This window comes from Cryptomeria japonica, chromosome 7, assembly GCF_030272615.1.
Source record: "Cryptomeria japonica chromosome 7, Sugi_1.0, whole genome shotgun sequence".
Taxonomy (NCBI): domain Eukaryota; kingdom Viridiplantae; phylum Streptophyta; class Pinopsida; order Cupressales; family Cupressaceae; genus Cryptomeria; species Cryptomeria japonica.
The window spans coordinates 637795453-637939631 of NC_081411.1; positions in this window are offsets into that span (position 1 = coordinate 637795453).

The window sequence follows — 144179 nt, forward strand, 5'->3', positions numbered from 1 at the left end:
CTTTTCTTTCAATGCGCCATCCAATCTACCCTACACGCTACCCTATCCTGCTTTTGTGCTACCTATCTAACCCTATGTGCTAGGGTACACCTATGCGCTATCTCGCTCTACCCATGTGACCTCCCTATCCTCCTATGCACTAGGTCTATCCGATGCGCTACTCGTTTTATTCAATGCACTACCCTATGCACCTAATGCGCTAAACTACTGCTATGCGCTAATCTAGTTGACCTATGCACTACTGTATATCTTTTGGATGCTACCTAACTTGACAAACCTTATGCGCTATGAAATTTATCGTATGCACTACGAAACGACCCTGACGTACTAAAACGTAAAATCCGCATGACAAAATTAAAAAGATGATAAAAAAAGACAAAATAAAAAATTAAAAAGGGGTCAAAAAGGTTGACTTACTAGAGGTCCATATGTGGTAGGCCTCTGATACCTCCGTACGTGCTTGAATCGATGAGAAGAGAAGGGAACCGACATTTTGTCTTTCTCTCCAAAAGTCTCTCTCTCCAAGGTTAACAAGCACAAATGAGACAAAACAATGCACTTTTCCCCTTTTATAGGGTGAATTGAAATTAGGGTTTGGAGATGGGGCATGTATCTTTCTCGTAGTCTCCATCTAACCCTATCAAACATTATTTATCGAGAGATGAATCAACTTTTCACATTCCACATTGAATTTTTTTTTAAAATGGAAACAAAATTATCAAATTAAATCAAATTTTCCAAATTTTGATTCATCTCTTAAGGGGGCATTATCAAACATCATTTATCAAATTTGGGGCATCACTTATCAAATCTGGGGTACGACATGAAAATCTTAAAAACGACATCACACTGATCATAATCAAATTTTGACGAAACATCATTTTCTTTGAATTAAAATGTGCACACACGTCACTTCAAAGAGGGGCAAAATGTAAACATATAAAAATGACCATATTCCTAAAAATAAATATTTTATGTTCATTCCTCTATTTAGTTAAATCTAATTTAATTAAATTGCCTACATTCTTCTATTTTATTAAGTAAATTATTCAATTTACTCAGTTAAATTCACTTATGTCATTTAATTGAATAAATCATTTATTCAATTAAACCTCTTCTCTCTACTTTTAATTAAATTTAAATTTAATTAATAGTTTACCCCAAATTGAATAAATCTAATTTATTCAATTTCCCAAATTGCAACCGAATTGAAATAAAACATTTTATTTTAATTAAATCCTTTTATTCCTCATCCAATTGCAAAATCCTACATCTTCCACTTGCATCCTAACCCTCTTCCTAACCCCCTTCTAGACTCTTCTAATCACTTCTAAATTAACCTAACCCATCTCCTAAATATTGTCACTTCCCTAAGCAAGGGGAAGTCACTTCTCAAACCCTCAAAGTCTTTGAAAATCATTAAAGGCTTCAACAACTTAACTTTGAAAGTCTTCCAAACCATTAATGGTTAACTCAACCCTCCAGCATGATTAGAGACTTTCTCTAAACTCAACCCACATCTAACCTAGGGGTCTCTTCAAGCATTCATTGCTTTGACCATGGTTATCCCTTTGACCCTTGCACAAGATTTTATCCTTTGGGTAAAAGCTTTATCCAATGGATAATCTTAACCTAACCTTAACCCTTACCCCCTAGGGTAACCATGAGGTCTTCTCAAGAATTAATGCTTCCTACCTCTCCTCTCAACTGGTCTTATGTTGACAATTGTCACCATTTCATTGGTGAAAATTATAAACATGGATTGCCAACTTTCAAACTTGACCCTTGATTAACTCTTTCAATCCTGGCCATCCATTGCCCTATTTTCACTATAAATAGAGCTCTCCTTCCTCCATTTTGAGGATCCATGCAAGCTTTTAGTATCTCATTTATGCTCATATTTCATCAATACATCTAGCCTCTTTTTATTAAGAATTAATCTAGAATAACACTTTAGATTATTTTTCTTTATCAATAGCTTAGGACATCAACTAGTATATCATGTTAGGATAGTATTTCTACTAATCTTGTCATCTTATAATCTAGTTTACTTCATTTATAGAAGCATACATAGCTAGGATACATTTCATGGCAAATTTAATCTAAAGCATCCCTCTTTCTTTCCTTTGTCATCCCTAAGCCACTTTACTCAGTGATCTGAGAGCAAAGACATTGGCTTGAGGGACCTTGTGAGATAGAGAACCATGGAACAAACCTTGTGAAGTTGAGTCATTCTTCATGACTCCATAACTTGCACCAAGAAGTCCTGTGGGTGTGTGAGCAAGCCTCTTTGAGACCACTTTTTCGCATTTTGAGTTTCATAGACCCGCTTTTCCCACACACACATTGCACAATGTACAAGACAACCTTGACCGCTCCTTGATCATCACTTCATCAAATCCTGTAACTCATCACACAGTTTCCTCTTCATGCTATGAACTCGCTCATTCCCAAGATAAATGCACCAAGACAAATTTTAAACTCATCACATGCAACATGCATATGTGGCATAATCATCACTGATCACTGTCTGATCATAAATCAGCACAATCGATTCACCAAGCTCCATTGGTTAGGCTTTGGCACATCAACAGATAGGATTACCGGTTGATCTCACTGCTTCTAAGGTAATATCGGTTTCCTTCACTTACTCAACTACCGGTTGCATAACATCTTCCATTACCAATTGCAATTGACATCAATGACAACAAAATAGTTCATCAATGCAATCATCATACATATCCCAAACATCTCCCCTTTGGCATTGATGGCAATACAAATATCAATACCCTTGATTGTGATGATTGAGAGTAATGCACATACACAGGTATAGGAATCCTGGATTACATTTTACCATGTACTCTCCTTCAACTGAGTCTCCATGTCTTCAACTGGTAACTAGCTATAATTCTTCTCTCTATCAATGATACAATTATTCTCCCCCTTTGACAACAATGCCAAAGTGAAAGTAAAACATGTAGTGTCATACTTCACTGTTTTGCATCAAGATGCTCCACTCTACACCAATCCTGCTTCAAAATTCTTCAATTAGCTCTAGGATTGATGTCTTCCACATCTTCTGAATTAACCTCATGTAGGGGCACAACCCCTACCTAGTTTCTAAGATACTCAAAAGTAGTCTTAGGCAGAGGTGTAGTAAAGATATCCACTAGTTGTGTTAGGATTCCCAAAGATATTGAGAGGGGGGAGGGGGATGAATCAGTATCTAAATTGTATATAAATTTACTTGACTTAAAACATGAAAAGCATATTAAAACTGTGTACCGGTAAACCAGAAATAATCTAGTAACTAAGAATAATAACAAAAACATGAGAAGCACACCATAACACAATATTTTAATGAGGAAACCCGGTGTGGGAAAAACCTCATTGGGATTTGTGACCCACAATATTCACTTACTAGCCAATAAGGGAATATTACTCTTACAATAGGGGCCTGCACATGTAGGAAGGCCAAGTGCCTAGAGCTTACTGCTCAATTACAAAAGAAGTCACACTAACTTACAAAAATGGATTATACTAATCCAATGTCTTTTACTACTTTAGATCAGCATCTGCTATGCCAGATTTAGTACCGGTTTAAGCTCTTCTACAACATAAATCCTTAACCAATATTTGGCATATTAGGTATGCTTATTTTGCATCCTATTTCACACACTTCCTATTACAAAATGATCTCATACATATATGAGTCATATTACAACTCGCCATGTTGGCTTACAATGATTTCACAATTAATTACAATATACATTTTAAACAAAATTGAAGTCGGCCAAGGTGCCGGTATCCTTCCTTTCAATGTCAGTGTTCTATATGCCGGTGTAGAGTCTGTCGGTGCCGGTGTCGGTATCTTTGTCTTGCCGGTGTCCTATGATTGCAAGTTTGCCATCAATGACAAAACCTTCAATCACCTACAATTTCTCATTGGAGTGTGCATTTGCCAACAATCTCCCCCTTTGGCATTGATGGCAACACTCATGAGAAAAATCAAAAAGTGTCCAAAGTGATATCCAAAAATAGTCTACCAAAATTTTCTTACTAAAACTGTGTGCCAAAAAAAATGTATGCATGTATTCTCCCCCTGAGCAGATGATGTCCTTTCTTTTGACCATTTTTCTCATCCCACTACTTCCTCTTTGACATCAATGACAAAGGTTGTTATTCAGTGTCAGTGGAGTCCTGCCTAGATTCTTGTAACCGGTGGGTTACAATCTAAAATATATCTGTCAAGATCAAATTTATACCATTAGTGAATGTTTTGCTGTCGTTTATTGCCTCTTGAGTTCTCTGTACAGTACTAGTGAGTATGTGCATTTTCTCTTCCGATGTCTTCAGTCTGGGAACTATAGCCTTAGATATATCTTTTCTCAAAGAAATAAGGTATTCAAGTCTTAGACGAAGTTTGCATTTCAAGTCCTTTGCTTTATCCTTTATTTCCTGTTTGTCATTTTCTAACTTCTTGATTTTCTCTTCTTGCTTTGGAATCTTCTTCTATAACTCCAAAAATGAATCCGATGCACCTATCAGATTGTCAGCAATATTGTTTATCTTATCTTGTTCTTTGTTGATCTCCTTGTCAAGATCCTTTGTCAAAATATTTGTTTGACAGGTGTCCTATACATTTTCTTGGAGTCAAGAATTATTTCTCTAAGTTCCGGTAATAGAGTATTCATTTTCTCCTTGTTCTTCTTTACAATATCCTCAAAGAATTTCTCTTTTTCCTTTATCATCCTTTCCTTAAATGTATCCTCATTTATTTGATCAATAGTCAGTAAGTTACCAATGATGAACTTAGACAATGTGTCTAGTTGTCCTGAAGAATCCTTATTATCAACTTTGCACTTTGGTGCAATCAATTTAAGAATTGGCATTGTATCATCAATAGCCTTATGGGCTTGTGCATTGCATTCTGTGATCTTTTTTATTGAATCTAACAAGACCTCTATTACATTTTTAGGTCTGAATTTTGCCATAGATGTACTAGATGTTTGTCCAATAGTCTTTATAATAGCCATGCCACTCGTTGTGGTGATTACTTTACTTGATTCGACCTCTAGTAGGTCAGTCTATGTTTGCATTTCCGCAAACAAAGGTTTTGGCTTTTCAGTTTGGGCCGGTGGCACTATGTCTATTTGAACCTGTGCTTCAATCTGTATCTATTTTGGTTTCTCTATCTGTGTCTCAGAGGGTTTCTCTGAGCTTTTAACTATTGGTTTCTTAGATGTAATCTCAGTTTGTACCTCTGAACTCTCTTTTGCCGGTTCTTCGGATGGTTTTTCTATTGTATCTACCGGTTTCTCTGTGGTATCCTCTGCCAGTTGCTCTGTCTGTGTAGGTTTTTCTATGTTCATCTCAACCTCTACAGCCAGTGACTCAGTAGTCACATTTTTCACCTTGTCCTCAGTGGCTTCTCTGTCAACCACAACATTAACTTCCTGTGTGTCTACATTTACCATATACAAAATTTCAGAATTAGGATTTGTATCCTCTATCAGAGTTTCCATACTCTTTGTGGCTAGTTGTCTGACAGTAGTGTTTATCAGTGGAGTATATGAAAGAGGTGGGGGCACATTGTCAGTTATTTTTTAGGCTTGGTGGTCCACCTACCTTACCTTTCCCCTTATCTCTGTCCTTTTCATATACTTTGATAGTTTTTGGCCTAAGTAATTCTTCCTCTTTTTCTTTTTCTTTTTCCACAAAGAATATATCCCATCCATCTGTTGTTTCCTCAGACACTTCATTTACTCTGCCAGCCATTAGTGCTACATGCCGGTGAGCAGTAGAAAATACTGTCTGGTTAGCCTCATTGATTAGTTTGTCTATTTCATCAGGTGAGTTAACTGGGTGCACTGTCGGTAATTTTTCAATCTTAATATTTTTATCTAGTTCAACAATGGCTAATCTTCTAGCTTCAAGTCTCCTATATAGATCATTTGGAATTTCATCAAAAATTTATTGTATATATCTAAGTGTAGAATTACATTATTCTCTATGCTTTCCTTATCATCAGTTGATAGTGTATTGTATATTTTGTTTATGTTCTTTAGCTTACCATCCTTTGTAATTTCGCTAAGAAGTTTTCCTAGAGGAGCAATAGTCCGTTTCACCTTCTTCTTCTTAATAGTCATTTTCTTTGTTGGAGGCCTTACTGCCTATTGTTTTTGTCTGGTTCTTTTTGGTGTAGGAGAGGGTATTGGTGGGGGTTTTCTTTTCCTTTCCACCCTTTTAAATACTGCCAGTATATCACTCTCAAAAGAAGTTCCAACCGGTGAAAGATGAGTTTCTGGTTGAGGTGCTTCCAACTCACTTTCACTTATACCAGTTTGTCTTAAAACATCTTCCTTGATTGCCTTTGCCTGTCGGGTTCCTTTTCTTACAGTTGCTTCAACTTTCTTAACCCTTTTCCTAGATTCAATAGTACTTTCTATTGTTTCAGCACTACCAAACACTTTCTCTTCCGGTTCCTCTAGAGCTTCAAGGAGGGATTTTGCATAAGTTTCTATAAAAATGTCATCCGTTTCATAGCCCATTTCAGTTACCCAAATAGTTCTAGGGATAACTGCCTCCATCCAGATTTCATCTTTCTTGATCACAAAACAAATTTCTTTCTGATACTTATCCATAATAGCTTGTGACAATCTTACTCTAGTTTTCATTCGAGCCTTCAATGCTTGAAAATACTCATTTAGGTTTTTCTCCTTGTTCTATCCCATATTGCTCAGTAAATCTAACAATTGTTTTCCTACCGAGATATCAAAACCAAACTCTCTAGCACCAATACTAGGTACTTGTTTGGTTATGTACAACATCAAACAAACAAGTAAGTTTCCGAATCTGAATGTTCCTTTCTTATCTCCTTTAATCTTTCCCAAATTGTCTATCAGCTCATCTTTAAGACATTCACATATATCTATTCTTGCAATATCATTGACCATATCATAGGCACTTTTGATATATAGGCTAGAAATTAAATTTAACCTATTTGCATGTGTAGCCTTATAACCTAAGATCATATTGATAAATCTGACATTATTGTCTTTTACATCGTTTACCCTTAAAGACCTTTTATCAAATGTTGCACCAGTTAGGTTTGTCAGTGTACCATTTGAGACCTTCTTTGTTTTATCAGGTCTGTTACCGGTGGAAGGTAACCCTCTTACAACTTTTATGGTTTCTTTTGTGAATTTATGAATTGAGTCCAACCAGAATAATTCACCATGTATTCTTCTTAACACAATCCTTATGATATCCTTGGGAAAATCCGGGATACTAAGAATTTTAGTAAAACCTAGGGTTTCCACTATTTTGTGTTTCGGCTTGACATTTCCAAATTCATCACAAATCATAGAATTATACATATTTTTAATCTCATCATCACCTAGTTCCTCAATATGACAATGTATATACATCCTAGGGTCTTCAACATATACTACTCCCTTAGGAATTTGAGAAAATGCACCTATGCTATCATCTTTCTTTGCAATTTTGGGAACCAATTTGAAAATGGGTTTAGGGCGCTTAATAACCTCAACAACAATAGGGTTTGCAATAAATTCAGGAGTAGATGAAGATTCCATAGCTATAAATACCTCAATCTGCCTTAGGGGTGAATGCTTTGATGAATTGCTTCACTACTTCACTTAGAATGCCTTCGCTTGGGAATTTTCGCGCTCTCAAAGATTTGAATGCTTGGTGAATGAAAATGGAGCCAACACACTTTCTTTATAATGTTATTTTCTCCAACTATCATATTTAATGCTTGCTGGTTAAGTCACAACTTAAGTCATCTGCCGGTATAGAAGCAATTTCAACTTCTCACCATAATCTGAGGGAATAATAGCAAGTTTTTCATTTTGTTGCTAAACCCCCAAAGGATTTTTCTTCAGTTAGATGAAGAGACTCCTGCTGGTGGAGTGTTACTCTGTTCTACCAGTGGAGGAGTATTCCCATCAACATTTAGATCTAACTTTCTGATCCATTGTTTTGAGAATTATTTCTTTACCTCTTCAACCTTTTCTTTACCTTTCAAACTAGGACCTTTGTTATTTGTCGTTGATGCCTTGCTTCTACAAAATTTTGCAATATGTCCAATTTTGTTATAGGTATAACAAGTCACATTGTTCTTCTGAATAGCTTTCCCATATCCTATATTGGTATGTGTTCTGCATTGATTAGATAAGTGTCCAAATCTTCCATAAATATAACATCTTACATTCATTCTACAATTTTCTGAATTATGACCAACTTTGTTGCATTTAGAACATTGACTGGTGGGTGTATTAGTATTCTGATAATTTCTAGATCTACACTGATTTGCTCTATGACCATACTTGTTACAGTTAAGGCAGTTGCCATTAAATTTGTAAGTAGTAGGTTGTCTTATCGATTTTCTATGATCATGATTGTTTGTAGTACCGAAGCTTTCACCAACTTCAAAGCCAAGGCCATTTGTATCACCATTAGGTTTCTGATTCTTGAGCATGTCACCAAGTTCTTTTGAACTTTTCTTGAATTTCTCCTTGTGTTGATTTGCAGCAATCAGTTCATTCTCCAAGATTCCTTTCCATGTCATGAGTTCAGTTCTGTCATTTTGTGTGTGCATAAGATCTATCTTCAACATATCATTTTCATGACTGAGTCTTGTGTTTTCATTTCCAGCATCATTTAGTCTTCTAACCAGGTCTTCTTCATTCTTCTTTCTATCTTCAATTTCTTTACAGAATCTCATAGTCATATCTTGCATCTCATTCTTTGTTGTGTTGATTTCTTGTCTTAGCTTGTTTACCAAATCATTAAGAGTTTCTTTTTCATTTTCCTCATTCTGCATCTTTTCACAAAGTTCTCTCCTCTTGTTCCTTGCAATAGTAAAATTTTCTTGAAGTGCTTGAATAATATCCTGAGTAGCTTTCAGATCATCCTCAAGTTTGATATTCTTCACTTTTTCTGCATCATAGTCTGTAAGAGTTGTTTCCAATTGCTTTCTCAAGTTTTCCATCTCTACCAGTGACACAATCTTCCTCGAGTTGTTAGGCTTATGAAAAATAGAGGACCAGGCTCTGATACCAATTGTTAGGATTCTTAAAGATACTGAGAGGGGGGGCGGGTGAATTAGTATCTAACCAGTATATACATTTACTTGACTTAAAACATGAAAAGAATATTAAAACTGTGTACTGATAAACCAAAAATAATGCAATAACTAAGAATAATTACAAAAACATGAGAAGCACACCATAACATAGTATTTTAATGAGGAAACCCAGTGTGGGAAAAACCTTGGTTGGATTTGTGACCCACAATATTCACTTACTGGCCAATAAGGGAATATTACTCTTACAATAGGGGCCTTCACATGCAGGAAGGCCAAGTGCCTAGAGCTCACTGCTCAATTACAAAAGAAGTCACATTGACTTACAAAAATGGATTATACTAATCCAATGTCTTGTACTGCTTCAGATCAGCATCTGCTATGCCAAATTCAGTACCGGTTTAAGCTCTGCTACAACATAAACCCTTAACCAACATTTTGCATATTAGGTTTTCTTATTTTACATCATATTTCACACACTTCCTATTACAAAATGATCTCATACATATATGAGTCATATTAAAACTTGCCATGTCGGCTTACAATGATTTTACAATTAATTATAAAATACTTTTTAAACAAAATTGAAGTCGGCCAAGGTGCTGGTATCTTTGTCTTGCCGGTGTCCTATGATTGCAAGGTTGCCATCAATGACAAAAAATTCAATCACCTACAATTTCTCATTGGAGTGTGCATTTGCCAACAAGTTGTTCCTTATTGGATACATGCTCCAGTAATACATCTTTACTCTACACTTTCTCTCTCAAGAAATGATATTTCAGCTCAATATGCTTGGTTCTATCATGCAACACTGGGTTCTTTCAGATTATTGCACTAGTGTTATCACACAAAATCTTTACTCGTCATGTGATCTTCAACTTGAATTCTTCTAGAATATGTTTCATCTAGGTTTCTTGGGTATAATTCATATATGATGCAACATATTCAGCTTCAACAGTAGACTATGATATACAATTTTGCTTCTTGCTACTCCAAGATACAAGCCTTCCTCCAAGAAAGAATGCACCTCCGATTGTGCTCTTCCTGTCATCAATATTACTTGCCCAGTCTGCATCTGTATAGAATTTCAAATCAAAATTACCTGCATATGGATACCATAATCCATAATCAATAGTACCTTTCAAATATCTAAATATCCTTTTAGTTGCAATCATGTGTGTTTCCTTTGGGTTTTTTTTCTGAAATTTGACAACTAATCCAAGTGTATGAGTAATATTTGGTCTGCTATGAACAACATAATGTAGTTTCCCTATCATAGATCTGTAGTCATTTTCATCAATGGATGCGACATCCTCCTCCTTAAATAGTTTACAACCTGTAACCATTGGTGTCCCAACTGGTTTATAGTCTCCCATTCCAAATGTCTTCAATACCTCTTTCACATATTTGGACTATGTGATTCAAATACTAGTCTTCATCTGTTGAATTTTCAAACCTATGAAGAATTTTATCTCTCCAACAAGAGACATTTCAAATTCACTTTTCATCTCATTTGCAAATTCATCACTCATGTCATCATTGCCTCAAAAAATGATATCATCCACAAACACTTCACTAACCAGTATCTTATCTCCTTCAGTCTTGAGATATATATTGTTATCTTCACTGGTTCTTTGGAAACCTATCTTCTTCAAGTGTGAATGTAGTCATTCATACCATGCTCTTGGTTCTTGCTTCAAACCGTATAGTGCCTTGTGTAGTTTACACTCCATATCCTTTGCATCAGTCAAAGCATAACCATTTGGTTGTTCAATGTATACTTCCTCTTCCAGTATTCCATTTAGAAATGTTGACTTCACATCCATCTGATATACTTTCAATCCCCTATATGCTGCAAATTCAAGTAGAGTCCTAACACCTTCCAATCTAGCAACTGGTGCAAATGTCTCACCATAGTCTTCTCCTTCTTCCTATGCATAACCTTTGCATACCTATCTTGCTTTTTTTTTTGACTACTACTCCATCTTCATTTAGTTTATTTCTAAATACCCATTTAAAACCTATCACATTTTTGTTCACTGGTTTGGGTACTAGGGTCCATGTATTGTTCTTCTCAATCTGGTCAAGCTCCTCTTCCATAGCCTTGATCTAGTGATCATCTCCAAATGTTTCCTTCGTTGTTCTTGGCTTAATAGTGGAGATCATACAAGAATTCTCTCTAATTCTTCTTCTCGTTAACACTCCAACATCTTTATCTCCAATAATCTAGTTAGGATTATGATTGAGTCTCACATACCTTGGAATAACATGATCATTATGTTAGTCTCAAATTTTGATTTCCCTACTATCCTTCCTGTAAGAAATAAATCAACTTTGTCTCCATATGAAAAGATCAGGGAAATGGAACTCAAGAGTAACATATAACAAGGTTTTGAGACCTTCTACACTTTGAACTTATCCAAAGTTCAGGTGGGTATACCTTATGTGAATATATTCACACTTTCAAATTGAGATCCATAGTAAACTAGTGCTAAAAAACCTGTGGACTTCATCACCTCAATGAAACTGAAACACTAAAGGAAAAACTTGCATTCATTTTCAGTATTGATCTTCAAGAAAAGATAGAAAGAAATCCTACAATCTGATACTAGTGCCTTATCTAGGCTACAGAGTCACATAAATCAAACAATAATTCTCAAAATGGAACACTCATATACATCTCATCATTTTGGTTTTTATGAATCCCATACATGCCTAACATATATATAGATCCTCTCCCATTCAACTAAAACAATTCATCAGATTCATAGAAACAAACAATAGACTTGTTGAAAGAAGTATTTCATGCACATTTAATCCCTCTCCTGAAGAGAAAAGCCATAAATAACATCTACAAGATTGCCTTACAATCCATGTTCATTCAAACAACCCTAGATTATCCAAATGAAACCAACAAACTAAAAAATGTACACCAGAAGACAAAGGAATTTTAGGCCTAAAACTTTGATCTGTATATTCATATTCATTCCTAAAAATATTACATAACTCAGAGCAATCTCCTTAAAATGAGAAAAAAGGTCCTAAATATATTTTGCCAGAGTTTCTTTACAAAATTCTTGTGATCATTTTCTAATAGGCCTGATATCCATTTATAACATTATGGATGCATATAAGCTTCGGACAAACCTAAGAAAAGTTTGTTACAAATCACAATTTTCTCCAAGAAATAGTTACAAGTCTTTTTCGGTATCAACGACCTCTTCAACTTGTTGTCCCACTGCAACATCTTCTAACTATTTGGGAACTTATTTTTGTTTGGCATATTTATCCTTCCATTCCTAGAACACGTCGTTATTCAGCCAAGAGAAGTTGACAATCTTTTTCTTCATTCCTTCCAGCCTTTTCCAAGTAACCCTTAATTGCCCAATTTCTGTTTCTATGAAACTATAATGTGATTTCACCTTTTCAATCTCTTCAATTGTCTTGACAAATAAGGATGTGTCATCAGTGTTAATGATTTCATTAACCCCTTTGGATAAGTTGTGATCCATCTCTTCTAACCATGTTTTCTCCTCCTTTAACTGAGTTGGACCAACAAAACCTCCTGGAAACATCTCATACTTGTGATCAGAATATTCTTTTCTATATAGTTGGGCCTTTCTTTTTACACGTCCCTTTCTTTTGAGAGTATATTCATTTCCTTTATGAATTCATTAGTGAACATGAGATTGTCATTTGCCTCTGCATCTGCATGGGATGAACACATGAGCTCTAACTCCTTACCTCTAGACATCCACTTATTAAAAATTGGTTCCAAGGTGGTTTCATCTTCTCTTATTTCTGTCAAAATATTCAGAATCCTCTTCATAGAAATGTGAATGACAGAGGGCTTAACTGAATCAATAAACTTCAAAATTGTAGCTTTTACCTTTTCCTCATATTAGCTTGGAAATAGGGCTTGAGCCTATTTCAACTTCTCCAACTCATGTTGGATAATTTCAGTTGACTAGAAACCAGAAGGCATAGGAGAAGGGGGATATTCTATGATAGGACTTGTAGGTGGAGGTCTTTCTCAAGAAGAGGTTATCATAAGAGTGGAGGATTCACCTTGATGGTGCTGACCTACCAACTGACTCTGAAGTCTAGCAATAATACTGTCTCTGTTGGCTACTCCTTCTTTGGCCTCATTGTAAGCCTTTAAGATTGTTTCCAATTTTAATTGGAGATTGGCCTTTTTTTTTGCCTCCTTTTCTGCCATTGCTACATTGAACTTTCCAGTTTCCAAGACTATGCTTGCAACTTCCATCACTCATGTATCTTGGACTCTTTTTACAATCATGCCTCCTAGGAGACTAGAATCTGATACATCTTTTCTTCTTTTACTTTAATCCCTCTTCAATGACCACATGATTAAAGAAGCATTATCTCTATTGAAGGTCACTCCTTCCATGGGTTTAGTTTCCTTTCTGACTGCTTCAAGTACCAGAGCATCAACTATATCCCACTCAAGGAGGATTAAAACACCAGCTTTTGATACCATATCTCTTCCCTTTTCAGGGGTAATGGTCTTGAACTCTTCAATCATATCTTGTTTCACCTCTTCCTCTACTTGAGTTACATCTCTATGAGGCTGCTCACTCTTCCTTTATTCACATTTGGTTTTGAATTGTTCCATGTTTTGCTTCCATACAAACTACAGGAAGGCCCCTGTTGTAACAAAGTTACCATTAGCCAGGAACTCCTCACTGGCTTGCTTGACAGTAAGGTCTAACTCTTTACCCATGAGCTCACCATCAGTCAAGTTCATTTCAGCACTAGGTGGCTCTTTTGGAATCCCCTCTTGTGTCTCCTCATATGTGTAGGCAATCTCCGCGAGACTCCCTAACTGTAATAACTGTTTGGCCACCGCCTGCTCATCTCCTATGTGGACAGGGGACTGAGATGGAGAATACAAAGGCTCATTGGTTTGCACTTCCTTTCATACCCTTTGCCTTTTAGGGGAGTCTTGGATGTCAATGACATCCTCAATTTCTCTTTTCCCTCTCGAAGTGGAAGGCTCACCTATTACTGGCATCATCACACTGTATCTTGATTTCTTGTGCATTACATAATCACCAAGTGGGATAACCTTAGCAAAAGAAGAATTAGCTAGAACCAATTTAATCCTGTCAGGATCACTTCTCATTATAGCCTCCCTCTTTTCTTTCAAAGTTTGCATGACGTATTCAAAATAAAGAATCAAGAATTTGATTTTCTCCTCAAAGGGATTGAAATTAGAAAGAGGGTCATAACTTCTATCAAATTGATGAATGAAGTCAAGAGCCCTTTTATATGCAATCCACTTCTCTTTCTTCAGTTCTTGCTCATCCAAACTGAATTCATTCCTAATTAGATCTTTAGGGAACTGAAATTGGTGAGGCCTACCTTTACAAACTGCTCTCTTCCTAAACATGTTGTTGAAAAAGTCTTCAGGGTCTACACATCTTGAAATGGCAATTGACAATCTATATGGTTGAAGGAATTCTTCAAAATACTTCTAGCCACCTTTAGTGATCACAAAATGATGTGCCATGGTAATAGTTGGGAAAATGGTCCCTTTACCCCTATTTGTCAGCTATGCCTCTTGTACACCTCCAATTTGCCTTAAGACTTCAACAATTCCTATCTTCAGTGGGACTTGATAAGGCAATAAATATGGAGTGCCTCTGAAACCATATACTCTGAAAACTGTAGAAACAGGGTATAGATACATATCTCCCCAATTATGAACAATTTTAATACCTTCTGCAAACTCCTTGGGCCTAAGGAATTCCAAGAGAGCTTTAGGAATCCTAGGGTTTTTTGTGAACAAAAGAAATCTAATCTTAGATGCAAAGCATCTGTCAAACTTTAGATAGCTAGCATCCTCTCTGTCTCAAGACAAAACAGTACTCCAAAGTTGAACAGGCATCTCTTCCTTATCTTTCTCCTTGACCAAATCCATTTCTTTTGCAAAATAATCAGCACCCTTGAACAAAAACATGTGCATTAGAAGAGAATACTATCCAAACAGTCTATCCACCTTACCATTTTTTATCCCTATGAGCCCTGCATGAATTGCATCAGTAAGGTATGGCGCATAATCAAATGTTATTGCTAGAGAGGGGTTTAGAATTTATGCAATCATCATCATGTAATGGGTTGGCATGTTTTTCTCAGCATCTTCTCCAAAAATCTAACACAGTGCCCAATACATACCCTTAGCTCTTAGAGTAAACAGATTCAGGGAAAAGGGTTCCATTGTACTAGGGCCTACAACTATTAACCCTCCTATTTTAACAAAGAACTCTTTCAATGGGCCACTCCTAAGGTGATCCCTTTGTGCATCATAAACCTGGGCTAGTGATTCAAAATCAATAGGCTCTAACAAATTTGAAGCTTCACTAAGCTTGAACACACTTCTGAATTCATCATCTTTAATTTCAATTAGGGCTGATCCTTTTACATTCCTGATACATCTAGCTATAGGGTCATAATTTTGGGCAATCAGAGTCAACAAATCTATATCCATGAATACACTAGGTACTACAATCTTTCCCACATCTAATTCCCATATGCTATTTAAAGGGGCAAGGGAATGTCTCTGACCAAAACCAACCTTGAATAATCCTAAACCTGACATCCCTATTTGTGGATCCCTTAACCAATTTCCTTTGTCATATAGGCCATCCCTGATTCTCAGATGAGGGTTCTTTGGTACCAATTCTTTAGCCTTGGCCTCGACATTGGTAGACATAGTTAACTGTTCCAGCAAATCATCACAAATATTCCTATCCTGGTAATTTACTTTTCCTGTTAATTCCCTTCTTGGTGCCATCCCATTAATACAACTATATCAATTGAGATTTGCACAAAAAATCTAATGGAACAATTCACATAGCAATACCGATTCTCATATTGCAATTAGCAAGGAAAACACAAAAAAAACTTGGTTATTCGCTTGAAGAAACTCACTCTGCACCAGCTCCTCTACAACAAACTTGTAGAAATGGTACCAATATTGAATTGATGTGGACCTTAATATGGCAAGTTGGCATTGAATTGAGAAATTAATCCCACATGCTTCGGCCATCACCTCAAAATTGAATTCGTAAAAATTGAATTAAAAAATAGGCTCCAACAGACCACAAGTTCTCTGGGTTTTTCTCTATTTTAGTCGTTTCACCATTTTGCAGAGTTTAAAACCCCTGCACTTTTCTTTCACAAAGCAACGATGATCGTTGGATCTTGAGGAACTACACTGCTTTTACTCCTTCCGGTCTTTTTGTGTTAGTGACGTGCCCTACCTTCTTTTTGCCATTTCGCGAACACTAAACCATGTGCAATTTTACTTCACAAAACAACGCAGGCCACTAGATCATCATTTACTTGCTCGATCTTTACCTCCTGCAGTGACCGCCAGTCTTCTTAACTAACTATGCTTAACCATGACAGTTAACGGTTTTCGCCATTTCGCAGAGACTAAACTGCAGGCATCTTCGGGCTACAAAATAATGACAACCGTTGGATCTACCACGAGATGAACACCATTTAACATGCTTTAGACCTTCCAAGTGGGCCCTTTAACTCAAAGACCACTAGATTTATTTCATCACCAGTTAACAAATACCATGTGGCAGTTGGCTATTTGCTCAGGAGGTTCCACCGGGTTTCATTCTGAAGCTGCCATGTGTTCTATTTCACCATTCTCAACATAACTACCAGTTGAAACAAGGCGGGGCCTCAACTACTCTTCAGGGCTATGTGTATCAGACAAGTCACTAATTCTTTCCACAAAATAACCCATCTGTCCTGCCATGTCAGCCGTCATGTGATTGCCACATCATTTCTCTATTTTGCAAACATTAATCTCTGCTTGACTTTAGGCTGCGAATCCATGACAACCTTCCGATTAAATCATACTTAATTAGCCTTTAAAATTTTATGACTTGCCTATCCTTTGGGCCCACTGACCCTTTCACTATTTCACAGAGCTTAAACCTCAACCACTTATTTTCGCGAAGCAATGACAATTGTTGGATCTCGACAACTTGCTCATTGGTTACCTTTGCCGTGACCACCTCTATTGGGCCCTCCACCTTTTCATAACTTCGTGAAAGGTAAACAATGGGTATATTTAGGCCATGAATCAACACGAGCCGTTGATCTTTCCTGAGCTGATCATCCTTTAACCAATTACCTTACTCGCCTTTGGGACCCGCCAAGTCTTTCTCTACTTCACAAAGGGTAAATCACGTGCACTTTGGGCTAGCGAATCAACGCGAGCCATTGGATTTAAAACAAGATGCAGTCCTTTAATCTGACGGTCAATCCATCTAGTTGGGCCCACCTAGCCTTATTGCTATTTCACAAACATTAACTTGCTACCAGCTTTGCTTAGCAAAACAATGACAACCGTAAGATTAACAATGAGTTGCATACCATTTAAGGAGACCGATAAAGATTAGAACAAAGCATAGGCAAAGGCATAATTTTTGAAAAATATTTGAAAGACCGCCTATGGAAAACCTATGGGGGAACACTTTTAATAATAAATCGACCCTTCTTTAAGTGGCAAAAGTAATGAAGAAATAGAACATAAGGGTTTTTCAAACATAGGAAGGGTTAGAATTTCAAAAAACCTTAAACCCTCATCTGACCCAAGAAACTTAGAGGTAACAAGGCCAAGCTAAACACATTTTTTGCAGACTTCTAGCCAAATATGGGACAAGAATACCCAATTTTTAAATACTGATAACAACGACTCTGATTGGGGATGGTTGATTGCAAGATCAACACAAGAATTTAGAAACTGTCTGGATAACAAACCAAACACAAGCCTAAAAAACAATAACAAAAGAAAACCTAAATATGTAAAGACAAGGACCTACTGTGCATGGACATTAAGAGAAGTAATGTTTCAGGAATTGTCCATGCACTGGAAATTCCTATACCTCATCATTCATATTTTGCAAAAAATATGAATCCTTTCCATTAAGATCACAAACCACAGAGGGGCCTATCCATAGTGACTCAATTTTTTTGTGTTTTCCCTTATCTTGTCCTTTCACATTCCATTGAAGAACCACATTACCAATTTGAAACTTTCTCAACAAGGTTCTTTTGTCAAATAGATATTTGGACTGCAATTGGATCTTCAAATTCCTCTTGTGAGCCAAAGTTCTAATATCTTCTACCTCCACCATCTGAATCATCCGGTCTTCCATAGGTTCAGATAACTCCATGTCTCTAGCTTGTAGGAACTTATACACTGGAAGAAGATTATTGACTGGCACCCTAGATTGTGTGCCATAAACCAATTCAAAAGGTGAAACCCCAATTGCTCTCTTGATAGTAACCCTGTCAGCCCATAGAGCTAATTTTAACTTTTGGTCCCAAGACCTTTTATTTTCCTCCAGGATTTTCTTAATAATGTTCAAGAGGCTCTTATTACTTGATTCATCTTTGTCATTACCCTGAGGATGATAGGGGGAAGAGTAGGACATAACTATTCCATGGCTGGTGCAAAATTCAATGAAGTCTTATGACCTGAAGCTCATGGCATTATCCATCACTAGTTTTAGAGGGACTCTGAATCTAGTTATGACATTATCCATCAGGAAGTAAATAACAACCTTACTTGTGGCTCTCCTAGTGGGTATAGCTTCAATCCACTTGGTAAAATAATCAGTAGCTACTTTAATCTGCCTATGACCTCTTCTTGATTTCTCAATGATTTATCCAATAAAATCAATGCCCCATTGGACAAAAGGGGCTTCCACTATGACTGGGTTGAGGGGTAAAGCTCCCTCATACTTCAATTTTGATGAAAACTTCTGGCATGGGTCACATCTCCGGACATGTTCATGGGCATATTTAAATAAAGTAGGCCAATAATACCCAGCACGAACTATCTTACTAGCAGTTGTCTTGGCAAAGTATTGACCTCCACACACTCCATCATGCATTTCAGTTAACACTCTTTTAGCCTGGTATTTACCCAAACACATTAGCAATGCCCCATCTCTATTCTGCCAAAATAGATCACCCTGAATGAGGATATACTTTTGTGATTTCAACTTCAATGTTCTTCTCTAGTTATGGGTCGTCCCTTCTGAAAATGTTGCATCCCTTAAAAAATGTACTATCTCTGAGTACCATGGCTGTGTCTCAATACTGTTGACCAGGATGTTCTCAACTTTAACATTATTCACTTCAACATCAAGAAGGTTTGATTCAGCCATCAGCTTAGCAAGGCCTAAACCTCTCACCAATTTAGTGATCTTAATCTCTAAATCAAACTCCTGGATTTTGGTTATCCATTTGCATCTTGTACTAGTGACATCAGTCTGGGATAGAATATCTTTGACAGCCACATGTGGGACATAAGAAATTACTCATGCATTTATAAGATATGGCCTAAAAGCTTTAACAGCCTTGACCAAAGCATATGCTTGCTTCTCCATAAGTTCATACTTTAACTCTGCAGCCTGTAAAGATTTGTTGTAAAAAGCTATAGGATGTTCATACCCTTCATTATCCTTTTGTAAAAGAACTACAACCAATGTGTGATATGAAGCAAAAGAAAACATAGAGAAATGCTTACTCTAGTTAGGGGACTTCAACACTGGTGCCTCCTCAATAGCCCTTGTGATTTCATCAAAATCCTTTGAAGCTTCTTCATCCCAACAGAACTTTGTATCCTTCTTAAGCAGTTTAACAATGGGCTTGACTATCTTTGCAAAATTTGCAATAAATCTTCTAAAAAAATTTACTTTGCCCAAGAAAGATTGGATACCTTTAACACTCTTTGGCTTAGGTACATTATTTATGGCTTCAATTCTTATAGGGTCTATTCTAACCTCTTCTTTAGAGACAATATGCCCTAACAAATTTCCTTCAGTGACAACAAAATGACACTTTTTTGGATTTAAGGATACACCAAATTCTAGAGATTTACTGAAAACTTGTTCTAAGTGTCCACAGTGGTCATCCGCCCTTTTGGAGAAACATGTCAAATCATCTTGATATACTACCATGATAATATTGATGAATTCCTTGAAAGCTACATCCATTGCCCTCTGAAAAGTAGCTCTAGCATTTTTCAAACCAAAAGGCATTCTGACATACATGTATGTTCTCCAAGGGGTGGTGAAAGCAGTTTTGAATTGTTCAGATTCTTTTACTAACACCTGGTTATACCCTGAGAACCCATCCATCATAGACAATAGGTCACAACCAGTTACTCTTTGCAACATTACTTCCATATTAGGAGAAGAGTAATTATCTTTCAAGGAAGCAACATTTAGGTTCCTAAAATCAACATAGAGTCTTATGTCCCCATTCTTCTTTCTAACCGGGACCAAATTTGATACCCATGATGAATGCCTTATAGGCTTAATGATTCCCCCTTCCCTTAACTTGGTTAATTCTTGCTACATTTTAGATTCCAACAGGGGGTTGATAGGTCTTTGTTTTTGTCTAAAAGGCTTAGCATTTGGAAGCAAAGGGACTTCATGCTAAAATAGATCATGTCTATACGCCTTCAGATCTTCATAATACCAAGCAAAGACATGCTTATATTTCTTTAATAAATTAATAAGGTTTACTCTGACATGAGGAGGCAAATTTTTTCCAATATACACCAACTTAGGGGATGATTATGTCCCCAAGTTTACTTCCTCTAGTTCATCTAACTTAGTGGTTGATTGCTGGTGTAGATGATTGTCACTGTAACTGAACATACCTTCTAGTTCTACCAACCCTTTAGGTATTTCATTAGTTTCTAACTGAACTAGGTCATTTCCAAACACAGTTTCTCTATTTTCAACCACTTCCACCAAGGCATTGCAATCAATTTTTTGTCCATCATAGTCATCAGTGCATTGTATAAATCTGAGAATATCTTCATTATCAGCAAATACTTGCCAATTATATACATTGTTAAGAATGGCAGGCCCAGCTTTTATCTCAACTGTGGATATACTGGTTAATGTTGCATCATCATTCTTTAATGCAACATTTGCTAAGAAATCAGCCATGATATTCTTAGATCTTTCTATCCAAATTATATAGAATGCACTAAAATGCTCAATCACATCCCATACTGCATGCTTGTATCTTTTCAGTATATCATTCTTAGATGCATACTTAGCTCTAACTTAAGAAACAACCAATTCTGAGTCTCCTAACACTTTCAACAACTAAATGCCATGCATTTTTGCAACTTCAAGTCCCAATAACAAGGCTTCATATTCAGTAGTGTTATTTGTACACTGAAAGGATAACATAAAGGAATATTTGAAGGTTATACCTGAAGGGGACACAAAAAGAACTTCTGATCCAGATCCTTCTTTAGAGCAAGCTCCATCAAAATACATTTGCCACAAATCATGTTGTTGAGATTCCAATTCAGTCACAATAGAGTCAGTATTCTTTAATTGAGGTAAAATTGGCTGTAATCTAAAATTGTCAAGATCCACATCAATCATACAGTTGAGCATACTAGGATCTACTTTCTCAAATACCCTAGGAGCACGTGGTTCTCTATACAATTTGACTTGGTTTCCATTAATGGGGATAGTAGCATATGACAGATCTAACTGAACATTTCTACCTACTACTGCAGCCCACTATCTAGACAACAACATGCCATAGTGAGGTTCGCTGTCAGTAACAATGACATCCATCTTGTATGTTGCTTTAGGGAATGCTGCTATTTTTACTTCAACATCTTTCATTGTACCTATCACTGGCACTTCTCTGTTATCCATAGCATAACACTTCCCATACACTGTACTTATTGACAATCCTAATTCTTTCATGACACCATAAGGTATTACACTTGCAGCTGCACTAGAATCTATGATACAGTTTTTATTTAACCAGTTATTAACTAACAAAGTAACATAAAAAGGATCAACCTATGAAGGCTCTTGTGTAATAGTTGTTCCAACATATACCTCTGGGGTTTGCAACTCATGATCCTTTTTGACTTCCATTGAACCTGAAGGCAAAGTTGTGCTATTGTCAGATATCTTAGAAAATAAAGATAAAGCAGCTCCTCTATGTTCCTTTATTTTCAATAACTCTATCAATGGGACATTGACCTTCATCTGGGTAAGAGCCTAAGTCATATCAAATGTGGAATTATTAATCAACTCGGCATTAGCCTTAACTTTCTCTGTCTTAGGTTGACTTGCCTTCTTTATTGCAGCAATTCCTTGTATATTACCAGTAGCATTATTATCCATAGCTTTGGACGTATCCTTTGATTGGTCATTCCCTTTTTTACTATCTTGGGGCAAGGTGGCTTTACTTGCTGCTTTCTTCTAGGATATCTCTTTTATAAACATTGAATTGGGTTCACCTTGATCCCCATCCTTCTTAGTACTTCTCAAATTGTAGTTGTGCTTGGCTTTGGCTATGGCAGCCTTAGTGAGATTTCATACTTCTTCATCACTAGGTCTTCTAAGATGAACTTCTTCATCTTCAATTGTTACCACATTCAAAGTGGGATGCCAATTAAGTGACAACTATCCTTGGTAAGACCTTTTACTATTTAGCACATCACATTCACTAAGTTCACTTTGTAATGACTCATCATCACTTTCTATGATAGTTTCAAACATGTTTATATCAGGCTTAGCCTCTTGTCTCATGGATTCTTCAAGGGCTTGAGCTACAACACATTGATGAGGAGAATGTGGTCCATCACAAGCCATGCACCAAGGAGTATTCTCCATATTATGAACATTTCCTCCTTTTAAAGGATCTGGGGTGTCTTGGTTCTGAGTATTTTTTGGCTTCTCATTTTGAGGTTTGCCATCCTTCCAAGTAGTGTTGTAAGGCATATCATGCAACCTAGGAGGCCTGTCTTACCAATTTTAATGAGGTTTATCATTTTTACTTACCTTGGTAGTAAGATCCTTCATAGCAGTCACTAATTTCTCTATTTTGTCTTCTTTAGCAACTTTATTGGGTTGTTGTTTTGATTCTTGCCACAGCCTACCATCAGTTCTTCTCCCTACTTTCCCAGATGCTTTCCTATTACTCTCCATGTTGATGGCAATTCTAAATGCATCTCTCAGACTATGCAAATTTTTATCCCTCAGAATACAGGCCATTTTTTAATCAAAGGCATTGTAATAAGTATTCAGACACATATTATCATCTAACCTCATTACCTGATATAGCCTATGCATTGCTTTCTAAAATCTGGCATTAAAATCTATGACAATTTCATTGTTAGACTTTCTGACATTGTTGAGCTCATTGAGCATGAAGCTCACATTTGTCTTGTCACCATACTGATGTTGAAAGCAATTTTAAAAATCTTCCCAAGACCCAATGCTATTCACGGGGAGACCTCTATACAAATCCCTTGCATCATCTACTAAGGACTGCAGAAACAATTTCATGATGACATCTTCATCTATTATTTCATAATCATTAATCAAGTCACCAAAAGATTTTAAGTGCTCTTCTACACTGATTGCATTGTTGCCAACAAATTTGTGGAGTATATCCCTTAATTCCGTAGGAACATGGTTGGGGTACCCTGGGATTCCATCAAAGAAGAGTTGTCTGTTTAGTTCTAAATTAATGGGTTTTCTATGGAATTGATTAGAAACAAGACTAGTTCCCATGTTCATTCTTACATTAGGGCCATGAGTTGGAGGGATTTGGTTACCTTGGTTATTAACAGGGGCTATATTAACTAGGACAGTACTCATAGGCAAAGCTGACTGGATTTTGACTGGAGGGAGTGAAGCTTGCTGAGGAACAGGTTTATTCAGGTCTGCTGAGGGAAAACTTATAGGAGGAGCTTTTAGATAATTAATCTTTCTTTTAACTTCTTGATTGGCTTCTTCTAATTTAGCCTTTTCCAACTCCATTTGCAAATCTTCTTTCTCTTTCCTCATCCTCTCCATCTCTCTTTCATGTGTAGATAGCATGTGAGAGATCTCCGCTATAGTCTTAGATCCAGACCCACTTTCCATGCACTTCTGCTTCCCCTTATCTACATTATTTCTAACAGGTTGTGGGTCACTAAGGACTTCCCTATTCGATTGCACAATAGATTTGTATGGAGGGTTGGTCTTGGGAACTACAATTTCTCTGATGACTGGACCTTCATCCCCACTCTTGGCTTTCTCTTGGGTAAATAACTCAAGATCAACTATTTATCTTAAAAGCCTGTCTCTCTACATCAATTTTTCTTTTACCTCTCTTTCTTTATCTACTTCCTTTTGTGTTCTTAAGGAAATTAAATGATGGACTCTTCTATTCAGGACTTCAATTTCTTGGGATACCTTATCTTCATCAGGGAAGATTTCTTCAGAGTCTGACATATTGACTTGGTCAATATCAATTAAATTGATGTTTCCATCAATTGTCCTAGGTAAAAAATCTTTCTTAATGTTTGAACTATTTCTGTCCTTCCCAAAAAAACTAGCATGGGAGATCCCCTGATTTAAAACTTGGACATCTTCAATATTCCCAAACAAACTAGAATGGAAACCTAAAATATCATGCTCAGATTCACGGGAAGAAGAATTTGAATTTGCATAGACGGGTCTCTTAGATGACTTACCCGTATTGATGCTCTTCTATACGCAAGTAACATTAGATGGCTCATGTACAACTAATCTTTTCTGGCCTGTCCGTGACTGTTCAGGTAATCCCTCTTGCAATGTCTCACGATAATGCTTCTTCATGAAAGACCTGGTGTTCCTTCCTCTCTGCATTATGCTTGTTTTCTTAAAAGAGTTTCAATTATTTAAAATGACTGGTTATACTTGTCAGAGTCGCCACCCACAAAGATTGTGGGAAATAAGAAAACAAGCTTTAAACAAAATACTTGCATAGATATAACAAAATCATGAAGATTTTCAAAGAGAAGGATAGCACAAATGAGAGATCAGGCAATCTTCCACAACACAAATATTCAAACAACTTCTGAACTAATTCAGGCACCAATCTGCAACATAGATACACACTATGACTCTTCCCAGTAGAGTTGCCATTTTTGCTGTTCATCAAAATTGATTAACTGAAGTTCACTTGCAATCCTTCTATGAAATGACCAATTTCAATCTATGAAACACATCAGGGCTTGGACAACATAACATAGGACCCTAAATGATCCTCCTACACTTCAGGTTCTGCTAGACCTAGGGGGGACACCCTTTTGATGCACTGAATCAAACTCATTTACTCACCATGACAACATCAATGAAGTAGATAAACCATTCCACAAGCTCAACAAATTAGATAGAACATACAAATTGGCTAGATCTTGTACAAATAATGGGTGAAATGGAGCTTCGGAAGGATACAACACAAACCCCTAAACATAAAGGGAAATAGATTTGTCTTTAATTTGATTTAATATGAAACTATCCCCAAATCTTCAGGACCAGTGCCTTGTTCATTGGGCAACAGAGTCACTCAAAGAACTGTAGATGTACATTCTAGTCACAAAGTGGTTCTCCTTAAACAATATTCTTGCATTAGTACCTTATACTAATGCATTACTCAATTTATTCACAAAATTATCAGATCTGGGACACATTCCATTATTCATGACTAATTACAGAATTTAAAATCTTCATTGAAGGATGCCTATAAACAATCACACAATCTCCTTGAAATTGACAAATTTCATCCTCCTTAAGGATTCAATTCATAATAATGAAATACAATACATAGAGACAATATTGCGGGAAATTCACTCATGCCTGACACAAGTAAGATCTACAACTAGAAAAACAATCTGTCATCCTACAATGTAATCTTTGTACCCTGAAACAAACCAAATTTTTTTACAAATTTGGGTCAAGAAGTTCAGAACTAGAAGCCATGAAAATTGGAGCCACTCTCATAGAATTCTGGAACCATTCCAATTAAGAAAAATTTGGGAATAAGAAGAGGAGGGAAAAAGATCATAATCCATCAGAACATTCCATGTGTCTTCTTTTTCCTTAACTGCAAAAATATCTCCTCCCTTCCTATGGAAACTTCTCTTGAAATATCCCATATTTGTTGAAAATAATTATATTATTAGATTCCTTATCCCGAGAGCTTTCCGATGATATATAATACTTGATATTTCGGGCAAAAATGAGCCTCTAAGAGAATTAATCCACTTTATGCAGGCCATCATTTAAATTTTTGAATTTTTTATATAGTTTCAACTATATATTTAACTTTGATTTTTAACAATTTTTGGCTCCTGATGCCCTACCATGTGGCATCTTGTGATTCGTTGATAGGGTCCACTGGGCACCACCTTAGATGACACCTCATCAATCTGCCACGTGTCTGCCACATGTACACCGCCTCATTGCCACTTCATTGCCATGTCAGTGGGACCTGCGAGCTGGACCTCCACTTGGACCGCCACATCATCTTTCACCATTTTGCGAATATTAACGGGAGTGCATCTTTGCCCCATGAAATCGTGCCTACCGTTGGATCTCCATGAACCTGCATGCTCTTTAACCTTCACGAAATCTTTGCTTTTCTGCACATGTCTTTTCGCTATTTCGTAAAGGGTAAGTTTCGATCATCTTCCCTTCGCGAATCAATGCGCACCGTTGATCTTCTTCGAACCTTCATGATCTTTAACCCATCCATTCTCTGCAAAACTCACCTACCTCAGGATCCGTGCCTGTGTGGGGTCCACCTCGTCGCCACTTGGCCTCCTTGGTTGCCTCGAGAAGCATACTTGCACGTGTGGGGTCCACTTGATGCCCAACCAACACCATCCATCAAAAGCCTTTAAGTTTTGACAGTATACTTGTGTGAAGTGTTACATTTAAACATCAAAAAAGACCCCAACCCAGTCAATATGGGATAAATGTATTTTGCTTGGCAATGCATTTTCTGGAAATTTCTGAGAGTTTTAATGGCGTTTGCTGAAAGTTCTAATGCCTCTTCATTTTCCACCATGCTCTGCGCAGGGGGAGGAGACTATGAATCTAGTAAGATGCATTTGGTTTAGTTCTAATGCTTTTGCTTACCAATAGGATTTTCTGGAGATTCTGGCATTGTATTTGTTTTAAGAATTTCTATGTGCTGAATGTTTCACAAACCTGCTCAAACGTGGAAGGTTCGGGCTTTTCTTGTAGCAAACACTATGACTTCATGGCTCCCTTATTTCCTTTTTCAAGCATGGATGTCTCATCCAACTACTATAACTATTCTTAACAATCATTAGACTTTCAAACTCATTTAATTTCTGATTTACTTGTGTGTTGTTGTGTAAATGACTTTATAGTTTTGATTTCACTATCTCTGTATATTGTAGCTTCTCTTTCCGTTATCAAACTGTCAAAGTCTCTTTGACTCTACCTTTTCTTCTCTTATTGTCTTTAATTACTACAATAGCTGTCCATAGGCATTTTCAAATCACTATGTTTGTGCCTGAACTAACAAATCACTGTGTTTCCTCTTTTCTTCAAAGCAACTATGAATGGAAAATGATAACTAAACATATGGCATATTGACCCCAATTTTCAAAACCATAAAGTTCAATAAAATCCTCTCAGTTATATGCCCACATAATGAAACGAAATCACCTCTTAGTACACCAAGTCACCAATAAAATTAATGCATGAGCATGAGCCAAGTCGGGCCCCAAAGTGGGTCCGGCTAAAAAAAAATTCATTTTCATGCAACTAACCTTAGAAATGCCTCAGGAACCTCAAACATACCTCTGGAATCGATTGACACCATTTTTGGATCATCAAACTGAGTTTTGCAACTTTCAGGCGCTTGCGCCACATTTTCGCATTTAATCACGAAGACGTAATTTTCAAACCAGTCAAAACACCTTTGTGGACCTCGGCATCTGACAGGCGTGTACTCTGATATACAAGCATGAACTCTACCAAGTGGTTTTTTAAGAAGAGTCCCGAGTGAAGAGATATTAATGGTAAAAAATGACCAACTAGCTTTGTTGACACTGCGGCCCTGATGAAGTCAATGTTCAGGCAACACATGATGCCTTTCTTAAAAATATCAAACGATCTTCGTAGACCCTCAAATTTGAGGCATAGGTACCTTCAAGTACATATCAAATCTTAGAATACTCATTTTGACCAAAAGACTGACTGGGTGCAAATGGTGCGCTCATGAAAATAGCTACATTAACTAATATAGCAATGAAAGTACGGATCACGGAAACAGATGGCTCAATAAACCCTTTTGAAAACTGATCAAATGAAGTGGCAGGAGCTTGAAACTAGAAACATAGCTTGTCATTCATACCAACAATAGCCCAGAACAAACATTCTGATATAACACTTACTGAGGCAACTTTTACACATGCAAAAACAGGGCTCCGACTAGCTGCTGAAATAGGGACTTGTCAAACAACACAAATTGCAAACGGATTGAACTTGAAAACTGAGAAAATGGATTCACAAAAACTTGGAATTTTTCACAGAGGCTCACATTTATGCATATAATTGAATCCATTTTTAATTTTACCATGATGAGCAATGGGGAAAAAGATATAAGTGCTTAAAGTAGGCTACTCAATAAAATCTGCATTTGTGCCTAAAATGCACTTTTAGCTCACCCCTCTAAATGGGTACTTGATAAATTGATCCAAAATGAATTCTAAAAGTTGCACAACACTTCATTAACCAAATGAAAGGTGTAGGACACAATTCCCAAGCCTTAGCCTTTGAAAATCAACTGGTTCTATTTTACCCTCTCTCTAACTAGGCCATTCAAACTGACTCATTTTATGATCATTTGGAAACGCAGAGCAAAATTTTGAAATAGGCCTCCCAAATTTACTCAAATTTACTGAGTCCCAATAGTGCCTCTGACTGGGGATGGTTGATTGCAAGATCAACACAAGAATTCAGAATCTATGGTTAAGCAGACCACCCAAAATGGAAAACTTCTCTTCTCAAAAGTAAAGGGCTCCTTATTCTACCCAAACAACAAGGCACTTTATTGAAAACCACACAACTAAAACAAAGCAACTATACAAAATATACAACTTATTTATAAAATGGCTCCCAGCCACTAAAGTTGAAACCAACTCTTTCCCTTATCAAAAATCTGATTCTTATGACTTAATAATGTAAACAATCTGAAGCAAACACTGATCATCAGAGAAATGTTTGTATTATGACACACATCTTTCAGCATGCTTTTCCAATCAGGATTATATGCATACTCATCATGAACAAAATTTTGAACCTTACTTTCATGATCAACCACTGAAATGTATCCATTCTTTTCATCATCTACTAAGTGAAATAAATCAGCATCTTTAACATCCCACTCTTGAAAAAATGAACATACCTCTAGCTCAAGCATATAATCTGAAGTAAGATTTGCACATTCACTCATCTTCGCATGAAAAAATTCAAGATGGGGTTCAAACACACTAGCAAGCAACCCATTACAAAAATCTCCATCTTGACACATGTCACTGTTGCATGGAATGGTATCAACATCATGGACCGGTTCATCATTTACAACATCTGGCTGATCAATTATTTCTTTATACAAAGGGTTAGAAACCAAATGAAGAATCCTCTTATGAACATTATGACAATGAAGTGGTTGGTCCATATCTATATCAACATTGAATAAAACATTAGAAAAATTACTAAAGATACCATCCATTCGATCATCATAATCATCTTCATCAGACAAAGAAGAAAATGAAACTTGGCTGGAACTATCCTCAATGTTCCATGTTTCACAACCACAAAATTTTATCCTATGACCATCATTTTGAGAATCAAGATAGTCATACTTATCTTGCCACAATTGATCCCTTTTACCAATAGAACCTTCATCACCAGTCAAAGAACAAAGATGAATACCACTACCATTTACTTCATCTGATGAATATCCAGCATGTTCACCAAAATTTTCTGTCATAAAACCATCTGTTAGATTAGCATGTTGTTCATCAAATGTATAAGCATTCAGTTCACAGTCCTTTTCTAGAGAATCCTCTTCACCATATTGCAGAAGGTCTTTATCAATAACTCTTAGGCTCTCCAATATTTGAACCTTCTTGTCCACAACTTCAAGATCTTTCCTAAGTTCTTCAATCTTCTAGGATTGCATTGCACTTTGCTGTTCCATGTGAGATTCCATAAAAAAATGTTCATCAATGTGTGTTATATTTTCATTGCAATCATGTGTACCATTGAGATTTTCTAAATTAACTTTGTGCATAACTTTCATTTTAGGAAGATCATCAACATGATTATAAGAAGTGAAATCTGAAAATACTTTTACTTCATCTTCAACACTATTGACATTATCAATATCTAAGTGAGGATCAACCATTGTTTGCACCAAACAACTCTGATTTTTATAGGGAATTAAATTATCATGGTTGCCAGCACAAGTATGAACACCAAAACTTTGAACATTACTTCTCACTTCACACTTAGTTGCGGCATTACAAACACTATGACAACAGACACCAATAGATACAAGTCTTTTAGGAATGCCATATTTTAAATTTTTCTCTATGTCCATGGTTGTCACTAATGTCTGATGTAATGTCTTTGGCTCTTTATCCCTTAACCTGTAACTCATCTTACTTCCAAAGGCATCCAAATGAATCAATAAAGACACTTCATCATTTAGTTTATAACCTTGTGGGATCTCAGCCAATGCTTTGGAAAATCTGACATTGAAGGCCGACACTAACTCACCTTCCTCAATTCTAATCTCCATCAATTTCCTCAGTGCATCATTAAAGTTTATCTCAGCAAATTTCTCAAGAAAAGATGCAACTAATTCTTCCCACGAGGGAATAGAATTTTCCTGTAAAAAGGATAACCAAATACTGCCATACCCTTTCAAGCTCTGCACAAAAAACTTCATGCAAACATCCTCGTGACAGATTTCATAGTCATTCATTAAATCAACAAAGTTTTGCATATGCATTCTTGGTGATTGTAACTGGTCCCCATTAAACAATGGTAAATGCTTCCTAATATCACTTGGAATCTGATTCGGGTAACCAGGTATGCCATCAAAACAAAATGGCACATAACCTTTAATAGAGAAATTTCTACAACAATCCATTACTAGCTGCAATCTCTATTAATCAAAATACTTCACCCATGCTTTAACTAAAATTTTTTCAAAATAGGAAATATGTGAAGTATGAATTTCTTTTCCTTTTTGTGGTGACCTTTTCACCTAATAAGGAACAAATAATTACCTCAACAATGAGGAATACCTAGAGTAAATTTGCTGCTGCTGCTGCTCTGATATTTGGTAAGATCTTTCTGAGATCTCCTAACATTATACATTCATCTTCATACAAAATCACCACCTCCTTCATGGAGGAAAATATCTTCAATAAATTCTTTGGGATCTACAATCATAAAAACCCAAGCAACTTGGCTTTGGCTTTTACACATGCCAATGCATTTTACTACAGTTTTAAACTTTATTTGCTCTTCCATCTTTTCACCGCTGGGAAAAGGAGGTTGGGCTCTGCACCATGTTGGGGAAGGAGGACATGGCATTCATTTGTATTTGCTGAAGACTTCAATTGGTTTCTCTTAATGCCTGCCAATTTCATTGCTTGAAATTTATAAAAACCTCTCAAAACCATGATTAATGCACATGAAGATGTTGGCTGGCATTTCACATGCCAATTATATTTGCTGAATGATCAATCCCCTTCCATGGGTTTAGTTTCCTTTTTGACTGCTTCAATTACTAGAGCATCAGCTATATCCCACTCAGGGAGGTTTAAAACACCAGCTTTTGATACCATCTCTCTTCCCTTTTCAGGGGTAATGGTCTTGAACTCTTCAATCATCTCTTGTTTCACCTCTTCCTCTACTTGAGTTACATCTCTATGAGGTTGTTCACTCTTCCTTTGTTCACATTTGGCTTTGAATTCTTCCATGTTTTACTTCCATACAAACTGCATGAAGGCCCATGTTGTAACAAAGTTACTATCAACCAGGAACTCCTCACTAGATTGCTTGATAGTAAGGTCTAACTCTTTACCCTTGAGCTCACCATCAGTCAAGTTCATTTCAGCACTAGGTGGCTCTTTTGGCATCCCCTCTTGTGTCTCGTCATATGTGTAGGCAATCTCCACGAGACTCCCTAACTGTAATAACTATTTGGCCACCGCCTACTCATCTCCTATGTGGATAGGGGACTGAGATGGAGAATACAAAGGCTCATTACTTTGCACTTCCTTTCCTACCCTTTGCCTTTTAGGGGAGTCTTGGATGTCAATGACATCCTCAATTGCTCATTTCCCTCTCAAAGTGGAAGGCTCACCTATTACTGGCATCATCACACTGTATCTTGATTTCTTGTGCATTATATAATCACCAGGTGGGATAACCTTAGCAAAAGTAGAATTAGCTAGAACCAATTTAACCCTATTAGGATCACTTCTCATTATAGCCTCCCTCTTTTCTTTCAAAGTTTGCATGAGGTCTTCAAAATAAAGAATAAAGAATTTGATTTTCTCCTCAAAGGGATTGAAACTAGAAAGAGGGTCATAACTACTATAAAATTGATGAATGAAGTCAAGAGCCCTTTTATATGCAACCCACTTCTCTTTACTCAGTTCTTGCTCATCCAAACTGAATTCATTCCTAATTAGATCTTCGGGGAACTAAAATTGGTGAGGCCTACCTTTAAAAACTGCTCTCTTCCTAAACATGTTGTTGAAAAAGTCTTCAGGTTTTGCACATCTTGAAATGGTAGTTGACAATCTATATGGTTGAAGGAATTCTTCAAACTACTTCCAGCCCCCTTTAGTGATCACAAAATGATGTGCCATGGTAATAGTTGGGAAAATGGTCCCTTTACACCTATTTGTTAGCTCTGCCTCTTGTACACCTCCAGTTTGCCTTAAGACTTCAACAATTCCTATCTTTAGTGGGACTTGATAAGGCAATAAATATGGAGTGCCTCTGAAACCATAAACTCTGAAAACTGTACAAACAGCGTACAGATACATATCTCCCCAATTATGAATAATTTTAATACCTTCTGCAAACTCCTTGGGCCTGAGGAATTCCAAGAGAGCCTTAGTGAATCAATAGTGTTTTCTGCTTGAATTTGATGAACAAGTTTAGCATAAAGGAAAAACTTACATATATGTCAGGCATATATTAAGTTAATGAAGTTGAAGTGATAGAATGTATTGAAATGTCCAAATTCATAATTCTTGTATAGCTTAGGTTACTTTGAAGCCCAAGATAAGGCACTGGTATAGTTTTTCTAGGTTCCATAACCTTCTTGGTGATCAAACAAAAAATGATTACAAGTCTTTCTTTTATATTTAGTTATCTTCAAAGTGATAAGGTTTGTAGAATGTTGGCACTGGTCTTCTCTGTTAGATTACAATCACAGTTGTGAAAAGTAATCACAAAGGGTAAACCCACCTAAGCTAAGTGAAAGCTGGAAGTGTAGAAGGTTTTTGTATAAACCTTTTTATATGTTGTCTTTTGTTTCAGTTTTCTGTTGTTTCTCTCCATAAGTAGCAAAGGCTTGAGAATTTTTGTAGAGAGAATAAGGAAATCAGAATTTGAGACCAACACATTATATTCATGTTCTTCTTCCTCACTATCTTCATCTTCTGTAGAGAAACCTATTCAGGTTAAATTGGTATTACAACATTCATTTCACCAACTTCTGGTTTCACTAGTTCTGGTTCCAAAATTAGAATGTAAGGTTCATCTTCCTTCTTCTCCTCACTGGTTTCTCCTAAGACTTAAGGACACTCATCCACTCAGACATCAAAACTTTCAATGATTATCTTTGTCTAGTTGTTGTAACATTTGTAGGCTTTTCTCTTGGTGGAGTAACCAAGAAATATGCCTTCATCACTCTTAGCATCAAACTTACCAACATAGTCACCTCTCTTGATAAAACATTTACTACCAAAAACCTTAAAGTAACTAACATTAGGTGACCTAATATACTAGTATTCATAAGGATTTTTATCCTTACCTTTTTAACCAATATCTGGTTCATAGAGTAGATAGTTGTGTTGATAGCTTCTCTCTACAAAGTTTTTGCAACACCTCCTTGTATTAGTATCATTCCAGTAGCTTCAAAAACTGACCGGTTGTTCCTCTTTGCAATACCATTCTGCTATGGTGTCCTAGGTGTAGAAAGCTACCTCTTAATTCCATTGTCTTCACAATATCTAGTGAATTTCTCTAAAGTAAATTCACCACCTTGATCTGTTCTCAAACACTTTATCTTCTTACCATTTTCCTTTTCAGCTAAGGCCGTAAATGCCTTGAACTTACTAAAGGCTTCTTTTTTGTCCTTCAAGAATGTGACCCACGTCATTATTGAGAAATCATAAGTGAAAATCATAAAATATCTATCACCTTGAATACTTCTAGTCCTTATTGGTCCATAGAAGTCTGTATGAACCAAATCTAAAAAATGTTCTACTAAGAAATATTTTCTCTTAAAAGTTGAGGATGTCATCTTTCCTAACTGACATTCCTTACATAGAGAATTCACCAGTTTGTCCAACTGAGGAAAACCTCTTACAAACTTGGACTTACTGACTTTGACAATGTTATCAAAGTTTACATGACAAAATCTCCAATGCCAAAGCCAACTATCATCTACTTTAGTAATTAAACAATTGTTGACTTTAGGATTTAGGTGAAATAGGTTACCTTTTGTCTGCTTGCCAGTTTCAATTAGTTCACCTTTGCTCCCATAGATTTTGCACATTCCACTCTCGAATTCCAGAGGATAACCTCAACCATTGAGTTGAGCTACACTCAAAATATTTTTCTTTAATCCTTCAACCCAATAGACATCATCTGCACTGCTCTTTCCATTAAGAGAAATGGTTCCCTTTCCTTTTACCATGTAGGGTGAGTCATTTCCAAATATCACAACTCCTCCATAAAATTCCTTCAAAGTAAGAAATTTACTCCGGTTACCGGTCATGTGGTGTGAATAACCACTATCTATGATCCAATCATCAGAACTATCCATGCAAGAAACTAATGCCTTCTCATCAGACGTCTCCTCTTTAATGGAAACAAAGACAATGTCTTCATTTGCATCTCCCTCAAATTCCTCATCAGTGATTCCACCATCAACTACAATGAGGCAATCTCTTTTTCCTTTTCCTTTGTACTTCTTGTACTTCATCACGCTTTTCCTCACAGGTGGGTTAGAAACTGAAGCTCTAAATGCAAATTCAGATTTCTAAGCACTACCATCATAACCATTTAATTCAAATGCAGTAAGTTTACCAGTACTAGAGTCAAGAGTTACCTTAGTTTTATCAATAGACTTCAGCTCCTAAATGGTTGCAACTCGGATAGCGTAGACCGATAGAAGGGTTCTCAACACCTTGCAAACCACTATGGTATCCTCCACTTTACCACCAACTCTTTTGATCTCACCAACTATCTCCTTGATCCTTTGACCATACTATTGAATATTCTCACCTTCAACCATCTGCATGTCATCAAATTTACCTCTCAGATTCTCTTCTTTGGCAATCTTCACATGCTCATCACTGCTATAGATATCCTCAAGTTTCTTCCACACATCATAAGTAGTGTCTAGACCATGGACATCAACATACTTTGAATCAGACAAGGAATTGATAATGGCCACCAATGCCTGATTATTCTCTTGTTGCTCCTTTTGATCAGAAATCAAAATCCCACTAGGTAAGGTATATTTGGTAACAACATGTTCCCAATATTGACTTTCTAGACTCTTGATATTGATTTGCATCCTATCACTCCATATTTTGTACTTTTACCTATTGAACTTTGGACCTTCTTTCTTCATGATGTTCTCCAAGATATTTACCTCAAGTTGTTAGGCTTAAACACTAGAGGACCTGAAATGCTTTGATACCAGTTCATGATATGATGAATTAATAAGGATCCAGAAAACTATTGAGAGGGGGGGTGAATTAGTAGACAGAAAACTGACTAAACTGTCACCTAACTCAAAAATCAATCATTGAACAACAAACTACAACTGCACTGTCAAGTTAACTGGTTGACTGGCATATCAAAATAATAGTATAACAAATCTGAAACTCTCAAACCATTAAACCAATACATAAAAATACTTTAACAATAGTAAAAGCACATTTCAGATTACTATTGGTCATATTAACACATCTAAGTGGATTTAACAGTTAAGCAAATTAACCATATCAAAACATAACCACAAAAACCATTCACCACTTGACATAATGATTTTTGACGTGGAAACCCAAATGGGAAAAACCATGGTGGGGATGAATACCCACAAGTATTCTGACCTCTTCTGAAGTTTGCCCTATTAGGAGCCAAGCCTTGTTAGAGGCTTTACAAAAATTGTCCTGTTGGGAATAGATCCTGTTAGGGACCACCTGGTTAAGGGATTGACTATAATGCCCTGTTAGAAGAATACTCTATTAGGAGTAACCTCAATAGAAGATTTGAAATCCAAGCTAATGGATCACCTAGTTAGAGGATTTAGATAGCACTAAGCCTATTAAAGCTTACCCAGTTAAGGGATTTAACTATTGTAATTGTTAGAGAACAACAAGGTTTTGTTGTTCTCGTAAATAGCACTACTCTACTTGATCAGATCCTTTTCATGCTCCTATTTGCCTTCACACATACTACAGATACTCCTTCTAGTTTGGTAATCAATCACACTTACACTTAACCAAAATTTCCAAAACTACAACAAAACAAATCATTGACCTTATAAGAAAAACAATAGGTTGGTAATACATCATGAACCTAATATATCATAGAGATTACAAACAAATTGGTTCAAACATGACCATTGGATTCCATAGAAATCATTGCATATTGTACAAGACAACCTCGACTGCTCCTTGATCACCGCTTCATCGAATCCTGTAACTCATCATGTGGTTTCCTCTTCATGCTATGCACTGTCTCATTCCCAAGATAAAACTGTTATCTCTACGTGCCAAATTAACTTTGAAACTCATCACGTGCAACATTCATACATGGCATAATCATCACCAATCACCGTTTGATCATAAATCAACACAACTGATTCACCAAGCTCCATCACTTAGGGTTTGGCACATCAATAGGTAGGGTTACTAGTTGATCTCACTACTTCTAAGGTAATACAGGTTTCCTTCACTTACTCAATTACTAGTTGCATAACAACTTCCATTACTGGTTGCAATTGACATCAATGACAACACAATAGTTCATCAATGCAATCATCATGCATATGCCAACAACTTGAAGTAGCACTTGAGGAATATAATCTTGAAAGGATGAAGAACTTGAAATTGCAAGATGAATTGAACTCTACAAAGGAATTCATTCTTACCCTGCAGCAAAGGTTGTCATTTTTTCAAGCTAAAAGGCAAGAACTTTTGCAAAATCCGGATGATGAAGAGAAGGATGCCCTTAAGAAACAATGTCAGAAATTGAGTCAGGAAAATGGTGTGATGAAGAATGAAATTCAAGCCATGACTATGAGGATGCCCAAGGACATTGAAGACTAGAAGAAGAAAAGAAAATCTTAGCAGATCTTTGAAAGACAAATATGAGAAATTTAAGTTGGCACATGAGAATGATGTGTTGAGAACTGTGTTGGTGCAATCACAGAACAATGAACAAGAATTGGAAAGAATGGTATCAATCCTAAGAAGTGATCTAAATTTTGTAAATGAATACAAAGAAAAGTTCAGGGTCAGTTCTGCAAGGCTTGATGAATTATTAAAGGATCAAAGAGACACTAGAGACACTAGAGTTCTTAGATTTGAGCATGGAGAAAGCTCCGGTACTGCAAATTAGGGAAATCTATCAGACAACCAGAATCAGAAATAACTGGTAAGGCAACCCAACGCACATAAATTTAATGGTAGATACTTTGTTTGTAATAAGTTTGGTCATGGAGCAGGTCAATGTAGGAATAGAGAAAATTAGAATAACAATGCAGTTCTTGGTCAATGTTCAAAATGTAATAAGTATGGTCATAGGATAGAAGATTGTAGAATGAATGTGAGATGTCATGCATGTGGAAAGTTTGGACATATTGCCAATCAATGTAGGTCAAAGAATGGTCAAGGACTCAACAAGACAATTCAAAAGAATAATGTCACTTGCTATGCATGCAACAAAATAGAACATATTGCCAAATATTGCAGAAGCAAGAACAACATGGTAGGAAATGATGAGAAAGGATAAAAAAAGGTTGAAGACATCTGGAAGGAGCATGAGAGGAAATGGGTTAGGAAATATGAAGATCAACCGATGAAGACAATCAACCCAGTTACTTAATTGATAGGAAACTTATCCGGTAACTAAGGCATTAGCCTTAGGGGGAGGCAAATTAAAGACAAATCTTTCATTACCCCTGGTAGATATCTGAAATCCTATTTTAGATCTTGGTGAAGACAGTCTGGAGATTCATCGACACTGAGATAATGGATTTTGTATCCGGTATGATATGATGGAGTGCATTAATGTCAATGATAAATTAGGGTTTTCACAGAATAAAAAGGAAATGCTGGTTTATTTTCGATCACTACATTCAGAGTGAAACAGAGTGAGTTCAAGGCGATCAAAAGTATTTCAAGCGAATTCCAGTGCATTCTCAAGCAGATTTTCAAGAGCTTTCACCGACAAAGGTTGTGAGGTATTTTATTAGTTTTTCGGGCTATCATTTGATTGCAATGGCTTCTAGATCATCTTCCACTCCGACAGGTGTGGCTACCCCTGTTGTTGTCGACATCAAGGACCATCCATGCCCTATTTTCAAGCAATGCCCTCAGATTATGAAGGTTAATGATTCACTTGACACATTTTCTAGGGTTCTTGAAGGAGTTTTGTATGTCGAAGATGTTCGTGCATACATTCACTATAATTTGGAGGATCTGGGTTTTTGCTAAGATCAAGAACATGTATATTGGCACTTTGCTGAACTAGGATGGGTCGATGAAACCAAAATTTCAAATTTTGAAGGATCAGGGTTTTATCGATATTTTGGAGATGCCAGGATGTGAGGATGAATTAATCTGGTATGCACTAATCTGAGCCCATGGTGAATTCATATGACTAGAACGACCCCACAAGATCATCGAGGAAGCTATTTGTATGATCACTGGTTTACCCCAGACCGGTCTAACCCCTGGAAGGAAGAAGATATCTAACAATGAGGTGGAGAAGTTAACTGGTGCAACATCTGACAACCAGTCCATGAGAATCAATACTATCAGAGACAAAGCAGTTCAATTTGCAAGCATGATCATCGGTTGTATGGTAACTCAATCATATTGGTTAAACTTTGTTTCCAGTTCATGCATTTTCTATGCTCACAAAATGATTAAGGAGAATGAAAAGCTAGATCTATGTAAATGGAGGTGTGATGAGTTCTTTATAAACCTAGAGAAGATTAAGGGTGAGAAGAAGGGTACTTTCCGATATGGCAACCTTCTTGTTTGTTTAATGCTTTTCTTTTTGAATGAGTTTCCTAGAATCGGTAAGACCTAATGCATATTTGATATATCAATAGTAAAACAAATCAAAGATGCTATAAGGAATATGGGACATGAAAAGGATAGGGACTCCATTCTTTGGGGTTATTTCAAATCATTCCAGAAGGCAATGAAGAAGATAGAAAGAGTTCCAAAACATATTATAGATAAGTACTCAACTGAAATCTGTTTTATGGTAAAGAAGGATGAAACACTGATGGAGGCAGTACAATCAAGGAAGATCTGGATAATTGAGATGGGCTATGAGGTAGATGCTGAGATCTTGGACTTGTATGCCAAGAATCTTATTGATGCCCTAGTAGATGAAGCAGAGAAAGCCTTTGGGACTGCAAAGCAAAAAGAAACTGAAGTTGAAATTGGATTGAGTAAGAAGAAAAGGGAAGGAAAGATCAAGAAGGTTGGGGAAGCTATACAGAAGATGTCCGCCAAGATAAAGCAGATTATTGGACTAGCTGAAGGGTCATCTCCGACAGCAGTGCAGGCTCCACCGGTAGTGGCAACCGGCAAGTGTGTAGTAAAGAGGAAGAAACCAAAGACTTATATTGCCCCTATTACATCTAGTTCTGACATTGATGTTGTGCCCTCACAAATTCCTAAATTTTTTATCAAGATACCAAGGAAGAAGGCTAAGGAAGTAAAGAATCAGAAAGTGAAGGTTACCCCTCTAGTAGCCAGTAAAAATTTTAGTGGATAATATTTGCTAATTGGCTATTTTTTGAAATTTAGGAATCAAGATTTGGCTAATAAGTTTAGCTTTTGGGGTGACTCAAATCACCACATTTTTACAAATTTTTATTTTAGTGCTATTTAAATTGCTAGAGAATTTATTTTTTTAGTTTTTTAAGTCAAAGATTTGCCACAATATTTAATACATCATTGGATCATATTCGCCAATATTTATAATTTATTGTAGAAATCTAAATTAATTTGCCAATAATATATCATAATTATTAGTTACTTTAGGGTTATATCAACAATCTTTAGTTTCCACCATTGATTTAAAATATAATCTAATGACCTTCATTGTATTCTATGAGGTAAATTGTACCTTCAAGTTGTAATGGCCTTAATGAAAATCAATCGTCTAAAAGCAATTTCTGGCCCCATGAGTATTACAAATTGTTGGTACATTTTATCTCACAAAATATAAAGAGGGATATTAGATTATTTTAAGTTAATGGTAGAAACTAAATAAAGTAGATTCTACCCCTTAAAGTCATTAATGATTTCCACCTTCAGGCCTTTACTTTTCTTTAAAAAAACACTTTTTTTTTAAATGAAAGGATTTGCAATAGTAATTAATGCATACTCTTATTATTTTTCAAGATTCGCCAATATTTTCTACCAAAAACTTTGATATAAAAAAATTCGCCAATAAAATTAATATTTTTCTATTGAAAAAGGAAATATTCGTCAATTAAAATAATAATATTTTTTTAAAGAAATTAAATATTCACCAAGATTATATACAATTTTTTGAGAGGGGGTTTCTTAAAGTTATCACTGCCAGCAACACCAAAGAAAATTTTGAAGGAGAGGAAGCCCTCAGAGAAGAGGAAACTAGTTAAGGAGTCTACTTCTACTCCTGACAAGAAGAAGAAATCAAATGTAGATATTGCTCTTGAATCCTATAAGAGTATTGAAGTCATTCCTCCTCTTTCAGTTGTTGAGTTTATTGATAAAATCACTAAAAATGAAATTTTGAGTAATATACAACATTACTATGTACATATGGATGATAAAGAGCAAATGGAGATAGAGGAATCGGTTTTGTTGTACTTATATATATATATATATATATATATATATATATATATATGTATACATATATATATATATACATATATGTATACATATATACATATATATATATGTATATGTATATGTATATATATATATGTATATATATGTATACATATATGTATATGTATACATATACATATACATATATGTATACATATACATATATATATATATATGTATACATATACATATACATATATGTATACATATATATATATATATATATCTATATATATATATATATATATATATATTGAAGTACTTTTAGAAATTGAAAAATAGATACTGATAAATTTTTATAGTAAACTAGATGCTAGAAGGTTATCTGCAGTTGAAGAGGATAGACATATAAAGGTACATGAATTGTTAACTGTTTGTGGTGCTATAATTGATTAAGAGATGCAATAGTGTTTAGAGTTTGCTAATAAATCAATTTTCCGAAGCAAACACCATCATGTGAGTCTCATGGTAGGTAGAGTGAATGAGATAGTTAAGGAGACACATGAAGCTTGGGTAAAATATTTCTAGATAAACCATGATTCTTTACATCACTGGAAGTCTCTCAAATGTCTAACACTCTAGATATACTGGTATATGATAAGGGGAAAGGCATATTAGGAATGGATACACTGGTTTTTGATAAAAAAGCTAATTGAGGATATTCCTCCGGTAGAACCACTTGTACCTAATATAGAGATATCGGTAGATAACATTGAAACTATACAGGATAGGCAGGATGCACCAAAAAAGATCATTCCAGATATAGAGGTTATTGATGTGGAAACAGAAAATAAGCAGGTTGTGGATATTGAATCTTCGACACCAAATGTACATACTAAAGAGGTTAAGGTTGAAAAGGTTACTGCACCAAGTGGTGAGATGACCGGTGCAAGTTTGAGGCTGAATCTTCCTGAAATATTTTGGATAGTCATTCATTGTTGGCACTTGACTCATCTGGTCAAGTTGATTTTGCAAAGAAGAATATTGAGCAGCTAAGCAGTTTTGAGTTGATGTATCTTGTAGCTCAGAAGTTAAGGAAAGAAGGGATTAAAGATAAGCAGATCATTGAGAAGGCCATTCCGGTTTTGCAGTAGCTTGCACCAAAATATAAGGTAGATTAGATTGGAAGTCCATCCAATAAACTGAAAGGTTTGACTGAGCATATTTCCAAAGAGTTTAAAAACTTCAACAAGTATCAAACCGATAGTTGGTTGAGCAGTATAATGCAGCCCGGAAGGTCACTTGTGACAACATGATTTCATCTGACAAGGCAAAGCTGAAAGATGAGATATCAAAGATTGATGTGGCTCTAAATGAGTGTAGAAATATATATAGGTCTTGTACTAACACCGACAAACTAAAATCAGACCATGAGGTGAAATTGAAGGTGACAAAGGCTCGGTTAGATCTTTTGGCTAATAGTTTTGATGGTACTCAAACACTGACTAGTACCATTGATGGTCAGATTTTGATAACAGAGTTAGAGATTTTTGGATTAGAGAAGGACATGGATAGGCTAATCCGGCATGAAAGGGAATTAAGATGTTTGGTGAGTCCTTGGTTGAACACTCTATTACTTCACAAGAGGGAAAGAATAGAGTTAATGAATAAACCTACTCCAATAGATCTATTAGAAGAAGCACTTCATGCATATAGTCTTAATGGTTTTGTATCCATTTTGAGAACGTTGAAGACAGGATGGAATGCATACTTAGGATTTTTGAAGAATTCTTACCTGGATATTTCCAAGTTCATCTAGATCTGATAATCACATTTTGGTTTGTACAGAATTTCATTTCTTTCATTCATTTGCCCCAGTTTTGGCATTATTGTCAAAGGGGGAGAGGTTGATATAAAAAATGTCTAGGGACATGAGAAGTAATGTATAGCTTAGGGGGAGAAGTCTTCCAACAAATTTTGAGATCAGTTTTGGAGTTTTTGGTAGGGAACCAGAACAACACTTCAATGATCCATTTTTCACATGAGTGTTGCCATCAATGCCAAAGAGGGAGATTGTTGGCTATTGACACTCATCTGGCTTAGTCGTGTTGTCATTGATGGCAACAAACAACATTTTGGGTTGGTCACTTAACCAGTACTCACCGGTATACATTTTTTGGCAACCGGAATTCAGTGAACTAGCAAGTCAAGGAACTGACACTGGTAGACAAGGGAAATTGGTAAACTAGGAATTGGTATATGAGACTAACACAAGAGATTGATCTGGCAGGTCTACACAACAATGATCAAAGGCATCAGTCTTGAAGTTTAATGAATTTAATTTTTCTTAGGCCAACATGTAAATGTTAGGATTCCCATAGATACTGAGAGGGGGGGTGAATCAGTATCTAACCGGTTATAATATTTTCTTGACTTAAAACATATAAAGCATATTAATACTATATATCGGTAAACAAGAAATAATGCAATAAACAAAGATAACAGCAACCACATGAAAAACACACCATAACATAGTAGTTTAACAATGAAACCTGGTGTGGGAAAAACCTCGGTGGGATTTATCACCCACAATATTCACTTACTGGCCAATAAGAGAATATTACTGCTACAAGAGGGGCCTACACATGTAGGAAGGCCAAGTGCCTAGAGCTCACTGCTCAGTTACAAAATTGGAATTCTCACTGACTTACAAAATGGATTATATAAATCCAATGTCTTTTACTACTTCAAAATAACATCTACTATGCCAGATCCAGTACTGGTTTATAGCTCTGCTTCTTACATAAACCCTTAACCTATAATTCGCATAATAGGTCTGCCTTATTTTGCCTAATTACATTCCTCCATACTTACCTAATTGTTCTACAATGATCTCTTATACATATGAGTCATTTTACAATTTGCCAAGTCAGCTTACAATGATTTTACAATAATAAATAAAATATATTACAAACAAAATTCCTGTCGGCTTCTGTGTCGGTATGCTTCCTTTCATTGCCAGTGCTGGTGGTTTGTGTGTCGGTGTAGAATCTGACTTTGCTAGTGTCGGTGGATTGCCTTGCCAGTGTCATAGGTTTGTAAGGCTGTCATCAATGACAAAACCTTCAATCACCTACAATGGCTCATTGGAGTGTGCATTTGCCAACAATCTCCCCCTTTGGCATTGATGGCAACACTCATGAGAAAAATTCAGAAGTGTATCCAAAAATTGTTACCAAAAATGTGTGCTCCCCCTGAGCAGATGATCCCTAAGTTATTGGATTTTTCTCATACCACTACTCCCCCTTTGGCATCAATGACAAAGGTTGTCAAAGTGTCAATAGAGTGTGGTTTCCTGCTTCATCCTTGTAACCGGTTGGTTACAATCTGAAAAAGATCTGCCAAAACTAGATTCAATCTCTCAATGAACTTTTTGTTGTCTTTTATTGCGGCCTCTATCCTTTGAACTGTACCGGTGAGGTGTTGCATTTGCTCTGCCAGTGTTTTCTATCCTTGAATCAGGGCATTAGATATTTCTTTCCTTAAGGTAGCGAGGTAGTCCAGTTTTGGACTTAGTCTCCATTTAAGATCATTTGCCTTACCTTTCATTCTTTCCTTTTCTCTTTCTAGCTTTAATAGTTCTTCCTCAAAACCTGTTATCTTCTGCTCAAAACTGATAATGAATCAGATGAGTTAATGAAATTGTCAGCTAGTTGATTTATTTCCTCTTGTATCTTGCTGATCTTCTTGTCTATATCAACTGTCAAAATGTTAGTCTTACAAGTATCTATGTACAAAGTTTTGAATTCCTTTAATGTGCTACATAATTCTCGTAGAAGTGTGTCAAATTGCCTCGTACACTTCTTTATTTCTTCCTCAAAGAATTTGTGTTTTTCCTTCTCTAATCTCTCCTTGAATGCTTCCTCTTTTATATGTTCAATTGTCATAGTGTTTTCAGTAATATACGTAGACAAAGTGTCAAGTTGACTCAAATAATCTTTATTATCTACATTACATTTTGGAGCTATCATCTTCAAAATTGGAATTGTATCATCTATAGCCTTGTATGCTTGTGAGCTACAATATGTTATTTTCTTTAAGGACTCCAAAAGAACTTCTGTTACATTAGTTGATTTGAATCCTGTAGTTGAAGTGCCAACACTTTGTATCCCGTCAGTGGGAGCAATATCCTTGCTTGTAGTGACCTCTGGTAGGTCAGTTTGTGTTTCCATTTCCTTAAGCAAAGGTTTGTCTTGCTCAGCTAATGATGGTGGTACTGACTCTATGTGAATCTGTGTTGTGATGGAGCCTTTTTCTCTGCTTGTTGTTTTGTGTTACCATCTATCGGTTTACCTTCTTTGTTATCTGTTACCGGTGCCTCACTAGCCATATCTGTCTTTCCAGTTGTGTCCTTATCTACCACAATGTTAACTTTCTGAGTATCAATGTCAACTGTGCATAACACCTCAGAGTTTGGATTTGTGTCCTCTTATGGTATCTCCATACTCTCATTAGCCGGTTAACTTTCAGTTGTAACTACCGGTGGAGTATTCAGAGGAGGTGGGGATAAGTTATCTTTTATTTTTATGCTCGGAGGTCCACCAAACTTTCCTTTACCCTTATCCTTATCATTCTGATATAATTTGATAGGTTTAGGATTTCTATACTCTTCTTGCTTTTCTTTCTCAACAAGGAATATGTCCCATGCATTAGCAGTTTCCTTTGCAACCTCATTTACTCTGCCAACCATAAGTGCTACATGTTGGTGTGTAGTTGAAAATACTGTTTGGTTAGCCTCTAAGATCATATCATCTATCTCCTTTGGTGAGTTAATAGGATAAACAACAAGTAGTTTCTCAATTTTTATTTTCTTGTCAAGCTCTACAATAGCTTGCCTTCTAGCTTCAAGTCTCTTAAACAGTTCTGTCGGTAATTCATCTACAACTTGCATCAAAAATTTCTTATAGATATCCAAGTATAGAATTACACTATTTTCAACTTTCTCCTTGTCATCAACTGATAATGTATCATATAATTTGTTGATGTTTTTCAGCTATCTATCCTCTATTATTTCATCTAAAAGTTTGTCAATTGGAGCAATATTTTGTTGAGTCTTTTTCTTTGGTGTTAACTTTTTCTTCTTTGGAGTTGTCTTCTTAGTCGGGGGCCTTACTGCCTGTAGTTTTTGTCTAGTTCTTCTAGGCAAAGATGTGGATACCAGTGAAGGTTCTCTTTTCCTCACAACTCTTTTAAATGTAGCTGGCATATCACTCTTCGAAGAAGTTGCTACCGGTGAAAGGTGAGTTTCTAGCTATTGTGCTTGTAACTCATCTTCAATGATACCAGTTTGTTTAAGTAAATCTTCTTTGATAGCCTTTTCTTGCCTTGATCCTCTTCTTATTGTTGCTTCTACCTTCTTTACCCTTTTCTTAGATTGAATTTGATTCTCAATAGTCTCAGCACTGCCAAATACCTCTTCTTTTGGTTCCTTAGGTGCTTCCAGAAGGGCTTTTGTGTATGTTTCAATTATGTTGTCATCAGTTTCATAACCCATTTCAGTAACCCAAATGGTTCTTAGGACAACTATCTCCATCCAAATCTCATCCTTCTTAATAACAAAGAATATTTCATCCTTATACTTATCTACAATTGCTTGTGAAAGTCTGACTCTAGTATTCATCCGAGCCTTTAATGCCTGAAAGTACTCATTTATATTCTTTTCTCTATTATCACCCATGTTGTGCAGTAAATCAGACAGTTGTTTGCCTACCGGTATGTCAAAACCTAAATTTTTGTTGCCAATACCGGGCACCTGTTTTGTTATGTGCAGCATTAAACAGACAAGTAGGTTACCAAATCTAAATGTCCCCTTTTAATCTTTCTTGATCTTTCCAATATTATCAATCAGTTCATCCTTCAACCATTCACACACATCTATTTTTGTATTATCCTTGATCATATCATAAGCACTCTTTATGCATAAACTAGAAACTGAATTTAACTTGCTTGCATGTGTTGTTTCGTAGCCTAGAATCATGCTAATGAATCTGACATTGATGTCAGTCACATCATTTACTCTTAAAGACCTTTTATTGGATGTTGCACCTGTTAGGTTCATTACTAGATCATTTGAGACTTTCTTTGTCTTATCAGGTCTGTTACCAGTGGAGGGTAACCCGGTTACAACTTTTACTGCCTCTTTAGTAATTTTGTGGATTGAATCCAACCAGAAAAATTCACCATGAACCCTGCTTAAAACTATCCTTATAACATCCTTAGGGAATTCCAGAATACTGAGGATTTTAGTGAATCCTAGGGTTTCGACTATTTTGTGTTCAGGTTTCACATTACCAGAATCATCACAAATTATAGTCTTATACATGTTCATAATTTCCTCATCACCTAATTCTTCTATGTGACAATGAATGTACATTCTAGGGTCTTATGCAAAAACTAATCCTATGGGAATTTGAGAAAATGCACCAACATTATCATCCTTCTTAACAATTTTAGGAACTAACTGAAATACTAGCCTAGGGAGTTTGATTACTTCGACTACAGTAGGGTTTTCTATGAATTCAGGTACAGAAGAAGATGCCATGATTATAAATACCTTTCTCTACCTTAGGAATGATTGATTGCTGAATTGCTTTGCTACTTTGCTCGAAATGTCTTTGCTTGGAATTTTCGTGCTCTTTGATTGTTTGAATTCTCAGTGAAATAGAATGGAGCCAAAAACATTGATTTATAATGTTAATTTGCCAACCACCATATTTAATGCTTGCCAGTTACGTAATGACTTAACTTATCTACCAGTATAGAAGTAATTTCAACTTCTCACCATCAACCGAGGGAATAATAGCATGTTTCACATTTGATTGCCAAACCCTCAAAGAAATTTTCTTCAGTTAGATGAAGACTCTCCTACCAGTGGAATGTTACTCTGTTCTATCGGTGGAGTGTTACTCTGTTCTATCGGTGGAGTGTTACTCTGTTCTGCCGGTGAAGGAGTATTCCTATCAACATTTAGTTCTAATTTCCTGACCCATTGTTTTGAGAATTCTTGCTTTACCTCTTCAACCTTTTCTTTACCTTTCAAACTAGCACCATTGTTGTTTACCGGTGAGGACTTGCTTCTACAAAATTTAGCAATATGTCCAATTTTGTTATAGGCATAACAAGTCACATTGTTTTCCTGAATAGCTTTCCCATAACCTATGCTAGTTTGTGTTCTGCATTGATTAGATACGTGTCCAAATCTTCCACAAACATAACATCGCACATTCATTCTGCAATTTTTAGAATTATGACCAACTTTGTTGGATTTTGAACATTGACCGGTGGGTGTATTGGTTTTGACATACTGGTAAACAAGAAATAATGCAATAAACAAAGATAACAACAACCACATGAAGAACACACCATAACACAGTAGTTTAACAAGGAAACCCAATGTGGGAAAAACCTTGGTAGGATTTGTGACCCACAATATTCACTTACTAGTCAATACGAGAATATTACTACTACAAGAGGGGCCTGCACATGCAGGAAGGCCAAGTGCTTAGAGCTCACTACTCAATTACAAAATGTGAAGTCTCACTGACTTACAAAATAGATTATATAAATCCAATGTCTTCTACTACTTCAAAATAGCATCTACTATGCCAGATCCAGTACTGGTTTATAGCTCTACTTCTTACATAAACCCTTAACCTATAATTCGCATAATAGGTCTACCTTATTTCACCTAATTACATTCCTCCATACTTACCTAATTGTTCTACAATGATCTCTTATACATATGAGTCATTTTACAATTTGCCAAGTCGGCTTACAATGATTTTACAATAATAAACAAAATATATTACAAACAAAATTCTTGTCGGCTTCTGTGCGGGTATTCTTCCTTTCACTGTGGGTGTCGGTGGTCTGTGTGCCGGTGAAGAATCTGACTTTGCTGGTGCTGGTGGATTGCCTTGTCGGTGTCATAGGATTGTAAGGTTGCCATCAATGACAAAAGCTTCAATCACCTACAATGTTTCATTGGAGTGTGGATTTGCCAACAGTAAATTAATTATAATATCATTGTAAGCTGACATAAGACATTTATGTTTGTGTTTTGGAAGGGTATTTAAGTCAGCCTGATTAGGTTATTTTGATGATGCATAAGAAGGTAATGGGATATAGTAATGTGATTTTGTGTGAGAAATCTTGATCGACATAATTCAAATGTAATATTTTGTAGTCGGTCTTGGATTTTGGTTTAGAGGTTTGAAGCAAGATACCTATAAGGAAGGACATAGTGTAAACTGGTACAGACTGTGCTTTAACCAGAACTCATCCAGCATAGCAGATGCACTCTCAGAGTTTACAATTTTGTTTGTAACTTCATATGTGGTGTTTGTAGTTAGTGAGGCTCTTTTTGTGATAAGTTGTGTGTTCTAGGCTGTTAGCCTTCTTTCATGTATAGGCCCCTATTGTAATATTTATTCATCTAGCTAGTGGATAGATATTGTGGGTCTCCAATCCCACCGTAGTTTTTCTTCTTTGAGATTTTCCACATATAAATCTTTGTGTTATGGTGTATGCTCTTGTGGTTGCTTCATTTCTATTTGTTGTTATTTTCTTTCATGTTTACCGCTTACTGAATTGCATTGTTAATAAGGTTAAAATTGATTATACCATCAAAACACTGATTCACCCCCCCTCTCAGTGTTCTTGGATTCCAACAGTTTGTATCCTTTCTACAAGCCTTGAACATAATCCAATCATCATCATCATCATCATCATCATCATCATCATCATCATCATCATCATCATCATCATCATCATCATCACCATCATCATCATCATCATCATCATTATCATCATTGAGATGTATTCTTCCCAATTCTTGTGTTGTTTGGGGATATATCATTCCCACTTTGAATAACAACACACCATCCATAATCATCATTAAGATATATCCTTCTAGATCCTTGTGATATTTCAAGATATATTGTTCTAACATTAACAACACACCATCCATCATCAATCCATATTGGATTTCTATCTTTCTTAGGGCAACATCATATTTGCCTTTGAGTCAGTCATCCATTTGCTATAGCACCATCATCATGTGCAATCCTAACCCATTGTGTATCTTGTACATTTGATAAATTTATCTTGTAAATAGTGTCAATCCTTTGTCATCACCTAGGTTTATTTGTATATTGTATTGTTAGATCCCATTCTTTGTGTTAGTCATCATGTGTCATCAAGACCGTGTCCCTATCTAGCTAGTTCTTCAACAAAAATATTTTAGTCCCCTTGAGGTTTCAGGTGTCTCACTTATCTTTTTTAATATGAAATCTATTTTAGTATCCATCATTGGTCTTCACAAGATGTATCCTTCTTCATATCAGACCACATTAGTCATATCCATTAATTATCCTTATGGAAGAAGATACTTGAGATTATTGTTATTACTTTTGTACTTTTTTTATTTTTGTTAATCTTTATCTTGAGATTCATGTTTTTACCTCTTTATAGTCATTGTGATCCTTTATATAATAGTGTGCTATAAATAGTAAAAATAGGGGCATGGGCTTGATTTTTGTGTGTTTTTTCTTCTTGAATTGTTTTGAATTGTTACCACATAGATCCTCGTGGTCTCATTTTACACTAGGGTATATCTTCCATTTGTGATTTTGCAACATCATACCCTTGTGAGATGTTGGACTAATCCTTTTGTTTATTGAGTCATTCCTAGGCATTTGATATGTAGTCGTCTTAGTTCTTCATAGCCTAGTGCATAGTATCTCATGCTAAATCAAAATAATTGTTCACAAAATTATAACTATCATATGACACTCAATGATCCTCCTATCCATTATCCTACATGTTGCAATCCATTCATCCTATATTTCTATTCCCCATCATGTATCCCATATATTTTCTTCATCCCTACTTCATCATGGATATGATATGCAAATGCATCCTTTCCCATCTTTCACTTGTTGTCAATCCACTTTTCTTTCATTCATCCTTACCACTACATTATCATCTAGTTGTATCTTTCACAATAAAACTTGTTAGTTTATCCATTATCACGTTCATCCATTTCATTATCATATAGTTTCATCTTGCATAATATATACTAGTTAGTCTATCCATTATCATTTTTGTCTAATTTATTATCATCTTGTTTCATCTTACATAATATAGACTTATTTAGATTAGATAAAAAATGGGAGAGGCTCGTGCCATTACATAACCACTAAAATGAGAAGACCAAGGGTCTCACAAGGAGTGAGAGTACCCAACTATAGATACAAACAAGAACCAAAAAATTGTTATCCACTAGACAATAAACATTAAAAAAACTAGAATAGAAACTAATAGATATAAGCCAAAAAAGAGAACCCATACCACACACTAAAGACACAAACCAATAACCGCCTAGAGCACACTGCTCAAATGGGAGTTGCAATGACTACAGTAGGATGATTAAATCCTAGAATAATGTACTGCTCAAAATAGCATCTCCAATGCTAGATTCAGTACCGGTTAAGCTCTGATAAACACCTTCAAACCTTCCTTGAACCTTCTCTATGGTCTTCTCATATGATCTTCATTATTCGTACATATCATGTTACAATACCCTTACCATAACCATATCCTTCATTTATCTCATAAACGAGATCTTACATATACACAGAACCTAAGACCGAATGTGTAGGTTGACTCACTAAGAATATTACAATTAAATAAATTACAAATAAGGCTTGATGTGATGCATAATATCAGCTCAATACATTTACAACAATATCCAATCAATAAATCATCTCCATAACATGTCGTGTTGATTTGGAATAGATAACGCATACTGGTCCATAACATAGACCAATCTGTCAGTAATAGCAAATATGTCAACCTGATTAGACAACCAAAACACCAGAACCAAGTATCTAGACCATGTCTTTGACATAATCAAGTGATCTCCAGGTGATAACAAGTCATCATCAGTGTCCGTGAACCATATAACCTGTTAGTGAGCATATACTGGTGACTGTGCATAAGTCACTAATCTTGTCGGTGAACACAATGTGCCAGTTCAACATAACCATAGATCTCTAGAAGGATAAGTGTTGAGATCAATGACAAAACTAATGCAACACATCCATAATACCAACAATTTGAAACTTTTCTAGAAGACACAACATAGGACTCTAAAGTAGCCTTCACCTTGGAATCCATTGGCTTCATTACAATGGCAGAAGATAATTCCATGTGGCACCTTTTCTTTGCATGCCTTCTATTAGGTTCCTCCCAAATGTCTTAAAGAGAGGTAGATTTCTTTATTTATATTTTCCTATTATCAACCCTCATCTCATCCATCTTCCTTTTTAGGGTCATTTGGTTACCTTGATGCACCTCTATGAATCTATATATCTCTCTCCTATCATCCTTCTAGTCCACCTTCACACTTATCTCCTTAATTTCCTCTTCCATGCCTTCTCACTTCTCAGGTCTATCTGTTAGATCATTGGCTACCAACCAGACCCTTTGATCTTTTTTATCCATCGCCCGACTAGAGGCTTTGGCATCCACCTCGACAAGTGCCTCTAACCTATTGATTTTTTTATTCGTAACATTGAGCTAGGTGAGGAGCTAATAGATAATAGATTCCTACTTTTTGTACCCATCACATAGTTTGTTCACATTCTTAGTGAGAACAAGTAAGTCCCAAATTTCCATAGTGAATTGACAGGGGAGGGGGGAGGATATCCCAATGAAGGTGTAGAAGTGGTGGTAAAATTCTCCTTAGGGTTATCTAGTGTCCATTTAGAATCTGTGAACTAAGAGGATGTAGAGTCCTTGGAAGAAAGAAATGCTACCTCTAGATCTTTAGACATAGTAACTTTGGGGGAGGGGCCAAAAGTTCTTATTTTTAGCAAATTGATTAGGATTAACATGGGTTGGAGTTCCTTTGTGCATAGGGGTAGTACTAGGGGCACCTTTATAGATGGAGTTTCTGAATAACTCAGCAACCAAGGTGGGTTTAGTGGGAGTGTCAGAGGGGTCTATGGAAGAGCCACTACCTGGGGTAAAGGCTAGATGGAAATCATACAAACAAGATAAGAACCTATTCTAGGGGAAGAACATTTCTAGATTTTTTCAATAATAATAAATTGAGAAATGGATGAGAAAATCTAGTAGGGAAATTTCATCTTCACTCCATACCTAAGGTGGTTAAGCATTGGGAAGAGCTAAGAGTGAAAACATTTAAATCTTCCATATAGAGTAATGAATTCCATGAGAAGTAAAGCAAAATCCTTCCAAATAGTAGGCAAATCTTCTGTGTTAAAGCTACTTTGTAGAAGCCACTTTGGTTTCTTGGGGAAGGTCACACCTTCCACAATAACACTAGTCACAATAGAAATGGACTCCATAAAAACTATAAAAATGACACCACCAACTTTGACTTTTCCCTCATTCCAAGATTGAACAAACTGTTTTGAGAGGGTAGGGTTAAAACCCTTCATTCCCTCAATATAAGGCCCTAGATTACCTTTCTCGACATTCTTCTAGAGAGCTTCATTTTTATTTAATTTGTCACAATTGTACGACTCAATCTAAATGTGATCACCACCCATGGTTAAGCCTTTTGTAGGGAAACTAGTTACAGTGACTAGTAAAGGGTTTCAAATACCAGCTCTAGGAACATGTTAGCAAAAGGCAGTTTTTAGGGAAATGTTTCTTTCAACCAATTTAAAAAACCAAATCCAAATCAATAAATTAGTGAAGTACAATATAGCCTAGACGATAAATAAAAAGGTGATATTTAGATCTTTATGCATCATTAGGATTATTGTTTTCTTGTATTGTGGCACAATTATTAAAAAAAAACTCATGTTGCACCATTCAAACTTTGAGATTATTGGAGAAGGGGCCAAGTATTGTTAGCTTATCCATGGTCTTATTCGCCTCTTGAAAGGTGTGCATAACCGATGTGGCCAAAAGTAGATGTGACACTTCAACATTTGGTGATGAGGTCCTTAATACTCCATACTAGTGTGGGCTTCCCTTGAAGCATCATGATGACATTCTTAGAGTTTCCTTCCATAATGATTTTTTGTTAACCTGTATCCTTAGTGATAGTATCCTATAGCATGTCACTACCACATCTACAAAGTTGGGCATTTGAATGCCAAGGTTAATCGCATAATCTACCCATATCTTGCCAAATGGATATTTGATGACCCCATCCCCACCCACCTTACTTGGATTTCCTTTAGATAACCTATAATGCCCACCAAAATACACTAGAGAATTAAACCAAAATCTTCCAACAAATTGAGATAATTTTTTTTCTTTTAAATTAATCTTCACTACAACGCTGATACTAACTTCTAGTTTGCATCATTACTACTAATAATGCACCATTGACTATATACATGATCACATGAACATAACCATGAATCATATTACGCAAGCAGAACATCTATTTAATCATTAACATAACTACATAATAAAACCATATAATGCATCTCCATTCCCTAGGGTATCTCAATGTCACTACTTGACATTAAACTAACCCATCACATATCCATCTAGAAAACCATATACTTGTTAGGATAACCGTTGAACAACTGAGAGGTGGGGGGGGGGGGGGGGGTGAATCAGTTGTTAACATATTATAACATTTAATCCACAATACAACCTTAAACTGGAGCACATAAATATTTAAATATCAGTAAAGCAGAAAAAGATGCTGACAGGCACAGATATCGGTAAACAATACAACTTGACAATTAAATAGATAATCAATGCAAAGAAACCATACCACATAACACCATGATTTATATGTGGAAAACTTGGAAAGGGAAAAACCACAGTGGGAAGCCTAGCCACAGTCAAATGACACTTTTGCAGAAAGTATGTGTTACAATGAGGGGCCTGCACATGCAGGAAGGCACACTTCCTAGAGCGTACTGCTCATTACAAAAGAGTCTCACTGACTACAAAGAGGTTAAAACCACCTCAAGATATTTGGACAACAATCCAATAGAGTGAACTTCCAGAGATAGTATCTACCATGCTTGATTACAATCTCAGTTAGGTCAATACCAGAGGCCTTTGACCTCTTCCTTAATCCCAATTTGATCACCTATGATCAACCAAATCTCCTTCGCATATGATATTACAATTCATGAAGACGATACTCGATCTTATAATGAGATCTTACATTCATTTATACCAACCCTAAGGCCTAATCCAATTAGGTTGGCCACCTAAAGGATATTACTATAAGATCATTACATAAATCCATATTACAATGATATTCCATGCTGGCTTAAGACAAAAACAATAATAACAAATCCATAAATCATCTCGAAACATCCTAGTAACGTGTAGAGTACAAGTTAACATGATACCAATCTATAACCTAGATAGGCACTAGACCTATTCTGGGTCCACCACTCCAAAGAAATATCTTCAAGCAGTTGAAGCATGATCAAAGAACATCTTCAGCATCCTGAAATCCATTTAGAAGCCGCACCAACATCACTTATGCATCCTGTCATGATTCCTCAGTGAAAGTTCTGTCGGTAAAACCTTAAACCAATGTCAGTAAGGATTTGCAAGAATGTATGATATCATTCGATTACCAAGTCAATACTAACTAACCAAAACATGTCCCAAGAGCATGTAACACATAAAATCAAATATACTCTATTGATCCAAACATGCCAGAAGTGTCCAATAGATAGTCTCTTCTGCTGGTAACACTAGATCTTCTAGCGGTAACCAAAACCTATTTGTCAGTAACCATCCATAACAACTAGTGTTGACATTAATGACAAAACATCAATGCAACACATAATCAATTCATCCATAATGCCAACAATCTCCCCCTTTGGCATTGATGGCAATACTAGATGTGAAAAACATCTAAGTACCAAGAAATGCCAAACAAATCTCCCCCTGTGGAAGACAACCAATAATCTCGTAAATATCAATAACTCTCCTTGTGTGAATTATATCTTTGTACAGTTCTGAATAAACATCTCCCCCTAATGTATACAACTCCTTTTTTATTTTTCACATTAATATGTCTCCCCCTTTGACATCAATGCCAAAAATCTAACAAAAATACCAAAGCAATAATGTAATCCTTTGAATCAGAAAGCTGACTACTCCCCTTGAGTACTTGAGTAGTAGAACCACTCATAAGTTTTGTAATGAATAGTATCTCTGATAATGCATGTCAGACTAATGACAAACTGTATCAATCAAGTCTCTACCAGAGGGGCAGAAACCCCTAACCTATCTCTTAAATACTCAAATGATTCCTTAGACAACGATTTAGTGAATATATCTGCAATCTATTCTTTAGTGTTCACATAAACCAATTTGACTTCCTTTCCTTCTACCTTGTCCTTCAGAAAGTTATACTTTATTGATATATGCTTTAGTCTTAGAGTGAAATACCAGATTCTTAGACATGTGAATAGTTGCAGAGTTATCATAGTAGATAACTATCGGTTCACTACAATTTACCTTGATATCCTTCAACATTTTCTTCATCCAAAAGACTTGAGTGCAATTAGTTGCTGCTGCAACATACTCAACTTCTACAGTAGATAAAGAAATGCATGACTATTTTTTGCTGATCCATGAAACCAGTTTCTTTCCAAGAAAGAAAGCTCCACCAGAAGTTCTCTTCACGTCATCAGTATCTCCTACCCAATCTGAGTCAGTATATGCACATAAAGTGAAATCATCATTTTTAGAATACCATAAGACATATTTTGTTGTTCCTTGCAAATACCAGATTATCCTCTTTACTGCATATTCATAATTTTCTTTAGGATTACTTTGATATCTTGAAACAATACTTACTACATTCATAATATCTAGTCTAGTCTGAGTTAGATATAAAAAACCACCAATCATAGACTTATACCTTATCAGATTTACCACTGTAGAAGTATCCTTGATAGATAATTTCTCACTTGTCACCATAGGAGTACTTACCTGTTTGGAATTATCCATACCAAACTTCTTAAATAACTCCCTCGGATAGTTAGTTTGACAGATAAAAATGCCTTTGTCAGTTTGAGTAATCTACAAACCTAAGAAAAATTTCATCTCACCAATCATGGACATTTCAAATTCATTCTTCATATTGTTAGCAAATTCCATGCACAATTTATCTTCTTCTCCAAAAATGATACCATCAACAAATACTATAATAAGCAGAATATCATCATTAGTAATTTTGTAATCCAAATTACTATCAGCACTGCCTTTAGTAAAACCAAACTTCAAAGTATATTTATCCAACCTTGCATACCAATCTCTAGGAGCTTGTTTCAAACCATATAAAGCTTTCTTCAATCTACAAACCATATCTTTATCATTTGTCAGTGAAAATCCATTAGGCTTCTCAATGTATACTTATTCCTCAAGTTCACCATTTAAAAATACACATTTAACATCCATTTCATAAACCTTATAGTTCTTATAAGCTGCATAGGCAAGAAATAGTCTAACAACTTCAATTCTAGATATAGGTGAAAATGTCTCACCATAATCAATTCCTTGCATTTGAGAATATCCTTTACAAACCAATCTAGCCTTGTTTCTTACAACTTGACCATCCTCATTTAGTTTATTCCTAAAAACCCATTTAGTTCCAATAACATTCTTATTTTTAGTCCGGGGAACTAAAGTCCAAGTTTCATTCTTCTCTATTTAATCTAATTCATCTTCCATAGCCTTTAACTAATGTTTATCCTTACAAGCTTCAATAACAGTTGCAGTTCAATTTGAGAAATAAGATATATCTCTTCATTAGCCAATCTCCTTCTAGTCATAACTGTTAGGGTTTCAAGCAGATCCGAAGCAAATATGAACTAACAATTATATGCAGATTTAAATACAAAAGATAAAGAAATAAAACAGGACACAGATAACACAAAGATTTAACGTGGTTCACCCAGAATGGGTTACGTCCACCATACACAGTCGTCCAATCTTTCTTATTATCCAGCAAAAATAGTACATCAACCTTACAATGCCTTAAGCATCCCAGCCACTTATAACATGCATTTTTAGGGCAACAAACAAAGTCAGCCTTTTTTAAGGTTTTATTACAATGTCGGTTTTCATCAACAAAAATGGCAAAAAAAAATTTCTCGGGGGCTGTCGCCCCCGAACCCCCACTTTTCTCGGGGGCTGCCGCCCTCGAACCCTTGCCCGGGGCCCGGCCCGACCCCGGACCCCGACGAGGATACGTGCTGAGTGTATAGTACTTTGCTGATCAGTTGCCACATTTCAACAATCTCCCACTTAGAGACTGATCAGGCTCCACACCAAACAATCTCCCACTTAGAGACTGAGACTACATGACACCACTATACATGCAACATCCGCTGGATAAAACACTAGGACTTGACTGATATAAATTCCACAATTATCAATCAAGAAGACCAACGGAAACTGATGAAGAAATCAGCTTCTCCTGTGGAACTGCCTTTGTGAACATATCGACAGGATTCTCACTTGTGTGAATCTTCTCAAGTCGTAACTGACCCTCCTCCAAAATAGTCCGGATGAAGTGGTACCTAAGCTGAATGTGCTTTGTCCTTGAATGAAAAGCAGAGTTCTTTGCAAGATGAATGGCACTCTGGCTATCAGTATACAATGGGCTATCCTCTTGTGTCTGACCCAATTCCTTTAGAAAACATTGCAACCAAATCATCTCTTTGCTGGCTTCTGTAGCAGCAACATACTCAGCTTCAGTGGTTGAAAGTGCAACAACCTTTTGCAGCCTAGAAATCCAACTGACTGCAGTTCCCCCTATAGTAAAAATATACCCTGTAGTACTCCTCTGTGAATCAATATCACCCGCCAGATCAGAGTCAACAAATCCACTTAGAGTAGCATTAGATCCTTTGAAACATAATGCCTTCGTAGTAGTTCCTTTCAAATACCGAAGAATCCATTTCATAGCATTCCAATGTTCCATACCCGGATTACTCATAAACCTGCTCACAACTCCCACTGCATGTGCAATATCTGGCCTTGTGCATACCATTGCATACATCAGACTGCCAATAGTTGATGAATACGGGATGTTAGACATTTTATTAACCTCTTCCTGTGCCTTTGGGCACATCTCCTTAGTCAATTTGAAATGACTAGCCAAAGGTGTACTAACTGCTTTTGCATCCTGCATGTTAAATCTTTTCAACACCTTCTTTATATACTCACTTTGGGACAAATTCAAGGTTCTATTTTTCCTATCCCGTGTAATCCTCATACCGAGAATTTGCTTAGCTACACCCAAATCCTTCATAGAAAATGACCTGGCTAATTTTTGTTTAAGATCATTTATATGTTGCATGTTAGACCCAGCAACAAGCATGTCATCAACATAAAGCAACAGGATAATATAACTGCCATTATCAAATCTCTTAAAATATACACAATGATCAGAATGACATCTATGATAACTGTGTTCAGCCATGAAACTATCAAATTTTAAATACCATTATCGGGGTGCTTGCTTTAGGCCATACAAACTTTTCTTCAACCTGCACACCAAGTTCTCCTTACCTTTGACCTCATATCCCTATGGTTGCAACATGTAAATTTCCTCCTCCAAATCTCCATGGAGAAAAGTTGTTTTGACATCTAATTGTTCAAGATGTAAATCATCTGCAGCCACAAGACTAAGTACAGTTCTAATTGAAGTCATTTTTACAACTGGAGAAAATATTTCATCATAATCTATACCCTTTTTCTGTGCAAAACCTTTTACCACAAGTCTGGCCTTATATCTTTTCTGACCTCCTTCCTCCTCCTTCATCCGATAAACCCATTTGTTAAGCAAGGCTCTTTTTTCTGCAGGTAAAGGGACTAAGTCCCAAGTCTTATTTTTCATCAAGGAGTCCATCTCCTCTTTCATGCCTAGCTGCCGCTGTTGTTTGGCATCCACCTGCATTGCTTCTTCATATTCTTCTGGTTCAGCATAATCCGTTAATAAAATAGAATACAAAGAAGGAGAAAATCTTTCAGGGGGTCTACTTGTCCTTGTAGAATGTCTACTACTTGCAGGAGTTTGTGGGACAATCTGTTGTTGCTGAGCATCAGGTACCTGTGGCATTTCATTTTCAGGAATCTCATCCAACACCACATATTCTTGTTTGTCCTATTCATGCTTCTTTTCCTGCATTTGTTCTTTATACATAACCTTCTCATTGAATATAACATCTCTACTTCTAATTATTTTCTTATTTTCAAAATCCCATAACCGATAGCCATATTCATCTATCCCATATCCAATGAAGGGACATTTCTGAGATTTAGCATCAAGCTTGGTTCTGTTTTCTTTATCAACATGGACAAAAGCTTCGCAACCAAAATTTTTTAGAAAAGAATAATTTACCTTTTTACCAGTTCATGCCTCCTCTAGAATACCACCATCGAAAGGGGTTGAAGGTCCTCTATTTATCAAATAGACAGCAGTATGTACAGCATCTGCCCAAAAATGTAAGGGCAATCCAGCATCCAATCTCATGCTCCTTGCACATTCCATGATGGTCCTATTCATTCTCTCTGACACACCATTTTCCTGTGGAGTTCCTGGAACTATCTTCTGCTTTCGAATCCCATTTAAGGAACAATAATTTTCAAATGCTTTGCTACAATACTCACCTCCATTATCCGATCTGAGACACTTCAACTTTTTTCCTGTCTCATTCTCAACCAAAGCTTTCCATTTCTTAAAAGTTTCAAAAACATCTAATTTTTGCTTTAGGAAATATACCCATGTTTTTCTAGTTGAGTCATCAATAAAAATAACATAATAACAAGAGCCACCAAGAGATGATACCTGAGCCGGTCCCCATACATCTGAATGTACAAGCTCTAACTTCTCACTCTTCTTCTCTTTCCCAACCTTGAGAAATCTGACTCTTTTCTGTTTACCATAAACACAGTTTTCACAGAACTCTAAATCAATCTTCTTTAGTCCTGGCAATAGATTTTTGGAGTGAAGGATTTTCATCCCTTTCTCACTCATGTGCCCAAGCCTATGGTGCCACATTATCGAATCTGTTCTTGCAACATTTATTGTTGTTGTCCCTGCAGTAACTTTATCTGTAGCAGCTAAGGTAGAGTAAGTGTTACCAGTACACAGATATAATGTGCCTACCTTTGCATCTTTAGCTACTACTAATGATCCTTTAGTGACCTTCCACATACTGTCTGAGAAGGTAACTATGCAACCTTCACTACCTAGTTGCCCTGTAGAAATTAAATTTCTTCTTAAATTAGGAACATGTCTTACCTCCTGTAGAAACCAGTCATTACCATTCTGCAACTTGATCTTTATCTTTCCTTTTCCAACAATTTGACAGGGCTCATTATCACCCAAATATACCTGTCCAAAATCACCTTGAACATAATCTAGAAAATATTTTCTATGGGGTGTAGCATGAAATGAAGCCCCAGAATCTATTACCCAGGAATCATTAACATTATGCAAACATAAGATTAAAGCATCTTGTAAAGTATTAATTGCAATATTAGCTTCCTTACTATCATTTTCATTTTTGTCTCCTTCTTTGTTTTTCCGAGACCAACAGTCTTTCTTTAGATGACCAGGCTTTCCGCAGTACCAACAATCTTTCTTTCCTCTAGATTGAGAGCGTCCTTTCTTTGACTTCCCTCGTGACTTCTCATTCCCAGGGCCTTTTCCTCTTTCCTTTGATCTTCCTCTGTTCTCCACATTCAAAACACTACCCGATGATGTTGAAGTCTCACCTATGCTTTTCCTTCGCATTTCCTCGCTTAGGATAACACCAACAATATCATCAAATACCAAAGTATTTTTACTAGAGATAGAGTTACTTACAGCCATAACCAAGCTATTCCAGCTTTCTGGCAAAGAACATAAAATTAAGAGAGCCCTAACCTCTTCTGCAAAGGTAATTTTTACTGAAGACAATTGACTGGTAATTGTATTAAATTCATTTAAGTGCTCCGCTACAGATCCTCCCTCACTCATTTTCAAATTAAACAAACGCTTCATAAGAAATACCTTATTCGAAGCCGAGGGTTTCTCATACAACTTAGCCAATGTTGCCATCAAATCTACAGTCATTTTTGCTTCTGTTATATTGAATGCTATAGATGACGCAAGGCACAATCGAATGGATCCCAGTGCCTTTCTATCTAAAATGTCCCACTCTTCATCTGATATTGTGGTCGGTTTCTTTGCCTTTCCTTCCAATGGCCGCCACAAATCCTTTTGATACAGGTAATCCTCCATCTGCATTTTCCATAACTGATAATTCTGGCCGTTAAACTTTTTGACCTTGAATTTGGAATCCTCCATTGCTCCCACTCAAATCTGAAAGTCCTGCCAATTTACAGAAAACCTCGCTCTGATACCAATTATTAGGGTTTCAAGCAGATCCGAAGCAAATATGAACTAACAATTATATGCAGATTTAAATACAAAAGATAAAGAAATAAAACAGGACATAGATAACACAGAGATTTAACGTGGTTCACCCAGAATGGGTTACGTCCACCATACACAGCCGTCCAATCTTTCTTATTATCCAGCAAAAACAGTACATCAACCTTACAATGCCTTAAGCATCCCAGCCGCTTATAACATGCATTTTTAGGGCAACAAACAAAGTCGGCCTTTTTTAGGGTTTTATTACAATGTCAGTTTTCATCAACAAAAAATGGCAAATTTTTTTTTCTCGGGGGCTGCTGCCTGTGAACCCCTGCCTGGGGCCCGACCCGGCCCCGGACCCTGGCGAGGATACGTGCTGAGTGTACAGTACTTTGCTGATCAGTCACCACATTTCAACAATAACTCCCTTGTTCATATCTCCAATGATTTGATCTTTAGAATGATTTAATCTTACATACCTTGGTGTCTTCTGAACTTCAGGTTCACTGCTCTGATCATCAGTCACAATTGAATTTTTTGAAATATTTAACAGCAGGTGTATGTCCAAACCATAGTTCATAAGGGGTCTTACCAGTTTCACCTTTGATGTGAACTCTGTTGAATGTGTAGACTGTTGCACTCACTACTTCTCTCCAATAGATATGAAGCAATTTGGCTTCCATCATCATAGATCTTGCTGCATCCAAAATGGTTATGTTCTTTCTTTCCTCTACTCCATTCTACCAAGGAGTCCTAGGTAGAGATAATTGTCTCCTGATTCTATTTATCTCACAATAACTATTAAATTCATGAGAAGTAAACTCACCTCCTTGATCTGATCTTAGACATTTGGTTTTCAATCTAGATTCAGTTTCAACCTTTTCTTTAAAGATCTTGAATTTCTCAAAAGCTTCAGACTTCTCCCTTAGAAAAGTCACCCACATTATTCTATAATAGTCATCAATAATCAGCATGAAATACCTATCACCTTGAAAGCTTCTAGTCCTTGCTGGACCACATATGTCAGTTTGAATCAAATCAAGTACATCATTAGATTTATCATGTATGCTCTTAAAATAACTTCTAACTTGCTTTCCCAATTGACATTCCTTACATAGTAGATTATGAGGCTTCATAATCTTATGTATATCTCTAACTACCTTAGTTGAACTGATCTTAACAATACAATCAACATTAACATGACACAACCTCTTATGCCATAACCAACTCTCATCAATATGATCAATCAAACATGTCTTATTACCAGTGTTCAAGTGAAAGATACTACCTCCAGTCTAAATACCAGTTGCAATCTCCAAACCAATCTTGTTAATGATTTTGCATTTTCTATCTTTAAGCTGAAGTTGGAAACCCTTGTCCACCAATTGACCAACACTCAAAAGATTATGCTTTAAACCTTCTATAGAATAGACACTGTCAATGTTATGCTTTCCATCCAAAGAAATAATACCTCTACCTTTGATCATACATGTTTTGTCATCTCCAAATTTGACTTGACCGCTATTGTATTCTTGCAGGGACAAAACTTTCCCTTTATCTCTAGCCATATGATGTGAATATCCACTATCAATTACCCATTCATCCTTATCTTCAACTTTTACTGCCAAGGCCTTTTCTTCATTCTTGATAGCCAGTTCTGGTTCATCTTCCTTTAAAGCATAGAACACCCAGTCCTTTCCATTGCCAGATCCACTAGCAGAGTCTTCTGCCAGTTCATCTCCACAGTCATCAGTTACTCCTTCCTCATCTGCTATGTAGCATTGTTTACTTTTCTTGAATGTATATTTGTTCTGGTTAGGCTTAAAAGATTTATTAACTCTTTCCTCAAACCTTGCATTCCTTTCAGGACATCTAGATGCAAAATGACCAATCTTATTACATGCAAAACATTTAAAAGGTTCTTTTCCTTCATACTTACTTCCTGTCAGTCCTTTAGGTACCCTTCTAACAAATAAGGCTTCAAGTTGCTCAAGTTATTCATCTTCTTTCCTCATGTCTTCCAATTCTTTTATATATAGGGCTTTCCAATCAATTTTTTCGGTAGATGATTATGATGTTGATGCATGAAAAGCAGGTTCAGACTTTACAGCTCTAGAAGATCCAAATTCTTCAAGCTCAAAAGTAGATAATTTCCCAATAAGAATGTCTTTGTTAACTGAAGTGTTTGCCATTGTTCTTAACTCATGAATTGCAGTTGCCTTCATCTTGTAAGCCAGTGGAAGGGCTCTCAAGACTTTGAAAACTATTTCATCTTCACTCAGAAATCCTCCACAACATTGAATTCTCATAAGAATCTCATTTACTCTTTCCATAAACACAACAATTCTTTCATTATCTTCCATTTTCAAGTTTTTATTTCTTACCTAGTAACCATAAAATTTAGCAATTTTGACAGTAGGTTCACCTTCATTTAGAGTTTTCAATTTGTCCCACATAACCTTTTTCGATGATTTATCAGTCAATCCCATGATATACTAATCAGTAAGTGCACACAAGAGGTCTTCTCTAGCTCTGCAATCATTTTCAATATTCTTATCCAAGTCTACAGGAGCAAGATTACTAGATGCCGGAACATAAGGTGTGTATCCTTTCTCAGTGATCTCCCAAATATCCTTGCCAAGACATCTAAGATGAGTCTCCATTCGAATCTTCCATATCCCATAATTTGTTCTATCAAGCTTAGGGGTTTCTCTTTTGGAAATAGTTGTCGGTGGATTAGAAGTGTTAGCTACCATAGGATCTACCTCAAGCGGTTAAGCTTTTGCAAAAGAGGACCAATGCTCTGATATCAATTGTTAGGATAACCAGTGAACAAATAAGAGGGGAGGGGTGAATCAGTTTTTAATAGATTATAACATTTAATCCACAATACAACCTTAAACTGGAGCACATAAATTTTTAAATACCGATAAAGCAAAAACAAATGTCGATAGACACAGATACCGGTAAGCAATACAACTTGAAAATTAAATAGATAATAAATGCAAAGAAACCATACCACATAACACCATGATTTGTACGTGGAAAACCTAGAAAGGGAAAAACCATGGTGGGAAGCCTACCCACAGTCAGATGATACTTTTGTAGAAAGTATGTGTTACAATGAGGGGCCTCCACATGCAGGAAGGCACACTGCCTAGAGCATACTGCTCATTACAAAAGAGACTCACTGACTACAGAGAGGTTAAAACCACCTCAAGATATTTGGACAAAAATCCAATAGAGTGAACTTCTAGAGATAGCATCTACCATGCTTGATTACAGTCTCGGTTAAGCTCAATATCGGAGGCCTTTGACCTCTTCCTTAATCCCAATTTGATCACCTATGCTCAACCAAATCCCCTTTCACATATGATATTACAATTCATGACCATGATACCCGATCTTAAAATGAGATCTTACATTCATTTATACCAACCCTAAGGCCTAATCCAATTAGGTCGTGATGCAGAGCATCTATCACAAACCATAAAACCTTCATTCAAGGGTAAACTTTAAACTTGAATCAAGAGACATATAAAAAGATAAATCACTCTTCTCAACTTCAAACCAATTTCAAAGGTTATATTACATCCTTAAAAACCTTCATTCAATATTTCAGATCATAACATTCACCATAACATGAGAGAACAAATTCTTATTGCCATGGAATACCCTAGTTTAGGGTTTCATCCTTTAACAACTATTTTGACCAAAATGATCACAAAATATTCAATTCTTAACCAAATAAAGTAAGACAAAAAGCACTGGAAAGAAGATTCAGAGACCTTTCCAACACATATATCCTTTCTTCATTATTATCCCTCATGTGACCACACCAAATGCTATAATCGGGTTGTTGCTATGTTCACCAATCTACTTTTCACCATGAACTGTAACAAACAGTCATCAATAACATTTTACATATTTCTCATAATGAAAATCACTTCAATCAGAATTTATATTACTGAGTTAAACAAGGTCTCTCAAAATTTCAGCTAGATCCAACGGTTAAATCAAAAGATATGATCATTTTCCCAAAACTGGGTAACCCTTGGCAAGGTTTTGACAATCATTGAAAAAACAAACATATCTTGCCAAATACTCCACAAAAATGCATAAGAAAGGATTCATCTGAAATATATTTCATGAATCTATCATTCAACAATAGCTACATACAAAATTACACCAAATGTGATCCTCCATGGATCTATGACAGCCATAGATTCCTTAAAACCTCATGACAGTTTGAGGGTTTGATAGATAATCTTTGTCAAATCCCCTCCAAACTGATATACCTTCTTGATTTCGACCAAACATGGTTTTATAAACCATTTCCAACTCCTTTATAACTACTCCAACCACCTCATAACCAATGGATTTAATTTTTACACTTTTGTTGCACTTTTTGGCAATATTGCAACTTTGCTTTTTTTACAATTTTTGACATAAATGACTCTAACTCTTACATGGACACTTTTAAAAATTCAATATGGACCAAATATGATATCTTTGGACAAAATGGCTCATTTATCCTTACATATTATGATTCAATTGACTCAAATAACCTTAATACATTATGAATGACTCAAATACAATAAATTGTTCATATTATGACTTTTGACTTCCTAGTATGCTTGTGTGCTTAGGTGCCTCTGCACCAGGTCGGCCACCTAAAAGATATTACAATAAGATCCTTACATAAATCCATATTACAATGATATGCCATATCATCTTAAGACCAAAACAACAATAACAAATCCATAAATCATCCCAAAATAGCCTGACAATGTGTAGAGTACACGTTAACATGATAGGCACCATACCTATTCTAGGTCCACCACTCCAAAGCAATGTCTTCAAGTAGTTGAAGAATGATCAAAGAACATCTTCAACATCCTGAAATCCATTTAGAAGCTACACCAACACCACTTATGCATCCTATCATGATTCCTCAATGAAAGCTCTGTTGGTAAAACCTTAAACCAAAGCCGGTAAGGGTTTACAAGAATTTATGATAGCGTCAGATTACCAAGTCAATACCAACTGACCAAAACAAGTCCCAAGAGCATGTAACACATAAAATAAAACATACTCCATTTATCCAAACATGTCAGAAGTGTCCAACAGATAGTCTCTTCTATCGGTAACACTAGATCTTATACTGGTAACCAAAACCTGTTTGCCGGTAACCATCCATAACACTAGTGTTGACATCAATGAAAAAACATCAATGCAACACATTATCAATTCATCCATAATGCCAACAATACTATCATCCAACTAAATATTTACTTCCCATGCAACTATGGTAAAACATTAACACATATGCATAACTCTATTCCCTTTCATACTCTTTCTAAGGTTCATTTTTAAGTACCAATCAAATGTTTCTAATACCCATCTTTACTCATTTGAACAATTAACACATCATGAAACTAAATCCATTTATCCTTCTTTTACTAATGGTATTCAATTATTTACTTAAGCACAACTCATCAAGAATACTATCCATAGCCATATGCAAGTGTAGATGTATAAAAATGACCATATTCCTAAATGAATATTTTATGTTCATTTCTCTATTTAATTAAATCCAATTTAATTAAATTATCCACATTCCTCTATTTAATTAAGTAAATTGCTCAATTAAATTCACTCTACCCATTTAATGAATAAATCATTTTATTCAATTAAATCCCCCCTATCCACTTTTAATTAAATTCAAATTTAATTAAATAGTTATCCTAAATTGAATAAATCTAATTTATTTAATTTCTCCAAATGACAACCAAATTGAATTAAATTAATTTATTTCAATTAAATCCTATTATCCCTCCATCCACTTGCAAAATCCCAAACCCCTTTCTAATCCCTTCTAGAATCTTTTAATCGCTTCTAATTAACCTAACCCCTCCTCTAATTTTTGTCACATCCCTAAGCAAAGGGAAGTCACTTCTCAAACCCTCAAAGTCTTTCATAACCATTAAAGGCTTTCAACCTTCAACCACTAAATGACTCAAAGTCTTTGATAACCATTGAAGGTTTCCAACCTTCAACCACTTAATCCCCAAAGTCTCCAATAACTATTAATGGTTAACTCAAACCCTCCTACATGGTTAAAACATTTGTTTTGACTCAACCTTCATCCAACCCAAGGGTCTCATCAGGCCATTAATGCTTTGACCACGATTATCTCTTAATCATTTGCACAAAGGTTTATCCTTGGATTAACTCTTAATCCAGTGGGTAATCTTAATTTAGACTTGACCCTTAGCCTCTAGATAACCATGAGGTCTTCTCAGGCATTTAATGTCTCCAACCCCTTCTCTCAATCTAACCCTATGTTGACACTTGTCACCATTTCATTGGTGCCAATTACAAACATGGATCCCCAACTTTCAAACTCAACCCTTGATTAAACCATTCAATCTTGACCATCCATTACCCTATTTTTGCTATAAATAGAGCTCTCATTCCTCCATTTTTAAGAATGATCCTTCAAATTTGTAGCAGCACACTTATGCTCAAATACATTCAAGCTTTCTCATTTTATATATGCTCATCATTTAGCCTCTTTTAGATTAGGAATTAGACTAAATATGCATGTTTAGAATAATTTCTTTATCATTTTAGCTCAATCATAGACTAAATATATTATGTTAGGATAGTATTCATACTAATCTTGTCATCTTATCATTTAGTTTATTGCATTTCTAAGATACACAGCTTAGCATACCTTTCACACTAAAAACTATCAGTGCATCCCTCGTTCTTGCATTTGCCATCCCTGAACCATTTTGCTCAGTGATCTGAGAGCAAAAACATTAGTTTGAGGGACATTGTGAGATAGAGAACCATGGGACCCACCTTGGGAAGCTAAGTAATACGTTATTACTCCATAGCTTGCACCAAGAAGTCCTGTGTGTGTGTGGACTAGTATTATAACATATTTTCACATATTGAGTTTTATCAGCCCACTTTTCTCGCATACATTTCTGGCGCCCACCGTGGGGTCCGACCCCAAATATCATATCAGTTTTTGAAACTAATCATTTTTGCAGGTCTGTGGGAAACAGGAATCGGCGCATAGAAAACATTCCATAGCGCATTTGGTTAACAGTCTAACGCATCCCGTTTACTGTTTAGCGCGTGAAGACTTTTTCTCAGCGCATGACTCCCTCTAAATTTTATTTGTAGGTCTCGACATGGGCGAAACATAGAATAGCGCATCAAGTTAACATATTAGCGCATCTAGCCCATAGTTCCGTGCTTGTAGACCATCATCTAGCGCGTGCAATAAAAATGTTAGCGCATCATATCTCTAATTTTCCTGCAGGACTGAGCGTGGGAGAGAGAAAAAGACAAAACAGTGCTTCCAACACACAGAGTAGCGCATCCAGAAAGTAGTATAGCGCATTAATCCTTACTTTTAGTGCATCAAGAATATATTGTAGTGCATACAATCTGTTCTGTAGTGCATCACAGACAGAAGACTAAAATTAAAATTGTAACTGCAATAGAATTTAGACTTGTAGAAGTCCACCGAAATCCAAATTTTCTAACTCGTGGATCGCAATTTTGCAGGGCTCTAACAATTTTCTTGTAGGTGGAGCGGACCATTTTTCTTTTAAAAAGCGATTTCTTTTGCTGACCAAACCGTCAAATTTACTTTGTTGACCAAATTCATTTTCATAGATTAGAAAATCATTGATTTTCACAGATAAAATAAACACCATTTTTTTGTGGAGCAACATCTCCACATAGATTTTAGCAAATTACTGAATTAAAAGAATAAAATAAACCAACTTGATTGCTTTGTCTCGAAAGTGGAAGGAATATGCTCTCCCTTTAACTGGGTGATCAAAAATCCAGACCGCTCTTACAGCTTTCAGTATTTCAAGCATTTACATCCATTTAGCAGGCCTGCCTTCTCGAGGAGTTGGAATCAACTCTTAAAGCCATTTATGGCTGGTGTGAAGGGAACGACCTAAGTGGGGAACGACTTTGATGTCAAGAATTCCAACCCACTATAATCAAATGTGGAAAGTGATGAAAGTCCTTTTCAACAGTTGCGCGCAGTGATTAGCCTTCCCCCAGTATCCTTGAGATACGTAAAGCCTTTGTTCTAAAGGTTAGGAAGCCTCCTGAGGGAGTTTATCACTGACGGCCGAATGGGAAGCTTGATTACGAACCATAGAAATAGAAGCTTTGAACCGAGTCAGTAACCAAACATTTGTAATATCATAGTGCAAGTGTGGGGAAGAATCCGCCCCCAAGATTACTCACCATATATCTCCCAAGATAACTACTCAACTGTGAAGCAATTCACTTTGAGTTAATTTCTAGCAAAAGGCAAAAAAATGGGCGCCCTCTAGAGGGTGACACGGCTGTTTGAGCTGACGGAGTATCGAGACTAGTGGGCTATGATGTTATTTATGACCCTTGACTAGAGAGTCTTTCTGAAGTGTATTACTTATATCCAAACCTGTTAAAACATTAGGGATTTGAACACATCCTCGCAGAACATACACTTTTTGTTAGATTAGGCAAAATGGTTGTACTTTTTGTGCCGTGCTTGCATTTATTACCTTAGAAAATCATCCATCACACTTGAAAATTTAACAGCAAAATTTCAAAATTAAAAAAAAACTAGATCAAAGGAAAAATCAGGGCAGTTTAGCGCATAAGAGCAACATCTTAGCACATAGACTACTTCTGTTAGCACATCCAAACTTCAAATTAGCGCGTTAGTTCAAAACAGTAGCATTTCATCTTAAGGCAAAAATAGTACAAAATCCTTTAGCGCATCCAAAAAATATAATAGCGCGTGGAATCAACAGCTTAGCGTGTGGAAATCAAACATTAGCACATAAGGTCAAGCAGTTAGCGTGTGACAGGCCCAGACTAGCGCATAGATTTTTCAACAATTAGACAACAATTTTTACAACAGTTCAAACTTTAGCGCGTGTCCGGGGGCAGCCCAGCGCGTGAGCTTATTATTTTAGCGCATCAAGGAATTTCAGTAGCGCATGTAAAATTTGAAATTTTCAAAAACAAGAATCAACTGAATCCAAACCAATCAAAGGAAACTATTGATCACTCATGCATGACTAATCCCCTTATTCTGAGAAGAAAGAACCTCTATCGTAACATCACGTTGAAGAAATGACAACCTAGTTTTTCCAAATTCATCAAGAGAAATAAGTTTTTATACATCAATCGTCAACTCTTCAAATCCCATCGGGTATTCCTTCATCACATCAAATGGTATATCCAAAACAAATCTAGTGAATTTGACAAAGAACCTTTGAAAACAAGAGCATACTGTCAAAAGTCCGCTTTTAATCAAGCCATCAACCACGGTGGAAGGATCAATCTAGCATTCTTGCCCGACGAGTGCATCACATATAACACATCTCGACCAGAACCACCAACCCCCGAGCAACACATCAACGAGGCTTTTGTCCCTTTCATCACTAAAAGTTTCTACTAAAATGCCTATTACTCGCTCCCAACGAGACAAACAAAGCGACACACATGCAGAATCAAGTATGAATCGAAGATTATCAAATCCTTTTGAGGTTCTACCCGTAGAAGAACCTGAAATTACTGAAGCACTTCTTCGGGAATGTCAAGAAAACCCTTCCTTCCAAAAGCTTGTAGAAAAACTCATGGAAAATGACAAAGAAAAGTATCTGCTCATGCTCACAAGTAAAGGTGTTAAACTTCCTGAAGATTTTGATGCAAACATTTTTCAAACTGGGTCTCGACAATATGCATATCAAGAACAACAAAGAGAAGAAGAAAATCACATACCTGAGCAACATATTCCAGAGCAGCACATTCCAGAACAATGCATACCAGAAATGTGTATACCTGAACTCGAAACACCAGAACAAAATATACCATTTACTACACCTTTTCAACTGAGAACCAATACAAGGCAAGAACTCTTCCCTCGGCAAGATAATGCGCCTTTGGTTGCTCTTACTCAACAAATGCAAATGTTGCAAAGGCAAATACAAGATATGCAACAAAGGACAACAGTATGGTACTCTTTAAACAAAATCTGTCCTTATCCATTCAACAGAAGATTAAACATAGTGCCTTTTCCTCCAAACTCAGACGTTCCCAAATTTGATAAATATGATGGAAAAAGTGATCCCCGAGATCATGTTCGAGAATTTTGCACACTGAGCCTTGAATTTGCTCATGATGACACCTATTTAATGAGGTTATTCGCCAGAAGCTTGGGAGGGCAAACCATGGAATGGTTATCCAAAATTTCTCCACCTGTCAGATCATTTGATGAATTGGTTAACAAATTCATAACCCACTATTCCTACAACATCCAACATGCCATAACCATGCTAGATGTTTGCAACACCAAACAAAAGAACAACGAAACATTCATGGTGTTCCTTCAACGCTGGCGACGCATGGTATCCAGATATCCTCGAGATATTCCCGAAAAGGAGAAAATGAAAATCTTCATCGATAACTTAAATGGCAAAATGAGTTACAGACTAAAGCTTCAATGCATACCATCTTTTGCTAAATTGATTGAAAATGGCATTCAAGTAGAGGAAGCATGTGTCAAAAAGGGAACACTCAAATTCTACAAGGAAGGAACAAACTCATCAAACTACAATAATCAGAACAACAACAACCTTGACAAATCTCAATTTTGGACTCGAAACAAAAATGAAGGCAACAATGAATCATATGATCCCAAATCTAAGCAACCAGTGCTTGCATTATCCGAAAATCCTTAGAATATGAAAAATCCTAAAAATGCTACTCCTAGTAATAACACCTATGCACCAAACACTGATCAAGGACAACTCAACACAAACAACACCAACGATACTCAAAGCAAAAATATGAATCCAAGACCTAACAACAATTCACGCAACAACACGAACAATTTCCAAAAGCCCATCTTCACACCACTGGGACAATCATTAGAATCCGCATTCAGAGAACTTTTGTCAAACAAGATTCTTTCTTTGCCTCCAATCAGCAACTATGAACCCTCAATCAAACCACCTTGGTGGAATGATTCACACTATTGTGATTTCCATCACAATAAGGGTCATAGAACAAACGAGTGCATGAGATTGAAACACATAGTACAGGGCATGATTGATTGAGGTGACTTAACAGTAGATGGTCTTAAAACAAATGGTGATCATGGAGACTTCAAAAATCCTCTCCCAAATTACAACAAATATGGAGCATCAACTTCAGATGATACACGCGGAGCTCGTATTAATTACATCTACAACAACACAATCAACCACATATCAGCTGAAGATCATCAAGTCAATGTCATTACCATTCGAGATTGGCATGATCATGAATCTGTCAATGTAACAACCCGAACTCAGAAATATGTCTTGAAGGGACATACTGCACCTATAACTACCACACCAAAAATCCAATATGACTTGGTTAGCCAACTACGCAAGACTCCAGCTTAGATATCTATCCTAGAATTATTGAAACTATCACCAAAGAACAAAGACATATTGGAGCAAGTGCTATTGGAAACAAATGTACCTCAAAATTTGGATACAGACAGATTTCAAGCCATGGTCGCCCATATGACAGGACTTCATAACCTCACCTTCTTAGAGCATGATAATACTTCCTTGAGTCATCCGCATAATACTCCTCTCCATATTGAAGTTATTGTTTGCAAACACTGAGTAAAGAGAGTCTTAATAGATGGAGGAGCCAGACTTAATATATGTACTTTAAAGCTTATCCGTGCATTAGGCTTCTCAAAAGAATCTATTGATCCCTGCAAAAAAATCACCATCAAAGCATATGATGATGAGGAAAGGTCCTCTAAAGGCATAGTGATATTACCTATTCAAGTAGGACCAGTACAAAAGGATATTATATGTCAGGTCTTAGATATTGATCTAACCTACAATATCTTGTTAGGACGACCCTGGATACATGAAATGCAAGCAGTACCTTCTATGTATCACCAGTGTGTCAAGTTTCCTTATGATGGACAAGAAATCTCCATATCAGCTGATCACAATCCATTTCAACATTGCAACGCAATGGGGGTAGCCCAAGACAGTTTGGTTCCTCACAATAGAGAAAAGCAACGATCCTTGACATCAGATCTACAAATAGAAAAACCCAACTCCTTATGGGGAGACTTCAAGCAGAAGATGCAAATCAAAGACCAAGGCATGGGAGAATACTCTTTGGAACATTTATGTTTGGCCAAATTGCCAACATCACCTAGATCGCATGGTTTGCCTACTACATCAACACATCTGGCCACTCAGCCCATCACTAAATTTGATGGTACCTTCATCCAATTAGGTACTCTAGCACATGAATCAGAAGACAAGGACGTTCTTAGCTAGTTATACAAAGATGAGGAAGAAGATCATAGATCAGCTGCTCTGGACATTGTTCTACCAACACACCTATATGGAAAAGGCTATTTAATCATGAAGCAAATGGGATATGGCGGTAAAGGACCTATTGGGAAATGCAAAGAAGGAGTCACTGAACCTATAGATCTTCCTTCACAACCTAGTAGAAACAAAGCAGGATTGGATTCTAAACTCACATTCCTATTGAAACGGCCACCACACACAACTACAAAACCTCAATGGAAGGTAAAGAAGAAGTACAAAGAAGAATCTTGGTAGGAAGAACTCTTTGAATCAGCAAAAATAATCTGCAAGGCACGGGAACGTCAAGATCAGAAGTTGCATCAGGGAAAGCTTCTAAGTCATAAGAGGGCCCTATCTACAACAGTAGCTCATATTCAAACACAAATGTCTCAAACACAAATCATGTCCTCTCCAGATACCATTATTCCTCCCCAAGGAAGCACAGTCTATGAACAAATCCAGCAAGTAGAGGACGGATCTAATACAGAATCTACAAAAACCATCAAAATGGTATCCATCATCAAAGATTTATTTTCACCATACAACATACCTATTTACAGCACAGATAAAATCTAGGACGATGCCTATGAGACAGATTCCAATGAATATGAATGGGGTACCTGCTCCAATGCTACTATAGAAATCCTGGATGATACTGATTCTATATCCCTTTCTCAAGAAGAATATAATGCAGAAGATAGACCTCTTGAATTTGGACCACAAAATATCTATGATGCCAAGGAAAGCGAACAGAAACATTATGAACAAGTCTATGTGGAAGATAATACCATCGAGGACCTCAACGAAATCCTAGATTTCTTTAAAACCAAGAACAATCATGATGCAAACTCTGTCCTAACACTCACAGTAGCCGAACTTGATCCACCCAATGATTCCTTACGGCTTGTCTTTCCTAACCTCATCGACTGGGATGAACCTGAAATCCATGATATACCAATTTTTCCAGATGATGAATCTATTATCCATTACCTATGTATCGTAAATTCAGAAACAGGCTCTACCAGTGAACGAAATAACGATATCTATCAATCAGGGAGTGCCAAGTCTCTTAGTCACAAAAATGAACCAAATAAAGGATCTGATGCTGAAAACCAGTCAATGGCAGCTCTAGATCATAAAAAAGTAAAAATAAAAGACACATCTGAGGGTGAAAACCTTTTTAAGGCACCTAACGATGGGAGACTTGACACTCTTCCTAAGCACTTTCATGAGTGATCACCCATTTTGATTGAGCCCACTCAATCAATCAACATTGGTACCACAGAAGCAGCTAGAAACATACACCTTGCAGAATCTCTAACAGAGGCAGAAAGATCAACATTCATCATCTTCTTTAAAGAGCAGCAAATTAACTTTGCTTGGTCATATGCTGATATGCCCGGAGTAGATCCACGCTTAATCATGCATCACTTGTGCATTTCTATAGGAGCTAAACTAGTCAAGCAAAAGCTACGAAAGATGAATCCACAGGTGGCACTCATGGTCAAAACTGAACTGAAGAAACTATTAGACGTCGGATTCATCCGACCCATTGACTATGCAGAGTGGATTTCCAACATCGTTCCAGTATCAAAACCAGATGGTAGTATCAGAATATGCACTGACTTCAGAGACGTCAACAAAGCTTGTCCAAAGGACGACTCTCCTCTGCCCAGTATTGACATAATTGTAGATTTTACAGCAGGCCATGCAATGCTCTCACTAATGGATGGTTTCTCAGGCTATAATCAAATCAAAATAGCTCCTGAAGATCAAGATAAAACTGCGTTCACTTGTCCTTGGGGAATGTATTGTTGGAATGTTATGCCTTTTGGCTTAAAGAATGCAGGGGCCACCTATCAAAGAGCAATGACAACAATATTCCATGACATGATGAACACATTTATGGAAGACTATGTGGATGATTTATTAGCTAAATCCTTCACTAGAGCTGAACATCTTGGCATCCTAACAAAGATTTTTGATCGATTGAAGAAATTCCAGGTCAGGCTCAACCCTAAGAAGTGTGTCTTTAGGGTTACATCAGGGAAGTTACTAGGCTACATTGTCTCAGCAAAAGGTATTGAAGTAGATCCAGCAAAGGTACAAGCCATTATGGACATGCCACCACCAAAGAATATCAGTCAACTCAAATCTCTACAAGGCCAACTTCAATCAATCAGGCGATTCATCACTCAGCTAGCAGATAAAAGTCTACCATTTAATCATTTACTACACAAAAATGTACCATTCAAATGGGAGGCCAAGTGTGCAGAATCTTTTTACCAAATCAAGCAGTACCTGATGAATCCACTAGTTCTGGTACCACCAGTCGCAGGAAAGCCTCTTATTTTATATATCTCAACAACAGATATATCGCTGGGGGCACTATTGGCACAAGAAGATCAACAAGGAAAGGAACGCGCCATATATTATATCAGCAGGACATTGAATGGCTATGAACTCAACTATACATTCATTGAAAAGGCTTGCCTAATAGTGGTCTTCGCATCTTAGAAGTTTCGACATTATATGCTAGCACACACCATCAAGCTAGTAGCAAAAATTGATCCTCTCAAATATCTACTCAGCAAAGTAGCTTTTACAGGCCGATTGGCTAAATGGGTCATGATTCTCAGTGAGTTTGACATCCAATACACAGAAAGACGAGCCATCAAGGGACAAGCAATTGCAGATCAGCTGGCTGAAGCACCGCTACCAGGAAAACACACCATGGAGATCAAATTTCCAAACAGGGATGTTCTTACTCTTTCTACTAAACAATGGACCCTATACTTTGACGGATCCTATACACAACATGGTTCAGGAGCTGGCATTCTGTTCATCACTCTTGAAGGACACACTATACCAGGATCATATAGGCTTATGTTTCCATGTACAAATAATGTGGCTGAATATGAGGCACTAGTTATAGGCATCAAAATGGCCATAAAATGGAAAATCATAGAGTTAAAAGTCTATGGAGACTCGCAACTGGTCATCCATCAAATCAACAACAACTATCAGACAAAGGATGACAAGTTACTACCCTACAAACGAATGGTGGATGACTTCAAACAGTATTTTGTGCACATCACCTTTGAGCAAATACCAAGGTTGAACAACAAAGCAGCTGCTGCAATGGCTACTATCGCTTCATTACTACAAATTCTAGAGCAACAAAGTCATTACGAGTTCCTAGTAGAGCAACTGTTCTCCCTCGCCTATCACCACTCTGAATCCTAGGTTATTTATGCCCTGACTAGTTCAAATTCTCCGTTATATGGACCCATATACGACTACCTCAAACACAATATCTTATCCATTGACAAATCCCGTAACTAAAAACGTAACTTTATCCGACAAGCTGCCCGCTACACCCTTATCGCAGATACTTTGTATCGTCGAGGTCTCGATGGTACTCTTCTTCATTGCCTTGATCGTAATGATTCTGATTCTGCTTTACACGAACTTCATGAAGGTATTTGTGGGACACATTCAAGTGGTACTACTCTTGCTAAAAAGCTTCTAAGGATGGGATACTACTGGCCTACAATGGAAAAAGACTCATATCACTTTGCCAAGAAATGTCCTAAATGCCAAATCCATGGTAATCTCATACATGCACTAGCACAAGAACTGCAGCCATTCACAACATCCTGGCCCTTTTGTCAGTAGGGACTGGACCTGGTTGGCAAAATTCATCCTTCATCTTCAAATGGACACAAGTTCATTATAACTGCAACAGAATATTTTACCAAATGGATAGAAGCAGTTCCCATGACCACATTGACAGGGAAACAAATTGCCTCTTTTATCCTCAATTATCTAATCTGCAGATATGGTATTCCAAGTTCAATCATCATAGATAATGGATGGCCCTTCAAGAATCAAGATGTCCAAGAACTATGTGACAAATTCAAAATCCAACATAGGTTCTCTACACCATATTACCCATAGGGAAATGGTCAAGCAGAAGCATCAAACAAAACAATACTAAAAATTCTCAAGAAAACAGTGAATGATGCAGGCAAAGATTGGCACGTACAACTCAATCCAACACTTTGGGCATACAGAACCAGCATCCATACACCTACAGGAGCCACACCATATTCATTGGTATATGGATCAGAAGCTATTTTACCCCTAGAGGTAGAAATCCCATCTCTCAGAGTCTCTTTGAAAGGCCTAATCCCAGATGAAGAGTATCGAGTTAACCGACTGCAAGAACTTGAGCTATTAGATGAAAGACACCAACATGCTTACACTCATCTCAAAGCATATCAGCAACGCATGTGCAGGAGTTATAATCACAAGGTCATTCCCTGAAACTTCAAAGTTGGTGACCTAGTCCTCAAAGAAAATCAAAGAAATTAGCAAGATCGAGAAAAGAAAGGGAAATTTGAACCTAACTGGTTGGGTCCCTATGTTATCATATCAGTCTAAGGATCAGGTGCCTATCAACTAACAAATTTTGAAGGAGATGTGCTCGACGAACCAACCAACAACATCCATCTAAAGAGGTACTACACTTAAGTGGCCTAGTGCACGGAAAAAGCCAAAATAAGCAAAAAAAAAAACAAAAAAATCAAAAAATCCAGAAAAAGCAAAAACAGAGAGTACAAATAAAAACAAATGGTGAAAACCTAGTAAAAAGGTGCTCTTGTGAAAGAACAACTCCTCTATCTATTTCCATGCCATTTTATCCATACAAACACTATCGGCCATCACCTGACACTTAGCCCATATCCATTCAAGACATACTTAGCGTAGTCACTATCCTGATTTGTCTCTATATATCCTCTTACCACATCCTACCATGGCTTGGAAATCACTATACATGATCATATCAAGAGGCACACTCAGTTAGGGGCATTAACTTGTTCAAACACTTGCAAACATTCAAGACATCACAACTAGATGCAAAAACTCAAAAGTATGACATCCAACAAACAAAACTACGCTTCATCACAAAAACCAAAACAAAACAATTCACAAATATACCAAGGATGGATGATTTTCTGAAGTACTAAATGTTGTATTCTTGCATAAAGTCTTGACTAGTTTTGCATTTTGAACTTTTTGAATTATTGGATTCTCTTCCTTGTCTCACTAAATGCTTCACAGCTAGAGTCAAGAGGAACTTCCAATATTTTCTTAGTCTTCTGTCTGGGAGGAGATCACTTGTACTGTGTGAACACATGCCTCAAGACGTGATACATCGAATATCACTGAAGGCTTGATTCCACTTCATGCATACAACTGATCAAATCTTGTCTGTTTACGCAATATGCACTCAGGTCGTCCTGGTTCAATTATACCTTGATGCTTGTGCTATCTTGCAAAATAAAAAATCATGTAAATTTTTCTCAGGTCATTATGGTTCAATTATACCATTATGCTTGTATAAATTTTCAACATATCCTAAACAAATCAATAAATGCTCAATGATGAAACCTACAAAGAAAGCAAATAACATATGGTTATATCGGATGGCAAATACAGAATGAAAGATGCTCCAAAAACCTTAGTTGCATATCATTTTATAATTAGTTGCATATCATTTTACATGTTTGCATATCCTTTTAACATCATTTGCATGTCATTTTACAATTAGTTGCATATCATTTAACATCATGGCATATCATTTAGGCATGTTTGCATATCATTTTAACATCTCATTTTCAAGATACATCTCACAGCATATAAAAGCATACATCCTGCATCATACATTACATCATATATTTAAGCATTGCATCATCACATAAAATAACCCACATAACATGCATCCATATAAACACATCACATGATAAAAAATGGTGCCATATATATATATATATATATATATATATATCTCAAAACTGATCAAAATGTACGAAATGTGTCCAAACACTGTGTCTCGTACAAAGAATAACAAATGCTCAAAATATAACAGAGACCATGTCTCTCAAGTATGACTATCCCTTGACAGAGATGGTCTCGCTCTAGATGCACCTGCCCCTGGATCTCCAGGAGGGTCTTATCTCGGTGGCCCCGTAACCCCTCAGCTCTTAGACTGTGATCCAGTAGCTCGAGATCGACTAGATCTTGACTGTGCAAAACTCTGAACTCGCCAGTCTCTGGGTACTGCAGCCTCATAGTGCCGCCTATAATACTCTGCCTCTTACGCTCTCAGCGCTAACTCTCTCAGGGTGTCTCTCATCGGACCACCCGCCGCTGCTCTCTGCATGCTCGCCACCACCTCCTCCGCTCGCCCCCTCCACTCTATCTTATTGTCTCGCTTAGTAGTCAACTAAGAAATCTACCGCTGATAGGTCAAAATCTGTGCCTGCAACTGCTGCATAGTAATCTACAAGGTCCATATCTGAGCATCCTCCATATGACCTGACACTTGAACTCATAGCGGTAAGTGTGCTGGAGGAACCCCTCCCACTCGGCCTGTCCTCGGTACTGGAGGTGGGAGTACATCCGTCCTCCTCCTCTATGCTGGTCGACTCAGCTCATCCTCACCCCCCACTACGGCTAGAACCTCCCCCACTCTCCCCTCTCTACCGGCTCCGATAGCCAATCCACCTCTCCCCCTCTCTATCCTCCCCTGTCGCACTGCTCTCTCCACACCTCTATCTCCCCACCTCCCTCTACCTCAACTCCCTTGTCCTCCTCCTCCATCCTCCCCATCATCTCCGTCGTCCCCCCCATCTCCCTCCTCCCCATCTGAATCAAAGGCTGGCCTCATCTCCTCAGGATCAAAAATCCTGGCCACCGCCCGCGTAGCAAACAAACGAGCAAACTCATCTGTCATACCCGCATCCTGAATCTTCGGGGCATAGTCCCATATCTGCTCGACTAACCCTACAAACTCCTCCATCACCATGACACTATCAATAGTCGGCCCCCAATCAGCCACATCCTGCTGCCGCCATGCATATAAGCATGCTCCCTGAGGAATACCCTGCTGGCGCCCGAACTGTCTCAAAACTCGGGTCACCACAAACTGCTCAATCACGAATGGGGTCCTCCCAATCAGATACCTAATCATAAATACAAAAGGCATCTCTAGCCCATCCTCCACCCACACCTCACATCCTGTATACGGTCGCCAGGTGACCGTGTCTATATCATCAAAAACTCTCCTCCAATGCTCTAGTTTGCCTAGCTTACGCTAGACAACTAGACCCCTGTATCCATAGGCATATGCTGCCCCTACGGGCCTGTCCCTATCTACTAGTGGCCTCGCTGCTAGAATATGCTCCTAGCACCATACCTGTAATAATGTCACGCCAGCTGACAAACTGTCGTAACCGAGGTATACTACCTCATGCAGACTCCTGTATAAATGAGCCAGCATAGCTGACCCCCATGCAAATCTCCGCCCCTGTGTAATCATCTCCTCCAAAACCAGCCCCCATCCCACCGAGAATCCCTTTGACCTGCGATCAGGACAAAGGAATCTACCAATGAACCCTACTAGTATGGATGGTAGCGGTGCATAATCTAAGTCCAAAAACTCCTGCCATGGGATCTCATAGCCGCAGATAGTATCATCATGAAAAATGCGGCATAGTGCCTCTGTGCCACCCTCCTCTGACTGCTTATAGGGTAGTAGTGCTCCTACTATAGGGATACGCAGGATCCTGTAATAGTCCTCAGGTGTGACTGTCATCTCTCCAGTGGCAAAATGGAACGTGTTCGTATCACTCTGCCACCTCTCTGCCAAAGCTGTCAATAGCCCTCAGTTCACAGTGAACCGAGGCATATCCAAGAGAGAAATCAAACCACATCTCTCGATAATATCAAGATCAGCCTGCGACAATCGTGGTATCAATGTCCACGGTCTGGGAAATCTCTCCCGCGACTGAACCACACCCAATCGCTCCTATCAACAAGCAAAACAAATCCAATATCAGTTTCCGCATCAAAACAAAGATATCAAAATCAAACTTTCATCAACAACATGAAACAATTTGCTCATCTATATCAAAGTTCAAAATCCTATCATTTCATATCAACTTGTAAAACAACTCAAGTTCTCAAAAACCATATCAAAACTTGTAACACAACTCAAATATCCAAAATCACACAAGCTTGTAAAACAACTCAAGTTTCCCACCCATATCAGCTTGTAAAACAACTCAAGTTTCCAACCCATATCGGCTTGTAACACAACTCAGGCTTCACACATTGAACTTGAAACAGAACACGCAAAAAAATCATATTTTGATAAACACAACACATTGATATCTATACATAACTTGAAAAATCGCAAATCAAAACAAGTTATATCAACACTCATATTGGACAAAAGCATAAAAATATGATAGACATACCAAATCAAATTTTCAAATCGGCTCATCTCGCAAAAATTTTCCAGATGCGCTAAAACAGATACCCAATGCGCTAAAAAAACCCCACGTGCTAGGCTGTCTCTCCTACATGCTAATCTATTTACCCTATGCGCTAGATTGACTCTACACGCTAATCTTTTTACCCCATGCGCCACCTAACCTACCCTATGCACTAGACTCTGTCCACGCGGTAATCTACACTTTCTAGGCGCTACCCGTTTGGCCCTATGCGCTAGGTTGACCCTACGCGCTAAAACCCCTTACCTATGAGAGCCCCTGCAACCCCTATGCGCTATGTCTACCCTACACGCTAACCTGTTGACCCGACACGCTACCCGATGGCTGCCATGCGCTATTCTACCTACATGCGCTAACATATTTTTGCTATGCGCTATCCTATTTCTTTCAGACGTGACCCCTAAAATTAAACTTGATGCACTACTCTAAACTTCGTATGCGCTAAACTACGCCCTAAACGCGCTAAACCGTTAAACCCGAACTTTGAAATTCAAAAAATGACTTAAAACGACAAAATGAAAAGTCAAAAAAAGGTCAAGAATGTTGATTTACTGGTGGTCCATGCACTGCAGGTCTCCGATACATTTACTGGTGGTCCATGCACTGCAGGTCTCCGATACCTCCAAACGTGCTTGAAATGGTGTCTATGTTCTCTGTAGACCAAATTCTCTTTCTTCAAAGTCAACAAAGCAGAAATGAATCTAAATCAAGCCCTTTTCCCCTTTTATAGGAGGAAAATGAAATTAGGGTTAGCCAAATGGACCTGTAATATGGTCACGGTCTCCCCTATACCATAACATTTGTAACTTATCGAGAGATGAATCAATTTCACCACATTTCACATGCATGAAATCATACACATCATACACAACTCATCAAATTAAATCAAAATTTTTTTCAAAATATTGATTCATCTCCCGAGGGGGCATCACCATCAAATATCGAATCTGGGGCATCACACATCAAATCAAAACTGGGGCACAACTGGCAAATCAAAAGAGCGACACAAAAATTGCATTTGATCTTAAATCATGATAAAGCATCATTTTCTTTGAAATAACATGTGCACACACGTCACTTCAAAGAGGGGCAAAATGTAGACGTATAAAAATGACCATATTCCTAAATGAATATTTTATGTTCATTTCTCTATTTAAATAAATCTAATTTAATTAAATTATCCACATTCCTCTATTTAATTAAGTAAATTGCTCAATTAAATTCACTATACCCATTTAATGAATAAATCATTTTATTCAATTAAATCCCCCCTATCCACTTTTAATTAAATTCAAATTTAATTAAATAGTTATCCTAAATTGAATAAATCTAATTTATTTAATTTCTCCAAATGGCAACCAAATTGAATTAAATTACTTTATTTCAATTAAATCCTATTATCCCTCCATCCACTTGCAAAATCCCAAACCCCTTTCTAATCCCTTCTAGAATCTTCTAATCACTTCTAATTAACCTAACCCCTCCTCTAAACTTTGTCACATCCCTAAGCAAAAGGAAGTTACTTCTGAAACCCTCAAAGTCTTTGATAACCATTAAAGGCTTTCAACCTTCAACCACTAAATGGCTCAAAGTCTTTGATAACCATTGAAGGTTTCCAACCTTCAACCACTTAATCCCCAAAGTCTCCAATAACCGTTAATGGTTAACTCAAACCCTCCTACATGGTTAAAACATTTGTTTTGACTCAACCTTCATCCAACCCAAGGGTCTCATCAGGCCATTAATGCTTTGACCATGATTATCTCTTAATCATTTGCACAAAGGTTTATCCTTGGATTAACTCTTAATCCAGTGGGTAATCTTAATTTAGACTTGACCCTTAGCCTCTAGATAACCATGAGGTCTTCTCAGGCATTCAATGTCTCCAACCCCTTCTCTCAATCCAACCCTATGTTGACACTTGTCACCATTTCATTGGTGCCAATTACAACATGGATCCCCAACTTTCAAACTCAACCCTTGATTAAACCATTCAATCTTGACCATCCATTGCCCTATTTTTGCTATAAATAGAGCTCTCATTCCTCCATTTTTAAGAATGATCCTTCAAATTTGTAGCATCACACTTATGCTCAAATACATTCAAGCTTTCTCATTTCATATATGCTCATCATTTAGCCTCTTTTAGATCAGGAATTAGACTAAATATGCATGTTTAGAATAATTTCTTTATCATTTTAGCTCAATCATAGACTAAATATATTATGTTAGGATAGTATTCATACTAATCTTGTCATCTTATCATTTAGTTTATTGCATTTCTAAGATCATACATAGCTTAGCATACCTTTCACACTAAAAACTATCAGTGCATCCCTCGTTCTTGCATTTGCCAGCCTTGAACCATTTTGCTTAGTGATCTAAGAGCAAAAACATTGGTTTGAGGGACATTGTGAGATAGAGAACCATGGGACCCACCTTGGGAAGCTGAGTAAAACGTTATTACTCCATAGCTTGCACCAAGAAGTCCTGTGTGTGTGTGGACTAGTATTATAACATATTTTCACATATTGAGTTTTATCAGCCCACTTTTCCCGCATACAGCAAGATTATAGCAACAAGTACTTATCTAAATCCAAATAAGTTTCCAATCTACTAAACAGGTTCAAGAGTCATACGATTCTACAAGAATAAATACAATCTAATATTTCAATCACCTAATTTCAACATAGGATTTAATTCTCAACATGATGAACATATGTATAACATGAACCACATACCAATACATCATCTTATAGCAATGGCGTAGTTCTTCTATATCAAGTTCATTTACATAAGAGCACATGGAGAAAGCACATAGTCTCTTTGCTACATCCCATCCTAATGCTTAATAATATAGGTTGCATAGACACATATTCATATTCCTCATTTAGAAAAGATCATAATATGGTAACATCTCTAATACATAGAAATCAACACCATAGAACAACTGCATAATAAAGAGCCATATTTTCCATATGAACCACAACTACTCCCTTAACTTCCATATCTCAAGATATCTAACATTGTAGATTAACTTCTTTCAAATCAAGACATATATGATAATTAACATAATAGCTACTATCCACAAAATATACTTAATACATAGCATACATATCTCTAGATCATTTATCTCCTTTCTAATCAAGAACAACATCTACAATAGAATATCCATTTACAACAATCTTATTCTATACATTTCATTCAGAAATCATCCTACTACATGTTCTATAATACATTCTCTCAACACGTTGATTACATAGTCTTCTTTTCGTTTCCATCTTTCGTAACACGTGATATCAATTCTGGTTACATAAATATGATCCAAGAATCCAAGCTCATGATGAGATACTATAGATCCAAATCCACGCACGCTAGCATCCAAGAAGAATATCTCAATGGTAGAAGGCATCAAACCACCCGACCATGTGGAACCACATAGGAACCACCCCCCATGCTAGGAGATGACATAAGGTTCCAACTCACACTCAAGACCTAAGCTAATACCTAACAACCATAGGATACAACATGATAGTACAAGACTCCAACATAAGAATATAACATCAAAATACATCACATGACTAAATCAAAGCAATCAACCTCTAGAGGCACAATAAAAATAAGGCATATAGATAATGGACACATGTGGGGTAGAGTGTCATCAAATTCTAACCTAATGTGGCATTCATCTCCACCTTGGAGTCACTCAAGGGATATCAGGTATACTGCTCCAATGATCTTCCCAATCTAGGATCCCAATAAACACCTCCCTGGGTCCATCCAATTGGGGCATAAAAAAACATATTATTTATCTTGATTAGGTGAATTCCTAATTACCCAACCCACTATTCAATTATTAATAATGTTATCACTTGCAAATTAAACCATAAACTCTTCATGTGGTTCCATTAAGTCTAGACCCCCTCCTAGAGGCCTAATGCTCAAGTCCCCGTCCCACACATGCAAGAGCCCACTCTCCCAACAATGGACCATAACCATAGTGTAAAATACAACAAAATAAAACACAATAAAAACATGAATCTCAACATGGAAAGAATCTAAAAGTCATTACAAAACTCATACAACTAAATCACAAAGATAGCCATCAACATACAACCAAGAGCCACAAGGATCAAGCCATAAGATCATAATGCCAAAATGCAATAATAAAGAGAGAATCAAGAATGTCAAATACACATAAATATGGGAAATACATGAATCCAATAATATAGAATGATCCTCCATAATGACGCACAACATAACCTCTCACTAGAGCTACAATTAACCATCCTCAACAACAAGGAATCACTCAACTTGTTGAAGCAACATATCAAAACCTCAATAGACAAGCACAAATACACTTGCTAGAGCCCAAATAGATTCACACATATCACAAATGAATGACATAGTGCCCCAAAATCATCAAACATAACAAAAAAAGCCTCTGGAATGAAGACCAAGCAAAGAAATCAACTGAGGGACTCAAAAACCAACTGAGAAATCTGTTGACACTACTTTGGCACTATTGAAGGCTAGAGTAGCACTATTGTAATAGGAAACCAACTCACAGGAAATGGGATACAAAGATACTCAAATTTGCCCAGATTCAAGCACAGGCCTTACAATGGCATAAATGTTAGATAGATCTGATACCGGGAGTAAACTGAGAGGGAGGTGAATCAATTTACAATCAGAAATCAGAACTTAATGCATATCAATACCATTAAACCGGAGCATAAAGGAACCAACACAAAGAAGAATAGAACATGAAAGCTTAGTACATACAAAACCAATATTTTGACGTGGAAAACTTGGTAAAGGGAAAACCATAGTGTGAAAGCCTACCCACAATCAGATGAATACTCTGCAGTAGTATTGTGAACAATTAAAACATGGGGTCTGCACTTGCAGAAATACCAACATCCTAGAGCGCATTGCTCATTGCAAAAAGAAGTCTCACTAACTTACAAAAACATCAGACTACAATCTATAAAGAATGAAATGTGAAAGTAGCATCTCCTAATGCTTGATACAGTTCCAGTTAAGCACAAATGTCTAGCCTACAATACAAAAACCTTCACTGAATGATATATTACTTGTTCACACATAAACCTTCCTTTGATAATATAGATATAACCATCCATCCCATCAATATCCAAATTACATGAATAAGTCACCTATAAGTACATATCATCAACCTTATTGACAAGGTTGGCTAAACCCTAAACCCACAAACCCATAATAACAAAAAATACATTACATGGTATCACCAGATCAATAATATGATTTACATTACATACCATGGACCTAAAACAAGTAAGCAAAAAATTATATCCACCAAAAATTCCACTAAGACCAAAATCCAACACGCTTCACCAACTGGTAGAAACCCTTAGTGTAGTAACACAAAAAGTCTAACTGGATCCAAATAGGACCACCATAACAACACACCAGCCAATGCAAAGTCACCAAACACTTGGAATATGATCAAGAATCACCTTCAACATGATAGAAATAGATTCCATAAGCCGTACCAAGATCATCAGACCAAAATACCAAATATCACTTGCCAATAAAGCTAACCGAGAAAGCTAGAAGCTAGCCGGTACTAGTAAATACCAAAAGAAATAACATCCAAAGAACCAAATCATGAATCAATAAAATATAGAAAGAATATAACCATACAGAGTAAAGAACCAAAACCAATTCTAGAGATCTGATCATACCGGATCAAAATCATAGCCAAAACCAAGATGATCACGAAGACTAACTAGGATAGGTTCAACCAGGATAGTCTCCAATCGGGATATAGTATTGACATCAATGACAACACTTAATCAAATCCATCATATTGCCAACAATCTCCCCCTTTGGCATTGATGGCAACACTGAATGTGAAAAACATCCAAGTGCCAAGGAATGCCAACAATCTCCCTCAAAGATATGACTGATTTTCACATGAATACCACCTCTCCCTCTTTGACATCAATGATAAAGGATGGATACCAGATCCAAAATACTTCAAATTGAATAGTTGAATACTCCCCCTAAGTAGTAGCATCATCTCATCAACCTAGATTAAAGAAAATATCTGATAATATTACCAAATTGATGCATTCCTCCATCTCTAAGTCTCTTCCAGAGGGTTGGTAAATCCCAACTGATATCTGAGATATTCAAAAGTATATTTAGGTAATGGCTTAGTTAGAAAATCAGCAATCTACTCCTTAGTAGGCACATAAACCAATCTGTCTTCCTTTGCTTCCACCTTTTCCTTCAAGATATTGTACTTTATAGAATTGTGTTTTGATTTTGAATGAAATACCAGATTCTTTGACATATGAATAGCAACAATATTATTGTGCAGGGAATAACAATAGGATCATAGTAACTTACCCTTATATCTTTTAACATTTGTTTCATCCATAAAATCTGAGTACAGTTGGTAGTAGAAGCTACATATTCCACTTCAACAGTAGATAATGAAGTACATGATTTTTTCTTGCTAAGCCATTAAACCAATATAATCCATAGGAGGCAGTTAAGCCATGACACAAACCTAAGCACTGCAGTGCACAACACAAGGAAACCAAGGGCGCACACCTTGCAAGAATCCCCAATGATTTGATCTTCAAAATGATTTAGTTTCACATACCTGGGAGTCTTTGAATTTTCTTGATTTATTGACTCTTTTTGTTGTTCCTCTATCACAGTTGAGTTTTATGATGTTACCGAAGTGACAGGTTCACTATTCTAAGCAACTTCATGCCTTACCAGTTCAGGTTTGATAAATTCATCTTCTAGTCCACAGTCATATGATCTAATCTAATTACTACCATATTCATCCACTTTGACATTTATGCTCTTCGTTATCCTATTCAATCTTTTGTTATAAAATCTATATGCTTTTCTCTTGGTAGAATAACCCAAAAATATTCCTTCATCACTTCTAGGATCAAATTTTCCCAATGCATCATCTCTTTTAATGTAACATTTACTTCCAAAAATTCTAAAATATCTGATAGTAGGAGTATGACCAAACCATAATTCATAAGGAGTCTTACCGGTATCACCTTTTATGTGTACTCTGTTGAAAGTGTATACAACTGTATTGACAACTTCCCTCTAATAAATATTAGACAATTTAGCTTCTGTCATCATAGTCCTTGTTGTATCCAATATGGTTTTGTTCTTCCTTTCCACCAATCCATTCTGTTGTGGAGTTCTAGGTGTAGAAAGTTGTCTTCTAATTATATTCTTCTCACAAAAGTTATTGAATTCACCAGATGTAAACTCACCACCTTGATCTGATCTCAAACACTTTATCTTCAGTCTTGTCTCAGTCTCAACCATAGCTTTAAATATTTTGAATTTCTCAAAAGCTTTAGATTTTTCTTTCAAAAATGCTACCCACATCATTCTAGAATAATCATCAATAAGTAACATAAAGTATATGTCACCTTGAAAAATTTTATTCCTTGCCAATGCACATAGATCAATATGAATAAGATCAATAATTTTATTAGTTTTATCATGTATTCTTCTAAAAAAAGTTTTAACTTGCTAACCCATTTGACACTCTCTACATACCAGATTATGAGGTTTGACAATTTTGGGCAAATCTCCGACAGCCTGTGTTGAACTGATCTTCACTATGCAATCAAAATTTACATGACACATCCTCTTATGCCATAACCAAATTTCATTAGTCTGAGAAATCAAGCAAGATTTCTCACCGGAGTTCAAATGAAATATGTTTTCATTGGTCTGAGTTCTAGAAGCTATTTCCATTCCAAATCTATTGATGATCTTACATTTTCCATCCTTGAATTATAAATGAAATCCTTTATCTACCATCTAGCCTACACTTAAAATATTATTCTTTAAGCCTTCAACATAATAAACATTATCAGTGTTAGTCTTACCATCCAATGATATTGTTCCCTTGTCTTTGATCCTACATGCCTTGTTGTCTCCAAATCTGAGTAATCCACCATCAAATTCTTGTAGTGATAGAAATTTCTCTTGTCACAAGTCATGTGATGTGAGAATCCATTGTCTATAACCCATTCATCATTTTATTCAATTTTAGTAGCTAAAGCCTTTTCCTCAATATGAGTTGCTTCAATGATAGGTTCTGGAGAATCATCCTTGATAGCAATAAAAACCCAGTCCTTATCAAAGGCAACTCCATTACCGATTCCACTCACAATTTCATCATTATCATCATCAACAATACCAAAATCATCATCACCGACATAATAGCATGATTTATCCTTATTCCTTATTAATCTAAGTTTGTTCTGATATTCTGGATTAGACTTATAATTCTTCACAAATCTTTCATAATTCCTAGCAGCTCTTTTAGGGTATCTAAGCAAAATGACCAATTTTATTACATGAAAAACATTTTAAAGGGGATTTTCCATACTTACTTCCAGTTGGTCCTTTAGGAATTCTTCTAGAAATTAGGGCTTCCATCTCTTCAAATTCTCTTTCTTCTCTTTCAATGTCCTCCATATATTTAGTATACATTTCTATCCAGTCTATCTTTTTCTTACCTAAGGTAGATTCTCTAAATGCAATCTCAGTTTTAGTAGCACTCTGATCTCCAAGTTCCTCAAGATCAAAATTAGTCAATTTCCCAAGCAGTGTATCTCTGGTAAGAGGGTTACTTGCCATTGTTCGGAGTTCATTGATAGTAGCCTTCATATTATAAGCCGGAGGTATAACTCTCAGAACCTTTGATACTATCTCATGCTCACTAACCGATCCACTACAACATTTGATTCCCATGACAATCTCATTTACTCTATCCATGAAAGAACTTATCTTCTCATATTCTTCCATCTTCAAAGTTTCATACCTTACCTGGAAACCTTCAAGTTTTGCAATTTTCAAAGCTTGATCACCTTCATAAATAGTTTCAAGCTTTGTCCAGATCAACTTTTCATTCTCCAATTCTATGACATTCAATAGCTTTTCATCAGATAGGGCACTTAACAATGCTTCTTTATCTCTGACATCATTTTAAACCTCTGTTCATCAATAGGTGACGGTGTTCTAGAATTAGGATCATGAGGTATATACCATTTCCCCGCTATCTCCCAAACTTTAGCTCCAAGACATCTGAGATGAATCTTCATTCTCTCCTTCCATATTTTGTAATTTGTACCATCAAATCTAGGACTCTCCTTCCAATAGGGATTGAATGTAGAACTAGATGCAGTTGCCATCGGATCTCCTCAAGTGGTTAATCTTCTACATAGAGGACCTCGCTCTGATACCAATTGTTAGATAGATCTAATATCAAGAGTAAACTTAGACGGGGGGTGAATCAGTTTACCATAAAAAATCAGAACTTAATTTATATCAAAACTATTAAACCCGGGCACAATGGAACCAACACAAAGAAGAATAGAACATGAAATCTTAGTACATACAACACCAATATTTTATCGTGGAAAACCCAGTAAAGAGAAAAAGCATAGTGGGAAACCATACCCACAATCAGATGAATACTCTACATAGTATTGTGAACAATTACAATGGGGTCTGCACTTGGAGAAAGGCCAACAACCTAGAGCGCACTTCTCATAAAAAAAAAAGTCTCATTGACTTACAAAAACATTGGACTATAATCCGAAAAGAATAAACTGTGAAAGTAGCATTTCCTAATGCTTGATAAAGTTTTGATTAAGCACAGATGTCTTCCCTACAATACAAAAACCTTCACTGAATGATATATTATTTGTTCACAGGTAAACCTTCCTCTGATAATATAGACATAACCATCCATCCCATCGATATCCAAATTACATGAATAAGTCACCTATAAATACAAATCATCAACCTTATTGACATTATCGGCTAAGCCATAAACCCATAAACCCATAATAACAAAAAATGCACTACATGATATCACTGGACCAATATTATGATTTACATTACATAGCATGGACCTAAAAAAAGTAATGAAACAATTCCATCCACCGGAAATTCTGCTAAGACCAAAATCCAACATGCTTCACCAGCTGGTAGAAAACCTTAGTGAAGTAACACATAAAGTCTAACCATATCCAAATAGGACCACCATAATAGCACGCCAAGCAATGCAAAGGCACCAAAAACTCAAAATATGATAAAGAAACACCTTCAAAATGATAGAAACTGATTCAATAAGTCGGACCAAGATCATCTAACCAAAACACCGAATATGACTTACTGATAAAGCTAACCGGGAAAGCTGGAAGCTAGCCAGTACTGATAAATACCAAAAATTATAAGAACCAAAACACCAAATCATGAACCAAAAAAATATAGCAAGCATATAACCATCCAGAGTAAAGATCCAAAATCGATTCCAAAGATCTGATCATACCAGATCATAATCATAGCCAAAATCAAGATGATCACCAAGACTAACCAGGATAGTCTCCAACTGGGATACAGTGTTGACATCAACGACAATATTTAACCAAATCCAACATATTGGCAACAATAAATATGATCTAGAAGTCACTAAAAGATAATAAGAAACCAAAACAAAGCCTTGTTAAGGCCAACAATACAATGCATCCAAGAATTCCAACTTATATCGACAATAACTTGCACATAAATGATTACAGACATAGCCACTGCAGATCTAATCAAACCAAATGGACACAAGATAGGGTATGCAAAAACAAATAAACCTCACAAAACCACAATGCATTCACAGACAACTTATAATGAACATATCAACATACACAAATGCCCTTTTCCAACAATACAACACATAGATTCATAAAATCATATATAAATCTTTTTCCCAAAATATTAATCCCAATTACTGATAAAAGAATAATCATTCATTCCAAAATCTCCCCAAACAATCTTGTAGTAGTCACAAAGAAAACAACTCTTTTCAAAAATCAAAATGCAAGAATGGAAAAAGATCTCCAACTTGGAAGTAGAGTGATGGCAATGCAATCGTAGAAGAGCAAAAATTCAAACCAACAAGCTTTCCAAAATTCAACCCAACCAAAAAATTCTCCCTCCAAGCAATTCTAAAATCCAAAAGTCGCAAAAAGATATCCAGAAGCACACACACAAAAATGCTCACAAAGAAAATAAATAGAATCTCATTCAAAACTATAGAAGAATATCTGCCAATCAAAATATTCCAATAAAATATATTCTATACCAACCCCCTTTCCAAAAATCAAGGTAAGAATATAAAATAATATTATTTACTTACCCTCAAATCTCAACCAACAAAATAATAAGGTAGGTATAAACATAATATTTAATTACTGAATTAGTAACAAGAGAATGTAATAATAATATAATAAACACTAATAATAAATTAAATCCCAATAAAATAAATCAAATACAATGTAAATAAATGTTCCAATTAAATATAAAAGCACAAATAATATAAATAAATAAACAAACAATTAAATAATATTATCCTCACAATCACAACTCCCAAGAAAGCCAATCATAACAAGGGATAGGTACATTAATAATAGCAAATAAATAAAACAACAATGCAAATAAATAAATAAATAAATAAATAATCAATAAAGAAGATAAATAAATAAATGTACAGAAATACAAAAATACCCATTCAGTAATTAAACAATAAATAAATAAATAATAATCCAATAAATCAAAAGCTCAAATAATAAATCAAAACCAATATAAATAAATAATAAATAACCAATAAATAGATGAGCCAAAAATAAATAAATAGATAAACAATAAACAAATAATTAAATGTACAGACACATATAAATGCTCTAGCCAATATAATTTAAACTCAATACTATAAATATCTCCCACATACATATAAAATAATCAAATAAATAAATGGATGTACAAATAAGCATAAATACTCAACTAATATAATTCCACCAATTTTTTATTAATTAATTATAAACTCCTAGTAAATAAATATGTATAAATATATTGTATTCATACTAACCATTATTTAATAATTTACACCAATGGCTATATGTAGTAATTGATTAATTAATTTCCACAATTCCAAATAACCAATAAAATATAAATCCATAAAATAAACATTAATGAGTAATAATTTTTCAATAATAATAATAATTGCACATTAATATTAAATATTAATGTCATCTATTGATTTTATTTAATATTTATAAACTATATAAACTGATTAATTATTAATTAATAAATAGTCACAAACTCACAAGGCAACTCGACATAAGGTTGAACAACATACCACATGATGTAGACCAACGAATCAAGCCAAGACACTAATTGACAAGGGTATCAACTTAAGCCTAGAGTATGAGAGGGAAACACATGCCATCTTCAACAACTTGCCATTGAGATAAAGAAACGCTCAGACCTGTGAGACCAAGTGGAGTTTATGTCTGGTACTTGCAATCCTGCATCCACCACTAAACAAAATACAACATATATACAACACATATACATCATAAATGATGAGGCAAGTGATAGAAAATCACATCATATTGTGCTCACATTGAGTGGCATGACATCATCTCTAATCATGAAGACACTAGAAGACAATCACAAACATCGTAGCATCAACTCAGTCATCATAATCATAGAGTAGGGTTAGCGCAATCATAATGTCATCAAAATCCCATAAGAAATATGATCCATCATGAATAATGATCAAATATAGATCCATCATCATATCTAATACAATCATGAAATATGGTTAGTACATAACATGATACCATCAAATCATCATAAAGTATACTAAGCTAGATCAATATAATCCTTTGATGTACCAAAAAGACAAGATGAAGCAAGGAGGGACACTACATGACCTGCAAAATTTTAATTTTAATCAATTGGTGTCGAGGAGGGGGGGGACACATAATATAGAAGTTAGTCTTCCATAAATCACTTTAATTTTTTCATCACCATTTGTAATGTCCCTTTTTGTAAATGCCCCAGTTTTTACCTTGAAATCACAATTCCAAGAAACTTTCCTACTAGGGTTAGAAAAATAAACTTAATCATAAGATATCTCTAATTTATTGGGGAAATTCAATCATAGGGAAGCTAGGATAAGGTGACTCGATCGGGTTCCCTAGATATCCTCTACCCTAGGCCCAAGAGTGGATATACCATCCTTATTAGCCTCATGTGGCCTGTGCCATCCATATGATGTGGTGTATCGACTGAGATGTTCTATAACCATTCCCCTCAATCTTTCCACTTCCATCCTACTTCCCATGATTAAACATTATTAATTCATTCATTTACCATGATAAAGAGCATGAGTGTAGTACCCCTCCCTGATCAAACTTTGGTTAACCTAGTTTGACCATGGTTGACCTTATTCATAGCTCGCATAGATGGTTGAAACACTATGTTAAGATGATTTGATGCAATATGGAGGACTATATTAGAGGAGTGATTTAGTGAATGTTGATCTCCTTGTGGATAATTAGATGTAATTTACCTATGCTTTGTATATCTGTTAAGGGTTTGGGGTCCTATCCTGAACCCATCATATGAATATCTTTCATTTCTGTTATAGATTTATCTTTTGAGATAGAACCTTGATACATTATGGTCATGAGACTATTTGACACATGATCTTCATGAAAACTAGTGGATATGATGTATTCCACATTATTCTTGATTTAAGTACTTATACTTGGTGATGTTCTAATATTTTGATGCATGCTTATTTGGTGATGGTTTTATATGATTTCATTGGTGTTGCAATGAGTATATGATCACATGTGATTTGTTGGGAAAAGTATTTGAACTATGTTATGGAATCATCTTACCTTGCAGTGCATATTTTGATGTTGTGTTTGACGTGTATTTCCTTGTGTGTATATATATGAATATTGTTTTGGATCTACTAATGTGTGAATTGAGATGTGCAGGATATTAATCCATGTGACCATGAAAATACACAGGAGATCTGGGGCCAAACCTATGTGTGATTGTGAAGCCAAGGTTTGTCTATTTGGAGAGACAACACCTTGTTTGTAATGTGTTTATTTTTGTATAAGTGTATGCATGTGTGTGTGTGTGTTCAATTTGTTAATTAGTTAATTTATTTCAACCTTGAAAGGGTGCATGTCCAGTGTATTTGATGTGTTGCATTTTATGGTGTCACTGGACACTTGTATTGTGATGTTGAGTTGGCATGTGACATGTCCTTGAGAGGGAAATGTGGGAACCAATGCATTTTCAAACCTCATTTAGTTTTCCCAAAAAAAGACATCTTGGTTAGGGAGCCCTTAGAATGGTTAAATCAAGTTTCACCCGTAGGTAAACTTTAGGTGTGTTTTTGAGGGGTCAAACTAACTCCTATAGTTGAGGTTAAGTCATTTTTGAAGGCCCACTTGATATACCTATGGGTAAATAACCTTTTTGGGTATACAACCACTCACATGGGATTGCCCAATCACTTCAAAAGTGACCTTTTCTTGATGCACAAAAATCATCTTTTAGAAGATTGAGTATGGGAAAGACAACCTTCTATTTTTGTGCTTGTATGCACTTCTTTCACCTTACACCTACCTTTTCAGTTTCCTTTTTTAGAAAGCTTGTAATAGAGTTGGGAAGACCAACCTATGATCTCTCACCATTCCTTTCCAAGGAAGTTGGAAAGTGTGAGAGGAGTCTACTTAGGAGAAAAAAATTTCAAACTTAGAATCATTACCCACCCTCCAGCCTTGGAGATCAAGAGTTTTGAAGGATTTTAAATTTAGCAGAAAAATTTAACTAAGAGAAGGAAGCTTGTAGCTGGGGCTATTTTTGATTTTCTTGGGTTGGAAGCTCTTCATAAAACCTCCATCACCACATTCCATTTGCGGGAGTTGAGGTTGGTGCATGTCACCTTAAAATTTAAATGTGTTTTCTTGTTGTTTTATTTCCAAATCTGCAAGTTTATAAGTGTATTTGTGTGTGATTCATGAGTTTGAGTTATTGTTATTTGAATGTCATGTTGTTGCATATTATTGTATGCATTTCATATGACTGTATGTTTATGGGAGTTAAGACCTCACTCACCCTTGGGAGGGTACAGTATTCTTGGGTGAAGGGACTTTGACAATCTTAGGGTGTAGAGCTCTCTTCAGGCAAGAGAAGGAAACTTGGATATGGGATCCTTGCTGCATTCTATTTTTTTTTTCTATAAATTTGGGGGCCATAAGGAGGGATTGGCATTCTTACCTTTGGGGGTCATAAGGGGTTTTTGATTTGTGTCATGAGAGAGAGAGAGAGAGAGAGAGAGAGAGAGAGAGAGAGAGAGAGAGAGAGAGAGAGAGAGAGAGAGAGAGAGAGAGAGAGAGAGATTGTTGTCTATGATGAAATTTAATGGTTAATGTTATGGAGGTATTTGTTTGCTCATTTCTATGGCAGATCTCCTCTTTGATTTGGTCCACCTTCACTCCTATATTTCATGTCATATTTGACTATCTTGAAAGCTTGGGTTGGGAGTTTTTGTATTGAGTGTTCTTTTATGTATTTTGGAGATTTAAGTGTGTTGTGCTTGTTTGTATCCTATTTGGTACCTAGTTCTCCCTAGCTCAGGTGTGGCCTCTTGTAGGCCTCGATTGGGAAGTGAGCCTCCATGGTCACAACACAAAGGATTTTTTATTTATTTGCAAGTCTGCATTTTGGTTAGTAGGAAAAGATTAAAGAAGCAAAGTCTATGTTGCAGAAAAGAGATGTTTACTTCATGTGCCTTGAAATGTATTGCAACATGTGCACTATTGTCCTAAGATTTGTTAAAGTTGAGCAAGTTAAAAACTATAGTAGTGTGAATGTTTATTTATATTACAAAAAAACATTGTTGAAAGGAAGATGTTTTATTAGCATTGTGTTTTCAAGAAAAATTATGTACAAGAATATGTTATACTTTTACTTCCTATTAATGTTTATTCATCTACTAAGCAAGGAAATAAAACAAAGAAAAGCTTCTTTTCATCTCTCTCTACTTTCTACAATCTTTTAGATGAAATGAAATTTTAGTTGAACATAATATCTTTCTTAAGTAGTATTGAGAGGTTCTTTTCCAGATTATAGATAATGTGAAAGTTAGTGAATCTAGGAGTTTTCTAAACTAGAATGCAATATTTCTATTTTGATAAAACTCCTAGTTTAAGCTTTTATTCTATTGGCAAACTTAGTCTCAAGAAAGTGTTTTTTTACAATCAACATTATTCTATTAATGTATAGTTAAAATGTAGTTGAAGAGGTACAATATATAAATTTGTTTTTTGTGCTCCTAAACATTAGTTCAGATATAAACTAAGAAAAATAAATCTTATTACAACAATAGAAAAGGAAACTTTGCATTTTTTGTTTTATATTTCATAACATTTAGTTAATAAACCGAAATAAAAGAGTTGTAGATTTAAACGAAACATTAGGAAATAAAGAGAATATATTTTGAGAGCTGAGTATTCAAGCTCTCTGTTTTATTTTGGGGTTTGAAAGGAGGAAGGGTCTCCATGGAAGGGAGTCCTCCTCTCTTTCCCATTTCCCCTTTCATATCTCCTTATTTAGTATACAATATAGCAACTATAAGCCTTAAAAAAAAGGGGAGGAAATCCACTTGTATCTATAACATAAAATGAATCGATTTTTGTCATAAACAAAAAGATCTAAATTTGAAATGGGTCTACAACATTTTATAAACTTGTATGTATATATCCATGCATATACATATAAATGCTTATGAACATGTTAGCACATTATAAATATGCAACTTGTTACTCTAAAAATAGATTAAAATAAAAAATTAGATTGAAATAGAGCATCTAACTACTGTATTAGATGCCACCCCTGAGCTAGGAGAACCAAGGCTAAACAACTTACAAACATATTCAACACAAAACAAGAAGAAACTCAACAACACTTGAACTCCCAACCTAAGGATAAACAATGTCACCAAGTGACTATCTTTTTGTGGGGTGAAGGTGGACCAAGTACCTAGAGGAGATCTATAATAAAACTAACACATGCCTTCACAAGGCTACCAAAATACAACCATCTTAAGTCACATATTTGACCCAAAACAAACCTTATGTACCCCATGGCTTAAAAGCCCATATCTCCCCTTATGACCCTATTTTGTATAAGCATACAAATAATGCAGCAAGGGTCCCATAACCCCTGTGTATCTCTCTCTTCCAAGAAGAGAGTCTTTACACTCATAGGCTGTCAAGAAACCCTTCACCCCCAAGGCTACTATACCCTCCCAAGGGTGAGTATGGTCTTGAAACACCTAAAAAAATACATAAACCATTCAACACATAAAAAGAACACAAGGAAGAACTCCAAAACTGAACTTCCCAATCTACATAACAACAAGCAAATGCACATACAATCTTTCCTTCACAATGACAATAAAATGCAATATGCAAGATAGGAATACTACCAAGCTTGATCCTGCAAATGAAATGAGGAAAGGTTGAAGGAGAGTTGCCCAATCCAATATTCTTTTCTTCTCAAAAAACTTAGAAATGCAACTCAAAAACCAAAATCCCAACAAGAATTCTAAGTCTCCAAAAATGGAGAGTGGGTGATCAAAATCCTAAGTTTGAATCCCTTCCCTAAGTAGACTCTTCTCACTCTTTCCAACCTCTTGGAAAGGGTGTGAGATCCTATAGGTTGGTCTTCCCAATGTCTTACAGGATTTCTAAAAATGGCAACTAAAAAAGGTAAGAGGGAGTGGGGAAGAGCAACTATCTCTCAAATGGAAGGTTGTCTAACTTAGGAGAAATCCTCAAAAGTTGAATTTCGTCCATCTTGGAAAACTCAACTTTTGAGGTGACTAAACAGTCACATGTGAGTGGTCACATGGTTAAAATTGACCTTTACCCATAGGTATAACATATGGACCTTTAAAAATACCCCTAACCTAACCTTAGGAGTTAGTTTGACCCTCTAGAAACTCACCTGAAATTTACCTACGGGCCAAACTTGAGTTGAGCATTCTAGAGGCTCTCTATCCAAGACTCTTTTGGAACCACACTAAGATATTTGAAAAATGTATTGGTTATACAAATTTCATCCAAGAGACATGTCACTGCCAACTCACTTCACAACATAAGTGTCAAGTGACACCATAAAATACACAATACTTAAATGCACATGGCAATGTCCCTTTTTGGAATTAACAAATTTAACACATTCAATTAAACACACATTCAATCATTCACATTTACAAATAAAACATATTATAGACGAGGTGTTGTCTCTCCAAATAGACAACCCTTGGCTTCACAAACACACATAGGTTTAACTTGATTCTCCAAATAGTTTCCATGGTCACATGGGTTAGTTTTCCTACATATCTCATTTCGCACATTAGTAATCTCAAATAATTAAATGAAATATTAATACCTAAAAAGATTAAAAATGAGACACTTTGCAAACACCTTAAATCATAACAATCAATTTATCAATTGTCCAATAAAATCCACATGAAATAATTTACTCAATGGCATAATCATAATCATCATGAAATTCAATTATCCATAAGGCATGCATCCATGTTTTCTAACATCATAATGTAGCACTACAAATTCAGAGATAAATGACATACATAATATCAAGGTTATCCAATTAGTGGATCATATAGGATCTAAATCCATAACACATCAAAATGTACACCGCAAGGTAAAATGATTTCATAACATAGTTCAATTACTTTTCTCACTAATTTATCCATCTAACATAGCCCATCCTATTATAGCATCTACTAATAAGGTCAACCATGGTCAAACTAGGTTAACCAGGGCTTGCTTGAGGAGGGTCTCTACAATCATCTCTCATGATATAACATTTACTACCAGAATTTTTGAAATACTTAACTATAGGTGTATTGCCAAACCATAATTCATAAGGTGTCTTATCGGTTTCTCCTTTGATATGTACTCTGTTGAATGTATAAACCACTGTGCTCACTACTTCTCTCCAATAGATATGAGGTAGACTATCTTCCATCATCATTGTTCTAGCAACATCCAAGATAGTTTTGTTCTTCCTTTCCACAACATCATTCTGCTGAGGTGTCTGGGGAGCAAAAACTTGTCTTCTTATACCATGCTTCTCACAAAAGTTATTAAACTCACCGGATGTGAATTATCCACCATGATCTGACCTCAAACATTTAATCTTCAATCTTGTCTCAGCTTTCACTTTAGCCTTAAAGATTTTAAACTTTTTAAATGCTTCAGATTTTTCTTTTAGAAAAGTAACCCACATCATTCTAGAATAATCATCAATGATTAGCATGAAATATCTATCACCTTGAAAACTTTTAACTCTAGCAGGGCCACACAAATTAGTATGAATAAGATCAAGAACATCATTTGATTTATCTCGTATACTCCTAAAAGAGGTTTTGACCTGTTTACCCATTTGACATTCTTTACATATCGGATTATAGGGCTTCATAATCTTAGGTATATCCCTATCTACCTTAGTTGAACTGATCTTCACAATGCAATCAAAATTCACATGACACAGCCTTTTATGCCATAGCCAACTCTCATCAATCTATGTAATCAAACATGTCTTCTCATTGGAGTTCAAATAAAATATATTACCTTTTGTTTGTCATCTCCAAATCGAACTAGACCGCCATCAAATTCTTGCAAAGATAGAAACTTCCCTTTATCTCCAATCATATGATGTGCACAAACGCTGCCAATTACCCATTCATCCTTGTCTTCAATTTTAGCAGCAAGTGCCTTCTCTTCAGGTACATTCTCTTCCAGTGCTGGATCATCTTCCTTGATAGCCAGGAACACCCATTCCATTTTATTGTCAGAACCACTAGTGAAGGCTTCTATTGGTTCATCATTAGAATCAGTAATTCCTTCCTCATCCACTATGTAGCATAATTTGTCTCTATTTTTCTTGTACTTATACTTATTTGGATATCAAGGGTTAGGCTTAAATGATATTCTAACTCTTTCTTCAAATCTTGAATTCCTTTTAGGACATATAGATGCAAAATGACCAATCTTATTACATGCAAAACATTTAAAAGGTTATTTTCCTTCATACTTACTTCCTACCAATCCTTTAGGTACTCTTCCAGAAAATAGCACTTCAAGTTTCTCAAACTCATCATCTTCTCTCTTCATATCTTCCAATTCCTTTGCATATAAAGCTTTACAATCTTTCTTAATGACTGTAGATGTAGATGCATGAAAAGCAGGTTCAGTCTTCATAGCTCTAGAAGGTCCAAATTCTTCAAGCTCAAAAGCAGATAGTTTCCCAACCAAAGTATCTTTGTTGATAGATTGATGCAAAGTACTCAGCAAGAAATGTACTAATGCACCTACTTCTTGGTTTATACACCCAAAGATTGATTTCTCACTCCTAAGTGGTCCAATGGCTTCCTAGATGGAAGGACTAATCTCCTAAGTGTGTTTCACACTCCACACTTCTTCCATAGGTTCTAGGGACCTTACACAACTCCAACCAAGATTGGGTTTTAGGGACACTTTCCCTAAATTTGACCAAAATATAGAAACTTGACCTCTGGTCTACAAATCCTCTATATGATGATTGGGATAGCTTACTTATGTCTACTATAAGGACAATCAACCACAAATGGGGTTCTGGGACTTCCACAAGGTTAAGAACCCTTATAGGGCTAGATAATCCTAGTAGGTCTCTTTAGCCGATTTATGGGCAACAATTTGCAAAAATTACAAAGGACTAGACAAAGAAATCATTGTTTTGGATACCCTTTTTAGACTTACTAAAGATCCCAAAGTTTTAAGAATTGAGCCTACTCCAGCATACCCTAACCCTTACTACATTCATAGACCTAATAGGCCTAATTAGGCTTGGTTAAGAAAGTAAGTATCAAGGAATGGGTGCATATAACCAATGTAGAAGTTTGGTTAGGTTCTCCTACCTCCAAATGAACAGGATCCACTATCAAACCGATCACCTTTCTTGTTTGGCTGACTGTCCACACAATGGTCTCATCGCTTAGGCTAAATACATAGAGATATTTAGCCTAGGACTTGGTGGTTGAGGCAAGAAAAAATCTCCTCTAGTCCTTAACCTTTAGAGTATTACTATACACTCCCCTAACTGGCATTTTCCAAGTGACTGTGAGATTTCACTACAAAAAAGACAAGTTAGGGCTCCATCTCTGCACTAACCTTGGAATTAAGGGTTTCTAGAATAGTTTGAACAGAATGAAGACAAAACCTTTACTCCGGTCACCAAGTGAACTCCAAAAACAAGAAAATAAGAGTTGATTCAATTTACTAACATTCCATGCCCATATTTTTGGTTTGGCAATCCTTACTGGATCGTACTATCTCAAAAAAAGAAAATTGCTCAAGAAATTTAGTGCTTTTCATTCAATTTTCCACCAAACGTATCATCCAATCGCTCTAACCTTCATATGGTAGGATTCACATGATTACATAGACCCTTTACAATAGCTCTAAGAATATTTTTGAAAAGTTATGACCATTGGAACAAAAATGCAACTTCTCAGAGCAATATTGCAAAAGTTGTTGACAACATTTTTGATAATTTTGCAAGTTTTGACAATTTGCATCCTCCAAGATTCAAACATGTTTAGGATCTATTCTAAAGTCATTTGTTTACCTAAAAGAAGTCAAAAACACCAATGACATCTTATTCTAGGTTCCTGTTGGTCTAATGAGACCCAAGGTTGTCTTAAGGTAGCTTTGGGACTCTTAGCCTTACAAGTTGGACCAAAAAACATTATTAGGTAATTATTAGGTGGATCCAAAGGATCAAAACCATGATTACACCCTTTGTAACCTCTTACTAAAAGCTAGTGATCTTCAAGGGTCTGAGGTATGTCTTGGGTGCCCTGCACCACAGATGTATTAGCCATTTTTCTCAACTCATTAATAGTAGTAGCCTTCATTTTGTAAGCCGGTGGTAGGGCTCTCAGAATTTTACAAACAATGTCATCTTCGCTCAAAGTTCCACCACAACATTGAATTCCCATAACAATCTAATTTAACCTTTCCATGAATGCAGTAATCCTTTCATCTTCTTCCATCTTTAGGTTTTCATATCTCGCCCGGTAACTATCAAGTTTAGATATCTTCACTATAGGGTCACCTTTATTAAGAGTCTCCAACTTATCCCATATAGCCTTTCTAGATGATTTTTTGGTTAATCCCATTATTTGTTGATCAGAAAGTGCACACAAGAGGGCTTATCTTTCTCTACAATCATTCTCAAGCTCCTTATCCAAGTTTGCCAAAGGAGGATTGCCAGATCCTGGATTATAAGGTGTGACACCATTCTGTGTGATCTCCCCAATCTCCTTGCCAAGACATCTCAGATGAGTCTCCATCTGAATCTTCCATACTATGTAATTTGTTCCATCAAGCCTAGGAATATCTCTCTAAAAGATAGCTCCAAAAGAACTGGATGAACTTGAACTATTAGTTGCCATAGGATTTTCCTTAAGCAGTTAAGCTTTCCGCAGAGAGGACCAAATCTCTAATACCAATTGTTAGACAGTTCAAATAACCCAAGGACAACTGAGAGGGGGGGGGGGTGAATTAGTTGTCACATGTTACTATAACCATTAGCAATTAAAAAATTTAATACTAGAGTGCTTAAACCAAATACCAGAATAGCAATTGAACCAACTAAGCATAAACAATAATGATAGAATAAATACCATCCACATGACACCAAGATTTATATGTGGAAAACCTAGTAAAGGAAAAAACCATGGTGGGAAGCCTACCCATAGTTAGATAATACTTCTATAGTAAGTATGTGAATTACAATTGAGGGGCCTACACTTTCAGAAAGGCTAACAACCTAGAGCGTACTGCTCATCAAAAAAGGAGTCTCATTGACTACATAGAAATCCAGACTACAATTTGGAGAAGTGTTGAACTACAAAAAATAGCATCTCCTGTACCCGAGTACAGTTTCAATTAAGCTCAATACCAGAGGATTAAATTCTCTTACATAAACCCAATTCGATCTCCAATGATCGACCAAATCCTCTGCCTGAATGATATTACATTATTTACACATTACATCCCTTGACCATGACCTCTAACATAACCATGATGATCTACAATGAGATCTTACATCTATATATACAAACCCTTGACCATAAACAATTAGGTTGGCCACCAAATAATAAACCAATTACAAAATTACAAACCATGTTGGCCTTAGACCAAACAATTAATATCCAACATATAAGACATCCTAGAAACACATCGAGAGGTCCAATCCACATGTTACATTAAAGCTGGTCCATAACCTAGATCAATCGGGACACGGTATGGGTCCACATGCTACAACATGATCACCATCAGCATCCTGAAACTCCACCAAAAGCTACACCAACACCACTTATGCAATTCATCAAAGATCTTCATCAAAATCTCTGCTAGTGAAACCCTTGCCGGAACCAGAAACCAAGATTCTAAGCAAACAGGATAGCATTCGATCACTAGACCAAAACCAACTTACTGAATATGAACATGGGTATCATGATTAAGCCAATTCCATCACCAAACTATACCGGAGTGTACCGGATCATGCCGGATCCAAATCAACCAGAAGCCACTCAACCTATCAGGACCAGAAGGGTGTCGGTAAAGCATCCAAACAACTAGTGTTGACATCAATGACAAAACATCAATGTGACACATATTTAATTCCACCAAATGAAAAACATGTATGTGTATGTATGTATGTATGTATGCATGTATCTATGTATGTATTTGTCTATGTGTATGTAAGTGTGTATGTGTGTATGTGTGTATGTGTATGTGTATGTGTATGTATTTATGTATGCATGTGTATGTGTGTATGTGTATGTATGTATGTGTGTATGTGCATGTGGATGTGTGAATGTGTATGTGTATTTATGTACGTATGCATGTATATGTGTGTATGTGTATGTATGGGTTTATGTGTGTGTATGTATGTTTGTATATGTATGTATGTGTGTACATGTGTGTGTGTGTCTATATATGTGTGTATGTATTTATGTATGCATGTGTATGTGTGTATGTGTATGTATGTATGTGTGTATGTGCATGTGTATGTGTGTATGTGTATGTATGTGTGTATGTGTATGTATGTGTGTATGTCTATTTATGTACGTATGCATGTATATGTGTGTATGTGTATGTATGGGTGTATGTGTGTGTGTATGTATGTTTGTATATGTATGTATGTGTGTACATGTGTGTGTGTGTCTATATATGTATGTATGTGTATGTATGTGTTTGTATGTGCGTGTATGTGCGTGTATGTGTGTGTGTGTGTATGCGTGTACATGTGTGTGTATGTATGTATGTGTGTATGTGTGTATGTATGTATGTATGTATTTATGTATGTATGTATGTATGTATGCATGCATGTGTATGTGTGTATGTGTGTGTGACATGTGTGTGTATGTATGCATGTATGTATATCTATATGTATGTATGTATGTGTGTGTGTGTGACATGTGTATGTATGTATGTATGTATGTGTATATGTGTGTGTATGTATGTATGTATATGTGGATAGCTCTGATACCAATTGATAGTTCTGATACTTAATGTTAAGTTCAGATGCCAAGCTAATAAGATGAGAGGGGGGGGGTGAATCATACAAACTTAATCTTCCATAAAAATATCAGATTCAACCTCGGTAACATATACTTCAGTAATATAACCAAAAGTGCTAAACATGCAAACTCAAAAGCATATAAACATCATAAACCTCATAACACCAGATTTAACGTGGAAACCCAAATAGGGAAAAACCACTGTGGGGTTTAAGACCCACTAAGAAATATACTCTTCTACAGTATGCTCGGTTAAAACCAAATCCTGTTAAAGATTACAAACACATTGCTAGATGTGACTCGATTAAGGGATTTCCCTCAGATTTGTTAGGATCTTCATCTTGTTAGAGGTGACCTTGTTAAAGGATTTCAAACACTCAATCAGAATGTCACCTTGCTAGAGGGTTTTACAAATAAGACTGTTAAGTCCACTCGGTTAAGAGATTTTTCGTCACTTCACAAAATAACAGTAATAAAAATCTATCTGCAACTTCACATCTAAAATGCTAAAGCAGATTCTTATTTGCTCAATACAATCTAGACATAGAACTAATCTTGTCCATCTGCTGGGCTTCTATACTCTGTTATTCAAAACAAGTCTTCAAGCTTCTGTGCTCGGTAATCACTATGTAGCATCCTTGTGCATACATTGTTTATCAATAGTTCCTTATTTATAAACAATTTGCCAACTGCTTAATCTCCTTGATCACATTTTCCATGATCAATCATAGCCATCAGATCTTCAAACTTGTCCAAGTTCAATGTATCCTTTGATCTGAAAAACTTTTTACCCCGCCTTGGAACTTGCATACATTTCTTGGAACTAGTGCTAGGGTAATGCGGTTCAATCTGCGCTGTAGATCTTCTTGGTGATTTTCCTTTGCCATAGATTCTTTAACAAACTTCATTCACGACATACCAATCATTTAATCAGTTCCAGCTCATCAGCTTCCTTCATTAAATAATTCATGTAACCATTTAATACATTTTGTTACAACTCGGTTACAACTCGGTAAATACTAAACTTCACTCGGTAGACATACCACCTTCATTAACCGATAGCGATAACCTTAGGGTTTACCGACTAGGTTCTTTGCTCAGTAACATAGTATAGTATTAACCTTACAATCAACAACATATGTAGGATATCAAAACAATCTAAACATCATGATCTCATCATTGTCTAACTCGGTAATAGTTGCCCATTGAATACCTTATTTCTCCCCTTATTCATCATATTCTTTCTGTGTCTTTTACCGACATCTTTATACTCATCAAATCATACTTCTGAAGATATGGCAACATCATACTAAATTAGAAAATCAATTTCTTGATATCAATGACAAAATAATAATATTAAGACAGTAACATCCTTAATCAGTTATATCCATAATCATCAACAACCTTCTCAATATCCTTATTGAAATGCCAACAATCTGCCCCTTTGGCATTGATGGCAAAACCAATTGATTTGACCTTAAATGATTTGGATTGCTATGAGATTCTGAAATGCTGAAATGCTCTCTTCCTATCATCAGTCTTCTCCCCCATACATTAGACTTCTCCTCTTTTCTTCAGTCTTCTCTAGTCTTCTTTAGTCTTCTCCCCCTTTGACAACAATGCCAAAAAGTAAAGAACTAAAACATAATTTCTTCCTGTATGAAGTGATTTCTTGTTGTTATGTATCAACTTAGTCTCGATCAGAGCATTTTGTCTTCAATTCATGTTTCCTATATTGTTTCCCGCACACCTTTGGAAAACATCCTAAAGTGTGTAAATCAGTATCAACTCCTAAAAGATATTCTGTAGAGTCATCAAATTGATTCTTTCACCGAACTCAGTCAATGAATAGAAGATAGGGGTAGGAACCCTAACTTACTTCTAAGATATTCAAAAGTGTCCCTTGGTAGTGGCTTGGTGAAGATATCTGCTATTTGCTCCTTTGTGCTAACATACTCCAACACCACTTTCTTCTCTTGAGCTTCTTCTCTAAGATAATGATATTTGATAGAGATGTGCTTTGTCGTAGAGTGCATAATAGAATTCTTTGAAATGTTAATGACACTAGTATTGTCACAGAATATAGTTACTGGCTCAGTAACTTTCTCATTTATACCATCCAATATTTGTTTGATCCATGCTATATTAGTACAATTCAATGCTGGAGCAATGTATTCAGCTTCTGCTATAGACTGTGAAACACATCTTTGTTTTTTGCTAAGCCAACTCACTAGTCTTTCTCCTAAAAAGAAAGCTCCTCCACTTGTGCTTTTCCTGTCATCAATGTTGCCTACCCAATCAGCATCAGTATAAACTTTTAAATCAAAGTCATTTCCTTTAAGATATACTAAGCCATAATCCTTAGTGCCTTTCAAGTATCTGAAAATTCTTTTGATTGCTATCATGTGTGTTTCCTTGGGATCTGCAGAGAATCTTGCAACTATACCTACTGCATGTGCTATGTCTGGTCTGCTATGGACAACATATTATAGCTTTCCAATCATGGATCGGTAAAGTGTCTCATCAACAGATGCAGATTCATCATTCTTTGATAATTTATAGTTGGTAGTCATAGGAGTACTTACTGGTTTTGAATCCTCCATTCCAAATTTCTTCAAGATTTCCTTTATGTTCTTGGATTGAGTAATGAAAATCTCATTTTTCATTTGCAGTATCTGTAAACCTATAAAATACTTTATCTCACCAATTAATGACATCTCAAATTGTTTGCTCATTTCATTTCCAAATTTCTTGCATAAAGAGTCATTTCCACAAAATATAATATCATCAACAAATATGGCTGAGATCAGTATTCCATTTTCATCATTCTTCATGTACATATTGTTGTTCTCACTTGTCCTTATAAAACCAATCTTAATCAAATAAGAGTACAATCTTTCATACCATGCTCTAGGTGCTTGTTTCAAACCATATAAAGCTTTGTTCAATTTACATACCTGATCTTTATTCTTGTCTTCAACAAATCCTTTAGGTTGTTCAATAAAAAACTTCTTCTTCTAATATACCATTTGGAAATGTAGATTTGACATCCATTTGATATACCTTTAAATTCTTGTAAGCAGCATATGCCAACAATATTCTTACTCCTTCAAGTCTAGCCACAGGTGCAAAAGTTTCACCATAATCAATTCCTTCTTCTTGAGCATAACCTTTGCAAACTAGTCTTGCTTTGTTTCGAATGACCTCACCTTTTTCATTCAGCTTGTTTCTAAAAATCCACTTTGTACCTATTACATTTTTTCCTTCAGTCTTGGGACTAGTGTCCATGTGTCATTCTTCTTGATTTGATCAATCTCTTTTGTCATAGCATTTATCCAATCTTCACTGTTAAATGCCTCGTTCACTATTCTCGGTTCAAATTCAGATATCAGATATGTGTTCTATCTTAGTTTGTTCCTTGTCATCACTGGATCATTCTTATCTCCTATAATCTAACTTGATGCATGATGTCTTCTGACATACTTGGCTAATACAGGCTTGGTAGGCTCTGTATGATCTTCTTCATCAGTCGGTAACTGGATATTTTCTTCAACAGTTCTCTCGGTAAGACTTGTTAGTTGAACATAGACAAATTCATCATAGTCTTCTGGTTCCTTGGAATTTCCTTCATCATTTCATTCTGCAAATTCATCAATTTTCACACTTGCACTTTCCACTATTTTGTTAGATGATTTGATCAGACATTTAAATGCTTTGCTTCTAGAAGAATAACCTAGAAATGTTCCTTCTTCACTTTTCTGATCAAACTTTCCATTTCTATCGTCTTTGTGTACATAACATCTACCTCCAAATATTTTAAAGTAACTTACATTAGGTTTCTTGTCATACCAGATTTCATATGGTGTCTTCAAAGTTCCTTTCTTCAGTTGAACTCGGTTCAAGGTGTAAACTGCTGTGCTTATTGCTTCTCTCCAAAATGTTTGTGGCACTTTCTTTTCAATCATTAGTGTTCTGGCACAATCCACAATAGATCTGTTTCTTCTCTCACCTATTCCATTTTGTTGTGGAGTTCTTGGTGTAGAGACTTGCTTTTTAATACCATGATCATTGTAGAATAAGTTGAACTCATCAGATGTGAACTCTCCTCCTCTATCTGATCTAAGACATTTCAGTTGTCTTCCTATTTCATTTTCAACTCTTGCCTTGTACCATTTAAACATTTGAAAAGCTTCTGATTTTTCTTTTAAAAACATAACTGACATCATCCTTGAATAGTCATCCACAAATAATATGAAATATTTATCACCATAATAACTTTGAACTTTCATAGGACCACAAAGATTAGTGTGCACAAGATCTAAAATTCTCTTTGAAGTGTAAGACTTACTTGTAAAGCATGATCTTGTCATCTTACCCATCTAGCATCCTTGGCAAATAGCATTCTTAGGTTTTTCCAAACTCGGTAGACCTCTTACTCGGTGCTTCTTACTTATTTTGATCAGATTGTCAAAATTTACATGACAAAACCTTTTATGCCATAAACAGGTATCATCTATCTTTGCATACAGACACTTATTTCTAGTTGAGTCAAGTTGAAATGTATTACCTTTTGTTTATGTCCCGGTAGTGTAGCATCCTAAAATTGTGACACTTGCAATTTCGACTGCATTTGGGTCTTCACGATGGTGATGCAACACGGAACTTGAATGGAGACCCTGAAACTTGCTTATAACACCAAAAACTGCATTTTCTAGCACCCTGGCCTGATCCTCCTTGCACCCTGCTGTCCTGGGAGGTGGGACCATGGCACCCAGTGCCCTGGTCCTTCAGGACTAGGGCGCCCAGTGCCCTGGTCCCCCAGGACCATGGTGCCCAGCGCCCTGGTCCCTGGCTCTATTTTGGGCCCGGTCTCTTATGGGGCTTTGGGTCTTTAAGTTTGCAAATTGGAAAATACAGTTGCTATGTTGGCCCAAGGTCAGAAAAATTAGTCTATCAACCCTAATTGACAAGTATATAAACTACATTTCCTCTCCCATTTTGAGGAGGAAAAGATATGTGTACAAGACGTGAAAGCGACACTTAAGCATTCAAACATTCAAGCATTCCTTCAAGCAATTGAGCATTCTAAGTCTCCATTCAAGGCTAAGTGTTGCATTCAAGACAAGGATTCAACCATTGAAGAGGAGATCACTTACAACACATTACATACTACATACATTACACCTTCTCATGTAAGAATACAAACATTCTTACAACAAGATATCAGTACTTGTTTACATTACAAACATTTACATTTACAGCATTCTCATTTCTTGGTTAATTCCAAAACTGGGGTTTGACCTAAAGGCAAACCCCTAATCCCTAACCCCCCAATCATCCTCTCTTTTCTGTGTGTAGGTTGCAGGTACGCAGCTATAATTGAAGATCTGGAATCCTTGTGCAGAGACGAACAGATCCACCTTCGTTTCGCGGATTTTTCGGAGGACCGTGTGCACACCGGGCACCATCGTCCCATCAACTTTCGCTCAAATTTGCAGAACAACACCGTCTCAACATTTTACTGCTAATTCCAGGTCTGCAGCTTCATCCCATATCCCTATCTCTGTTTATAAGTGAATCTTTCCTACTTTACATGCATTCCTAGTTCAATCTTAATATCTACATTCTTTACAAAAGAGGGTATCCTTGATGTCTTAACCCTTGAAACTCATTTAGAGTCCAATCTTGCATTGTGTGGGATTGGATCTGGTGGGTTTCAACCCCTCTTTTGAATGTAAAGTCTCCCCCAAGTGAAAACCATCAACCCTAGTGACTCTCCCTTCTCTCTCCTCGGAGTTGGGGAGGGGAGAACGACTAGGGTTCGATTTTTCCTCTTTACATTTTGGTGAAACCCGACGTGAACATCCTCATTCTGATTATTCATGGTTAGATCTGAAAATTTTGCTTTCCTAATTATATTTCCATGTTTGATCTTTTGCAAATTTTAGAGGTTGATTGCATAAAAACCCTAAAATTTTCTTTTTAAGTAATTAAGCTTGTGAAATGTTTAATTGTTAATGCTTGTTTCAGATCTACCCTTCTATTGCAAATTTTCAATTCATATTTGTGCTTTAATTTTGAAAATTAAGTGGTTAAATGTCAAAACCCTAATTTTTAAAACCCTCTTGATTCAACCTTTGACTGATAATTTCACTAATCAAAACACCTCCAAATCGGCTGTAACTTTGGATTCCGCAATAAAATCACAATATCTTTCATCCCTAAAAATTTGGAAAAAAGTTGCGAGGACCATGTGCACCCCGAGCGCCATCGTCCCCAACATTTTTTCTGAAATTTCGGGAGCTAGATCTTACTGTATTTTTCTGCTAAAATCCAGAATTTTGGCTGATTTTATCAATTTTAACACTTTCAAAATTAAAGTCAAAGTTGGTCTAGCGATTGCTTGGATTGAGGCTTCTAATCATTCAAAAATTGTTGAAATTAAAATTCATATCAAAATTGTGTTTCTTACAGTCCTAAATCTGAAAAGTGTGTTGGCATTCATTCGAAAGTTCAGTGCTTTATTCAAATTTTTGCAGTCTGTGACTTTGGAAATTAAGTGTCTAATTGCGATAACCTTGATTTCCACTTTCAGAATTGAATTTTGCATGAAATTGAGTCAACTTTTAAATTTCAAAGCTTGCACTGCCTTTAGTATTCCCTCTAAAATCATAAAATTTAAAATTTCAGTTTCCCTCTCTTTTTCAAAATTCAAATTTTACATTTTTCAACAATCTTGGTAGGGTTCAATTTTGAGATTGCAACTTTAATTTGGCCTATCTACAGATCGTAAAATCACTCAATTTTTTCAGATTAGCTTTAAAATCATCATAACTTTCATCCCTGAAAATTTCAAAAAAAGTTGCAAGGACCGTGTGCACTCCGTTCGCCACGGTCCCGGACATTTTTTCTGAAATTTTGGGAGATTGTCCTGATTGCATTTAACAGCTTAAATCTAGGAGATTGGTTGATTTTATTGAAATTTGCTACCTCTAAAAATTCAAAATCTTCTCTCTCTCTTTAGTGCATGAGTTTTACAACAATAAGTCCTACTTACACTATTCCCGTTAGACGAAGCCTTAGAATTAAGTCTTTCCAAGGTGTAATTACCGAGGAGATGGAACCTAATTTGAATGGCCTTTTTAACGAGGACATGGGTAATTCCTCTAATCCTCTTAATGATGAAGAAGCTCTCCATGAGGTTTCTGTAGAACAACTTTTGAAATTGGATAACCAATTTGATGATTTTCGACAATGGATGTCTCAAGAATACCCTGATAGTCAAGCTCTTCCTTTAATTGAGGGTCTAAAACGTATGGTTCAAAGTGATAAGAATGGAATTGATATTTTGCGTGGTATTGCACACATTGTGGATTCGAATGTGATGCCTATGAAGAGTTGTGCCAAAACTTTAGGTTATACACAACCTCCTACTCAAGTTAATCATTCTATTCCTTTGACAACTCCTATTGCTAGTATACCTACTTTTACATCAAACATAATGACTACTTCAATACAAGACATTCCACCTATGATCACCAGTCATGGGGGCAATCCCTCTTCTTCAATCAACCCTCTTCCTTTATTCAATCCAACTTCTTCATTCATTCCTTCAATGAGTGTTCCTATTATATCTCCAAAAATAAACATGACGCAAGGGGGCAATTCATTTAAGCCTTCCATTCCTCCTTGTAGTGTTCCTCCTTTCCAATCATCTCCTATGACTAACTATCATAGTGTCCCACCACCTTACTCTCTACCTTCTTTCAATAACATAACACCTCCATCACAATCTAACACGTCTAATATGAACTCTTCGACTGAAGTGATCATTAACAATCTTGCACAAACTGTCTCTTCTTTACAGCAACAAATTGCCTCTATGAATCAATCTAAGTTTAGTGTGCCCACATTTGATGTTGCAAGCCCACTTTCTCTTGACATTGTTCAAGGTATCCCTCCTAAACATGTTGAAATTCTGCATTTAGAGCTTTATAATGGTAAGGGTGACCCTCTAACACATGTTAAGACCTTTCAAACAATATGTACTGATTTTTCTTATGACCAAAGGTTGCTTGCAAAACTATTTACTAGAACATTAAGAGATAAAGCCCTACAATGGTATTGCTCATTGCCTTCTTATTCTATTACTTCTTTCGAACAACTTGCAGATGCTTTCATTCAACAATTTCAAAACAATATAATTCCTAAAGTTACTTTGATTGATTTAATGCATTGTAAACAAGGTGTTAAAGAAAAAGTGACTGATTTCATTGGTAGATATAAGCATTTGTATGCTCAAATTTCTTTTCCAGTGCCTGACAATGATATTCAAAGAATCTTTATTTCTAATTTACAAAAAGACATTAGAGAAAAACTTTTGTTTTCTGAGTTTATTTCTTTCCAACAGTTGTGCGCAACTCTTCACAATTATCAACTGACTGTGAGTCAAATGGAACAAGCAAATCCTATGGCTCCGAGTGATAAGGGTGATAGTAGTCAACAACCATTTGGGAAGTTTAAACCGAACAGAGAGTCCATTAAATTCAATGAAAACATCTTCAACAACAATGTGAATGCAGCATCAGGTGTGCCTCCTATTTCTAAGTTTTTCAAGAAAGAAAGAAAGTTTACTCCTTTGAATGAATCATTGCATAGTATTATGAATAAGTTATTGGAACAAAATGTGCTTACTCTCCCTCCTATGAAGCAAATAGACCTTGCAAAGATTAACTCACCCTATTTTGATAACAAATCTTTTTGTCAATTTCATCGTCATCCTGGGCATGATACTGAAAAATGTTTTGCTTTAAAGGGTAAAATTCAAGATTTGATTGACAATAATACTATCTTTGTTTCTGGTGTGAATGATAAAGGCAACACATCTGTAGCTCCTCCTAACCAAAATCTTCAGATTTTTACTGATCCATTGCCTTCTCATACCTCTAATGCGATTGATACTAATGATTCATCTGTCTCACCTGATGATCTTGTGTCTATGGCTCCGAATGTGATTAACTTTGTAGAGCAGCAGAAAATCCCTAAAGAACCTTCCATCACCTTTGATTCTAGTGAAACTATCAGGGCACCTGATGGTCCTTTATATATAGTTGCAAAAGTCAAGAATACACCTTGCCGTGGAGTGCTTATTGATCCTTCTTGTATGGTTAATATCATTACTGAAGAATTTATTTTTACTTTACAATTGAATCAAGTGATCTATGATGAAACAAATGTGGTTGTGAAACTATTTGATGCATTTTCTTTTCCTGCAATTGGTTCTATTACATTACCTATTGAGGTCCATAACAAATCCCTTGATGTGGACTTTGCTATCATTCCATCATCTGAACAATTTCGTGTGAAGCTAGGCTATCCTTGGTTATCTTCCATGAAAGCTATTGCTTCTCCTATTCACAAGTGTTCGAAATTTCCCCATAATGGTGAAGTTGTTACTGTCAATCATAGTCTCTTTAAACTAGCTAAAAGAACTTGTAGTGTTCCTATTGATTATTTTTGGCCTAAACAATTCCAATCTCTTCCTCTGCGAAGTGATCATCTTTTCAAATCTTATCAAAAGTGGAAGAAAGATATGATCCTATCTCTAAGTTAACCTGGAACACCCAAACTTGATATCCCTATCGTTCTTGAGAAGGAAGTTCTTCCTTTGAAAGATAAAACTAATGGCTTTCCTCAAGAAGATTCCCAACCCATTCCTATGAATGTGATTATGCCTATATCTAATAAACTTTCTAAAAGTAGACCTATACCTCCTCGTCATGATGGACTTGGTCTCCTTCGTAAACCAAATATTCCTCCCTTATATGGAGCAGTTCCTCCTCCTTCCTCTTATGGAGAGAAGAGACCTTCCTCTTCTCCTATTGTTCAACCTAAGAGACCACAACCTAAACACCTAAGTGAAAAGGATGAGAACATTCCTCCTCCTCAATCTTTTCAACTTCCTACTAAGACTAGACGGAATCATTCTGCACGTGAACGCTGACGAAAGCGTCATCTTAGAGCTTAGGCAGCTGCTTCTCAAACTTTGCAATCCCCAAAAACACCTTCAGCCAGTATTATTCCATTTTCTCCTCAGCCGAAAATTGAGCCAAAATCTCCTAAACATAAGATGCATGATGGTCTTGATCCTGTGTGAGTTAAAGATCCTATTTTTATAAATCTTGATGATGATATAGATGAAAATGTTATGCATGATGAAAATGTTACTCCTATTCATTCTAATAGTGAATATGAATATGTTGATGTTGATAACCATTTATCTAACGCATTTTCTAAAGCACTTATCCTAGCTCCTAGACAAGAACAACGTGGCTTGGAACATGAACATAGCCCTTGTTTGGATCTTTTGATAGCTCCATCTGCTGTGTTGGATGTTCCTCCTCTAGCGTGTTTCCTACCTTCCCAAAATATTGATCAGCAAGATCAGGGGGTAGATGACGTCCTAGACTAGTTCATTAGTATAGCAGATTCTCTCTTCCTCTCTTGATCTCTTTTGTTACTTCTTCTATGTGTTATTCTCATTCTTCTATTTGTTGTCCTTAGGGTTGTCTACTTGAGGACGATGCAAAGCATTGAGATCTCTTTTGGTCTCTCTCATGTTGACTCAAAAGATACATGTGTTCCCTTCTTCTAGGTGACCTTCCTTGATTGGGTAATGAAGAACAATTATGCATACATACATATGATATACATGAATTATCATACAGCATACTGACCCTGAGGAAAGCGAAGTCACCTTGTGCTTTGTGTTTTGTGTCTATTATCCTTGGGCTTATCTCACACTTGGGGGCTAAATCCTTGTGATAACGTGCTCCTTTCTCATTTCTTATATGTATCACTACCTTAAAGCAATCACCCCCAGTGAGGCATGTGCGATCGCTTTAACGTAGGGGGGCATACATCCCGTTAATATCTTTTCAAGATACTTGAAAATTTCTTGACAAATTTAGCTTTGCCTTGAAAATTTTTGATATCTTTCTGCATGACTCATAGTGAGGGAACCTTACTACGGACAGTCATGGTTCTCCCTCGTGATCTTCCCTTTTACTTTGTCAATCGAAGTCGTAAGATCCTTAGTCCACTGGGGGCTTGGTGTATCTTGCCTCCTTGACGTGGTGAAAGTCTTTCAATGTTGTTTCCTTGTACTTTACCGGAAGTATGAGCATATGCTTATACTCCCGCTAAAGTGGGGGCTAAATGTAGCATCCTAAAATTGTGACACTTGCAATTTCAACTGCATTTGGGTCTTCACGATGGTGATGTAACACGAAACCTGAATGGAGACCCCGAAACTTGCTTATAACACCAAAAACTGCATTTTTCAGCACCCTGGCCTGATCCTCCTTGCACCCTACTGTCCCAAGAGGTGGGACCATGGCGCCCAGTGCCCTAGTCCTTCAGGACTAGGGCTCCCAATGCCCTGGTCCCCCAGGACCATGGCGCCCAGCGCCCTAGTCCCTGGCCCTATTTTGGGCCCGGTCTCTTATGGGGCTTCGGGTCTTTAAGTTTGCAAACTGGAAAATATGGTTGCTATGTCGGCCCAAGGTCAGAAAAATCAGTCTATCAATCCTAATTGACAAGTATATAAACTACATTTCCCCTCCCATTTTGAGGAGGAAAAGATATGTGTACAAGACTCGGAAGCGATACTCAAGCATTCAAACATTCAAGCATTCAAGCATTCCTTCAAGCAATTGAGCATTCTAAGTCTCCATTCAAGGCTAAGTGTTGCATTCAAGACAAGGATTCAACCATTGAAGAGGAGATCACTTACAACACATTACATACTACATACATTACACCTTCGCATATAAGAATACAAACATTCTTACAACAAGGTATCAGTACTTGTTTACATTACAAACATTTACATTTACAACATTCTCATTTCTTGGTTAATTCCAAAACCGGGGTTTGACCTAAAGGCAAACCCCTAATCCCTAACCCCCTAATCGTCCTCTCTTTTCTGTGTGTAGGTTGCAGGTACGTGGCTGTAATTGAAGATCTGGAATCCTTGTGCAGAGACGAACAGATCCACCTTCGTTTCGCAGATTTTTCGAAGGACCGTGTGCATGCCGGGCGCCATCGTCCTGTCAACTTTTGCTCAAATTTGTAGAACAGCACCATCTCAACATTTTACTGCTAATTCCAGGTCCGCAGCTTCATCCCATATCCCTATCTCTGTTTATAAGCGAATCTTTCCTAATTTACATGCATTCCTAGTTCAATCTTAATATCAACATTCTTTACAAAAGAGGGTATCCTTGATGGCTTAACCCTTGAAACTCATTTAGAATCCAATCTTGCATTGCGTGGGATTGGATCTGGTGGGTTTCAACCCCTCTTTTGAATGTAAAGTCTCCCCCAAGTGAAAACCATCAACCCTAGTGACTCTCCCTTCTCTATCCTCGGAGTTGGGGAGGGGGAGAACGACTAGGGTTCGATTTTTCCGCTTTACAGGTAGCAACTAACTTTCCATTCTTGTCATGAACTTTGACAATTCCTTTCTGAAATTCTATTCGGTATCCTGTATTGTTTAGCTATGCTACACTCAACAAATTATATTTCAAACCTTCAATCCAATAAACATCATTGCATCTTGCACTATCAAGAAGTGTTATAGATCCTTTACCTTTTATTGGACATGGTGCATCATTACCAAATCTTACATAGCCTCCATCATAGTCTTCTAACATAATAAACTTGTGTTTATTGTCTGTCATATGATGTGAGCATCCAATATCTATGATCCAAGAATCATTATTATTTATGTGAGATATTAGGGCTTTTTCTTCATATCTTTCTTCATCTGATCCATCTTTGATAGCCACATAAACTACTTCCTCTATATTAGTTTCATCTGATTTATCATCATTGGATTCCTCATTAGCTATTAAGCATGTCTTTCTATCTCTTCTTCTAAAGTCTCGGTGTCCTCTGTAATGATTATCTTTCTGTCTATCATCTCGGTAATCTCTCTTTTCAATAGAATCTTTGTCAGGACAGTTAGAAGCCATATGTCCTATCTTATCACAATTGAAACATTTCAAAGGTAGTTTTCCTTTATACTTACCTTTGCCTCTAGGTAACCTTCTGGCTAATAGTGCTTCAAACTCTTCTTGCTTTCTGATTTCCTCATACAGTTTGTGTACTTCTTCCATGTTCTTATGAAATCTTTCACTTGCTCTACTATGATCTCCTTCAGAGTACTTATGCTTTCTTACATTGTAATCATTAGATTCATCAAGATGAAAATAACTAAATGCAGATTCAACTTTATTTACCGAAGACCCACTATTTTCAAAATTACTTAACTCAAATGCATGTAGCTTACCAATAGTAGCATCTAAGGAAACTGGCATATTTGGTATAGACCTCAATCCATTGATTGTAGAGACTCAGATTGCATAAGCCGGTAGAAGGGTTCTTAACAACTTACTTGTTATATCCTTTTCTTCAATAGTTCCACCTGCTCCTTTGATTTGATTGACAATCTCCTTTAGTCTTGTACTGTACTGGGTTATGCTCTCACCTTCATTCATCCTCATAGATTCAAGTTGTCCTCTTAGACTATCTACTTTTGCTCTTTGAACATGTTTATCTCCACCATATACAGATATGAGCTTGTCCCACATTGCCTTTGCATCATTGAAGCCTTCTAGATCATTAAACTCTGAGTTGGTCAATGCAGATGTTATTTCAATCATTGCTTGGATATGTTCTTGCTTTGCCTTTATCTCCTCCATTGTCAATGGATAGGTGCTCGGTGTGATGAAATCATTCTCTAGATAATATACAAGATATTCTTCAACTCCTGATAGGTGCAGCTTCATCCTTTTCTGCCATGTAGAGAAACTTGACTTCTTCAGCTTCGGTGCATCCCTCTTATACATCTTTGGATCTTTGCCTCAGGTAGTTTTGAACTTTTCTTCCAAAGTCTAAAGCTCTGATACCAATTGATAGCTCTAATACCAATTGATATTTCCGATACTTAATGTTAAGTACAGATGCCAAGCTAATAAGATGACAGAGGGGGGGTGAATCATACAAACTTAATCTTCGATAAAAACATCAGATTCAACCTCGGTAACATATACTTCAGTAATATAACCAAAAGTGTTAAACATGCAAACTCAAAAGCATATAAACATCATAAACCTCATAACACTAGATTTAACATGGAAACCCAAATAGGGAAAAACCACTATGGGATTTCGGACCCACTAAGAAATATCCTCTTCTAGAGTATGCTCAGTTAAAACCAAATCCTGTTAAAGATTACAAACACATTGCTAGATGTGCCTTGGTTAAGGGATTTCCCTCATATCTATTAGGATCTTCACCTTGTTAGAGGCGACCTTGTTAAAGGATTTCAAACGCTCAATTAGAATGTCACCTTGCTAGAGGGTTTTACAAATAAGACTGTTAAGTCCACTCGGTTGAGAGATTTTCTGTCACTTCACAAAATAATAGTAATAAAAATCTATCTGCAACTTCACATGTAAAATGCTAAAGCAGATTCTTATTTGCTCAATACAATCTAGACATAGAACTAATCTTGTCCATCTGCTGGGCTTCTATACTTTGTTATTCAAAACAGGTCTTCAAGCTTCTATGCTCGGTAATCACTATGTAGCATCCCTATGCATACATTTTCCCGCATACATTGTTTATCAATAGTTCCCTATTTATAAACAATTTGCCAACCGCTTAATCTCCTTGATCACATTTCCCATGATCAATCATAGCCATCAGATCTTCAAAATTGTCCAGGTTCAATGTATCCTTCAATCTGAATTTTTTTTTACCCCGCCTTGGAACTTGCATACATTTCTTGGAACTAGTGCTAGGGTAATGCGATTCAATCTGCGCTGTAGATCTTCCTAGCGATTTTCCTTTGCCAAAGATTCTTTAACAAACTTCATTCACGACATACCAATCATTTAATCAGTTCCAGCTCATCAGTTTCCTTCATTAAATAACTCATGTAACCATTTAATGCATTCTGTTACAGCTCGGTTACAACTCGGTAAATACTAAACTTCACTCGGTAGGCATACTGCATTCATTAACTGATAGCGATAACCTTAGGGTTTACCAACTAGGTTCCTTAGGGTTTACTGACTAGGTTCTTTGCTCGGTAACATTGTATAGTATTAACCTTACAATCAACAACATATGTAGGATATCAAAATAATCTAAACATCATGATCTCATCATTGTCTAACTCAGTAATAGTTGCCCATTGAATACCTTATTTCTCCCCTTATTCATCATATTCTTTCTGTGTCTTTTACCGACATCTTTATACTCATCAAATCATACTTCTCAAGATATGGCAACATCATACTAAATTAGAAAATCGATTTCTTGACATCAACGACAAAATAATAATATTAAGATAGTAAACATCCTTAATCAGTTATATCCATAATCATCAACAACCTTCTCAATATCCTTATTGAAATGCCAACAATCTCCCATTGTCTATTATAATGCCAACATATGTATTTATGTGTGTATGTATGTTTATGTGTGTGTTTGTATGTGTATATATGTATGTATGCATGTGTATGTTTGTATGTGTATGTGTATGTGTGTGTGTGTGCACGTATGTGTGTGTATGTGTATTTAGTTTTAATGTTTCTTTGAAGTAATTTGTATCAAATGTTTTAGATTGAATTACTAAATTGCAACAATTTCAAATTGGTTTGAATTAGTTTAAATTAGAATTGTATCAATTTAAAATTTGTTTGAATTAGTTTTAAATTATTTTCTTTTATAACTACACATGCATATATTTTCCACATGGTCGATCATCCATCTGAGGATAGTGTTCATCACAAGGGTGACCAGACATCTAGTCAGTCTAGTCAAATACCCTCTAATGGCAGTTCTACGAGGGCTTGAATTTTTGCCGAGACCATTCAGGCTCTACAATGTGCCATAAACCATCTTGATAGTACATTATTGATCGCCCCTACCCACATAAATAGGGACAAGGCACAAATCATTAGGGATGAGCTGATGTATATGATTGACATTGTTCAATCATATAATACATATGATGATATATCTATTGACTCTTTCTATGCTTCCCTCTCTCATAGTGTGACTAGCATGGTGAAATGGAAATCCATCAGTAGGGATGTTTCTATGACACAGGTGCACACCATGTTCCCCCATTATGTAGGGATAGATCATAAGGTTAGGGCCTGTTTAGTCACCAGGTGCACCGATCTATTTGTGGCACCATTTATCTATCTTAGATGGTTGGTAGCTCAGCATAGATAGTCATAGAAGGATGAGTTGCCACTTTATTTTTGCAAACAAATGTTTGCAGAGTTCCACATGGGCTTGGATGTAGATTACACTGATATACCAATGAATGTTGGGTAGGGGAAAGGGAGGCTATGCGATAAATATAGATCATCTAATACAACAACACCCGTTAATAAATAAACATTAGTTGGTCTAAAGCTTTTGGTTCTGCCAAAACATTTGGAATTAGCACACACAACAAATGATGCCAGACATCACATTTTCTCTAGCCTTACGCTCGCAGACTACCGTTCCACAAGCTGTAGATGTCGAGAGATACTTGTTATGCTCGCAGACTACCGTTCCACAAGCTATAGATGTTTCATTGAGTATATATGATCTATACATCCATGCATACATACCATCTCCCCTTGACACTACGTGGTTGAGAGAGGTTGATCATTTGCAGTGGATGAGTGCATGTTTGTCAAGTGATTTATTAGATTCTTACATGTTTATTTCTTTTGAGTATGGGATCCCACTCGACTCTGTAGCGGCACATGTGAGATGACATGTTCATAGAGGTGGAACTAGTAGTCATGGTAGCAGAGCATCTCAGGGTGATACAAGGAGAGAGGAGGGTATTCTAGTGCAACCTATAGCCCCTCTATCAAATACATTAGTTGATCCCACACCTCCTCCTCAACCTACACTAGTCAATCTGACACCTAAGCCCACACAACATATACTGCTGCCGTGAGTTCTTTTACACCTCCTGCTCGAGGTCCAGGCCACTATACCAATTTTATTTTGGACTTAGGTGATGCATATTTGGATATAGATTTTGAACACGTGTCCTTCCATTCATCCAAGATCAGTAGGATCAAGATAGCCTTTGAGTCACATGAGGTAGATGTTTTATCTACAAGGTCATATTATTTAATTAATTTTAAATAGTAGATTTTCAACTTCAAAATTGTTAACACAATTTTAATTTTGAATTATATACAATGCCCTATTACGTTGGAGACATTAGGAGATTTGCAGCCTCCTTCTACTCCTACACATGCTCACAGTCAGGTATTTTAAGATTTAAATAGATATGTATATCTAGAGAGCTCATTTCAATTCAAAGTCATGCATGAACTAATACTTTTTTAACATTATATATATATATATATATATCCATGTTTGAGTTCTTCATCCTGACTTGCTCGTGCGCATGTACAGTCTAATGATGCAGATGTTGGATTAGGCGAGGTAAAATTTGCATACTTATGTTGAAGTAAATTTTGTTTACTTATCTTGAAGTGAGATTTATTTTTAACACGCACACACACACGTATATATATATATATGTAGGTTCGTGGATCACGTTTCAGTTCTTCATCCCAACCTCCTCCTATATATATATATATATGCAGGTTCATGGATCATGTTTCAGTTCTTCATCCCAACCTCCTCCTATGCATGTACACTCTCATGATGTGGATGTTGGATCATGCTAGGTAAAATTTGCGTACTTATGTTGAAGTAATATTTATTTCTACCATGTGCTTATATATGTGTACTTTCTTGTGCAGAGACAATATTCAGGACATGGATCGGTGGAGGGCCCACTAGCCTAGTTTGACATAGTTATTTTTTATATGTTATGTTTGTCATGAGCTTATATACAATATACATTTTTTTACATATATGTTGGACATGTGCATGATGTTTTATTTGACATTGTTTTTATTTGCTCGAACTTTATTTTATATACATATATGTTGCAGATGTATATGATTTTTTATTTGACACTTGTATGTTGTTTTATATATATTTTATGAGCTTTTTTAGTACACATGTATGTATAGACATTTAATCACTGTTTTATGAGCCCATGTTATATTTTTATTAATATGTGACCTAGTATCTCATTATATTTCAATTGTCATTTCATTGAATGAGGTATTTTAGTCAAGTGAAATTCATGTGTAGAAAAGAAAATTCTTGTGGATGCCCTAGATAATTCTATAGATAACTTGTAATTATCTTCTTGGATAATGATGTGATTGTGATTGTGATAGTACTAAAATACAAGTCATAATAGCCACTAGTTTAATCAAAAAATATTTCTTATAGAACTATGCATACTTTTTTTGAAATAGTACTAAAATTGATGCAAGAATTTAGTCAATTAAACAAAAAAGTAGATATGATTTTTTAGGTTATTGGAGTAGTACATAGTAATCTAATAAATATATAATCAAGTAAAGTATATAAATCCATATACACATAAATATATAATAAATTAAAGTATCTAACTATATATAATCAATTAAGTAAAGTATCTAAGTATATAATCAGTTACGTAAATTATCTAAGTAAAATTTCTATTTTAGATATGTTAAAAATTTGGTGTTTTTTTTAAGTGTCAAATTTCCAAGTGCATTTCGATCAAATTAAGGTTCATTTATTACATTTTAAATTTGCATTAAAAGATAGGCATTATGAATCTGCAAAACATATAACTCAACATCTAATGTACATCTAATGTCATTATGAATCTACAATGTTAAATATGGGGAAAAACATAATTGAATAAAAATGATGATATGTATCATGGTTCAAATAATAACTCAAATGCACATTTATACATGTATCATGTTCCAAAAAATAACTTTGAATGTACATGTGTACATATGTATATATGTATGATGATCCAAAAAAAAACTTGAATTTACATGTATGTATATATACATGTATCATGGTCCAAAAAAATACATGAGTTGACTTGTACTAATAAGTTAAGTGAGCTCATGGTACATAAAATCTGGATCTTCTCTGTCTTTTATTATCTCTAAAATATTTTTATGATCTTTGATCGGCATCCTCCACTTTTGGGGGCCACAACCTTTTTTTGGTAAAGTGTCAAAATGTAATCTTGTCTCTATAACTAAGTGACCGTAATGCAAAACATTTTGGTCTGGCATGTAATCAGTAAATATAACACCATTAATATCTATCTTGGTTTGTTGATAATAGGTACCTTCAACAATGACCGATCTAGTGGGATATTGTTGCCCATCATCATCTTCCACTAATCTGACAATTTGCATTCTGGTTTTGTGCATCTAGTAGATAATAGTCGACACCTTTATTGTCAAGATCTGCAACCACAACAAAAATATCACCTGTAGAGCACAAATTACAAATAATTAAATCATAAAGTGTATGCTACAATGTATAAAGAATTCAAATTTAATTTAAATTTAAATAAAGTACATGAAAATAAAAAAGGATATTTAAATAAAATGCAAGTGTGCCTATCACAACTAAATCAGAAACATGTTCATAATAAACTGAATATAGAGGATCATGAATATCTACAATGTCACTATCTTCACAAGGAGGCATTGCAATCAATTGTTTCAACTCCAATTGTGGAACATATCCATCTCTAATGTTATAGATATTGTTGAATATTTGCATTGTTTTCAATGCAATCAACACATAAACATGATTTTTCTCTTACTAGAATCACAAGTGGTTTTCTAAGTTGTATAATCATAACTTATTTTCAATGCAAGCAACACAAACACATGATCTAAGTTCTCTTACCTGAATCACAAGAGGTTTGTTAAGTCATGTAGTTGTCACTTGATACAAACTTCTAATGCCATTAATTGTTTGGCAATTATAAGGATTGGATCGATCAATATCTTTAGCTTCCAAAAAATGGTGTTTATTGTATGTGGTGTCATAAGCACCAAAATGAATTCAATTATACTATCTCACATGAATTTTATATGTTGCTACCTGCACAATAATTCATTTTAGCAATCTAACTCTGATCCATAAGATACATACGTGTAAATAAAGATTTTTTGAATGAAGTACACATATATGTTGAACATGTACATGCAAGTTCATGTTGGTGAAGTGCATGCTTCACACATGCTCCTACTCCATCATGCTCGCCTTTGCCATGTCCACTCTCAAAAAAGTTCCACAAAAAAATTACACCACGTTTAGTATGTTGTTGTGACAACCAATTGAACGCTTTTGCAGATTTAAATTGTCATGTGAAGTTATAATCAAATTTAATATATTGGTTTAAAAAACCTAATTATACCAATTAAAATTAAAAGACTACATGAAATTGAAATCAATTTGTACGCTTACCAGCACATCCATTAGACCAAATCCAATGTTGTGAAGCATTTATCCTACGTTGTATGATATTTTCAAAAAAAATCCCAAAACAATGGGCTACATAACTCCTATCATGACTAGTATCATCACTGATATAAAATTGAATTTCCTTAATGATAATGCATTCATGTTCATGATGAATAATGTTGAACAACAAATACCCTAATCGGTACTAAGAGGGGGGGGGTGAATTAGTTCAGACAAAATGTTTTTCAACAACTTATCAAGTTAAAGCAATATCAACTAGTTGTCTTCATTACTGAACTTAACAATGGCAATACCGATTAAACATAGTAAGACTTCAGACAACATAAATTGATAATTTGAACACTTCAAATACATTCAATACTTGATAACAAATTCACCCATAAACATATGCATGTGGTATACCAGTAATACCATAACCTAATAGCTCTGCATGCATAATTACTATAACACAGAATACTTAATCATCACATGAAAAATGCACAACTCATGACACATAGATCTTTCACGTGGAAACCCAAATGGGAAAAACAATGGTGGGTATTAATACCCACAAGCTTGTTTTGAACTCTTTTTAAGCTCGCTCTGTTAGGAGCCTAGTCCGGTTAAAGAATTTACAATAAGGTTCTGTTAGGAACTGATACTGTTAAAGATCACCCGGTTAACGGATGGCTATAAACCCTGTTAAAGGTTACCTTGCTAGAGGATTTGAAGAAATCAATGATCTTGAGTCACCCAATTACAAGATTTACAATAAGCCTGTTAAAGCTACCCGGTAAAGGGATTTTCCAACTGTTGAGATGGTTAGAAGACAACAGGTAAAACTCTGATCTGATAACAACACTACATGCCAAGGCAGATCCTTTTCATTTCCTCTCTTCTACAATCACACTCTACAGGTTTCCTCTTATTGGTCTGGCAAGTATTGCATCACTCAGATACACACACAACATTTGCCAACAACTTACAATAATAAACATCATCGACCTTATAGACAATAGTTAGGTCGGTAGCGTAAACCCTAAACCCTAAGCATCTTAGGTTTACAATACAAGCGGTCCAATCCTAACCGTCCAAACACTTTGCATAGAGCAATACAATCTTAAACAGATCACAAGATAATCTGCATCATCCATTCTTCACTGCACATGGGAATCAGTAACCCATCACACCTTCTTCTCATATCGCTAAGAAGAATAATCATCCCTGAGGTAGACATTTAATGCAATCGATCTTCACATGCAAGATCCTCAAGGAAATCCTTCATGTGCACAAAACTAACGTGTCACCTCGATCTCATTCTCATCTCTTAGTTAACTCATCATAGGATGTCTTTGGTTGCATCGGACAAGCTGTATTGCCAAACCGGAAATCGTAGAGCTGAGACTACCAACCGGTAGTCATGCTTAGTGAAACCCCAACGTCGGTTCACAACATCTCTTCATACCTCTTCATACCGGTTCATCAACTTATATTAATCTACATACCGATTTAGTTTCACTTATTGACATCAATGATAACATAAATTATCATCATATCAATATGTCGGTTCATTATATGCCAACAATATCCAACAGTTCACCACTTTCTACACCATCTACATGAAACTCTGTATGTCTATACAAAACTTGTACAAAGATTGCAACCTACTCAGAATGATAGTATTTACTCTGAATCTCTATGTGAGGAATGAATGTATAGTTCTCAGAGAAGTCTACAGTTGACAGAATACAACCTGGAGGAAAGCAATTTTTTGAGTCACAAAATTGTTTAGCTTGCCATCCTGCACCATGGCAATATTGGATATGTGGATATAAATACTCTAAAATATAGACATAAACTCATTGTAAGGCAATTCACTCTCTTTTAACATAATTTTTTGGATTCAGCTCTTGACTTTTCCTGATATTCCTCATATTCAAATCTCTTCCACAAAACTTGCATTGAAAGATAAACATTCTCAATTTGTAAAAATTTATTCAAATCTCCATAGTTAGCACTTGTATTTTTTATACATTCTATATTGAACTCATTTGAATCTTGTAATCTTTCACATAAGATAGACTTCACAAATTGTGTTGTACATGTAGGAATGACTACATTTGGATTCATTTTTGCAACTACCTTTTAATATGACTAGAGGTGTAAATGAAATTCAACATGATTTCGACAACAATAAGTTTCATGTACCTTATTGATACGTACAAAAATGATTGTAATCCCTCAAATGTCCTTTGACAAATATTGACATCTAGAAATTCTTGCTTGAATGTTTGAAATAGTTCACTTTGTGTTGTGTCTATAAGCTATTTTGGATGTGAAATTTTTGTACCATCTTCATCCCTCATCTATATAGTGTCTCTTCTATTGGAAGAAACATAGGAGTGAGTGGTCCAGTATTCAATAACTTATCTTTTCAAGGAACCCTGCAAATATTGATCCAATTCTTTTCAATATCCTCATCCAACCTGTTTCTTTTCTCAATATATCTCTAGACAGTTCTTCTAGAAATTTTTAGTAATTGGGCAATTGCTTGAGTTTGTCTTCTATGTGATAATTTCTTACTAGAAATCATAGTCATTAATGCTCTCCAAGAAGCACTTAAATCAACAACTTGACTCGTGCTCTCAATACATTTCAGAGATTCTTGCAAATTTTCAACCATTGTTTGATTTATTGATCCCTCTGATGATTTCTTCTTGTTATCAACACCCAACAACTATAAAATAGGAGTCATTTCTTTTATTCTAAATAACTTTGCAAATGATTGTGCTCTTCCAATTAGAGATGTATCTTAGAAATATTTATCCCAATTTTTTTTGCAGTGTAATTTTAATGTGCTTTCTGGTATCATATCCTCAGCTAAAATATCATTGAAAAGAGTGTCTTCATCCATTTCCATTAAATTGGCCATACCAAAGAAAAAAATTATGGATTTTCTCAGACCAATTTTTTTTCTTTCCTTAATTTTGACCACTTCATCATCAATGGGAACTTGTTCTTGAGTAGGTGTTGTATCCATTTTTCTAGTCCTTTTATTCCCCATTGGACAAGTTTCTATTGAGAAGCAACTCAAATCTACAAAACCCTATATACACATTCCCACATGCACATATATGTCAAGTAAATTGTGTCAAATAGTTCAAATAACCGAAAGACAATTGAGAGGGAGGGGGGGGGGGTGAATCAGCAGTCACAAATTACCAGAATATTTAGCAATTAAAACTTTAATTCTGGAACCCAAAACATTAGTACCTAAATTCTTAAACCAAATATTGGAATAACAGTTAAACCAATTAAGCATAAACAATAATCAAAGAATAAATACCATCCACATGACACCAAGATTTATACGTGGAAAACCCGGTAAAGGGAAAAATCATAGTGGGAAGCCTACCCACAATCAGATAATACTTCTGCAATAAGTATGTGAATTAAAATTCAGGGGCTTGCACTTGTAGGAAGGCCAACATCCTAGAGAACACTACTCATCACAAAAGGAGTCCCATTGACTACATAGAAATCTAGACTATAATCCAGAAGAATGAATGAACTATAAAGATAACATCTCCTATGCCTGAGTACAGTTTTGGTTAAGCTCAATACTAGAGGAATAAATCCTCTTACATAAACCTAACTCGATCTCTAATGATCGACCAAATCCTCTGCTTCAATGATATTGCATTATTTGCACATTACATATCCATATCCCATACCATAACCATATGATCTACAATGAGATCTTACATCATATATATACAAACCCTCAACCATAAACAATCAGGTCAGCCACCAAACAATAAACAAATTACATAATTAAAAAATATGTCATCCTTAGATGAAACAAATAATATCCAACACATAAGACATCTTGGAAACACATCGAGAGGTCCAATCCACACGTTACATTAAGTCGTTCCATAACCTAGATAACACGGGACCCAATATAGGTCCACATGCTACAACAATGATCTCCATCCACCAAGTCTCGAACATGATCGCCATTAGCATACTGAATCCATACCAGAAGATGCACCAACACCACTTATGCATATCATCAAAGATCTTCATCAAATCTTTGTCGATGAAACCCTCGTCGAAACCACAAGACAAGATTTCAAGCAAACAAGATAGCATCCGATCACTAGACCAAAACCAAATTATTGAATATGAACATGAGTATCATGAATAAGCCAATTCCATAACCAAACCATATCAGAGCATACCTGATCATGCCGAATCCAATCCAACCAAAAACCATACATCCTATCAGGACCAGAAGGGTGTCGGTAAAGCATCCCAAATAGCTAGTGTTGACATCAATCAAAAAACATCAATGCAACACATAATCAATTCCTCCAAATGGCCAACAAATTGGACCCAACTTTAAATATGGATGTTGAAGTTATTATACTTGTCAATTCCATGTACAAAATGATAATGAATGGTCCACTAAACTGATCTAATTAGTGGTCTACATGAATACTTTACTGATAATGAATCTCTTCTTAATTGATAATGAATGGTCCACTTAACTGATCTAATGAATTTATACATGTTCTCTTCCAAAACAAGGTCCTAGGATCTAGTCCATACATTGTATGAGAACCACCATAATTGCATTATCAAGAAATCATGAATCTTAGGAAACATACATACATACATACACACATACATACATACATACATACATACATACATACATACATACATACAAATGCATACACACATATACATATATACATAGAAACACATACATACATACATACACACACACACACATACACACACATACTATTAGGATTCCCAAAGATACTGAGAGGGGGGGTGAATCAGTATCTTTCTGGTAAATGGATTTTCTTAACTTATTAAATGAAAAGCATTCCAAAACTGTGTACCGGTAAACCAAAATTAATGCAGTAAATAAGAACAACAACCACAACATGAAAGACACACCATAACACAATATTTTTAATGAGGAAACCTGGTGTGGGAAAAATCTTGGTGGGATTTGTGACCCACAATATTCGCTTACTGACCAATAAGAGAATATTACCATTACAATAGAGGCCTGCACATGCACGAAGGCCAACTGCATAAATCTCACTTCTTAAAAAAAAAAGAGAAGTCTCACTAACTTACAAAAGTGGATTATGAAAATCCAATGTCATGTACTGCTACAAAAGGGCATCTTCTATGCCAAATTCAGTACTGGTTTAAGCTCTGTAAATTCCAAAACCTTATTCCAAACTCTGCCTTAGTATTCACACATAATATCTATCATACATATCCTATCTATAAATGTTCTCTAAGATCTCATACTTATATAAGAGCCTTATTACAATATTCTTTGTTGGCTTTCAAAAATATATTACAATTAATTACATTTTGCAATAAATAAAATCTTGTCGGCCAGGGTGTCGGTAATCAATCTTTTCGGTGCTGGTGTAGAGTCTGTCGGTGCTGGTGCCTTCCGGTATCATATGATTGTAAGGTTGCCATCAATGACAATACCTTCAATCACCTACAATTTCTCATTGGAGTGTGCATTTTCCAACAATCTCCCCCTTTGGCATTGATGGCAACACTCATGAGAAAAATCCAAAAAGTGTTGTCCAAAAAAAATGTCTTACCAAAACTATCAAAATTGTGTGCTCTGCGTGCTCCCCTTGAGAAGATGATCTCTTCTGTTAACTTTTTCTCATTCTCAAATACTCCCCCTTTGGCATCAATGACAAAGGTTGTCATTCAATGTCAATTGAGTGTAGTTCTTGCCTAGTTCCTTGTAACCTGTTGGTTACAATCTGATAAATTTTTGCTAAGGCAATATTCAGACTGTTGTTGAACCTCTCACTATCCTTTATTGCTGCTTCTGTTCTCTGAATTGTACCAGTGAGAAAGTACATTTTCTCTTTCGATGTCTTAAGTCCTAGAACAAGAGCCTCAGAAATATCTTTTCTCGAAGAGATGAGGATATCCAGTTTAGGACTTAGTCTGCACTTAAGTTCTTTTGCCTTAACCTTTATCCTTTCTTTGTCTTTCTCAAGCTTTTCTATTTTCTCTTCAAATCCTGCAATTTCCTATTCAATTACTGATATTAATTTTGATGAACCTATCAAGTTGTCAATAATATCATTTATTTCCTTCAACTACCATATTTAATGCTTGTCAGTTAAGTCAAAACTTAACTCATCTGTCAGTAAAGAAGTAATCCAACTTCTCACCATCAACCGAGGGTAAAATAGCATGTTTTTCAATTTGTTGCTATACCCCCAAAGGATTATTTCTCAGTTAGATGAAGAATCTCCTACCAATGGAGTGATACTCTATTCTACCGGTGAAGGAATAGCTTCACTAACATTCATGTCAAACTTTCTAATCCATTGTTTTGAAAATTCTTGCTTTACCTCTTCAACCTTTTCTTTACCTTTCAAACTGGATCCTTTGTTATTTGTCGGTGATGTCTTACCTCTACAAAATTTTGCAATATGTCCAATCTTGTTACAAGAATAATAAGTCACATTGTTTTTCTGAATAGCTTTTCCATATCCTATGCCAGTATGTGTTCTAGATTCATTAGATAAGTGTCCAAATCTTCTACAAATATAACATCTTACATTCATTCTGCAGTTTTTTGAGTTATGTCCAACTTTATTGCATTTAGAACATTGACCGGTGGGTGCATTATTATTCTGATAGTTTCTAGATCTTAGTTGAGAATAAGAAAAAGTTAACAGAAGAGATCATCTTCTCAGGGGGAGCACGCAGAGCACATAGTTTTGACAGTTTTGGTAAGACATGTTTTTTTTGGACAACACTTTTTTGATTTTTCTCATGAGTGTTGTCATCAATGCCAAAGGGGGAGATTGTTGGAAAATGCACACTCCAATGAGAAAGTGTAGGTGATTGAAGGTATTTTCATTGATGGCAACCTTACAATCATATGATACTGGCAGGCACCGACACCGACACTCTACACTGATTTTCTTTATGACCATACTTGTTACAAATAAAGCATTTTCCATTGAATTTGTAAGCATTAGGTTGTCTTTCTAGTTTACTATGATCATGGGTGTTTGCAATACTGGAGCTCTCACCAACTTCCAAGCCAAGACCATTAGTGTCACCATTAGGTTTCTAATTTTTTAGTATGTTGTCAAGTTCTTCTGAACTTTTCTTGAATTTCTCCTTGTGTTGATTTGCAGTAGCCAGTTCATTTTCCAAGAAATCTTTCTGTCTCATGAGTTCAGTTTTATCATGTTCCGAGTGTATCATATCTATTTTTGACATATCATTCTCATGACTAAGTCTTATATTTTCATTTGCTACATCATTGATTCTTCTAGCCAGATCATCTTCATTCTTCTTTCTATCTTCAATGTCTTTACAAAATCTCATGGTCATATCTTGAATCTCATTATTCATTGTACTATTTTCTTGTCTCAGTTTATTCATAAGGTCATTAAGAGTTTCTTTCTCATCATCATCACTCTGCATCTTCTCAGAAAATTCTCTTCTTTTGTTCCTAGCAATAGTGAGATTTTTCTGAAGTCCTTGAATGATTTCCTGTGCAGCCTTCAGATCATCTTCAAGTTTCATATTCTTCAACTTTTCTGCATCATAGTCTGCAAGAGATGTTTCTAGTTGCTTCCTCAAGTTTTCCATCTCTACTAGTGTCAGAATCTTCCTCAAGTTGTTAGGATTTTGAAAATAGAGGACCAGGCTCTGATACTAATTGTTAGGATTCCCAAATATAGTGAGAGGGGGGGGGGGTGAATCAGTATCTTGTCAGTAAATGGATTTTCTTAACTTATTAAATGAAAAGCATTCCAAAACTGTGTACCGGTAAACCAAAATTAATGCAATAAATAAGAACAACAACCACAACATGAAAGACACACCATAACACAATATTTTTAACGAGGAAACCCGGTGTGGGAAAAATCTCGGTGGGATTTGTGACCCACAATATTCGCTTACTAGCCAATAAGAGAATATTAATGTTACAATAGGGGCCTGCAAATGCAAGAAGGCCAACTGCCTAAAGCTCACTGCTTAAATACAAAAGAGAAGTCTCACTAACTTACAAAAGTGGATTATGAAAATCCAATGTCATGTACTACTATGCCAGATTTAGTACCGGTTTAAGCTCTGTAACTTCCAAAACCTTATTCCAAACTCTACCTTAGTATTCACACATAATATCCATCATACATATCCTATCTATAAATGTTCTCTAAGATCTCATACTTATATATGAGCCTTATTACAATATGCCTTGTCGGATTTCAAAAAAATATTATAATTAATTACATTTTGCAATAAATAAAATCCTGTCGGCCAGGGTGCCGGTAATCAATCTTTTCGGTGCTGGTGTAGAGTCTGCCGATGCCGATGCCTGTCAATATCATATGATTGTAAGGTTGCCATCAATGACAATACCTTCAATCACCTACAATTTCTCATTGGAGTGTGTATTTGCCAACACATACATACATACACACACATACACACACACATACATACATAAATACACATATACACATACATACATATATAAATAGAAATACATATGTATGTATAGGCATATACAAAGACACATGTACATACATACATACATGTACATACATACACATGCACACATACACATATAAATTCATACGTGCATACATACTGTTGGCCATTTAGAGGAATTGAGTATGTGTTGCATTGATGTTTTGTCATTGATGTCAACACTAGCTGTTTTGGATGCTTTACCAACACCCTTCTGGTCCCACTAGGATGTATGGTTTCTAGTTGGTTTGGATCCGACATGATCCGATATGCTCCAGTATGATTTGGTTATGGAATTGGCTTATTCATGTTACTCATGTTCATACTCACTCAGTTGGTTTTGGTCTGGTGATTGGATGCTATCCTATTTGCTTGGAAGCTTGGTTTGTGGTTCCAGCGAGGGTTTCATTGGCAGAGCTTTGATGAACATCTTTGATGATATGCATTACTGGTATTGGTGCAGCTTCTAGTGGAGATTCAGGATGTTGATGGTGATCATGTTAGAGACTTGGTGGATCGGGATCATTGCTTTAGCGTGTGGACCTATATTAGGTCCCAATTGATCTAGGTTATAGACCAACTTAATGTAACGTTGAGATTGGACCTCTCGATGTGTTTCCAAGATGTCTTATGGGTTGAATATTATTTGTTTGGTCTAAGGATGACATGTTCTATAATTATGTAATTGTTTTATTGTTTGGTGGTCGACATGATTGTTTATGGTCGAGGGTTTGTATTGTTGGCATTTTAGTAGAAAGAAAGACTGTTAGCATTTCAATAAGGATATTGAGAAGGTTGTTGGAGATTATTTGATATAACTGAAAAAGGATGATAACTATCTTTATAACATTATTTTGTCATTGATGTCAAGAAATTAATTTTCTGATTTAGTATGATGTTGCCATATCTTGAGAAGATTGATTTGAAGAGAATTAAGATGTCAGTAAAAGACACAAAAAGAATGTGATAAGAAAGGGGAGAAATAAGATATTCAATGGGAAACTATTACCGAGTTAGACAATGATGAGATCATGATGTTTAGATTGTTTTGATATCCTACATATGTTGCTGATTGTAAAGTTAATACTATACTATGTCATCGAGCAAAGAACCTAGTTGGTAAACCCTAAGGTTATCAATATCGGTTAATGAAGGCAGAATGTCTACCGAGTGAAGTTCTAGTATTTACCGAGTTGCAACTGAGTTATGACAGATCACATTGGATGAATACAAGCATTATTTAATGAAAGACTATGATGAGCTGGAGATGTATAAATGATTGGTATGTCATGCATGAAGTTTGTTAAGGATCTAGGGCAATGGAAAATCAAGAGGAAGATCTATAGCGCAAATTGAACCCCAATAACCTAGCACAAGTTCATAGAAAGGAATGCAAGTCCCTAGGTGAGGTAAAACATTTTCAGATCAAAGGATACAATGAACCTGGTCAAGTTTGAAGATCTGATGGCTAAGATTGATCATGGGAAATGTGATCAAGGAGATTAAGCGGTTAGCAATTTTTTATAAATAAGGAATTGTTGATAAACAATGTATGCGGGCAAGTGTAAGCACAGGGATGCTACATAGTGATTACTGAGCACAAAATCTTGAAGACCTGTTTGAATAACAGAGTAGGGAGCCCAGCAGAGGGACAAGATAAGTCCTATGACAAGATTATTTTGAGCAAATAAGAATTTGCTTTAGCATTTTAGATGTGAAGTTGCGGATATATTTTTATTACTGTTATTTTGTAAGTGACAGAAAATCTCTTAATTGAGTGGACTTAACAGTCTTATTTGTAAACCCTCTAGCAAGGTAACATTCTAAATGAGTGTTTGAAATCATTTGACAAGGTCACTTCTAACAAAGTGAAGATCCTAATAGATCTGAGGGAAATCCCTTAACCGGGTCACATCTAGCAATGTGTTTGTAATCTTTAACAGGATTTGCTTTTAACCGAGCATACTCTAGAAGAGTATATTTCTTAGTGGGTCCGAAATCCCATAGTGGTTTTTCCCTATTTGGGTTTTCACATTAAATCTGGTGTTATATGTGTTATGATGATTATGTGTTTATGAGTTTGCATGTTTAGTAGTTTTTGGTTATATTGCTGAAGTATAAGTTATCGAGGTTGAATATGTTGATTTTATGGAAGATTAAGTTTGTATGATTCATCCCCCCCCTCTCATCTTGTTAGATTTTGGCATCAAAACTTTACAATTGGTATCAGAGCTTTGGACTCTAGAAGAAAAGTTTAAAGGTACTTGAGGCAAAGATCCAAAGATGTATAAAAGGGATGCACCAAAGCTGAACATGTCAAGTTTCTCCACATGGTAGAAAATGATGAAGCTGCATTTATCAAGAATTGGAGAATATGCAACATATTATTTGGAGAATGATTACATACCAGCAAGCACCAACCCGATGACCTTGGAAGAGATAAAGGAAAAGCAAGAGCATATTCAAGATATGATTGAAATAACATCAGCATTGACCGACTCAGAGTTTAATGATCTAGAAGGCTGTAATGATGTAAAAGCAATGTGGACCAAGCTTATATCTGTGTATGGCGGTGATGAACATGTCCAAAGAGAAAAAGTAGATAGTCTAAGAGGACAACTTGAATCCATGAGAATGAATGAAGGTGAGAACATAACCCAATACAGTACAAGGTTAAAGGAAATTATCAATCAAATTAAAGGAGTAGCAGGAACTATTGAAGAAAAGGATGTAACAAGTAAGTTCTTGAGAACCCTTCTACCTGCTTACACTGTTTGAGTCTCTGCAATCAATGAATTGAGGTCTGTACCTAACATGTCAGTTTCTTTGGATGCTACTATTGGTAAGCTACATGCATTTGAGTTAAGTAATTTTGATAACAGTGGGTCTTTGGTAAATAAAGTAGAATCTGCATTTAGTTCTTTTCAAATTGGTAAATCTGATGAATACCATGATAGAATGAGTAAGTACTCTGAAGGGAATCATGGTGGAGCAAGTGAAAGATTTCACAAGAACATGGTAGAAGTGCACAAACTGTATGAGGAAATCAAGAAGCAAGAAGAGTTTGAAGCATTATTAGCCAAAAGGTTACCAAGAGGCAAAGGTAAGTATAAAGGAAAGCTACCTTTAAAATGTTTCAATTGTGATAAAATAGGACATATGGCTCCTAACTGTCCTGACAAAGAATCTAGTGAAAAGAGAGAATACTGAGATAATAGATAGAAAGACAACCAATACAAAGGACACCGAGACTTCAGAAGGAGAGACATAAAGACATGCCTAGTAGCTGATGAGGAATCCAATGATGATAAATCTGATGAAATTGATACAGAGGAAGTTGTTTATGTGGCTATTAAAGATGGATCTGATGAAGAAAGGTATGAAGAAAAAGCCCTAATATCTCACATAAATAATAATGATTCTTGGATCATAGACAGTGGATGCTCACATCACATGACAGGTGATAAATTTTTTTTTGTTAAATTAGAAGACTATGATGGAGGCTATGTAAGATTTGGTAATGATGCACCATGTCCGGTGAAAGGTAAAGGATCTATAACACTTCTTGACAATGCTAAATGTGATGATGTATACTGGGGTGAAGGTTTGAAATACAATTTATTGAGTGTAGCACAACTAAACAATACAGGATACCAAATAGAATTTCAGAAAGGAATTGTCAAAGTTCATGACAAGCATGGAAAGTTAGCTGCTACCGGGACACAAACAAAAGGTAATACATTTCATCTTGACTCAACTTAGAACAAGTGTATTTAGGCTAAGATAGATGATACCTAGTTATGGCATAAAAGGTTTTGTCATGTAAATTTTGATAATCTGAACAAAATAAGTAAGAAGCATCGAGTAAGAGGTCTACCAAGTCTGGAAAAACCTGAGAATGCTATGTGCCGAGGATGCCAGATGGGTAAGATGACAAGATCAAACTTTACAAGTAAGTCCTACACTTCTAAAGGAATTTTAGATCTAGTACACACTGATCTTTGTGGTCCCATGAAAGTTCAAAGTTATTATGGCGATAAATATTTCATATTATTTGTGGATGATTACTCAAGGATGATGTCAGTTATGTTTTTAAAAGAAAAATCAGAAGCTTTTCAAATGTTTAAATGGTACAAGGAAAGAGTTGAAAATGAAATAGGAAGACAGCTAAAATGTCTTAGATATGATAGAGGAGGAGAGTTCACTTTTGATGAATTTAACTTATTCTACAATGATCATGGTATAAAAAGGCAAGTATCTGCACCGAGAACACCTCAACAAAATGGGATAGCCGAGAGAAGAAACAGATCAACTGTAGATTGTGCAAGAACCCTAATGATCGAAAAGAGGGTACCTCAAACATTTTGGAGAGAAGCAATCAACACTGCAGTTTACACCTTGAACCCAGTTCAACTGAAGAAAGGAACTATGATGACACCATATGAGATCTGGTATGACAAGAAACCTAATGTAAGTTATTTTAAAATCTTTGGAAGTAGATTTTATGTTCACAAAGATGACAAAAATGGAAAGTTTGATCAAAAAAGTGAAGAAGGAACATTTCTTGGTTATTCTTCTAGAAGTAAAGCATTTAAATGTCTGATCAAATCATCTAATAAAATAGTGGAAAGTGCAAATGTGAAAATTGACGAATTTGTAGAAAGAAATGATGAAGGAAATTCCAAAGAACCAAAAAATTATGAAGAATTTATTTATGTTCAATCGGGAAGTCCTACCGAGAAAGCTGCTGAAGAAAATGAAGATAATGTCCAGTTACCAAGTGATGAAGAAGATCATACAGAGCCTACCGAGCCTATATTGGCCAAATATGTCAGAAGACATCATGCATCAAGTTAGACTATTGGAGATAAGGATGCTCCAGTGATGACAAGGAACAAACTGATATAGAACACATGTCTGATATCTGAATTAGAACCGAGAATAGTAAAAGAGGCATTTAATAGTGAAGATTGGGTAATGCTATGATAGAAGAGATTGATCAAATCAAGAAGAATGACACATGGACACTGATCCCAAGACCAAAGGACAAAAATTTAATCAGTACTAAGTGGATTTTCAGGAACAAGCTAAATGAAAAAGGTGAGGTCATTCGCAACAAAGCAAGACTAGTTTGCAAAGGTTATGCTCAAGAAGAAGGAATAGATTATGGTGAGACTTTTGCACCTGTGGCTAGACTTGAGGGAGTAAGAACATTGTTGGCATATGCTGCTTTCAAAAATTTCAAGGTATATCAATTAGATATTAAATCTGTATTTTTGAATGGTATACTAGAAGAAGAAGTTTATATTGAACAGCCAGAAGGATTTGTTGAAGATAAGAGTAAAGATCAGGTATGTAAATTAAACAAATCTTTATATGGTCTAAAACAAGCACCTAGAGCATGGTATGAGAGGCTGCACTCTTACTTAATCAAGATTGGTTTTATAAGGACAAGTGAAAACAACAATATGTACATGAAGAATGATGAGGACAATGGAATACTGATCTCAGCTATATTTGTTGATGACATTATATTTTGTGGAAATGACTCTCTATGCAAAAACTTTGGTAATGAAATGTGCAAAGAATTTGAGATGTCACTAATCGGTGAGATAAATTATTTTATAGGTTTATAGATATTGCAAATGAAAGATGAGATTTTCATTACTCAATCCATGTACATAAAAGAAATCTTGAAGAAATTTGGAATGGAGGATTCTAAACCAGTAAGTACTCCTATGACTACTAACTGTAAACTATCAAAGAATGATGAATCTGCATCTATTGATGAGACACTTTACCGCTCTATGATTGGGAAGTTGCAATATGTTGTGCACAGTAGACCGGATATAGCACATGTAGTAGGTATTGTTGCAAGATTCTTTGTAGATCCCAAGGAAACCCACATGACAGCAATTAAGAGAATTTTCAGATACCTGAGAGGCACTGAAGATTATGGCTTAGTATATGAAAAGAGAAATGATTTTGATTTAAAAGTTTATACTGATGTTGATTGGGTAGGCAACATTGATGATAGGAAAAGCACAAGTGGTGGAGCTTTCTTTCTGGGTAATAGATTAGTAAGTTGACCTAGCAAGAAACAAAGATGTATTTCACAGTCAATAGCAAAAGCTAAATATGTTGCTGCAACATTGAATTGTACCAATATAGCATGGATCAAGCAACTATTGGAAGGTATAAATGAAAAGGTTACCGAGCCAGTAACTATATTCTATGATAATACTAGTGCCATTAACATTTCAAAGAATCTGGTAATGCACTCTAAGAAAAAGCATATATCTATAAAGTATCATTATCTTAGAGAAGAAGTTCAAGAAAAGAAAGTTGTGCTGGAATATATCAGTTCAAAGGAGCAATTAGCAGAAATCTTCACAAAGCCACTGCCAAGGGACACTATTGAGTATCTCAAAAGCAAGTTAGGGGTCCTACCCCTATCTTCTACTCACTAACAAAGTTTGGTGAAAGCATCAATTGGATGAATCTATAGAATATTATGTGTGGATTGATGTTGATTTACGCACTTTAGAAGGTTTTCTAAAGGTGTGCAGGAAATTGTGAATAGAGACAAGTTGCTCTGACCAAGACTGAGATGATACATAGCAAGGCAAATCACTTCACAGGGGAAGAAATCATGATTTAGTTCTTTTACTTTTTGGCATTGTTGTCAAAGGGGGAGAAGACTAAATGGTTGACTAAATGGTAAAGCCCTAAATGAAGAAGATAATGGAAGACTAATGAAAGGGGGAGAAGATTACTGCAAAAGGGAGAAGACTAAATGCAAGACAACACCTCAAAAGCCTAATGAAAAAGGGAGAAGACTTCAGAAGATTTTAACAGCTCAAGGATAACCGAAAAAGTATAACAACAATCTCAATCCGAATCAATTTGAATATCTTGTTGGTATTACCATATAAACGTTGGTTTTGCCATCAATGCCAAAGGGGG